Below are 144,179 nucleotides of genomic sequence, written 5' to 3' on the forward strand. Positions count from 1 at the left end.
TGGACCATTTTTAAAGTCTTTACTACATTTGTTACAATATTGTTCCTGTTTTCTGGTGTTTTTTTCTTTTTTTTTTCCACCAGGAGGCATATGGGATCCTAACTCCCTGACCAGGGATCAAACCTGCACCCCCTGCATTGGAAAGCGAAGTCTTAACAGTTGGACCACCAGGGAAGTCCTAAACTACTCTTAAAAAGTACAGTCTATTTAGGTCTGCACCCATTTTTTGATTGGATTGTTTGTGTTTTGTTTTGTTTTTGTGGTTTTTTTTTTTTTGCTATTGAGCTCCATAAGTTGTTATTACATTTTGGAGAGTAATCTTTTTGTCTGACGTAAGCAGACATTTCTCCAAAGACATACAGATGGCCAAGAGGCACATGAAAAGATGCTCAACATCACTAATCATTAGAGAAGTGTAAGTCAAAACCACAGTGAGGTATCACTTCATACCAGCCAGAATAGCCATCATCAAAAAATCTACAAACAATAAATGACGGAGACAGTGTGGAGAAAAGGGAACCCTCCTACTCTGTTGGTAGGGGTGTAAATTGGTACAGCCACTGTGGAGAACAGTAAAGAGGGTCCTTAAAAACCTAAACGTAGAACACCACATGACCCATCAGTCCCACTCCCGGGCATATACCCTGAGAAAACCGTAATTCAAAATGACACAAATGCCCCCATGTTCACTGATGCTCAGGGTACTGCTATTTACGATAGCCAGGACATGGAAGCAACCTAGATGTCCACTGACAGATAAATGGATAAAGAAGATGTGGTACATATATACATATATATATATAATGGAATATTATGCAGCCATAAAAAAGGATCAGTTTGAGTCAGTTCTAGTGAGGTAGATGAATCTAGAACCTATTATTTGGAGTGAAGTAAGCCAGAAAGAGAAAAATAAATATTTCATATCAACGCATATGTATGGAATCTAGAAAAATGGTACTGATGAACCTACTTGAAGGACAGAAATAGAGGCACAGATGTAGAGAACAGATTTTTCAACACAGTGGGGGAAGGAGGCGGGGATGAACTGAGAGAGTAGTGTTGACACATATACACTGCTACTGCTAAGTTGCTTCAGTCGTGTCCGACTCTGTGCGACCCCATAGACGGCAGCCCACTAGGCTCCTCTGTCCCTGGGATTCTCCAGGCAAGAACACTGGAGTGGGTTTCTATTTCCTTCTCCAATGCATGAATGTGAAAAGTGAAAGTGAAGTCGCTCAGTTGTGCCCGACTCTTAGCGACCCCATGGACTGGAGCCTACCAAGCTCCTCCGTCCATGGGATTTTCCAGGCAAGAGTACTGGAGTGGGGTGCCATTGCCTTCTCCAACATATACACTACCATGAGTAAAATAGATAACCAGTGGGAAGCAACTCCCTTGCATAGCACAGGGAGTTCAGCTCAGTGCTCTGTGATGACCTAGAGGGTGGAATTGGGAGAGTGGGAGGGAGGCTCAGGAGGGAGGGGATATAGGTATACTCGGAGAAGGCAATGGCAATCCACTCCAGTACTCTTGCCTGGAAAATCCCATGGACGGAGGAGCCTGGTAGGCTGTAGTCCATGGGGTCACTAAGAGTCGGACACGACTGAGCAACTTCACTTTCACGTTTCACTTTCATGCATTGGAGAAGGAAATGGCAACCAATTCCAGTGTTCTTGCCTGGAGAATCCCAGGGACAGAGGAGCCTAGTGGGCTGCCGTCTATGGGGTTGCACAGAGTCAGACACGACTGAAGCGACTTAGCAGCAGAAGCAGCAGCAGCATGGTTGATTCATGATGTTGAACAACAGAAACTAGCACAACATTGTAAATCGATGATATTCCAATAAAAAATAAAATCATCATACAATAAAAAAGTAGAATCTATTTTTAAAATGTTAAAGTCATTTTAAAAATTAACTGTTCCAGATCTAATTATGATCACATCAGATTTCTTTTTGCTATTGTTTGCATATATAACTTCTGCATGTACACCTTACAGATATGTCTCTTATCTTTTATCCAGGCAGATAAGCTTTGTATTATAACAGTTCTTATGCCATACATGCTTAATGTCAATACTGATATACTGGCATTTATAGCTACCACTTACTGTTGTTAATCTCTACCTGTCCCACCTGTTTCTTGTCCTCTTTTTCCTCTTTTCTTGCCCACTTTGAATAAATCACAGATTTTTATTATTACATTTCCTCCTATTAGTTATATCACCTTTGTATTAATATCATTCTTTAAGTGATTACCCTAAGACTATAACATGCATCCTTGACCTAATGCAGTATAACTAAGTTAGTACTTTATTTTCCCAGATAATGCAAAGATGTTTGACTGCTTATTAAAAAATTTTATTTGTTTATTTTTGGCTGTGCTGGGTCTTCATTGCTGTACTAGGGCTTTCTCGAGTTGCAGCGAGCAGGGACTACTCTATTTGCTGTGTGTGAATTCCTTGTTGCAGTGGCTTATCTTATGCACGGGCTCTAGGGTGCTCAGGCTTCAGTAGTTGTGGTGCACAGGCTTAGTTGCTGTGGAACATGTGGAATCTTCCCAGACCAGGGATTGCGAATCCGTGTCCCCTGCAGTGGCACTTAGATTTTCCACCACTGAACCACCTGGGAAGTTCAGTGTTAGGCTGCTTTCACTGCATTTACCTACTCCCACCTTTCAAGCTGTGGGCTTCCCCAGTGGCTCAGTGGTAAAAGAATCTGTCAATATAGGAGTCATAGAAGATGATGGTTTGATCCTTGGGTCAGGAAGATCCCCTAGAGGAGGAAATGGCAACCCATTCCAGTATTCTTGACTGGTAGCAAAGAGACAGGACACACTAAGCACACACCTCTTGAACTATTGTTACTTATTTTAGTTTTGCTATTGTCTAGTCACTAAGTCATGTCCAACTCTTGTGTGACCCCATGGACTGTAGCCCACCAGGCTCCTCTGTCCATGGGATTTCCCAGGCAAGAATACTAGAGTTGGTTGCCATTTCCTCTTCCAGGGGATCTTCCCAACCCAGGGATCAACCTTGTTTTTGCTCCAGGCTCTTCAAAAGTGACAGTTGGGTTTTTTGGTCTCTTTGTATTTGGGGGGCCATAATTTGCCCCAACTGTACATGCATGCACATGCATGTAGTTATTTTTAATCTCACACAGTTTCTTTATATTTTGCCGCTCGAGGAGAGATGTGCCAGGTCAAGCATTGCAGCACTGCATTAAAGAGTCCAAGGCCCCAGCCGGTCTCACTGATTCAGATTCCAGAGCTACTGTGTAGTCACTGTGACTCTGCACGCTGTTAAAACTGGCACATACTCTTTTCCCTTCCAGTAATTTTTTATCCCATTCAGCTGACCATGACTCAGGACTTATCTTCTTTTTCCAAAATGGAACTTCTTGCATGTTTTTTCCCTTGAGTATAAAGCTTGACTCTCCTAACCACTGTGCTCTCCTGCCTGTTCCCTTTCCATCATAGCACTTATCTTGGTTTTAATAATATAAATATATTACTAAAATAGTGTCTGTCTCCCTAACTAGATAATTGTTAAGCTTCAGAAGGGCAGGGACCAGGCCTATTTTGTTCACATCTTTATTCCCATTACATACAGGTGGACACATGGTCCTCCCTGCATAGTAAATGAATAATAACAATAATAAAAACCTTCCATGTAATTTACAAATGGCAAGCAGATTTCTGATTCATTAGCTCAGATTGTTATTGTTCAAGCCATGATCATATTTTGAAAAACTCACAGATCTATGAAGACTAAATCCACTAAAATATATACACAAGCTAATTTCAAATGCAGACTTCCCAGGTGGCTTGGTGGTAAAGGATCTGTTTGCCAATGCAGGATACACAAGAGATGCAGGCCGATCCCTAGATATGGAAGATCCCATGGAGAAGAAAATGGCAACCCTTCTCCAGGATTCTTGCCTGGAAAATGCCATGGACAGAGAAACCTGGAGGGCTACTGTCCATGGGGTCACCAAGAGTTGGACATGACTGGGCACATAGCACAGGGCAATTTCAAATGGGCAATACAAGTAGTCAACAATCATTTCTCATCTCACATTAATTTTCTGACACTTTCCTCATATTATCTCTTATATTCTCTCACTTAGGAGATCTGATCTGTTTAGTTGAGTAGAAAGTGATTAACTAGTTTGAGCTCTCTCATCTATTTTCTCATTTCAAAATAATTTCTTTTTGGGGTACTTTCTAATCTCTACTTTCAACATGGAAGGCACAACAGTCTCTGTTTTCTCCAGATACTCTGGGTTCTTGCTTCCTTAATCACTCCCTTCTATCTACAGCAACTACAATCTCTTCCATTTATCCATTTTGCTCTGTCCTCAGATTTTCATTTATTCAACAAATATTTATTAAACACTTACTAAATACTTTGCATTGTTTTAGGCTCTTTGAACATATCAATGTGTAAATGCTAATGGAATTTATGTAGGCGTGGAGGGGGATAGACAATAAATATGCAAATTATTGCATCATTGACTCAATGAACATGAGTTTGAACAAACTTGGGAGATAATGGACAGGGAAGCCTGATGTACTGCAGTCCACGGGGTCCCAAAGAATCAGACAGGACTGAGTGACTGAACCAAAAAGATTTTATTAAAGAGAAAAATAAAGCAGGGGAGTAGTTTAGGAATTGAGGTGGGGTAGGGGGTTCAATTTTAAAAAGGGTCAGGAGAAGCTTTACTGGGAAGGTAACAGAGCCCTGAAAGAAATGAGAGAACTAGTCTCATGAGTATCTGGGTGTTATGGGCTGAATTGTGTCTCCTTTGAAATTCACGCGTTTAAGTCCTGACCCTAGTACCCCCCGAATGTAACCTTATTTGGAGAGAAATCTTTTAAGGAGATTAAGTTAAAATGAGGTGGTAATGAGGGCTATGATTTGGCCCATGTGGAAGCTGGAAAACCAGTTAAGTGTTTTATACAGGAAAGACTGATGTACTGGGTTAGCTATTGTTGTTTGTTCCATTGCCAAGTCCTCTCTGACTCTTTGCAACTCCATGGACTGCAGCAGTTCAGGCCTCCCTGTCCCTCACCATCACCCAGAGTTTGCCCAAGTTCATTTCCATTGAATCAGTGATGCCATCCAACCATTCATCCTCTGTCTGGGTTTATTATATAGATGATAAAATGAAGATGGATAATCGTCTTTTGAATTTAGCAATGGCGGCCACAGCATGAGCAGTTTGGTGGAGTTGTGGCAACAAAAGTAGTGTGTTTGACAAGGGGACGAGAGGAATCGAAGACACTTTAGAGTTCTTCCTGTATTGAGCAACTATGAAATATAGTTGACTGTGGAAAGGGAAGTGGAGGGTTTTGCTTTTGGACTGAAGAAATTAAGAGCATGTCTGTATGCCAGTAGCTTAAAAAAATTAAGATCTTCAAAATTTTGATGGGGACATAGCCTCTCACATATAGCCACACAACTGGTCTCATCTTTAATGCTCTTTTGAAAACACTGCTGAGGAATTCACAGCAGTTGGGTTGTTTCTAAACCACAACTCTTATCACTTCACTCATCTGGTCAGGAATCTTCAGGGTGTCCGGAACTGCTGCGTGAAAAGTTCTTATGCCTTGGCCAAACATTCAAATCTCCAGTTTGGCCTTTTGTGGTTTTATCTCTTTCTTGCCCTGTTAGTGAACTACAAAGCATGGCAGACCAAGATCAGAAGGCTTGGATGAAAAGTCATGGTTCTGTAAATAACTACTTATGTGACTGCAGACAAATGACGTAAGTGCACCAGGCCTGTGCTCCTTCTCCTTTCTAACAAGGAAGGGGCGTGTCGGATAGACTAGATTGCTGTAGGTCACCGAAGAAATCAGCATCTTTAAACAAGCAGTAATTCCCAGCCCAGTGGATGGATCTTCTATCCAACTCACGTTACCCCTTTCACCTTCAGGAACTACATGTTTTGTGCGGCCACTTATTTTTCCCGCTCTTCTTTTGGCTTTCCAAACGGACCAGGCTTTACAGCGGTAACTCCTTGAAGATCGGTCGCCTCCCCACCACCAGGGACTCGCCTTTCACTCTTCCTTTCACTTGGGACTGTCCTCTCCGCAGTCAGAATCCGCCACGTAGTAAGTGCTGCTTCCAACCAATCAAGAGGAAATTATCTCAGACTTTTGAGGGACATCCAGTTTCACCAATGATCTTCAAGTATTCTCTAGCGCCTCGCTTTGAGGGGCGAGGCCAATCAGCACAATGGCCAATCTTCTCTGGGGAATGGTGTTCTGGGTACTGCCAAATCAACCAATCAGGTAAAAATGCTGCCTGGAGAGTCGTTTCTCATTGGTAAGCGCGTCCGGAAGAGGGCGGGCCTCGGGCTAAAGGCAATACAATTTGATTGGCAGCTTTGCTGTTGACAACCCGGGAGAGCCCACCTGCTCCAACAAGACTAGCGTCGGTACCCAGAGTGGCAGAGTCTGCAGCCAATCAGCGAGCAGATGCGCGGAAAGCTCGCTCAATGGGCGATGTCCAGAGGAGGCTGTCACTCAGGTGGCGCTGGCGGAGGCCGGGCTAAGACGTGGCCAAGGGAAAGCTGCTGGACTTCCTGACCATCTAGGCGGCGGCGGAGTCCCTAGAGCGTCCTCGCCTTAGTCGGGGATTCTGAACTGCGGGAGAGGCGGGCGCCGGCGGCTACACCTCCATGCCGGCTCGCGGGGCGGGCCGCTGATGGAGCGCGCCACCGGCCCGGGGTCGCTGGCACGGACGCTGCTACTGCCGCTGCTGCTGGGGCTCGTGGCTGGGACAGTGACCGCGCGGCGCACTTCTGACCTCCTCGCACCGACAGCGGAGGCGGCGTTCGGCCTTGGGGCCGCGGCGGCTCCCACCTCGGCTACGCGGGTGCCGGCGACGGGAGCCGTGATTGCAGCCGAAGTGACGGTGGAGGACTCCGAGGCGCTGCCGGCGGCTGCAGGCGAGCAGGAGGCGCGGGAGCCGGAGCCGGAGCCGGAAGAGGAGCCCGATATTCGGCCGTGCGGCAGGTAAGGGGCGCGGGTAGAGCACCGGGATCGCTGACCCCTGGAGGCGACTTGTTTATGCGCGTGCGCCGCGGAGGTTCCGGGGCCCGCGGTCCCCCCTCCGCCGCGACTTCTAGCTGGCAGAGGACCACTGATGACGACCTGGGGGAGAGAGCGGGGCCGCCTGCCCATCCCCTGGACCAGAGAAGGGCCTCACTCTGCTCCCTGGCGCCCAGTTGTAGTTCCCTGGTGCGAGCAGCATCCTCGAAGGTACCTGGAGGATGCTAGGAGAACGGAGTAAGAAGTGGGAAAGAAACGTTACTTTCCTTCTTTAATTGCTTTCGAGCTTTACTCCTACCCCAAGCAACTTACAGCACTCCTCATCGTTTTTTTTTTTAATGAATTACCTTATGTCTGTGCTAGTGTGACAGCTGTTTGGGGAAAGAACTTCATAAAGAGATTTCAACATTTTTCTTTAAATACATCCCTGTAGTGCCCACGCACCAGGGTTGAGGTCAGTATTTCTCTAATTGAGATCTGTGGAACACCTGCATTAGAACCGCCCGGGGATGCTGGTTGACTGTACAGTTTTCTAAATCCCATTCCAGATTGACTGGATTAGACTTCCTCAAGGTAAGAAACTGGAATCTGCACATTTAATACGCACTGCAGACAATTCTTGAACACACTAAAGTTCAGAAGCTATGGTTTGTTTGTTTGAATTTCGGCAGTTCTTTGATATTTAGAGGGTTTAGTATATAAACATTTAATATAGGGCTGTTTTGGTTGAGTTGTTTCATCTCCTTAAAAACGTTTCTTCAAAATACATGTTTTAAAGCACTTTTCATGGCTGGGCACATGTGAGGCATTTTAATGGTAAATTATTTCGCAGATGACTAACTTTAGCACACCCGAGGAGAAAGTGAGATCCCATTTAATGGATGGAATGATAACAGCAGCATTAGGTAAATTAAACCAGAGAGGGTTACTGAATTAGAAAGCATTTTAAGTTTAAATGTAGTAATGACTAGATTATGACAAATTAGTTTTAATTTTTCAGTTAAATATCAGCGCTTTGATCTATATGCCTGGGTGAGGGCTCTAAGTCACTTCAGTCGTGTCAGACTCTGCAACCCTGTGGACGGTAGCTCGGCAGGCTCCTCTGTCCATGGCATTCTCCAGGCAAGAGTACTGGAGTGGGTTGCCATACTCTCCTCCAGGGGATCTTCCCGACCCACCTTAGTAGGTGGGTTCTTTACCACTAGCATCACCTGGGAAGTACTAAAATTTTAGAAACACCCTTTGAATGTTTATATGTAGATGATTTTAAAATGCCAAACATTTGACAGAATTTTCAGAGGTTTTGCTAATGAATTAGCTAGCTATCCAGAAAGAATGTTTTTATTTATCTTAAACTTCTGAAGCACTTGCCCAAAGTGAGTTACATGAAGTGGAGTAGTATGTTTCATTTTTCCTAAAATACAGATCCACTGGAGCAGGTATTTATTGGTGCTTAAAAGGCCCCCCCATGATGCCCTGGGGTTACAGAGGTTAGGCAGATAGCCCCTGTCCTCCAGGAAGAGGTGCAGTCCAGCAGTGAGGATTAAATAAGATGACCTGTAATGACATTACAGGGCAGAAGCCATGCAAATTAAGTGCTATCAGTGTCCCATGTTTCTTGTGGTGTTCAGTGAGTGGTACTGGGGTGAGGTAGGAAAGAAGACAAGAAAACACTCTGGCAGAATGAGTTGCTTCCTCAAAAGTGGGTAGAAATGTGATGAGCAGAGGCTGGACTTGAGGAAACAGCCAGGGGCACAGAAACTGTGTGTTTAGGGAGGGCTTCCCAGGTGGTGCTAGTGGTAAAGAAAGTGCCTGCCAGTGCAGGAGATGCAAGAGACTCGGGTTTGATCCCTGGGTCCGGAAGATCCCCTGGAGGAGGGCATGGCAACCCACTCCAGTATTTTTGCCTGGAAAATTCCACGGACAGAGAAGCCTGATAGGCTGCAGTCCACAGGGCCCCAAAGAGCTGGACACAACTGAGTGCATACACACACGCATTATTTTTGTTTGTATGCATCTGTGTGTATGTGTGCATGTGAGTGACCTGTAGGTACGAAAGAGTTACAAACATACATACATATGTGCTGGGCAGGGAGGGGTAGACGATAAACCTAGAAAAATAGGTTGCAGCCATGTTGTATATATACAGCCATATGCTAGTAACATCATCAACACCTGGAAATGTTAGAAATCCAGAATCAGGCACTGCTGAGACCCACTGAATGAGTATCTGCATTTTAAGAAGATCAGCATGCAATTCACATGCACACTGCAGTTTGTTTGTTTTTGGCTGCACCCCTTGGCATGTAGGATCTTAGTTCCCTGAATGGGTGCATGCTAAGTCACTTCAGTCGTGTCTGACTCTGTGATCCTGTGTACCGTAGCCTGCCAGGCTCCTCTGTCCATGGGATTCTCCAGGCCAGAATACTGGAGGGAGTTGCCATTTCCTCCTCAGGGGATTTTCCCAACCCAGGAATCGAACCTGTGTTGTTACGTCTACCTGCATTGGTAGGTGGGTTCTTTACCGCTAACGCTACCTGGGAAGCTCCCTTAGTTCCCCAACCAGGGATCAAACCCGTGCCCCCTGCAATGAAAGTGAGGAGTCTTAACCACTAAACCATCAGGAAAGTCCCTCACGCACTACAGTTTGAGAAGTGTTGTGTCAAATGCCAGGCCTGATCTAAGTTTGTGCTTAGGGACTATTTCTCCGGCATTACTGTGTACAGTAAAAAAACTTGAGGTGTGGAAACCAAAAGGAGCATGTTATAGCAGTGCCCATGAGAGGTACACTGTCCAGTGGATAGAGAACAGAGTGGGTAGAGTTAGATTGCAGGTGGAACCTTGCTTCTTGGCAAATAAATTGATTCCTCCTCTCTTGGCACCACCAGCTAAAGATGCATATGGGATGGCTAGGGAGTAGGGCACAGGTGGAAAGTGGAAAGATTAAGGGGAGCAGAGAGGAAAAGGTAACTGGGTTGGTGTTGGACATGGTGACTTGGTAGTGCTGGCAGGAAGTCTAGAGGGAGACATTAAGTAGGAACAGTGCCTGCAGATGGAGAGATGTCAGGGTAAATGGTTGAAACTGTGCAAAGAGGAGCTTGTGATAAAAACTTCAGGAAATGCCCTTTATGTTTTGGAGAGATAAGTTGGCAAAGGAGACAGGTACAGCTGGCCAGGTTGTACAGGAGGCATAGGGTGAGGACTGAGAAGATGAAGGTAGTGCTAAAGATCCTACCTGCCAACGCAGGTGGATGTAAGAGAGGATTCAATCCCTGGGTCAGGAGTGACAACCCACTCTAGTATTCTTGCCTGGAAAATCCCATGGACAGAGGAGCCTCGCAGGCTACAGTCCATAGGGTTGCAAAGAATTGGATAACTGAAGTGACTTACCAAGCAAGCAAGCATACTTAGAGAAGGGGTTAAAGAGTCATCATTTTTGGGAATTCCCTAGTGGTTCGGTGGTTAGGACTCTGAGCTTCCATTGCTGGGGGCATAGGTTCAGTCCCTGGCTGGGGAACTGAGATCCTTAAAGCCACGCTACACAGCTCCCTGCTCCCCGCAACCCCCAAAGAAAAGATTCATCCTTTTTGGCCCCACTTCCTCAGTCCCTCACTGTTAAACCTGTTGGGATTGCTGATCTTCTTTATATATTCAGAGAGTGCGAGCTTATATAGACAGGTTGGAAAAGAAAGGAATAGGAGAGGAGGCGAAGGTAGTTGGCAAGCAGAACTGCTTCTTTCTCAGAAAGAAAAAGAGTGAAAAGAGAGGAGTTTTGCCTGCCAGAGAATAAGAGATCCTGGCAAAGAGAATTGGTTAGGATAATATGGGCTGGGGTTTAGGTGTCTGCCTAGTAGCTTAAATAGTATGGAAAGTTTGAGAAACCTTGAGTAAGTAAATTGGTAGAATCAGCAAGAGATAAATATGTAGTTTGTAAAAAACTTTTTTTAAGTGCGCTACAGAAAAAAGTGGAAAAAAAAAAAAAAGAATATCAGTTCTATAATAATAAACCAATATCCTGTTTATTTAAAGAAGGAAGATTAGGGGAACAAATTTGGATTAACCAAGTGTTTATTTCAGATAACTGTGAAGAGCCATAGTCTTTGCAAAACTTTTAAAAGTAGGAGGTGGGAAATTGAGATCTTTGTTTTTACAGGTTGTATTTTGTCTCCCAAGAAGCAGAATGCAACTTGCTCATTCTTTTTTTTTTTTTCTCTTGATGGAATTTTTATTTTCTTGTGATGGAATTTTCAATCTGAATGCTTACTCTGCATCTCAGACATGTAAATGAGTGAATAAACTATTTTTTTTTTCCCTTTAAAAAGTAGCTAAAATGAACTTGTTTTTCTTGTAGCAGTCTTGTTGTCAGCGGTTCTTCTGGTAAATATTACATTTAGTTGAAATTTAAATGAGACGGTCATTTCAGAGTGTTGGGAAGAAAGTCAAAATCTCACCTCACTGTTCAGTTTTGTGCATGCACGTTGGCGTTAAATGATGAGTTACCAGTTTTCTGACTTCAGCACAAAAAGCAAACTGCAAGATGTCATTTGGCATTCTTGTGATGGGTTGAGCATCCTCAGATTGACATCTGACAACCTTGGAAGTTGTAAAGCACTAGTTTTAGCTATCACACCAATTTTTAAAGTATTATGTTCCTTTTGCCTCTGATTCCCCTCTAACAAAAGAGTCACTACATTTGACATTCATTTCATCTCTCATGCTTCTTTAATTTGTGCATCTGTAAACTGGAATTTTTGGATTTAATGAGTTGAAACAGGAAAACACTTCCCAAATATAAGATGATTTAATTCCTCTGTATTTCTTTCTCCTCTCTATCCTTTACAAGCTGATCTGATCTGAATCAATGGTTTAGAAATCTAGTCTTCCTCAGATTTTCAAATTCATAATCAAGCCTTTTTTTTTTTCAACTAAAATGACCATTGAATAATAGAATTATAGGATACAGAGTTGAAAGGAAACTCAGTTATCTGTTCACTTTTCTGACCCCAGACTTTTTTTTTTCCACTTATTTAGAACTTTTTAATTTGTATTGGGGTCTAGTCCATTAATAATGTTGTGACAGTTTCAGGTGTACAGCAAAGGAACCTTATCATAGATACCATGTATCCATTCGCCTCCAAACTCTCCTCCCATCCAGCTGCCACATAATACTGAGCAGAGTTCCATGTACTATACAGTAGGTCCTTGTTGCTTGCCATTTAAAATATAGGACTATGTACATGTCCATCCCAAACTCCCTAACTATCCCGTCCCCTTGGCAACCATAAGATCCCAGACTTTTAAAGTTGATTAAGAATCACACTGAAAGAAGAATTTGTGCATAACTTTCAAGGCAGGCTATAAGCCAAAGTAAATATACTTGGTGAATAATAGATTATCCTTCCTGTCTATAATTGTCTTTTTAGTGTAATTGACATCTGGACTCTGGCTTTGAGATTGACAGGGTAGAGGAAACTGTTCTGTATTCACACTCCTGGGCGCAGAAGGTGACCTGTCTTTATCACCTGCTGTAAGCTGTGGCTTCCGCATGGTCCTTCATTCCATAAATACTGTCTGGAAACTCCATCGAGTTTTTTTGTTTTTTTTTTTTTTTTGGTAAGATAGGAGCTGATTGTATATTTCTATTACAAAACATTTTAAAATGCAGGAAGTAAAGCTGGTAGATTTTAGAACTAAGTGTGAGAGGGGGAAATTTTTTTTAAGTTTTTCAGAAAGAGACTTACAGACTTAAGAGAACAAACTTATTATGGTTGCCTGGGGGGAAGGGGTAGTTAGGGAATTTGGGATGGACGTGTACACACTGCTATATTTAAAATGGATAAGCAACAAGGACCTACTGTATAGCACATGGAACTCTGTTCAGTGTTATGTGGCAGCCTGGATGGGGTGTTTGTAGGAGAATGGATACATGTATATGGATGTCTGAGTGCCTTCACTGTTCACCTAAAACTAACACACTATTGTTAATTGGCTGTGTGCTAAATTACTTCAGCCACGTTGGACTCTGCAACCCTTTGGACTGTAGCCTGCCAGGCTCCTTTGTCCATGGGATTCTCCAACAAGAATACTGGAGTGGGTTGCCATTTCCTCCTCCAGTTAATTGGCTATACCCCAATACAAAATAAAAAGTTTAAAAACCATTGTTTTAATGTTTTCCACGCTGTTCTATTTGTCAATAACCATTTTATTTAAAAGATTTCATGGAATAAAGCAGACAAAATGCTTTGAAAATGTTTAATTCTAATTGGAAACAGATATCTGCTGCTCTCACTTGGTTTATGCTGTTGAAAACTTACACTGGATTTCTGTAAGGCTTAGCTGATATGTCAGAGTTATATAGTTAGTAATTTTTGGCACTATATTTGTTTGTATTGGGGGCATGACTAGTCTTGTGACAGGTTTAAATAAAGGAAGTTTGATCTGAAGATTTACTTAGTAGGTGAGGACTACGAAGTAAAGTCCAATTAATACGTTTGTTTTTCAACAAGAATATAGGCTTCCTTGAGTGAGAGCATATATTTTAGGCAGAGGATTCTTTGTTACATAAAAAAAAAAAGCAGATTTAACCCAATCACATTTTTAATATTGTGACTGTTTTTTTTTCCTATGAAAGGAAATACGCAATTTTAAAATAAGCAGTTGTTAACGTAGAAACCATTCAATCGATAGAACTTTCTACTGTCACCTACTTCTGTTTCAAATGGAAAATGTATTCAGGCAAAGTTACTGTATGAAAGAATTCAGCATTTACTTATCAGACTCTGATAAACTTAATTATAATAGGCAGGGATTCTGGGTGATGGAAGTCAGAGCAAACAAACTTTTTTAAAATTGGTATTCATTGTGGTCTAAGAGCATTTCTGCTCAGTTAAGGGCATAATCAGAACAGTAACAGGATGTGTGACATTTTGATGAGATTTCTGGGGGGAATAAAAGCTGCACCTTATAGTAATATAGGAGTTGCCACTTATGTAGACATATAGTTAACAGACTAGTTGAATTAGAGTTTAAAAAAAACCCGAAATTTATACTTCACAGTTCTGTCCAAAATCTCTTTTAGGTGCATGACCTTAGCCAAGTTGCATCTTTTCACATCTTTCTCAGCTCCTTTTTTGTTTTATGTGAGTAGTAGTATCTGCCCCAGCAAAATTTATTCATCCAACGAACACTTACTGCATCTTATTAGGAGCTCCACACTATTGGGTGCTGGGGATGGATACGTGGACTGTCCTCGAGTCCAGGCCTAAGAGGGAGCTACAAGTGTTAAAGAATTAACTGTACTGAGATGGATGATAACGACATAAGAGGAGTTTGAGAGCGAAGAGAACGGAGACGTCAACTGAGTGAGCCCTTGAATATGAAGTGTCAAGGAAGGTCTCAGCTGCTGGGATGATGTGAGCACAGGCTCAAAGCTGTGGTTGCCAAACCAGGGCTCCGGGACCCTTATGTACTTGCTTGTGGGGGAGCCAGGAGATTGGTTCTATGATTTCCAAATAACCTAAGGGAGATTGGCCATTCACTGAGGAGTCAAGTTTTCTCGGTTTTGCACTGGAACTAAATACCAGACTTAATTAGTAATATCAGCTCTTTCTTTCCAAAAGTCTTGAATATTGTGATTAGTACTTAAATAGTTTCTCTAAAGATAGGAAAATTCATTAGAAGTGATATTTGGGGGACATATGAAATCATTTAAGACATGAGACAACAAAAAAATAAAGAAAAAAAAGATATGAGCCAAGTTAACAAAGGAACTTTGTTCAAAGAGTTAGAAACCTAGATTATGCCAGATTATGTGTGATACCAAGTAGTGTGGCCTTTCTTCAGTGGGCACAGGGAGCTTTGGAAGTTGATCAGATCTCAATTATAGAAACAAAACTGTCAGAAGAGTAGAGGAAGGAAGAAACCAGAGGCAGGAAGTCTTTTTTTGTTTGTTTGTTTTGCGTTTTGCTTTCTGTTAATTTTTTTTTTAGTCTTTTTTTTTTTTTTTGGTTTGGTTTTGGTTTGTAGGCTGGACGTCTTTTTAAGATGTTCTAATGTCATAGAACAAGGGCACTGGGACTGAAGAAGAATGAAAAGATTTAAAGGAAGCTTGAAAAACAGATCGAGAGTACACAACTGTTGTTGAAATGCAGGGGGTGAGGGAGGAGGCAGGTTTCATTTCTGATATAGATGTTCAGTGATAGGGTGGATGCAGAAAGCCTGGGGAGAGAAGGGAAGCTTTCTGAATGCACTGTGGTGATGCCCTGCTGAAAATGCTGAACTGGGGTTGGGAGAGGGATGAACTGTAAATACTACATTAGTTTAGGGAGCTGTCAGATTACACATACAGTAAGTGATGGACTTTGGATAAAACTAGAATTCCTCAGCCTACATTTTGGAGATTGAAAGCTGTAAGGATGGCAGGTGAGGATGGGGGCAAGAACTGGTCTAGAATGGGAGACAGCCAGTGTTCCGACTAAGGTCTTCCCTGGTGGCTCAATGGTAAAGAATCTGCCTGCTGATGCAGGAGACGTAGGAGACATAGGTTCAATTCCTGGGTTGGAAAGATCCCCTGGAGGAGGGCATGGCAACCCTCTCCAGTATTCTTGCCTGGGAGGTCCCATGGACAATGGAGTCTGGTGGGCTATAGTCCATAGGGTTGTAAAGAGTTGGACACGACTGAGTGAGCACACGCACTGTGTTCCAGCTACCTCTGGAGGGACAAACCTGATGAGGGGAGGAGACCTGGCCTCAAGAGAGGTCATTGCAAACCTTTCTTGAAAGGGGCTTTGAAGAATCACACTATGAGTGAGAGAAAGTGCTTGCTGCTGAATCACCCAAACAAATGACTTTGTAAACTGAAGCAGCCTGTATGTGAGAGAAATTTCTAGAGTTTGCTGATAGCGTTGATTAGTAGGCCATCTTAATCCAGGTAATGGATTATTATTATTATTTTTTTTTTTTTTTACTCCCAGGCAATCGCCCTTTGAGGTAAATCACTCTTTGCCGGACTGGTCTTGAGACTCACTTCAGGTACTTGTTAAGCCACCATCTCTGAAACCCCTCTGCAGAGGGAACCTCTGAATCTTCACTGGTTTTTAACAAGCACTCCAGATTATTTTGGTAATCAGGTCAATTTGAGTTATGCTGAGCTGGGTGAAATCGTCCTGTTTTATCCATGAAAAAGCAATTTGAATGGAGCCATGAGCAGAACAACAGCAGGGCTGTGGGGATGGGCACACAGGGTTGACTTCAAAGCTCTGATTCTTTCCCCTGGAAATGCTGCCTGTGTAGTTCTTTTGATTTTTAAATAAGTTAAAGAGTTTTTCATCTCGTTCATAGACACTGCCAAATAGAGTGGATCATGGGGAGATAAATGGCCTTAGATTCTCCCTGTTTTTTGGGGGGTTGTTTGTTTGTTTGTTTTTGAGGAAAGGGGATCTTATTTTGACCTCAGCTGGAGGACTGTTTTTCAGCAGTGTCTGTCTCCTTCATGTGGCTCTCAACCAATAGTATTTCAGAGCATCTCTCTCCAAGAATGTGATAAGATGTAACTCTGTTAAGTATCTCTTTGCCCTCCAGCTGTTACTTATTTCCAGCAGCAGCAGAAGGGAAAGCCCTCTTCCAGTGATGTGCTTAAGACCCAGCCCATAAATTATAGCAGTGGGGATAATGAATTTTTTTTTGGACACCTGACATGGGCTTCCCAGGTGGCTCAAGTGGTAAAGAATCCACCTGCCAGTGCAGGAGATGCAGGAGGCACAGGTTCGATCCCTGGGTCAGGAAGATCCCCTGGAGAAGGAAATGGCAACCCATTCCAATACTCTTGCCTGGGAAATCCCATGGACAGAGGAGCCTGGTGGGCTACGTTCATGGGGTCGCAAAGAGTTGGACATACCTGAGCGTGCAAGAAGAATTGACAGGGTTTGTTATGGAAATTTCTGTTATTCCCATTAAGAAGAGTTAAAAAGAATTAAGGATACGCCATACAGATCTAAGAATTTGATACTAATATCAATAACCAGTTAAGAGCATGATGTACTTAATTGTTCCTGCCTGCATGTTTTTCTTTCTTTCACTTATTGCTTGAATTCACACATACCCTCTAGATACAATTCATCATCTGAAAATATCTTATTTTCTGAAAATATCTTGTTTATTTTATTTTATTTTTTTTTTTCTTGTTTATTTTAAAAAGCATAATCTTTACATAAGACATATGCATCTTTTTTTAAGAAATGTTTATTCTTGGCTGTTTTGTCTTCGTAGCTGCTTGGGCTTTTCTCTAGTTGTGGTGAGCAGGGGGTTGCTTGCCATCCGCAGTGCTTTGGACTCTTATTGTGGCTTCTCTTCTTGTGGAGTCCGGGCTCTAGGCACGCGGGCTTCAGTACGTGTGGCACACAGGCTCAGTAGCTATGGCTTGCAGGGTCTAGAGCGTGGACTCAGTAGTTATGACAGATGGGCTTAGTTGCTCTGCAGCATCTGGGTTCTTCCCAGACCAGAGATTGAACCCATACAGCAAAGTGACTCACTCAATTGTAAGTATATAATATTCTCAATTATATATACATATATGTATATTATTTTTCATTTTCTTTTCCATGGTGGTTTGAATTTTTTATACCTTTCCTTATGATATAATTTTTTGACTTACTTTATCCTTCTTCTCCAACTCCCAGTAGATCTCTTTAGAATGCAAGATAATGTGTGGGGAAGGAAGTCCAGTTGTTCCTTTTCTTAATGGCACCCCACTCCAGTACTCTTGCCTGGAAAATCCCATGGACAGAGGAGCCTGGTAGGCTGCAGTCCATGGGGTCGCTAAGAGTTGGACACGACTGAGTGACTTCACTTTCACTTTTCACTTTCATGCATTGGAGAAGGAAATGGCAACCCACTCCAGTGTTCTTGCCTGGAGAATCCCAGGGACGGGGAAGCCTGGTGGGCTGCCATCCATGGGGTCGCACAGAGTCGGACACGACTGAAGTGACTTAGCATAGCATAGCATAGCATAGTATGGCAAAATCTTATTTTCATAAATTCAATTCAGTTCAGTTCAGTCACTCAGTCGTGTCCAACTCTTTGAAACCCCATGAACTGCAGCACGCCAGGCCTCCCTGTCCATCACCAACTCCCAGAGTTCACCCAAACCCACGTCCATTGAGTTGGTGATGCCATCCAGCCATCTCATCCTCTGTAGTCCCCTTCTCCTCCTGCCCCCAGTCCCTCCCAGCATCAGAGTCTTTTCCAGTGAGTCAACTCTTTGCATGAGGTGGCCAAAGTACTGGAGTTTCAGCTTTAGCATCATTCCTTCCAAAGAACACTCAGGACTGATCTCCTTTAGAACAGACTGGCTGAATCTCCTTGCAGTCCAAGAGACTCTCAAGAGTCTTCTCCAACACCGCAGTTCAAAAGCATGAATTCTTTGGCGCTCAGATTTCTTCACAGTCCAACTCTCACATCCATATATGACTACTGGAAAAACCATAGCCTTGACTAGATGGACCTTTGTTGGCAAAGTAATGTCTCTGCTTTTCAATATGCTATCTAGGTTGGTCATAACTTTCCTTCCAAGGAGAAAGCGTCTTTTAATTTCATTGCTGCAGTCACCATCTGCAGTGATTTTGGAGCCCAGAAAAATAAAGTCTGCCACTGTTTCCACTGTTTCCCCATCTATTTGCCATGAAGTGATGGGACCAGATGCCATGATCTTAGTTTTCTAAATGTTGAGCTTTAAGCCAACTTTTTCACTCTCCTCTCTCATGTTTATCAAGAGGCTTTTTAGTTCCTCTTCATTTTCTGCCATAAGGGTGGTGTCATCTGCATATCTGAGGTTATTGATATTTCTCCCGGCAATCTTGATTCCAGCTTGTGCTTCTTCCAGCCCAGTGTTTCTCATGATGTACTCTGCATAGAAGTTAAATAAGCAGGGTGACAATATACAGCCTTGATGAACTCCTTTTCTGAATTGGAACCAGTCTGTTGTTCCATGTCCAATTCTAACTGTTGCTTCCTGACCTGCATATAGGTTTCTCAAGAGGCAGGTCAGGTGGTCTGGTATTCCCATCTCTTTCAGAATTTTCCACAGTTTATTGTGATCCACACAGTCAAAGGCTTTGGCATAGTCAAGAAAGCAGAAATAGATGTTTTTCTGGAACTCTCTTGCTTTTTCCATGATCCAGTGGATGTTGGCAATTTGATCTCTGGTTCCTCTACCTTTTCTAAAACCAGCTTGAACATCTGGAAGTTCACGGTTCACGTATTGCTGAAGCCTGGCTTGGAGAATTGTGAGCATCACTTTACTAGCATGTGAGATGAGTGCAATTGTGCAGTAGTTTGAGCATTCTTTGGCATTGCCTTTCTTTGGGATTGGAATGAAAACTGACCTTTTCCAGTCCTGTGGCCGCTGCTGAGTTGTGCAAATTTGCTGGCATATTGAGTGCAGCACTTTCACAGCATCATCTTTCAGGATTTGAAATAGCTTAACTGGAGTTCCATCACCTCCACTAGCTTTGTTCGTAGTGATGCTTTCTAAGGCCCACTTGACTTCACATTCCAGGATGTCTGGGTCTAGGTGAGTGATCACACCATCGTGATTATCTTGGTCTTGAAGATCTTTTTTGTACAGTTCGTCTGTGTATTCTTGCCACCTCTTCTTAATATCTTCTGCTTCTGTTAGGTCCATACCATTTCTGTCCTTTATCGAGCCCATCTTTGCATGAAATGTTCCCTTGGTATAGATAGGGAACTAAATTATATTAACACTTTTATTCTCTTGATAAATTTATTCATTTGCTAAATGAGTAAGTTCTCTGAAAGGTTTCAAAGGAGTTTACTTGAACTGGCTTGTCTTATTTTCTTTGAAAGGTTTCAAAGGAGACTACTTGAACTGGTTTGTCTTGGTCAACTTGTAGCTTTACTTTGAATTTCTATATATCGTATATGAAGTAGAATAGATAAAAGTAGCATTTTATAATCCAAACCAGGAACATAACTGTCTATGCTTGGAATTTGTATCATCTTTGAGAAGTAGACAAATACACCTAACAAATTCCTAGAAGGACTGTTCAACACATCTTTTCATTCCACAAATATTTATTGAGAGCTTGTCATGTACCTGGGGTGTATGTTCCAGAAAGATCTGAGGGAAAATTATGCACCATGTGTTTGAGGAATTGGGGGAATCAGTCTGGGGATATTGATTTTAGGTATGTGGACACTGAGAAGCCTGTTACACAGTCCGAATCTGGCAGGCAGTTAGATATGTATGCCCAGAGTTCAGGGAAGGGGCCTAGAACCAGAAATATAAATTTGGAAGTTGCAGATGTACGTCGTTATTGTTGCTGCTGCTGCTAGGTCGCTTCAGTTGTGTCTGACTCTGTGTGACCCCATACATGGCAGCCCACCAGGCTCCTCTGTCCCTGGGATTCTCCAGGCAAGAATACTGGAGTGGTTTGCTATTTCCTTCTCCAGGGGATCTTCTCAACCCAGGGGTCAAACCCATGTCTTCTGCATTGCAGGTGGATTTTTTACTTTCTAAGCCACCAGGAATAGATGATATTTTAATCTAAGAGAGCACTAAAGAAAAGTACATGTAGCTAGAGAATATTTTTGGAGATAGGAGAGATGAGGAGCAACCAGGAAACGAGACTGAGAAAGGAAGCTTAGAATGGAGAAAAAATGATCAGGAGAGAATGGTGTTCTGGAAGCTGTGTGAAGGGTGGCTGATGGAGGATCAACAACTAGGTCCTAATGTGTGTGTTATTCACTAAGTGGTGTCCCACTCTTTGCGACCCCATGGACTGGGGCCCGCCAGGCTCCTCTGTTCATGGATAGAATCCTACTGTATAACACAGAGTTGTTCAGTGGCTCAGTCGTGTCCGACTCCTTTCAACCCCATGAACTGCAGCATGCCAGGCTTCCCTGTACTTCACCATCTCTTGGAGCTTGCTCAAACTCATGTGCATTGAGTTGGTGTTGCCATCCAGCCATCTCATCCTCTGTTGTCCCCTTCTCCTCTTGCCTTCAGTCTTTCCCAGCATCAGGGTCTTTTCAAATGAGTTGGCTCTTCACATTCAGGTGGCCAAAGTATTGGAGCTTCAGCATCAGTCCTTCCAATGAATGTTCAGAACTGATTTTCTTTAGGATTGACTGGTTTGGTCTCCTTGCAGTCCCAGGGACTCTTGAGAGTCTTCTCCAATACCACAGTTCAAAAGCATCAATTCTTCAGCGCTCAGCTTTCTTTATAGTCCAACTCTCACATCCATACATGACTACTGGAAAAACCATAGCTTTGACTATACAGATCTTTGTTGGCAAAGTAATGTCTGCTTTTTAATATGCTGTCTAGGTTAGTCTTAGCTTTTCTTAGACACTTAGCAAGTGTCTTTCAATTTCATGACTGTAGTCACCATCTGCAGTGATTTTGGAGCCCCAAAAAATAGTCTGTCACTATTTCCATTGTTTCCCCATCTATTTGCCATGAAGTGATGGGACTGGATGCCATGATCTTAGTTTTCTGAATGTTGAGTTTTAAGCCAGCATTTTTAACTCTCCTCTTTCACCTTCATTAAGAGGCTCTTTAGTTCTTCTTGATGTAACACAGGGAATTACATTCAATATCCTATAATAAAGCAAAAAGAAGAATATGAAAAAGAACATAGATATATGTAACTGAATCATTTTGCTGTATACCAGAAGCTAACGCAATACTGTAAATCAGCTACAATTTTTTTTAAAAGTGCCAGTAAACTAGGGGGAAATAATGTAGCTGATAGAGAGCAGGAGAAGTGGCTGGTCACGTGCTACTGGATGGTCAAGTGAATGGGATTTGTCACTGTGAAAGGCATGGGTGAGTTCCATTAAAGCCTTTTCAATGGAGGGGTAGAGACAAAAACTTGATTAGAAATAGTTCAGTACAGGAAGTGGGGAGAGGATTTGGAGACTAAGACTACACAACAACTCTTTCAAGGAGCTTTGTTCCAAAGTGGGGCAAGCAATGGATTGGAAGCTGGAGCAGGGAGAGTTGATGGTTATGTGTAATCTGGTTTGGTTTTTAAGTTGGGAGAAATAGTAGCAGGTTTGATGACTGGGGGTGGGGAGTGCCGTCTTAGAGGGGAAATAATTGATGGGAAAGCAAGAGGAAAGATTTTGAGGAAATAGTCCTCACATATGCATGGGGAAAGACCTGTTGCCTGAGTGGAAGTGTTGGGAGTGGATGGGAATGTGGACAATTCATTTGCAGTACTAGGAGGCGAAGGGGATTTCATGGGTCCAAGTGCTGATACACAGAGAGATGAGATGGTGGGATCTCTTGATTATTTCTGTTTTTGTTAGTAAACACCTATCTAGGAGGCCTAGTCCCTTGGATGCATGAGCTTGGAAGAAGTAGTGTAGGAAGTCTGAGGACAAAGGCAGAATGAAATAGTTAACCTGGGACAGTGGGAGAGGATAGACTAGGAACCATATTATGATTGTGGAACAACATTTGTAGCCCTTTTGATGTTGATGGTAAGTGAATAAAAGTGAGACCTGTCAGCATGGTTATGTTTGTCTTCAACCGCACAGATGCAAGATGGAGCAAAGGCAGAAAGTTGAGTTTAATTCAGGTTGGAGTTCTGCTAGTCCAGTGTGATGTGTAGGAGAGGAAAAAGGGAATTGAAGGCATGAGCAGGGAAGTGCCTAAGATGAAAGATGTGGAATATAAGCTGGATAAGAGGAACTTCACTGGCAGTCTCGTGGTTAAGACAGCATTCCCAATGCAGGGGTCCTGGGTTCAATCCCTGGTCAGAGAGCCAGATCACACACTCGGCAGCAAAGATCCCTAATGTGAGAACTAAGACCGGTGCAGTCAAGTAAATAAAAACTATCTTGGCTTTAAGGAAAAAACCAAAATGAAAAACTGGATAAGGAAAAAGTAAAGGCATAATGGTAGTGAAGTTCAGGGTAACAGTGGTAGGATCAATAGCTAATAGATTCTGGTGGGGTCAGAGAAGTAGAGGAGGTGAGCTGAAAAGAGGAGTTTGTGGCTTGGGGTTGGATGCTTAAAATTTCAGTGGGACAGAGAAGCTGTGATAGGTAATGACAAGGTCTTAGGTCTGTTCATGGGAATGACTGAGGCAAGGTGGACAGATCATGAAAACCCACAGAATGTGTTAATAGTGACAATGAACTAGGAGCCCAGAATTCCCAAGGAATGGAGCCAGCGACCCAAAGATCAAAAGACAATTATTAGGAGGGGTAATGGATGGAATGATTTGATCCTGAGGGTTTTTAGAGAGGAAGGAAAGAAAATAGTCTAGAAATGGTAGCACGGTACGAGGACTACACTTATCCCATCACTGGACGTGGTAAGGGTGATGGAGAAAAAAAATTCTCATAGCTTCTGAAGGAGTGTCCTCAGGTTTCTTTTAGAGCAAGAAGGTGAGTGGACGTTCAGGGGAGGCTGTTTTAGGGTGAAGGCTTCAGGAGTTGGGGAAATACAAGAGTAAAGGACAGAACAGGGTATGTTGAGTTCCAAGTGGGGATTAGAGTGTGGGGACGAGGAGTGACCTTGGATTCTGGGGCTTTTCATAAGTGGCACAAGCAGATAAAGGGCATAGTGCGGTTGTCTTGGAGAGCTCAAGACAAGGTGGAAAGACTACAAGTCTCATGGGGATGTACCCCTGCTCCCGGCCCTTACAGACAAAGCCCTGGGGAGAGGCTGGTTTCTTTCTTTCATTCTTTATTGGCTGCACTGGCTCTTTGTTGCTGCTCTTTGGCTTTTCTCTTGTTGTGGTGCATGGACTTCTCCTTGTGGTGGCTTCTCTTGTTGTGGAGCACAGACTCTAGAGCTTGGGCTCAGTAGTTGTGGCACATGGACTTACTTGCACTGTGACGTGTGGGGTCTTCCTGGACTGGAGATCAAACCCACGTCCCCCGAACTGGCAGGTAGAGTCTTATCCACTGGACCACCAGGGAAGTCCAGGAGAGGCTGGTTTCTTTTAAGTGTATGCCTTTGGTATCTTTTTAACTCTGTCCTTTTCGTTTTGAATTTTACAGATCATTAGTGATCATCAGCACTTTAGATGGCCGAATTGCTGCCTTGGATCCTGAGAATCATGGGAAAAAGCAGTGGGATTTGGACGTGGGGTCTGGTTCCTTGGTGTCATCCAGCCTTAGCAAACCAGAGGTGAGTATTTTCTGTTATGTGTCGACAGGGAAACTTAGTTAAAATGAGCACTTGTTGCTATTACTAGTAGATTTTGCTTATAGGACTGGGGCTCAGGAGCTGATCACCTAGGTGTGGGGGGTGTCTGTCTCTAGCAAGCTGTGTCCCCTGGAGGCATTTTCTTAGCTCTTCTTTCCCTCAGTTCCCCCTTCTGTAAAATGAGGTGGATGATGTCACCTACTTCTTAGGATTGTTTGGGGCCTGAAATGAGTTAATCGTATAAATGAGTAATTGAGGATACTATCTGCTGTACCAGTAAAGCTCATTTTCTGAGCTGTAACATGATCATAATTTCTTCTTCCTAACATCATCATCATCATCATCACGAGGTCCCTAGGAATAATAAAACAAATGTAAACAACTGTGTTTTAACAGTTGGAAATACATGTTGCAAAACCCCATAAATTATTCCCTATGTGTTCCCTCAGTTGTCCATCTTAATTTTAAATATAATTCACCTGAAATTTTCTTGTAATTTTAAACAAATTGGATTATTTGCAATTAGTTGCTTTCAAAAGTTTTCTGGCACGTGACTCCTGAACTTGTGCAGGTGACTTAGCCCCTCAGAGCTTTAGCATCTGCATCGATAAAGTCACGACATTGCCTACCTACCTCAATGAGAGGAACAGGTTAAGGGGAATTAAATGACAGAAGTTTATTTTTCTCACCTTTAGTCTAGACTTAGATGAAGACTCTCTCCTTTTCTGGCACTCTACCCTCTTGTTTAAATCATTTAAAACAGGTCCCTCTTTTGAGTTATGACTGCTGACATAGAAGCAGTCATCTGTTTTCCAGAACATTCTCAGCCTTTTACCTTGTTCTTAGAGGATAATCACTAGGGTACTCTTCCTCCTTCTGCCCCCACCCCCTCTCTTTTTTTTTGGGCCTCACCTTGTAGGACGTGGGATCTTAGTTCCCTGACTAGGAATCAAACCCAAGCCCCTTGCAGTGGAAGCATGCAGTCTTAACCACTGGACCACCAGGGAAAGTGTTAATCTCTCAGTCATGTCTGACTCTTTGTGACTTCGTGGACTGTAGCCCCGCCAGGCTCCTCTGTCTGTGGAATTCTCAAGGCAAGAATACTGGAGTGGGTAGCCATTCCCTTCTCTGAGGGATCTTCCCCATCCAGAGATCGATCCCAGGTCTCATGCATTGCAGGCAGATTCTTTACTGTCTGAGCCACCAGGGAGGCCCCTCTGGAGCACCAGGGAAGTCCTCCTCTTTTTCCCCTTTCGTTGTCAATCTTCCCCTTTCAAAAAGCTTTAAGCTGGTACCAAGTTTGGGAAAAACCTAGCATGAGGGGCTTGAGAATGACCTGATTAGTGGTGATGGAACATTAGGATGGAAAAACTGCATCAGTGACCCCACTGCTCTCTAGAAAACCCAGGTTGAATTATGTTCTGGAGCACCCAGGCAGATACTTAGGGATGTGGCACTGCCCAGCCTCCACGCTTGCTATGTGCTAAGCTTTGAGTAGACTTTCAGAGTGCCAGCTGCTTATCCAGCAGGATGCTGAAAACATCTGTCGAGAATCGTGAACTTCTGTGTTGTGAATTATTAATATAAAAGCACTTTGATTATAAATTAAGTTACAAATTTTGAATCAGGTGCCATAGTCAAATGAATTACTACCCAGACTGAAGAGTCATTTATTTGTGTCCTCCTGGGATAATGCTTGGGCATGCACATTTTGCTTTATTTTCAAACTAGACGTAAAAGATGATGAGCAAAATCAGAAGACTGTAAGCTGTTTACGCCTGAGGTAACATTCTGGTGTGTTGTAGTGGTGTAAAGCATGTGTGCTTTTACAAACTAAAATATACATACTGACAAAAAGAGAAATTGCATGTTATGACAAATAGTTGTGATAACCTGAGTGCCATTGAGTGTGTTTAAATTATAAGCAGCCGGTCAACCTTGAAGCTTTTCTTACTATAGTAGTTATATTAGCTGTTTTTTAAACTACAATTCAATTTTCTCACTGTCCCTACCATTTTCTGTGGTTTATTAGGGCTCTCTTGTTTTTTTGTTTTGAAATTTATTTAACTGGAGGATAATTAGTTTACAGTGTTGTCATGGGTTTTGCCATACATCAGTAGGAATTACCCATAGGTGTACATGTGTCCCCTCCATCCTGAACCCCCTTCCCAACTCCCTCCCCGCCCCATCCCTCCAGGTTGCTACAGAGCACTGGTTCTGGGTGCCCTGCTTCAAATATCAGACTCGCACTGGTTATGGGACTCTCTTGTTTTAAATGTCCTGTTTCTAGTTTAATAGACAACAGCTTGATTTTCCTGCATGCTTCTGCCTTCACCATGTTGCATTGTTGTTTTGATTGAGCTATTTGAAGAAGAAAATCCACAGGTAGTTGGGAAAAGGGAGTATTCTAGTAGCCTTTTCAGATAATTGTGGTCATTCTTTTTTGGTTCTACACAAGAACAGGTGAAAGTTTCTGGAAGGTTAGTTGCCCTGTGGAATCTGAAATCATATCAATGAGCAGTTGTACTCTGTTGCAGTAACATCCATTGGCCTGTCTTGCTTTTTACTCATGCCTGATCTTCTAACATCATTGGGAAAATATTGATTCATTGAGTTACACAGATCTTCCAAATGTTGACATATTTCCTTGTAGAATGTTTTATAAAGTCAAACTTTTTATTATCCCCACCAATCTCATGAGAAAATCCTTTAAGTACTGGGAAGCTCACATGGGAAGATACAGCTTTTACAAGATTCTAATTTTCACTTGGCAACTTAGATTTGATCATTAACACAGTCAATTGTTTTCCTCAAAGTAAGAGGTTCACTTTGTTTATTTTTGAGAAAATGTCTGCCAGATACCCAAGTCTCATAATCATAGCTTTCCTTTCAGTTTTTCAAGTAAAAATGGAGCTTTGTGAGCAGTGCTGCTAGTTCAGCTCAAAACTCAGTCTCACAATTGCTTTTTCTCAAAACATGCTTCCATTTGTGGCTGAAGTCCTTAATGTATACCTCCTGGTTGGTTGGGCAGAATAGTAGAAAGGTATGTATTTGGGTCACAACTTGATGAAATTAATTTTTATTGTTTCATCAGAACACTGTTTTTTAAAGAAATTTATTTTTAATTGGAAGATAATTGCTTTACAATGTTGCAGTGGTTGCCGTACATCAACATGAATCAGCCATAGGCATACGTATGTCTCCTCCCTCTTGAACATCCTTCCCACCTCCCTCCCCATCCTACCCCTCTAAGTTGTCCCAGAGCATCAGATTTGAGCTCCCTGCATCATACAGCAAATTCCCACTGACTATCTCTTTTACATATGGTCATATGTATATTTCAGTACTGCTCTCTCAACTCGTCCCACCCTCTCCTTCCTCCATTTTGTTCATAAGTCTGTTCTCTATGCCTGCATCTCTACTGGTGCCCTGCAAATAGGTTCATCAGTATCGTCTTTCTAGATTCTATATATATGTGTTAATATATGGTATTTGTTTTTCTCTTTCTGACTTACTTCACTCTGTATATAGGCTCCAGTTTCATCTACCTCATTAGAACTGACTCAAATGCTTTCCTTTTTTATGGCTGAGTAATATTCCATTGTATATATGGAGCACAACTTCTTTATCCATTCATCTGTCAGTGAACATCTAGGTTGCTTCCATGTCTTAGCTATTGTAAATAGTGCTGCAATGAACGTTGGGGTATCATCAGAACATTCTTGAGTGAAACTTTTTTCCTTCTATTTTGTCACAAGTGTGTGACAAGTGAAGATTCCAGGACTACAGATTTGGTGCTAGATTCAGGCTAAAGCACAGTTTTAATTACTGTTGCTTCTACACCGTAAATGCAAATATCACCCCAGGGAAAGGCAGATAGCACCACCTTCTTATGAAAACCGCTTGACCATCTGCACTTGAGACAGAATCCACAGACCGTGCTTTGAGACCAACTGATCTAGTATATAATAGAAGTATTAGGAGAGTATTGGTAAGGTTATAAACATTAACAAGGAGAGAGAACAGGTGGGCTTGGGTCACCCGTTACTCAGCAAGGTGTGCGTCACTCATCCTCTAGAAGTTATGTTCAGAAACTGGACGACACACCACCAAAAGAGGAACAGAAACTGCTATTTGAAATGCCCCAGATTAGATGCATAGCGTGACAGTACCCTTCTGAATGCATCTGATAGACTATTTTATGACAGTCCTTAGCTTTTAGGGAGAAAAATTAATTTTCTTTGTCTGAAGCTCAGCATTTGCTAGGGCAGATAGTGTAGAGAGAAGGACTGGGTAGAACCCAGCAGGCAGAAGGAACTCGTGGGGAGATGTAACAGGAGCCACCCACGTGACAGTAAGTCTCCATTTGTTGACTCCTCTATTAGAGTGTCAGTTTCTCCATACTTTCATCAGGAGTGGTATGAAGATAAAACAGATTAAACCCAGAAGACCAGAGAAGGTGTATTCTTTTTTTTTTTTTAGATTTCAAACTTTTATTGGCTTTGAATATATTTCAAACATAATTTTCTAAATCATAACAATTTTAGAATCAGAATAAATCTTATGTACCTTATATAAACCTTACTTGAATACATACAGAGTTCATTTTTATGGATGAAATTATGACTTGAGTCTTTTGATTACCAAGGATTATGTCTTATTGCAACACATTATTTAAATGAATAGATGATTGAAAATAAAAGAGCTTACCAGTGATCTCTTAATTTTTTTTTACAAACTATTTATAGTACGTATTTATTTTTTTATTTTTTAATTTAATTTTATTTTTTAACTTTACAATATTGTATTGGTTTTGCCATATATCAAAATGAATCTGCCACAGGTATACATGTGTTCCCCAGCCTGAACCCTCCTCCCTCCTCCCTCCCCATACCATCCCTCTGGGTCGTCCCAGTGCACCAGCCCCAAGCATCCAGTATCATGCTTTGAACCTGGACTGGTGACTCGTTTCATATATGATATTATACATATTTCAGTGCCATTCTCCCAAATCATCCCACCCTCTCCCTCTCCCACAGAGTCCAAAAGACTGTTCTATACATCAGTGTCTCTTTTGCTGTCTCGTATACAGGGTTATTGTTACCATCTTTCTAAATTCCATATGTATGCATTAGTATACTGTATTGATGTTTTTCTTTCTGGCTTACTTCACTCTGTATAATAGGCTCCAGTTTCATCCACCTCATTAGAACTGATTCAAATGTATTCTTTTTAATGGCTGAGTAATACTCCATTGTGTATATGTACCACAGCTTTCTTATCCATTCTTCTGCTGATGGACATCTAGGTTGCTTCCATGTCCTGGCTGTTATAAACAGTGCTGTGATGAACATATTCTCTATGCTGCTGCTGCTAAGTCGCTTTAGTCGTGTCCGACTCTGGGTGACCCCATAGACGGCAGCCCACCAGGCTCCCCCGTCCCTGGGATTCTCCAGGCAAGAACACTGGAGTGGGTTGAAGTGCATTTCCTTCTCCAGTGCGTGAAAGTGAAGTCGCTCAGTCATGTCCAACTCTTAGCGACCCCATGGACTGCAGCCTACCAGACTCCTCCGTCCATGGGATTTTCCAGGCAAGAGTACTGGAGTGGGGTGCCATCGCCTTCTCCAATTCTCTATGCAGTGATTATTTTTTATTTTTATTCTTTTGCTATTTATTTATTTATTTTTGGCTGCACTGGGTCTTCACTGCTTTGTGGACTTTCTCTAGTTGTGCACGGGCTTCTCACTGCAGTGACTTCCCTTGTTGCAGAGCCCAGGCTCTAGGCACACGGGATTCAGTAGTTGCAGCATGTGGGCCCTATAGTGCAGGCTTAGTAGTTGTGGTGCCTGGGCTCAGCTGCCCGATGGCTTATAGAAACCTCCTGGACCAAGGACCAAACCTGTGTCCCCTGCATTGGCAGGCAGATTCTTAACAACTGGACCACGAGGAAAGTCCTCTGTGCAGTGATTATTAAAGTGATTGATCTGATGTTTCCCAGGTGACTCAGTGGTAAAGAAACTTTTAAAGTTATTAGTGCTAGAGGAATTGGTTGTGAGTCACATGTACTTTTGCGTGATAATAAAGTGAGAGCATCACAGGAACTTTGTAGTCTGTGTGGTATGGAGTATGCACCAGGATTCAGGGGCTACTTCTAGTTGAGATGCTGCTGTTAACTGGCTGTGTGACTTGGCTAAATTATTTCAGTTGTTGTTGCTGTTGTTCAGTCGCTCAGTCGTGTCTGACTCTTTGTGACCCCATGGACTGCAGCGCTCCGGGCTTCCCTGTCCTTCACCATCTCCCAGAGCTTGTGCAAACTCATGTTCTTTATTTCAGGAGAGCTTTAATTTCCTTCTCTGTAAAATGATGGATAGGACTAAATTTCTAAAGATTGTCCTAACTTCAGGGCTCAGGTACCATCAAATACATGAAACACCCTTATAAATTATCTAGAGGAATTTTTTTATTTCCCTTTTTAGTACCTTTAAGGATTCGTTTAAAAATAACACAAATTCACAACCGTTAGGTACATATCTTGTTGCCTCTCAACCTGCTCTGATGATGCCCTTAACCTTTTCTGACTCAAAAGGCATATAAAATAGCTTATTATGTTGCTTTAGTCATGTTTCAATTGTGTTAAGGAAAAAAAATGAGTTCCCAGAGGATAAGAGAGATTGATGGTTCCATTAAAAACAAGAGTTTCACATTATTTTTAGAATGAACTGTAAGCTGCAGGAAGGTTGAGTTGCCTTGGGACAGAGATCTGATTTGCCACTCTTTCCTCTTAACTAGGTATTTATAAACTTCCTCAAAAGAACAGTGATATAAACCAAGCTAAAATGTGTGTGTGTGTGTCTGTGTGTCAGAATGAATGATGAACCTAAAGTTCACTCTGTTACCTTCAGCACATGTACTCCTAGGTTCTATATCTAATACTTTCTTTAAAAATTATTTATTTTTAATGGATGGATAATTGCTTTATAATATTGTACTGATTTCTGCCATATATCGACATGCATCAGCCATAAGTATACATATGTCCCCTCCCTCCTGAACCTCCTTTCCACCTCCCATCCCACCCCTCTAGGCTGTCACAGAGCCACAGTTTGAGTTCCCTGAGTCATACAGCAAATTCCCACTGGCTATCTATTTAAATCAAATACTTTTGACAGTAGTTAAGAATTTTGTTTTCAGTTTTTAGAAGGACCACCTGAAATCCAATTTGCTTTTCTCTAGTGATTTATATGCAGAGTCAAAGCACTCAGGAGATTTGGCCATGGTTCTTCACTGATGGTTTAAAAATTTTTTGTGACATCAGTTCAGTTCAATTCAGACACTCAGTCGTGTCTGACTCTTTGTGACCCCATGTACCGCAGCACGCCAGGCCTCCCTGTCCATCACCAACTCCTGGAGTTTACCCAAACTTACGTCTGTTGAGTCGGTGATGCCATCCAGCCATCTTATCCTCTGTCGTCCCCCTCTTTCCTGCCTTGAATCCTTCCCAGCATCAGGGTCTTTTCAAATGAGTCAGTTTTTCACATCAGGTGGCCAAAGTGTTGGAGTTTCAGCTTCCACATCCGTCCTTCCAATGAACACTCAGGACTCATCTCCTTTAGGATGGACTGGTTGGATCTCCTTAGCATGGTAGTTTTTTTTTTTTTTTTAATCTATTTATTTATTTAAATTGGAGGCTAATTACTTTACAATATTGTAGTGGTTTTTGCCATACATTGACATGAATCAGCCATGGATGTACATGTGTTCCCCATCCTGAACCCCCCTCCCACCTCCCTCCCCATCCCATCCCATCCCTCAGGGTCATCTCAGTGCACCAGCCCTGAGCACCCTGTCTTATGCATCGAACCTGGGCTGGCAATCTGTTTCACATATGATAATATACATTTTTCAATGCTATTCTCTCAAATCATCCCACCCTCACCTTCTCCCACAGAGTCCAGAAGACTGTTCTTTACATCTGTATCTCTTTTGCTGTCTTACATAAAGGGTCATTGTTACCATCTTTCTAAATTCCATGTATATGCATTAGTATACTGTATTGGTGTTTTTCTTTCTGACTTACTTCACTCTATATAATAGGCTCCAGTTTCATCCACCTCATTAGAACTGATTCAAATGCATTCCTTTTAATGGCTGAGTAATATTCCATTGTGTATATGTACCACAGCTTTCTTATCCATTCATCTGCCAATGGGCATCTAGGTTGCTTCCATGTCCTGGCTATTGTAAGTAGTAGCATGGTTTTTCTTTGGGGTCTCTGGATGGCATTAGGATTACAGTTCACCAAATCTAAGTAGACATCAGATTCTTGAACTATCTGCTTACTTCTCTATGTTTTGAAACACACTTATAAATACAAAGACCTTCCTTATCTGTATTTAGAATGTATATTATAACTGTGTATATATAGCTAGTCTATCCTTAGACAATATTTTTACCTTTTCTTTATTTAGAGATACCATATTTGTTTTTTGTTTCATTTTTCTGTTAAAATGTCCTCCCCTTTTTTCCTCTTAAAAGGAACAAACAATTCTATTATAAGTCTATACTTAGAGTTTGGGGTTTTGTTTTATTTTATTTTAGGCATGTTTCTCCCCAAGGGACACACTGCCCTTTGGTTTCAGACAGGTGCAGAAACAACTATAATCCGAGAGCCTTCCAGCCTCCTCCCTGCCCTGCATCAGACTGCATTTGTTAAGATGGGCCTTCAAGAGGCTGAGGGTTGGTGGAGGGAGCCTTTGAAAAAGAGTACATTTTTAATGGTTACTTGATTTGTTCATAAAGGGTCCATCAGTAGACTGTTTTGAGCATTGCTTTATTAAAAGAGACTCTGTAATCTCTTTTAAAGATTCTATAATTTATACTGAAAGATGTCTGATCATTTGGCAGTTTTTCATTTGTACATAAACTAGCACAATGTGAATGTTAGATGAGCACCATCTCAGATGGTGGTTTATTTGGAAAAGTCGCTGTCAGTCATGGAGCAAGCCAATATTTAAATAATTGCTTAGGTTAATTGCTTTTCTTTTAATTATAGAAGTGAAACAGTGCTTTGACATAATTTTGTCTTTTTCATCCCTTAGCGTGTCTGAAAGCAGTGCTGTGAACTAAATCGATTTATTCCAGCATGCATGTTGTCAAGTGAGAAATTGATTGACTCTGTTTTGTAGGAAACTGACCCCTTGTGCATATTATTTATCTACTTTATGGATGTTTATTAATCTAAGTGAAGGCAGAAGTAGTTACTAAACTCTATTTTTCACCATGAATGCCAAAAGTATACTTAAGCAGTTAAGCTAGTAGTTTTCCTTGAGGTATTTTGTTTTATAGGTTGAGTATAGGTTAAGGAAAGAAAGAATGAAAAAATGATTATCTACTTGGTATCTCACTGCCCTTGCGCAATAATTCAGAATCTTTGATGATTATAAATACCAAATTACTTCAGGATTTGTTTTTTCTTCTGCATTTTCTTTCTTTCTTTCTTCTTCTTCTTTTAAATCTACATTTCCTTTTAAGCATGTCACACAGGATGCCTTTGACTAATATCCAAATCTACTGAAAGATTTCATAATTCTTCATGTTAGATCAACCAACTAGTTGTTAACCCTGAGGCCCTGTCCTTAATCCTTGAGGAGGTATGATTCCCTGGAACACTGAATGTTCAGCAAATAAGCTTCCTCTACTCTCCCTCACATTAATTTCAACATTCTCATTGAAATTTAGGGACAAAGACATCGTATGTTAGTCCCTCAGTCGTGTCTGACTCTTTGCGAACCACCATGGACTATAGCCTGCCAGGCTCCTCTGTCCATGGAATTCTCCAGGCAAGAATACTGGAGTGGGTTGCCATTCTCTTCTCCAAGGGGTCTTCCCAACCTAGGGATAGAATCTGGGTCTCCTGCATTATAGGCAGATTCTTTACCATCTGAGCCACCAGGGAAGCCCATCATAATAGAGAGCAAATTACCATGGTGCTCAGTGCACTGTGAGCACCTGACTGCTGCTGCAGCTTTTTTTTTTTTTTTTTTAATATTTATTTATTTATTTTGCAGCATTGGGTCTCAGTTGCGGCACACAGGATCTTTCATTGCTATGTGCAGGCTTCTCTCTAGTTGCAGCTCGTGGGCTTAGTTGCCCTGCAGCATGTGGGATCTTAGTTCCCCAACCAGGAATGGAACCCACATCCCCTGCATTGGAAGGTGGATTCTTAACCACTGGACCACCAGAGAAGTCCCTGCTTCTTAACCCTAATGAGAGAGTCAGTGGTACTTGAACTTTAACACACCCCAAACTCAAACTGGTCTTTAAGGCGGCAGAGGGTCTTGCGGGACTGTGCGGCTGGGGTTACAGCAATGAGCAGGTCTGGTAAGATCCTAGCCTTTATGGAACTTACATGGCACTATGTGGAGCTAGCAGGGGAGCCAGATATAAAATTATTATAGTGTAAATATCATAGTCAAATTACGGTAACTGCCACAAGGAAGGGTAGAACTAAGAGAGGCTTAGCAAGGGTACCTGACCTCCCAAGGTGGGAGGTCAGAGAGGGCTGCTCAGAAGAAACGGTGTTTACAACTGAGATCCTTTGAGGACAAAGAGCTGTAAGAGATGGACAGAGATGCAGAGAAGGACTGCTCTGGGAGAGGAAATGGCCAGCGTCAAGGCCTTGCAGCAGGAATGATCATGGTGTGCTCAGAGCACTAAAGAAGGCGAGGGTGGCAACTCGGATGAGGGTGAGGTAGAGATGAGTCCATAGAGGGAGGCCGGGGTCCGACTGTAAGTGGTCTCATAATGTATGGGAAGCGTTTTGGATTTCATCCTCAGCCATGGAAAGCCACTGAAAGGCTTTAACTGGGAGAGACTCCTCCATAGTCAAAATGGAAAGGGTTTTTTGACATTCTGTTTTGCTGAGACTTTCAATGAGACTGATGAATCAGAAGGTTGGCACAGTGAGGCATTTGTATTATAAGCCAGTTATCTCTAACTGTGGAAGTATTTACATTTAGAAAATATTTGTAAAGGGACTTCCCTGGTGGTCTAGTGGCTGGGACTCCATGCTCCCAGTACAGGGGACCCAGGTTCAATCCCTGGTCACAGAACTAGAGCCCATGAGTGTGCTCAGTCGCTAAGTCGTGTCCAGCCCTGCGACCCCCGTGGACTGTAGCCCGCCAGGCTCCTCTGTCCATGGGATTTTCTACATGCCACAACTAAAAGGTCACATGCAGCAACTAAAAGATCCTGCATGCTGCCATGAAAACTAAAGATCCTGAGTGCTGCAACTAAGACCTGGTGCAGCCAAACAAATAAATAAGAATAAAATATTTATGATGTATTCACACCAGCCAGAAGTTGTGGAAATCTGGAAGAAAGTAGATAAATTCTTAAAATCCTACTAAACCAACCTCTCCTGTACTCTGCTGACTATGTATATTGTCTGTACTGACCATAGTATACTATGTTACATAGTTTTACTAACCATTACTTTGCTGACAAAGGTCCATATAGTCAAAGCTGTGGTTTTTCCAGTAGTCCTGTATGGATGTGAGAGTTGGACCACAAAGAAGGCTGAACGCTGAAGAATTGATGCTTTTGAACTGTGGTGTTGGAGAAGACTCTTGAGAGTCCTTTGGACTAGAAGGAGATCAAACCAGCCAATCCTAAAGGAAGTCATTCCTGAATATTCATTGGAAGGACTGATGCTGAAGGTGAAGCTCCAGTACTTTGGCCACCTGATGGGAAAAGCCGACTCATTGGAAGAGGTCCTGATGCTGGGAGAGGTTAAAGGCAGGAGGAGAAGGGGACTACAGAGGATGAGAAGGTTGGAAGGCATCGCCTACTCAATGGACATGAGTTTGAGCAAGCTCCAGGAGGTGGTGAAGGATAGGGAAGATTCACTTGCTTCAGTCCATGGGGTCTCAAAGAGGCAGACACGACTGAGCAACTGAACAACAACCATAGAAAATGGACTGGAAGAGGAAGAAGAGCAGAAGTATGGAGACTAGTTAAGAGACTGGTCTGGAACAGATGGGGATAGCTTGGATTGGAGTGAGACAGGAAGTGGAGGGAAGTAAAGTGATGGATTGAAGAGATGTTTAGGGAGGGAAGTCTTTGTGAAATTAGAAGACCAAAGGAGGAATTAGTAGTAACTTAAGAACAGGTGTAGAGAGGGAGAACATGAATTTGTTTAGATGTGATGAGTTCAAAGTGACTTTGAGAGCTCTCCAAGCAGAGATGTTAAGAAGGCATTTGTATATGTGGGTCTGGTGCTCACAGAGGAAAAGTCTGTGCTGAAGAGAAAAGTTAGAAGTGTTAGTGTCCTGGGAACTGAGAGAAACCATCCCTTGGTAGAGGAGTATGGTGAGAAAATGACCTCCAACCAACCTTTCTGAATCCCTAACACTTTTTTTTTTCATTTTTAAAAATTATATTGGAGTTTTGTTGCTTTACAATGTTGGGTTGGTTTCTGCTGTACAGCAGAGTTAATCCACTATCTGCATATATCCCCTCTTTTTTGGATTTCATTTCCATTTAGGTCATCACAGAACACTGAGTAGAGTTCCCTATGCTATATAGTAGATATTAGTTATCTGTTTTATGCATAGTATCAATAATATATATATGTCAATCCTAGTCTCCCAATTCATCCCACCCCCACTTTTCCTCCTTGGTATCCATATTCGTTGTCTACATCTGTGTCTCTATTTCTGCTTTGTAAATAAGATCATCTACATCAGTTTTTTCTAGATTCCACATATATGTATTAATATACAATATTTGTTTCTCTCTTTCTGACTGACTTCACTCTCTGACAGTTTCTGGGTCTATCCATGTCTCTACAAATGACCCAGTTTTGTTCCCTTTTATGGCTGAGTGGAAGGCAGTGGCACCCCACTCCAGTACTCTTGCTGGAAAATCCCATGGATGGAGAAGCCTGGTGGGCTGCCGTCTCTGAGGTCGCACAGAGTCGGACACGACTGAAGCAACTTAGCAGCAGCAGAATCACTAACTTATTAAAATTCAAGTAGAGAGTGATGAATCAGAGAGAAAAGGGTTTCAAGGATAGATTAGCTTTAGTAGAATTTTAGGATTTTCCTGCCCTCTTGTAGATTTACCCACCTGGTTGGTGTGAATTCTTTAAAAGTATTTACAAATATGCTTAGAATGCAGGTGCCTCACTAAGAGAACCCTTTGATTTGTCAAAGTCTGATTGAAGGTCTTCAAGCAGAAGAAAATGTTAAAAAAAAAAAACACCAAAACTCTTTCTGTTTTGACTGTGGAAGAATTGGGGGAACAGAAGAAGGAATGGGAAAAGCAGGATCCCCAAAATGGTAGAAACATTCATCAGTAGTTTGGGAACCAAGAGACATACCTTTTTAAAAATTAATTTATTAAGTTTAATTGAAGGATAATTACTTTACAATATTATGATGGTTTTTGTCATACATCAACATGAATCAGCCATGGGTGCACATGTGTCCCCTGTCCTGAACCCCCTTCCCACCACCCTCCCCCCCACCCCTCTGGGTTGTCTCAGGGCAATGATTTTGGGTGCCCTGCTTCATGCATCAAACTTGCACTGGTCATCTGTTTTACCTATGGTAATATACACGTTTCAGTTCTATTCTCTCAAATCATTCCACCCTCGCCTTCTCCCACAGAGTCCAAAAGTCTCTTCTTTACATCTGTGTCTCTTTTGCTGCCCTGCATATAGGATTATTGTTACCATCTTTCTAAATTTCATATATATGTGTTAATATGCAGTATTTGTGTTTCTCGTTCTGACTTACTTCACTGTTTATAATAGGCTCCAGGTCCATCTACCTCATTAGAACTGACTCCAATGTGTTCCTTCTTATTGCTGAGTAATATTCCATTGTGTATATGTACCACAGCTTCTTAACCATTCGTCTGCTGATGGACGTCTAGGTTGCTTCCATGTCCTGCTGCGGCTGCTGCGGCTGCTGCTAAGTCACTTCAGTCATGTCCAACTCTCTGCGACCCCATAGACAGCTTCCTACCAGGCTCCTCTGTCCCTCGGATTCTCCAGGCAAGAACACTGGAGTGGGTTGCCATTTCCTTCTCCAATGCATGAAAGTGAAAAGTGAAAGTGAAGTCACCTAGTTGTGTCTGACTCTTAGCGACCCCATAGACTGCAGCCCACCAGGCTCCTCCATCCATGGGATTTTCCAGGCAAGAGTACTGGAGTGGGGTGCCATTGCCTTCTCTGCTTCCATGTCCTAGGTATTGTAAATAGTGCTGCAGTGAACATTGGGGTACATGTATCTCTTTCATTTCTGGTTTCCTTAGGGTATATGTCCAGCAGTGGGATTGCTGGGTCATATGGCAGTTCTATTCCCAGTTTTTTAAGGAATTTCCATACTGTTCTTCACAGTGGCTATACCAGTTTGCATTCCCACCAACAGTGTAAGAGGGTTCCCTTTTCTCCACAGCCTCTCCAGCGTTTATTGTAGACATACCTTTTTAAATAGCTATGGAGGGGACTTTCCTATGGTCCAGTCGTTAAGACCCCAAGCTCCCAATTCAGGACGCCCAGATTCCATCCCTGATCAGGGAGCTAGAGGCAAATCCAGCATCTAAAGCCAAACAAGGGAAGTTCTTTTTTAGAAAAATTCTAGCTAAGAAATGAAGAAAGAATGATAGAATTGAAAGTCATTCTTTTATCATTTTATTGAAGTAGTAGATCCTCAGTTGATACTAAAATGGTGAAAAGTTGATGGGACTCTTTAAAATGGAGGGACCAGACTGACTGTACTGAATCCACTGATTAATAGTAACACATATGACATAACTCAGGGGTTGGCAAACTTTTTCTGTAAAGGGCTAGATAGTAAATATCTTGGGCTTTGTGGGTTATGCAGTCTTTCTACTTGTAGTGAGAAACCAGTCATAGGTGATACAGAAATGAATGAGAATGTCTGACCTTGATTGTTAATATAATAGGAAATATACAGCACAGCCTGTGAGGTAGTCTTGTCCCAAAACATCAAAGCTGCATCAGATCAAAGCTCCAGTTTTTATTACACCTTTTAAAGAAATACAGGGAATAGGGAGTTCCCTGGTGGACCAGTGGCTAAGACTCCATGCTCCCAATGAAGGGGGGCCTGGGTTTGATCCCTGGTCGGGGAACTAGATCGCACACACTGCAACCAAGACCTGGCGTAGCCAAATAAATTTTGAAAAGAAAAAGTGGGGAAAAAGGAAAGAAAGGAAAGAAATACTGGGAATAAAGTAACAAGTCACTTGCAAAATCCACACTGAGGGACATTCTGTAGGATGAATAATCTGGTTTCTCAAGTAAACCAAAGCGAGAAAAAGGGAGTAAAAGGGGCCTGATAGGGGACAAAAAGAATAAAATGTGATATGTGGACTTTATATTCCTGTTGGAGCAAATGAATTATATAGTTCTGAGTGCTAAGTCACTTCAGTCGTGTCTGACTCTGAGACTCCATGGACTATATAGCCTACCAGGCTCCTCTGTCCATGGGATTTCCCAGGCAGAAATACTGGAGTGTGTTGCCATGCCCTCCTCCAGGGGATCTTTTTGACCTAGGGATTGAACGCACATCTCTCACATCTCCTGCCTTGGCAGGTGGGTTCTTTACCACCAGCACCACCAAGGAAGCCCCAATTATATAGTATGTTTTTGCAACAGTCAGGGAAATTTGAATGTTAGATGAATTTTAAGGAATTCCTCTTAATTCTGTTAGATGTAACATTTGGCGTGGTACTTATTTCTCAGCAGCAACTACTGAAGTATGTGTAGGTGAAATGACATGATGCCTGTGACTGACTTTAAAATACTGCCCTAACAAATAGATGTAGCAGATGAATGGAAAGTAGCAAAATGCTGATGATTGTTGAAACTGGGTCATAGACACATGGGGTTTTATTATAGTCATCTCTTTACATTTGATGTTTCAAAACTTTCATTTTAAGTTAAAGTTGAATATTACCCACCCAAAGTGTATGTGTTGATGGTGGGAGGTTGGGGCTGGGTGGGTGGGGAGGTGATCGCATAGAAAAAGAACGAAGAACCAAATGAAAATATGTTTTTTTCAAATAAAAGGAATTTTTGTTTTCAGTCAGTTCCTTTATTTTCTCAGTTGAAGTTCCTTCTGCCACTTGAAAACAGAGTTCTTATCCTCACATTCTGATTTCAAATAGCAGTCCTTGATTCCGGGTGCCACTGGTATGCATTATGCCATTCAGGTTTTGATCAGAAATGGTAACTAAATTACTTTTACTAAGCTGCTTTGTGACTTGGTGGTTAAAGACCGGGGTTGGATCTTTGATACCGAGTTTGCCTGCCAATTTGACAAACCTTTTATTTTAAAATTATTCACAGGAAAAAACAAATAGAGGGAAACCCCGCCACCACCCCCAAATAATAAGCGTGTGTGTTTTTGAAAATGACTGAAGTGGGAAGCGAAGCACGTAATTAGTCTGAGATGCAGAGCAGCGAATCAGAACAAATGGCTCCTTCCAGAGACAAACTGGTGGAATGTGAAAATGCATCACCATAACCTACATTTTTTTTATACCAAGAGATTTGCAGCTGACTCTCCGGGTGACTCATTCCTATGCTGGGAGGGTGAGGTAATGCTTTTCTGAGAGGTGAGGTCATCTCTCTACCTGAACTGCAGGCCTCGACCGCTTCTGTGGCTCTCAAGGAAAAAGCACCATCTGCTTTCACAGCTGCAGCCTCAAAGACTTCACAAAGATTGGTGCAGAGGTTAGCAACCGTGAGTATGACTCATAAGCAGCCAATTAGTGAAGAGCAGCTATTTGAAAGTAAACTTTAAAATCATCATCCAGAAATATGACATGATCAAGGCTGGAATCATAATGCTTTTTTGTTTTGGGTTTTGTCCTCTTTTAAAATAAGTCCAAAAAAAAAAAGGCAAATAAAATAAGGCAGTTTGTCTCCATATGGTCAATCACATGACATCTTCTTGGTTGTTTAAACCATATTTTTAATTGCAGATAAGTTTACTTTCTTTTACATTTGGAAGCAAAGGTGAACTTTAGCTCCTGTTCATCTGATGGAGGTTTTTGTTTGTTCTTTTTTGTGTGTAGGGGGTGGGGGGGTAGTGATTGAGGGTGGTTGCACTTCGAAGCCTTTGCATTCCCTAAGGACCTGCCGCTTGTTTAGAGAAAGAGAAGTTGTTTAATGGAAGAGGAAACAAGTAAAAATAAATGTTATTTGTTTCCTGCAGACCCAGCAACCACTCTTCCTCTTTCTTGTAGTGATACACACCTGCTCTGCCTATTTGTCCTCAGCCAGTGCTTGCTGTTGACATTACCAGACAATACCTGTTTTTTAATTTTATCATTTTATTGAAGTTTTTATTATCATTATTTTTATTATAATTAAAAAAATATTATTTCACTGCATCAAGTCTTAGTTGTGGCATGTAGGACCTTTGATCTTTAGTTGCAACATGTGGGATCTCGTTCCCAGACCAGGAATTGAACTCAAACCCCGTGCATTGAGAGCCAGGAGTCTTAGCCATTGGCCCACCAGGGATGTCCCTTACTATCATTTTTATATCATAGTTTGAATTTATTGTTCTAGTAAATAGAAGAGAGAATGTGGATGGTAGAGAACAATAAACTCTTGATTTCCTGACTAATGTGTAACTTAAAAGGGGAGATTACTTTGGTAGCTTCACCATGACCTAAATCTGTTCTTAATGACAACTTTGAGTTGAACATTCTTCAAAAGATGAAAAGCTTTGATTTTTGAAATTAGAATTTTTTGATCTGTTATCAGTAAATAGAAGAAAGCAAAGAATAAAATAGTAATGTTAAAATTCTAAGATAATTTGCGGTGTATATGTATACATGCCAGTGTCATTTGAGAGCTCATTAAAAATCAAATGTTTATTTTTATTTATGTATTTATTTACTTTTGACCGTGCTACATGGCTTGTGGGATCTTAGTTCCCGACCAGGGATTGAACCCAGGCCCCTGGCAGTGGAGCGGAAGAGTCCTAACCACTGAGCCGTCAGGGAAGTCTCCCCAAATTTAGATTTTTAAAAAACAAAGAGAAATAGTTGGAGATCTTTAAATAGCAAGAATTATGTTGAACCTTCAATTTCATGGCATAGCCTTCTGAGTTTAATTACAGCTGCAAAGCTGAGTATCTGTTCTCTTTAATCTCTTATTTGGAAGTAATTTCACAGTACAAGAAGTTGCACACGTTTTGGTATGAAAAGTAGTACCAAAAAAAAAAAAAAGAACCAACCCTTGTATTCCCAGATTAATCTGCTCAAAACTTATTTGCTCTATCATTTGAGTTGTATGTGTAATCTCTCCTCTCCCAAACCCCCATACATACTCTTTTTTTTTTTTTGAAATATCTAAAGATAAATGAAATATCCATTATAGCTCTTTACTCCTAAATGCTTCAGCATGCATTTCTTAATAGAGATACTCTCTTAAATAACCACAGTACAGTCATCAACTTTTAATCAGTCGTCTATATTCCAGTTTTATCAGTTGACTTAATAATGTCTTTTATGGTGTCTTTCATTACCAGTGTAGCATCTAGTCTAGGGTCAGGTAGTACAGTTACTTGTCACATTAGCTTCTTTTAATCTGGATTTTTTTCCCCACAGACACTATCTTTTACAACATTGACATTTTTGAAAAATATTGTCTCTCTGGCTTTTTACTTAAAAATAAAATAGAATTTTCCTTCTTTTGTGCTTGTCTGGTGTTTCCTGATAATTAGATCCAGGCTGTGCATTCTTGGTTCAGAATGCTGTGTAGGTAACCTTCTCTTAGGGTTTCCTGTCTATCAAACTCATTTGATCATCTGGTCAAGGTATTGTCTAAATTCTCCGCTATATAATGACTTTTCTGTTTTTTTGTTTTTAATCTACTGTTACTCATAAGCAGTTTGGAAGATACTTTGTTGTTGTTTAGTTGCTAAGTCATGTCCAACTCTTTTGCGACCCTATGGACTAGAGCCTGCCAGGCTTATCTGTCCATGAAATTCTCTAGGCAAGAATATTGGACTGGGTTGCCATTTTTTCCTCCAGGGGATCTTTCCGACCCAGGGATTGAACTTGCGTCTCCTGCATTGGCTGTTGGATTCCTTACCACTGAGCCACCAGGGAAGCGCAGGAAGATACTTTAGGACCATGCAGATATCCTGCTCCTCGTCAAAATTACCCCTAGATTTCACACCATGGCTGATTTTTGCCTGACACAGTCTTAACTGTGATGACTGCAAGATGCTAATTTTTTCCAACTGCAGTCCTCCCTTCAAATATATCAGTAGACTCTTGGCATTTTATTGCAGTAAAAGCATTCCCTTCTCTCCCATATGTTGTTTATTTTATCTATTTGTTAACAATATGGACTCATAAATTCCTTATTTTTTTTTCAATGCTTTATAATTCAGTAGTTAATCATTCTGGTGCTTCAGTTCCAGATGTGGTCAGTGACATGTTTCCATCTTTTTTTTTGTATATATTCTTACTTTTCAGACCAATAAGATATTAAAGATTCACCTTCTACCTGCCTTGCCCCAGCCCAAGAGTCAGCCATGTCTCTCAGAGGCCTTTGTTCTCTTGCTGAGGGAACGGAGTTTGATAGAGTCTGCCCACTAGGTTTGAGTGCATTAATTTTACAGCCACTGTATAAGCATAAACACGTACACATTAACATATTTAACATTTAACAGTACAGTGAACACTTTTGGAGACTGTAATATTGCCTCAGTATAGTCACAGCAAAAAGTATAGTAGGAAGACTTCGGTCAGTGAACTTCCACTGCTAAAATTTTCTTGGATTTCAAAGGAAAAATATAAGCGATGCTAGCCTGAAGGCCGAATGGGATTTCAGTGGGCAGAGTTGGTACTGGGGTGTTCCAGGGAGAATGAATGACATTGACAATGACATAAGTGAACAATAACAGTAATAACATTAAATATCCTACCTAAGTAATGATGCCTGATTTCCACCCACGTGGGGAAAGGTGAAAGACAAGGAGGAAAAAAAAAAATTAAAAAATTAAAAAAAGAAAGACAAGGAGGAGAAGGTTGTATGAGGTTGTGTTTAGAGGACTTTGAATGTTGGACTTAGGATTTGGGGTCTTTAGTAAGAAGATAATGGAGAGCTATTGAGGATTTTTGAATAGTGTCATAACAAGCTTAACTGACTTAGAGATTAATCTAGAAGATACACAGAGGTTAGGTTGAGGAAATTTCCAGCTAAGACCTGTGAAGAGATTATTATAATAGTTCAAACCAGAGATATAAGGATTTGAACTACGAAATGAAGGAAAGAAGTGGATTAGAGTCGTGTTTTTCAACCTGTTTTCTAGAACTCCAGGAGTGTGGGACAAACCTGGGGGTAGGGGGTGGGGGAAAGAACATATTAACTGAACAACACTTAAAACTCTTTGTGACAGAAAAGGATCTCTTTAAAATATCCCTGTAAGTATCTCTTTAAAGAAAAGATTCTGCTGCTTAAGGAACAAAGAAGTCCATAGAGAAAAAAAAATTTTTTTTTACATTTATATCGACATTTGTTTGGAGGCTTTTGGTTTTTAAACTCATACTTCTTTCATAGCCCCTTTTCCAAAGTTTTGAGCCTTCACAGTCAGGAAAATAGTTGTGGCATTAGCTGAAATAAGTCAAGCTGTGTCCTTTTTTTTTTTTTTTGCACCACATGGCTTGCAGGATCTTAGTTCCTTGACCAGGAATTGAACTTGGACCCCAGCACTGACAGCACCAAGTCCTAACCACTGAACCACCAGGGAATTCCTGAGTTGTGTCTATTTGTTAATGCTGAAAGGCCAGTGTCACAAAGGCATGTACTAATTTAAACTCTTTCTCCAGAAACAAGGTGTTCTTGGCCAAAACCTTTGGAGTCATCCTGGGCTCCTTTAGAGTCATCCTGGGCTCTTTTCTTTCGCTCGTGTGTACAGGGAATCCACCATGAAATCCTACTGGCTTTACCTTCCAATCGCATCCCTAATCTAACCACCGGCATCACCTCCACTGTCCACAGCCACCACAGTTTTGGGCTTTCCGCTTGCTCTCCATCCTTGCCTCTCCAGCCTGTTCCCCTCCGCTGTCACCGTGTACTTCCTGCTTAAGACCTTTGCAAGGGCTGTTCCCCTATATCATCAGAGTTAGTACTTGTGTTTAGAGTTTGCTCAGATGTTACTTTCTCTATGGGAGCCTGCCCTGAACTTAACCATTAATGACAGTCCCTTCCCCTCCTATGCATATACTTTCCCTTCCTCCTTCATCTTGTTCTATTTTTTTTCCTTATGGCATTTATCCCCTAACATAGTCTGTAATTATTTATTATGTTATTTAACTCCCCAGTCCAGAGTTTGAGAGCCACATTGGCAGGTGTTTTTGTTTTCTTTTTGTTTTGCTTACTTGTGTATCCTAAGCAACTGAATAGTCCCTGACGTGTAATCAGTTCAGTTCAGTTCAGTCGCTCAGTCGTGTCCGACTCTTTGCAACCCCATGAACCGCAGCACACCAGGCCTCCCTGTCTATCACCAACTCCCGGAGTTTACCCAAACTCATGTCCATTGAGTTGGTGATGCCATCTAACCATCTCATCCTCTGTTGTCCCCTTCTCCTCCTGCCTTCAATCTTTTCCAACATCAGGGTCTTTTCAAATGAGTCAGCTCTTCGCATCAGGTGGCCAAAATATTGGAGTTTCATCTTCAACATCAGTCCTTCCAAAGAACACCCAGGACTGATTTCCTTTAGGATGGACTGGTTGGATCTCCTTGCAGTCCAAGGGTCTCTCAAGAGTCTTCTCTAACACCACAGTTCAAAAGCACCAGTTCTTCAGCGCTCAGCTTTCTTTATAGTCCAACTCTCACATCCATACATGACTACTGGAAAAACCATAGCCTTGACTAGACGGACCTTTGTTGACAAAGTAATGTCTCTGCTTTTTAATATGCTGTCTAGGTTGGTCATAACTTTCCTTCCAAGGAGTAAGCGTCTTTTAATTTCATGGTTGCAGTCACCATCTGCAGTGATTTTTGGAGCCCCCAAAAATAAAGTCAGCAACTGTTTCCACTGTCTCCCCATCTATTTCCCATGAAGTGATGGGACCAGATGCCATGATCTTAGTTTTCTGAGTGTTGAGCTTTAAGCCAACTTTTTTTACTCTCTTCTTTCACCTTCATCAAGAGGCTCTTTAGTTCTTCACTTTCTGCCATAAGGGTGGTGTCATCTGCATGCCTGAGGTTATTGGTATTTCTCCAGGCAATCTTGATTCCAGCTTGTGCTTCGTCCAGCCCAGTGTTTCTCATGATGTACTCTGCATAGAAGTTAAATAAGCAAGGTGACAATATACAGCCTTGACGTACTCCTTTTCCTGTTTGGAACCAGTCTGTTCAATGTCCAGTTCTACCTGTTGCTTCCTGACCTGCATACAGATCTCTCAAGAGGCAGGTCAGGTGGTCTGGTATTCCCATCTCTTTCAGAATTTTCCACAGTTTATTGTGATCCACACAGTCAAAGGCTTTGGCAGTCAGTAAAGTAGAAATAGATGTTTTTCTGGAACTCTTTTGCTTTTTCGATGATCCAGCGAATGTTGGCAATTTGATCTCTGATTCCTCTGCCTTTTCTAAATCCAGCTTGAACATCTGGAAGTTCACGGTTCATGTATTGCTGAAGCCTGGCTTGGAGAATTTTGAGCATTACTTTACTAGCATGTGAGCTGAGTGCAATTGTGCGGTAGTTTGAGCATTCTTTGGCATTGCCTTTCTTTGGGATTGGAATGAAAACTGACCTTTTCCAGTCCTGTGCCCACTGCTGAGTTTTCCAAATTTGCTGACATAGTGGGTGCAGCACTTTCACAGCATCGTCTTTTAGGATTTGAAAGAGCTCAACTGGAATTCCATCACCTCCACTAGCTTTGTTCTTAGTGATACTTCCTAAGGCCCACTTGACTTCACATTCCAGGATATCTGGCTGTAGGTGAGTGATCACAGCATCCTGATTATCTGGGTCGTGAAGATCATTTTTGTATAGTTCTTCTGTGTATTCTTGCCACCTCTTCTTAGTATCTTCTGCTTCTGTTAGGTCCCTACCATTTCTGTCCTTTATTGAGCCCATCTTTGCATGAAATATTCCCTTAATATCTCTAATTTTCTTGAAGTGATCTCTAGTCTTTCCTATTCTGTTTCCTATGAAAACCATACTGGAGTGTACCTGTGGGCCCCAGGAGAGACAGGTGGTTCTTTTAAATTGCTTTTGGTTGATAAGCTGTGCAACTTCATATGCTGCTCCAGAGGCCAAAGTACATCAGGCATGAGACCACGGCAGTATTTCCTATGACATGTAATAGGCCCTCCATAAACGTTGTTAAAAGAAGGAAGGACAACTAAGAGCATGAAATCATTAAGCTTGGTTACCAGGCTTCTTGCTCATAGCAGATCTGAGAAATTGAATGAAAGAAAGAGTGGGATGCTGCTTAAATCAACCTATGTTCCTTAGACCTGAATCATTGATGGTAACTGGCTTGGATAAAATAGGCCTGGAAAGTGCTGCATAAACTGTCCCTTTACTAGAAAATTACATTATCCATTAACATAGTAATCACCATAAGAACTCCTACAGTAACTTCTGCTTGAACACACTTAGTCACAGAACTCTCATTTGGTCTTGTTATGGAACACTCTTGGCTTCTGGTGAACAGAGTTTGAGGAAAACCATACTGGAGTGTACCTGTGGGCCCCAGGAGAGACGGGTGGTTCTTTTAAATTGCTTTTGGTTGATAAGCTGTACAACTTTGTATGCTGCTCCAGAGGCCAAAGTACATCAGGCATGAGACCACGGCTGTTAGTTCCTGCTGATTCTTTTATTTATTTTAAAAATTATTTATTATTTATTTAATCATTAATTAATCTGGTAATTATTTAATTATTAATTTGTCAATTGTTTAACTATTAATTAATTATATTTATATTTATTTTTATCCTTTTATTTTTATTATTTATTTATTTGTTTTATTGACATATAGTTGATTTACAATGTCGTGTTAATTTCTATGTACAGCAAGGTGATTCAGTTATATATATATATATATATATATATCCTGTTTCATATTCTTTTCCTATTTGATTTATCACAGGATATTGACTATAATTCCCTATGCTAAACAGTGGGACCTTGTGGTTGGTTTACTCATTCTATGTATAATAGTTCACATCTGCTAGTTTTAACCTTCCAATCCATCCCTCCCCCACCCTCCATCCCTTGGCAATCGCAGGTATATTCTCAGTGTCTGTTGTGAGTCTGTTTCTTTTGTGTAGTTAGGTTCATTTGTGTTGTGTTTTAGATTCCACATATAAGTGATATGTATGATATTTATCTTTGTCTGGTTTACTTCATTTAGCGTGATAATCTCTAGGTCCATCCATGTTCCTGCAAATGGCATTGTTCCGCTCTTTTTTATGACTGAGTAATATTCCATTGTATATGTGTAGCACATCTTCTTTATTCATTCATAGAATCCTTTTAAAAGTTAGCTTTTATTTTAGGTATTTGGGAACAAGATGATCATTCCTTCCCTGGATGGAGACCTCTTCCAGTGGGACCGGGACCGTGAGAGCATGGAAACAGTTCCGTTTACAGTTGAATCACTTCTCGAATCATCTTATAAGTTTGGAGATGATGTTGTCTTGGTTGGAGGAAAGTCTCTCACTACATATGGACTCAGTGCATATAGTGGAAAGGTGAGTAAAAATGTTTAGTTTGTTTGGGGAGCTGCTGCTGCTGCTCAGTCACTTCAGTCGTGTCCGACTCTGTGCGACCCCATAGACGGCAGCCCACCAGGCTCCCCTGTCCACGGGATTCTCCAGGCAAGAACACAGTCAGACTAAATAAGAATAGAAGAAATAATTTCTTAAACTGTACTATTACTGGTTGAGGTCTGTTATAATTTTTCCCCAAGGATATCATTTCTTTTGATAAAAGAACTGTGAAGTAGAAAGGGGGAAGTACTATTAAGAAAAACTGAATTTATCCAAAACAACAGAATAAACAACAGAGTCAAACAGCAGAGCCAGGAACAGCAGAAGGAAGAGAAGGAATAACTGGTCTGCTGTGTGTCAGATGCATTTTTCATGCATCATTTTGAAATCATCACAATATTTCTAATGGTTACATTTAAAATTTTTTATTTGGATAGATGAGGAATGCTCCAAGGATTAATAATAATCCTGATGATAAGAGTAAGCGCTCCTACTTATTTATTTCTCTAGTTTGAGCCTGTCATGAGAGAATCTAAGAGGCAAGTTCGTGCTCATTTTAAGATGAGAAAATTGAGGCTTTCAAAGGTTCAGAAACTTCCAAGGTCAGATTTGATTTAAATCTGTCTGATGAAAAAGTCATGCTGTTAATGACCTATGCTTTCTCCATTCTTAGCTCTTAGGAAATAATCTGACTCTTAAGATTGGGTCTTATAAATCCATTGTTGGGAATAACTAAAAATACGCTTTTTTAGAAAGGTAAAAATCTCTTTCTAACCCCTGAACACATTGATACTTGAATATTTGTATATAGACTTGAAAACAAGGAAGAATAGAGAAAAGGTCTTTGATCCTTGAGTTTTTCAAGCTTGATGATCCCTTGTCTGAGTGTTCAGCCCATAGGCCCTTCTTGTTCTCGCAAGCTTTTTTTTGCCTTCTCCAGCCACCTGCATCTGTATTGTACTGAGGAGGCCTTATGGTCCTCTCTCTCCTTCAGTGTTCTCATTTGTGAAGCAGTGGGACTGAACCTGGGCAGCTAGTTTTGTGGTTTGATGTGCTGCTCCAAAATTCTGGTATCCTAGCAGGTACGCTTCTTTCTGTGAGGATTTTGGTCACACCATTCAAAGAATTTCCCCTTTCCTTTGAATGAAGATTTGAAAGAGGTACTTGAAAATGCTAACAGCTGTTAGAGAAGGTTTGAATTTTTTAGAACTAAATGCATCTGCTATATGGAATCTCCGAGGTGGTTTTTCTTTTTTTTTTTTTTTAGCTCACCTTGGATTTTATTCATGGTATTATTACTAAGAGATCACAACTAGCTCTCCATTTCTTCATGGAAATAAATGCTCACAGTAAGACTGAAATTGTCTAAATCCTGAAACTTGTTCCCTGAAGTAAATATTCACTGGCACTTCTATGGTTCTGAATGTTTCATTTTAGGAACTGGTGGTAATCTAGCTATTGCTGCTTTTTTTTTTCCAGTTTTTAAAAATTTACTAAAAAAATTTTATTGGAGTATAGTTGATTTACAGTGTTATGTTAGTTTCAGGTACACAGCAAAGTGAATCAGTTGTACATATATCCACTCTTTCTTAAGATTCTTTTCCCATATAGGCCACTGTCATCGTTGTTCAATCGCTAAGTGGTGTCCAACTCTTTGCGACCCCTTGGACTGCAGCTTTCATGGGATTTTCCAGGCAAGAATACTAGAGTGGGTTGCCATTTCCTTCTCCATTGAACCCATGTCTCCTGCTTTGGCAGGCGGATTCTGTACTGTTGAGCCACCAGGGAAGCCCATATAGGCCATTACAGAGTATTGAGTAGAGGCCCCTGTGCTAAACAGTACAGCTGTTGCTTCTTAATCCTTGAGTACTTTTTATACATTTCCTCAATTTCCTTTCACTTTTTATAAATTATCGAGAGTCTTTTACTGTCTGTGATCTCCTGGAATGTATTCTCTTTACTAATTTTACACCTGTCTTTTCAGGTGAGGTACATCTGTTCAGCTCTGGGTTGTCGCCAGTGGGATAATGATGAAATGGAACAAGAAGAAGACATCTTGCTTCTGCAGCGCACCCAGAAAACTGTGAGAGCCGTTGGACCTCGCAGTGGCAATGAGAAGTGTGTATTTAGATGATGTTGCTGTTGATGTTTAGAAGTACAGTAAGACCAGAGTTCATCGGCTTTTTCTTTGTTGAGATTTTCTGAACTGTTTTTGTTTCCCCAAAAGCATACTACTTTTTAAAGAGAAATGTAGCCCCTTAATTTATCTGTTTATTTAGGCTGTGCTGGGTGTTGGCTGCAGCATACAGGCTTCTCCAGTTGTGATGTGTGGCATGTGGGATCTTAGTTCCCCCACCAAGGGTTGAACCCACGTCCCCTGCATCGGAAGGCAGATTCTTTACCACTGGATCATCAGGGAACTCCCTGTAGCCCCTAAATTTAAAATGGCTTCGTGACTATTAATATTAACAAATCTTGAGCTGAACTTCTCACCATGTGCTTTTGGATATGGTAACCAGGAGGAGTCCCATACGATGACTGTATGTTAGCTTTGTTGTTGTCATTGCTTAGTCGCTCAGTTGTGTTTGACTCTTGGCGACCCCATGGATTGTAGCCCCCCAGGTGTTTCTTTCCATGGGGTTTCCTAGGCAAGAATACTGGAGTGAGTTGCCATTTCCTCCTCCAGGGGATCTTCCCCACTCAGGGATTAAAGCCAAATCTCTGCGTCTCCTGCATTGCAGGAAGATTCTTTACCAGAGTCACCAGGGAAGCCCATATATTAGCTTAGTTTGAGGTTATGATACTTTTCACAGCAACCTCACTGGTCAAAGTTCTTTGAATACAGACAGACAAAGCTGATGTGCTTTGTTTCACTTGGGCCTGTTGGACTCTGAAGTTCTCTCTGGTAGATAGTTTTGTGGTTTGTCTGACTACCACCTCAATTTTAAAATAATATTTTAATCTATTTTCTTAAAGTGTTAAAGTATAATTTATTTGGTCAAATACTTTTTTGTTTCCTTTTTCAAATAATGTAAATTTTTACATTTAAAATAACGTGATTAGGAACGTCCCTGGTGGTCCAGTGGTTGAGAATCTGCCTTCCAATGCGGGGGGTGGGGATCTGGGATCAATCCCTGACAGGGAACTAAGATCCCACACGCTACAGGGCAAATAAGCCCACATGCCACATCTGCTGAGCCCACAAGCCAAAACTAGAGAGAAGCCCGCACACCACAGCAAAGGATCCTGCTTGCCACAACTAAGACCCAATGCAGCCAAATAAAATAAATATTTAAAAAACTAAGATAAAATTATGTGATTGGATTAGATATGCTAGTGGTCATAAATTACATGCTTGAGTTTTTTTAAACCTAATGTTTAAATTCTAAATTGCCATGCAATAAAAAGAATTTGAGAGCCCATGTTTATCTTTTTGAAAGTGAACCAGACTTTGAACCATTCTTTGAGATTTTGTCTAATTTGATGCACATTGTTTCCTGAAAACGTTTCTCAAGTTCAGTGAAGAATGTATTCTCTCTTCATTCCCTGGACTGTAAGTCGAGGGCTTTGCTGGCAACCGGAGCTCCTTTATCCTGATGAGATTTTGTTTCCCTAAATGTTGAGTGCTTGTTGGGTGTTCAGCCACCATAGGAGCAGATGTGCAACTTAACAGAATTTGAATTATCAAAATGGGAAGAGTCTGCCGCCTGAGATCCATATTCCTTGAGTATCTACTTTTTAACAGATGTCAGAATTCTAGGGCCATTTTATATCTAAGTGTCAAGACCATTATAGTGTCAATAGATATGTGATTTTTCTATATGTTAATTATAGAGGAACATTACTGCTACCACTTTACAGATACGGACACTGAAATTCAGGCAAGGTTAAGGCTAACCAAAGAGAACTAAGATTGAAACTGAGGTGTTATGACCTTCAGACTTGGTATACTGGGTCACATTGCCTTTCAAGGCTCTATTTTCATAAAAATCTAAACTTGATGTATTCATCTTGCCTTTTACATTGGCTTATTGGGATATCCCAATAAGGGTTAATTTCTCTACACTTGAGTGAAATGTTTCCACACTTTAATTAAGAAGTAGGACCGACTGCAAGCTGCGTCATTTTGATGTGACTTTGATGTGTTTTGAGAAGATTGCCTTGATTTAGAAATGTGAACATTTGTTAATCTTTGAGAGAAAAACCTATCCCATAGCTGTTGTCAGATCACAGCTGTCAGAACCAGTTTCTAAAGGGCCAGGACCCAACTTATGCCCTCTTGTGGCTGAAATCAGTATAGTGTGCTCTTTTCCAGAAGACTGTGTTTAATTGTTCCTTTTCTCATCACCCAAATTTTAGCGTTTGTTTCTTCACTCTACAAGAGTTCTTTATTATTTGGTCCCTTTTTTAAAATGTAAATTTCTAAAACACGTCTTTGTAAATTTAAGGTGGAATTTCAGTGTTGGCCACTTTGAACTTCGGTATATTCCAGACATGGAAACTAGAGCCGGATTTATTGAAAGCACCTTAAAGCCCAGTGGAAACAAAGAACAGTCTAAAATTATTTCAGACGTGGAAGAGCAGGAAGCTGTCATGATGGATACAGTGATAAAGGTCTCCGTTGCAGATTGGAAAGTTATGGCGTTTAATAAGAAGGGAGGACACCTGGAGTGGGAATACCAGGTACCTAGAACCGCTGAGAATTTATGAATGTGTTTCTTTCCTTCTCAGTCTGACCAGACATGTTGGATAAGGGGAGGTGACTGCCATTTTGCAATTTTTCAACTTGTTCTCTGTGCTCTAAGAAATTTGTGATTTTACATCGGTTAGAATGTGAAAGTTGCTCAGTTGTATTTGATTCTTGGACTATACTATACAGTGACCCCATGGACTATACAGTCCTTGGAATTCTCCAGGCCAGAATACTGGAGTGGGTAGCCTTTCCCTTCTCCAGGAGATCTTCCCAACCCAGGGATTGAATCCAGGTCTCCTGCATTGCAGGTGGATTCTTTACCAGCTGAGCCACAAGGGAAGCCCTCTGTTAGAATGTGGCTATTATGAAAAAGACAGAAGATAGCAAGTGTGGGTGAGGTGAACAGCTTATAGCAGCGTTTCTTTGACCTAGATGTTATGGGAAACAGCATGGAGGATCCTTATAATATTAAACAGAAGTGAAGAGTTGATCTTAAATGTTCTTACAACACACATACAAAGTAACTATGAAATGATGGCTATATCAGCTTGATTGTGCTAATTATTTCACAGTGTGTACATGTACCAAAATATCATACTCTATACGATAAATGGCTTCCCAGGTAGCTCAGTGCTATAGACCCGTCTGCCATGCAAAAGACACAGATTCAATCCCTGGGTCGGGAAGATCCTAGAGAAATCCTGGGTCTAGGAAGATCTTCTTCCTAGAGAAGGAAATGGCAACCCCCACCAGTATTCTTGCCTGGGAAATTCCGTGGAGAGAGAATCCTGGCAGGCTATAGCCCATGGGGTCACAAAAGAGTTGGACATGACTTAGCAACTAAACAACAATATCATAAGTACATACATTTTTATTTGTCAATTATACCTCAATAAAGCTGAACAATAACAAAAAAGCTGGAAAATGAAAAAATTTTAAATAAATCTTTGTCTTTAAATGGTATTTCAGGAGTTGGGATACATATAAATACTGCTTGAAGATATTTAAATTTTCTTTTCCTTTTGTTGTTTGTTTAGTTTTGTACTCCCATTGCATCTGCCTGGTTGGTTAAGGATGGCAAAGTCATTCCCATCAGTCTTTTTGATGATACAAGTTACGCGCCCAATGATGGCGTTTTAGAAGATGAAGAAGATATTGTAGAAGCTGCCCGGGGAGCCACAGAAAACAGTGTTTACTTGGGTGAGTGGATGTCTCTTAGCTCGAGATAGTACATGTTGAATCCAGGTTTTATTTCTACATGGTCTCTCCCTACTTCAGGTGTGCCTATAGGAGTTTTAATTTCTTAGTACATTCTCTGGCCTTAAGATTTATACTTTGATTTCTGTTCTGCAGTGTTTTCTCATTCTTTCAGTTTTGAAACTTCTAATTACCATAGTGTATTCTTTTTCTCAGAGACCTTTATTTAAAATGCTTAACAGTGTTGCCATTACATAGCATGGTTTCATGTTACTTATGTATCCTCAAAGTCTAAAACTTTTTACATTTGTATTTGTATCCCTATCAACTTGCACCCTCTTAAAGATTATATTTAGTTTTTTCTATATGAGATGGCTGGATGGCATCACTGACTCAATGGATGTGAGTCTGAGTGAACTCTGGAAGTTGGTGATGGACAGGGAGGCCTGGCATGCTGCAATTCATGGGGTCGCAAAGAGTCGGACACGACTGAGCGACTGAACTGAACTGATACATCTATACAGCTTATCCGAAAAATTAAAACAAAATTCTTGTGTGCTACTGGGCAATTGAAAGCCTTTAATATAATACATTTTGAAGACCCTAAAATCTAATTATTTGAACTAATTTTGTGGCCAAATTCTCATAAAATTCTTTTAGCGCTATCAATGTGCTACCCACCCCTCAATCTCAGTGAAATGCAAGAATTTGAAAGAGTAACATGTCACACACATGATATGACAGTATTTAATTGAATTGTTAGTATCTTGTGAATGATAGGTGTTTAGGTTTTCTTAAAGAAAAGGTTACTTCATCTAAGCTATTAGTTTCCTAAGATTACAATTATTTCTTTCAGTTTTCCTGCCAGAGGGGTTTTCCAGTTTTTACCAAAAATTATTCAGTGAGAAACACTGTAACGTGTACATAACTTTCCTGCCCTGTTTTTGTTGAATAACCTTTGGGTCAAATTTGAGTGCTTCAGGCATGAGTCTTTGAAAAGAGCTGTGTAGCACATGAATAAATAACTGAAATTCGTCTAATTTTATTAAATCAAAATGAACCTTTTTGGGAAAAAAAATCATTGGCACTTGATTCTAAATGTAATTGACAGGGTTCTGGTTGATTTAGGAATGTACAGAGGCCAGCTGTATCTGCAATCATCAGTCAGAATTTCAGAAAAGTTTCCTACGAGTCCCAAGGCCTTGGAATCTGTCAATAGTGAAAATGCTATTATTCCTTTGCCAACCATCAAATGGAAACCTCTAATTCGTAAGTGAACTGTGAACTTTTATAAATGTTATTAAGATGTTCAGAGGCCTGATCATGACTGTCTTTGCCCTAGTTTTGAGTATCACGAGGATCACAACTATTATATACTCTGTACTTTCTAATGGCCCTCCTAATGGCTCAGCAGGTAAAGAACCTGCCTGCCAATGCAGACAGGTTCACTCACTGAGTCAGGAAAATCCCCTGGAGGAGGAAATCGCTACCCACTCCAGTATTCTTGCCTGGAGAACCCCATGGATAGAGGAGCCTGGTGGGCTATAGTCCTTGGGATCGCAAAGAATAGGACACTACTGAGCACACATGCTCGTACTTTCTAATAAATGGGGAAGGTATTTCAGAAGTTAATGAATTTTAATTATCATTTACAACATGATTTCATCGAAGCAACAGCTGCTTCTGTAGAAATCAGTGTTAATAAAATGTTTCTCTAGACAGGTTAGAAAAATTTTTAATCATTCTCTGACCATGCCTTGGTATCATTTAGTTTATATTTATGTTAAGAATATTTGTGAAACATTATCTGGCTATCACATCATATTCTTTGAGACACTCAAATGAATTGAATTCAAATATTAAGCCATCTATTTTCTTCGGCTGTCTTTCTGTACCTTGTATATGTTTTTTTATCACATACACCACATTAGATTTTAATGACTTGTATAAATGATTCATCTTCTCTACAAGACTGCTTTTCAAGGGAAAAAATCTTGGGCCATTGTTTGACTAACATATTTAAACTGAACTGTGGTTGAATATCTGTGTTTTGAATGAATGAGGCATGCATATTTTCATTAAAATCATAACAGTGAAGATTTCACCGTTTTCTTTTAGATTCTCCTTCTAGAACTCCTGTCTTGGTGGGCTCTGATGAATTTGACAAATGTCTTAGTAATGATAAGTTTTCTCACGAAGAGTACAGTAATGGTGCGCTTTCAATCTTGCAGTATCCTTACGGTAAGTGTGATTACCTTTGAACTGAAAATGGTGTCTGACTCTTCTATTTATTTTAGTTTATTAATTTGAAATTAATTAATAGAATTCAAATGCAGGGTAATCAGTTGGAGGGTAAAAAATAAAATATCTTGGGAAGCAAAAGTTGTATATGGTGGCCAAGGTTCCAGAGACTGTTTGCAGGGGTTTTGTCACATGCTAGATTGGACACACCTAACTTACCTATGTCTCTATTCCTTCATCTGTAAAACAAAGATATGATAATCCTATATATCTACTTATCGAATTGTTCTAAGGTCTAAATGAAATAATGTAGTCTTTTTTTGTTTTGACATGTACACACTGCTATATTTATTTATTTTAAAAAATGTATTTGTTTTTGGCTGCCCTGGGTCTTCATTGCTGCATGTGGGCTTTCTCTAGTTATGCAGAGCAGGGGCTTCCCACCATGAGTACGCAAGGGCTTCTCATTGTGTTGGCTTCTCTTGTTGCAGGGCACAGGCTCTAGGGCACGAGGGCTTCAACAGTTCTGGTGCCCGGGCTCATTAGTTGTGGCTTGTGGGACCTAAAGCATACAGGCTTCAGTAATTGTGGCTCAATGGTTGTGACTGAACAGGCTCTGGAACACAGTTGTGGCACATGGGCTTAGATACCCCTCAGCATGTGGAATCTTCCCAGACCAGGGATTAAACCCATGTCCCCTGAACTTGCCAGGTGGATTCTTATCCAGTGCTCCATCAGGGAAATGCAATAATGCTTAGTCTTAATTAGCACCAAGTCTGGCAAATAGTAAATGTTCAGTAAGCATTAGTTCTTGTTATTACCTCTTATTTAATGATCAGCTTATATAATGTAGTCTATGTAATATCCATCTGTATAGTGAAAATAGATGTTTCCCATAAGAGCTATGTGAAAATGCTATACAATGGGATTATTTTAATTTTGTTTTAAGACAAGAAAAATTAGCATGGAAGTCGAAAATAGGTGAAATTTGGCATGCAACACATTCCTGTTTATTTAGGAAAGTGAAAGTAAAGTCACTCAGTTGTATCCAACTCTTTGTAACCCCATGGACTGTAGCCTACCAGGTTCCTCTGTCCATGGGATTTTTCAGGGAAGAATACTGGAGTGGGTTGCCATTTCCTTCTCCAGGAGATCTTCCCGACCCAGGGATTGAACCCAGGTCTCCCGCATTGTAGGCAGACGCTTTACCATCTGAGCCACCGGGAAAGCTGGGTATATTCAGATATGAAAGTTGAACATCTTTTGAACAGTTGAACATTTAAAAAAAAAATCCTCAAATCTGTATTAGGCAAAAACATAGGCTCCTCATCAGTTAGTTACCCTAGATGGTAGAACTGGGAGGTTATTGTAGAATTTAAATTGATTTCGTTAAAAAAAAAACAGAACAAGGTGCTAAAGTCTGTTATTGATCAACATAGAACGCAAAAGAGAATTGTGTAATCTGCCCATACTGTGTAAAACAGAAGTTAAAAAGAAAGCTGCTTTCTAGGACAGACTCATTTTGACAGCCTGAAATGAACCAGAGAGCACAGTGGAAATGTTTTCCTTTCCTTGTGAAGAACGAGTCATGCTAAAATTTGGTATTTTGGTATTTTGTTGGGGCTAAATGAAAGGAAAGTTTAAAATTCTTGAAGGAAGTTTGAATACTAATTTTATTTTCCACTTAAAGGATTGAATTATTAATGAGAAAATGAATAAGAGTTTTTTTTTTTAGTCTTATTATTATTCAGTAGAAAGAAAATATATGGTGTTATGGAATAAAGAAAAATATATCTGTGTAGAAGGAAGAAAAAGCACGGTAAATGAGGCTGTGGAAATTTGCTAAAGAGATGATATTTTAAAAAAAGGAATTGAAAGTGTTATAAGTCATAGGAAATTAGATAATTATTAGCAATTAATGGTGGAACTATATTGGTTTATCCTTTTAAAGAAACCCACTTCTAATGTTTATTTTTTTGAAGATAATGGTTATTATCTGCCATACTATAAGAGGGAAAGAAACAAACGGAGCACGCAGATCACGGTCAGATTTCTTGACAACCCGAATTACAAGAACATCCGCAAGAAGGACCCTGTTCTTCTCTTACACTGGTGGAAAGAAATAGTTGGAACCATAGTGTTTTGTATTGTAGCAACAACTTTCATTGTACGCAGACTCTTCCATCCTCATCCTCACAGAGTAAGACATTTTTTGGAATCTCATTTATTTCAAAGTGTTGGGACTGTAGAAAACTTTATATGTGTGTGTGTGCATGCACACATGCCCATGTGCTGGGCAAAGGGTACATTTCCTTAAATTTCACCCTGAAATCACTGTTGCCTATATTTTTGTTTCTACGTGCTTATCACCCCTCCTTCACTCTTCAACCCTGGCTCCACCCTGATCATTTCCCTTCCCTTTGACAAAGAAAATGCTGTTGTTTTGTGTTCTTCTAATACATTTTTTCAGTATTGTTTGTTCTTCCATGTTATTTTACAGCCTAATATTGTTAGCTAACTTCAGTTCAGCTTTTGTACTGAGAGTGATTTCTTTTCCCCCACCTCTTCAGCAAAGGAAGGAATCTGAAACTCAGTGTCAAACTGAAAATAAATATGATGCTGTCAGTGGAGAAGCTAATGACAGTAGCTGGAATGACATAAAAAATTCTGGATATGTGTCACGGTAAGAGTCTTATGCTAAAGTGTGTGTGTGCTGTAGCTTTTGCTGGTAACTGTTCAAATCCAGAAAGGAATAGCCCTAGATATAGAGAACAAATGGATTGCCAGAATGGAGAGGAATGGGACTGGTGAGCGAAATAGATGAAGACTAGAGTAGTTGTTCATTTGACATGTGCTCTAAACCTCCAGTTATATGGTAAGTCACAGGGATATAATAGACAGTGTAAGGAATATGGTTAATGATACTGCAGTAACTGTCTATGGAAGCAGATGGTTACTAGACTTACCATGGTGATCATTTTATATTGTATACAAATGCCAAATCATTATATAGTGCGCCTGAAACTTACATATTATATGCCAACTATATTTCAATTAAAAAAGAAGAAACAACCTCTAAACTAAGATCTTGTTTAACTTTTTTTTTTTTAATGTATGTGTACTAAGTCGCTTCAGTCATGTCCAACTCTTTTTGACCTTGTGGACTGTGGCCCATCAGGCTTCTCTGTCCTTGGGATTCTCCAGGCGAGAATACTGGAGTGGGTTGCCATGCCCTCCTCCAGGGGATTTTCCAGACCCAGGGATCAAACCCTATTCTCTTATGTCTCCTTCATTGGCAGGCCTGTTCTTTACCACTAGCGCCACCTGGGAAGCCCTGAAACAGACTTATCCTTCAAATGACTTAAACTCATTCAAAGTGGCATAAAAGATGGATAGATGCATAGTGTTACAAAAGTTTAGAATTACAGCCACCATGTATGTCAATTACATCTCAGAAAAATTGAAATTAAAAAAAGAATTATGGCCATCAAATTGAGTTGTTATTCAGATAACTTAGTTATTGAGGGTTTACCATGTATTGGGCTTGACATTAATAATTGATAATTATTACATTACTAAAATATGATATAAATAATAATGTTAATTATTATATTATTAGAGTATGATGTAGATCTCCTGTGTTACTTAATCCTCATTTATCTTATCCTTGTTCTGTCTAAAATAAAAAGCAGAAAAATGGGAGAAATACACCAATAGAATAGATCATTGTTAAAAGCATAAAAAAGAGATTGGTTACTTAAAAAGCAGCCAATTCAAATAATTTGAAAGTAAAATATAAGTAGAGAATCTGTTAGCAGATCTGTCAGGTGTACAGATTTTAATGCTTTGTGGGACTAGAAATGATGCTGTGGTTTGGTTTTCTTATTCCATGGATTATTGCTACATTTCCCCTTGGTTTTGATACTGTGCCTAGCACTTCCGTAATGTGGGGACAAGGGGACGTTCTGTATGAAACTTATTGCTTAATATCCAGGATAATAACAGCTTTATGGCAGAAAAGACTGATAATTACAACTAAAATGTGTGTTATTTTGATCATCTGTGGATTTATCTAAGCTGCATTCATACCGTATCCTCAAAAATTGAGAATTGACTGTAATCAGTATGTTCTAGCAAAACGTACTGGGTGACCAGCAAGTGGTAAAGGCTTTAATACCCTTGCTAATAGAGATGCTGACTTACTTGTCAGTGGCCAACACCACCAGCAGGCAGGGAGGGAGAGGAGACGGGCCCACCAGCTCCATGGGCAATTCACTACCCAAGCCATTCATTGTTCATTCAACATCTATGCTGAGGAACTATGTATAGGACAGTAACTCAGGCTTTGGGGGAAATATCAATAAAAAGACTGGGCTTATCACCTGGAGGAGCTTAAAATCTGTGGAGGAAGGTGATACTAGATAAAACATATAAGAAAAAAACCCACGAGCTAAGTGACTAATCCTGACCCTGATGATTCAAGGTGTCATAAATGAGGTCACATTTTAATTAAAGCATAAATCATGAGTAAGTGACAGGTGGAGATGGAGGTTGAGTGGGGTATGATGAATAAGCATATATTTGTAAGGCTGTTCTGAAGAGAATTGGAATAATGTACTCTAAAATTGAATCAGACTTAATTTTCCTTTCATTTTATTCAGTATGAAGAGAATGCTGTTGTTTTTAAAATACCGGAGCTCTGTGTAATACCTGGTGTTTATTGAGTGCCTACTATGTTCTAAGCATCATTAAGAGCATGAACTCTGGATTTAGTCATGAATTTAAGTCCTAAGTTGGGACCTGAGTCAAGGTGATACTTAGGTTTATAGAGTCTGTAATCATGTATAGGATATGATTTTATATATAATGGATATATCTCTTTTTCAAAAGATATATCTATTTTCATGTTAGTGTTTTCTTTAATGTAGGAAGATAATTCAGTTGGCCCTCCAGGAGGAGGATGTGAACTTCATGGGCTTTTGCAGTTGGGGAGATGGATTTGTACTGAATTACCTTGAGTAGGTATTTTTAGGCATACAGATTATGACTCTTCATTCTCTGGACAGTAATTGGCCCATGGAGGGTTGGGATGTATTGTCTCTCCTCCTAACACCACGCTCTAACCAGCTGAGCCAACTGCTAAATTAATATGAGTGTGCAAGTCATAAAGTAATAAACTTAGCCTTATAAGGGACACCAAAGGTAATCTAGTTCAACACTCCCTTCCGTGGCTGGAAGAATATCTTCCACAGCACACATGCATGCATTCATTTATTTATTAATTCTTGCATTATTCGATAGATATTTGTTGGACCTTCTATTTGCCAAGTAAAACCAGACTATGGAAATACAGAGAGAAAAAAGAATGCTTTCCTGCAGTCAAGTCTGTTAGTCACTCAGTCCTGTCCAACTCTTTGCGACCCCGTGGACTCTAGCCTGCTAGGCTCCTCTGTCCATGGGATTCTCCAGGCAAGAAGATTGAATTAGGTCTCCTGCATCGCAGGCAGTTTCTTTACTGTTTGAGCCACCAGGTAGTCAAGTCCCCTACAGTTCAGTGGCAGCGGAGAGAGAAAGCTGCATGTAAATAACTGCAAAATAGTAAGACTTAATTTAAATATTCCATGTACTGTGTGCAAAGTGCTATAAGATCATTAAGACAGGGGTCTAGGAAGGCCTTACAGAGGTGGTGAGATAAACAGAATGAATGAAGAATAGAATTTTATTAAGTCCAAATAAGTTCCCATTGGAGCCAATAGTGGAAGCAAAAGCCCTCAAGTTTGAGAAAACCTGGTGCAAGCTGACTGGAATATACAGAGCAGAGAAGCAAGGCCAGACAGTAATGGGGAAATAGGCTACAAAGTGGAGGTCTGCCTGTAAGTGCCAGAGGGTGAGTTAGCTTCTGTCCAAATACCTTTGGTGATGAGCACACTGACTCCTGAGGCATCTCAGCAAATTTCAGATAGCTTTGGTTCCTAGAGAGATTTCTGGATAAAAATGTACTTAAGGGACTTTCTTGGCAGTCCATGGTTAAGACTGCATGCTTCCACTGCAGGGGGCAAGGATTTGATCCCTGGTTGCAGAACTAAGATCCCACATGCTGCATGGTGCAGCCAAAAAAAAAAAGTTACTTAAATATAATAGGACTGATTAAATCTTTTCCATAAAATATACAGGCACTGACATAAGAGTAAAATACATTTTCTACTTGAGTACAGAATGCCACAGGAGATAAAAGGTTACAGAATTAAGGATTATTTTGATGGATGATGGAAAGTATTGGATAGGACAGAAGAGTTTTAAAATTGCTGTGAAAAGACAGCCTTCAGAATGGGAGAAAATAATAGCAAATGAAGCAACTGACAAAGAATTAATCTCAAAGATATACAAGCAGCTCCTGAATCTCAATTCCAGAAAAATAAACAACCCAGTCAAAAAATGGGCCAAAGAATTAAACAGACATTTCTCCAAAGAAGACATACAGATGGCTAACACACACATGAAAAGATGCTCAACATCACTCATTATCAGAGAAATGCAAATCAAAGCCACAGTGTTGTACCATCTCACGCCAGTCAGAATGGCTGCAATCAAAAAGTCTACAAACAATAAATGCTGCAGAGGGTGTGGAGAAAAGGGTACCCTCTTACACTGTTGGTGGGAATGCAAACTAGTATAGCCACTATGGAGAACGGTGTGGAGATTCCTTAAAAAACCGGAAATAGAACTGCCATATGACCCAGCAATCCCACTGCTGGGCATACACACCGAGGAAACCAGAATTTAAAGAGATACGTGTACCCCAGTGTTCATCACAGCACTGTTTATAATAGCCAGGACATGGAAGCAACCTAGATGTCCATTGGCAGACAAATGGATAAGAAAGCTGTGGTACATATACACAATGGAATATTACTCAGCCATTAAAAAGAATACATTTGAATCAGTTCTAATGAGGTGGATGAAACGAGCCTATTATACAGAGTGAAGTAAGCCAGAAAGAAAAACATCAATACAGTATACTAACGCATATATATGGAATTTAGAAAGATGGTAACGATGACCCTATATGAAAGACAGCAAAAAAGACACAGATGTATAGAACAGTCTTTTGGACTCTGTGGGAGAGAGTGAGGGTGGGATGATTTGAGAGAGTAGCATTGAAATGTGTATATTATTATATGTGAAACAGATTCGAGTCCAGGTTCGATGCATGAGACAGGGTGCTCAGGGCTGGTGCACTGGGATGACCCTGAGGGATGGGATGGGGAGAAAGGTGGGAGGGGAGTTGGGGAACACATGTACACCCATGGCTTATTCATGGTAATGTATGGCAAAAACCACTACAATATTCTAAAGTAATTAGCCTCAAATTAAATAAATTAAGAAAAAAATTGCTGTAAGAATAAATGATTAATAAGTGATTCCCCATGAAGCAGAAGCTTTTTAACTTTTTATAAATTTCCCAAGGAAAAAATTAAAATGTGTTTGCTTCATTTATACAAATAGAAAAGCAAAGAAAGCTAAATAAGAATTTATTTACAGTCTATTAAGATAATTTCTAGATTTAGTTTATATAAAGCAAAATTTAAAACTATTGCAAACTTTTAGAAATTTACTTTTTTTTTTTAGGTATCTAACAGACTTTGAACCAATTCAGTGCATGGGCCGTGGGGGGTTTGGAGTTGTCTTTGAAGCTAGAAACAAGGTTGATGACTGCAATTATGCTATCAAGAGAATCCGTCTCCCCAACAGGTAATGGATGATACTTTTAGTAAACTTGGAGTTGGAACTGTATTATGTAATCTCATAGGCAATATGTCCTTCTTACTATACCCCATAGAGACTATAGAAAACATAGTTTCTGAATCTTATGTCCTAAGTGCCACCAGGTAATCAGCTGACCGCTTTGTATCCTTTTAAAAAATATGCCCTGTTTTTGATTCTTAACAACTCAGGGCATTCCCACAGTGAATTTTGATAACTACAAACTTCTAGTACATATCACCATTGAAAAATAATCTATATTTATTGTGGAAAATAAGAAATAGTATTAAAATAAAGACCAATCCATGTCTGCTCTACCCAGTAATAAAGACTTTTAACATTTTAGGGTATTTTCTTTTGATTTTTTTTACTGGTCATAAATTTACCTCATTGGTAGCACAGTTATCAATATAATACAGTGTATCTATTGCTTCCTTTGTTGTGTGCTCAGTATTTTCCTTGAAATTAAGGGTTTGTTATTGAAATGCTAAAATATTTTGAAGATGTTTTATGCCTGGATAATAGTCCAACGAATACTTGTACCATATCTTATTTAACTGTTTGCTGTTATTAAATACTTAGGTTTCCAATTTGTTGAAATTAAAAATAACTTTGCAGTGTTCGTCTTTTATAGAAAATTTTGATCACATCTATTTCCTTAGGATAGATTCCTGAAAATAGAATTTGGGGCTCAAAACGTGTGCTGCTTAAAATGATTGGCTTTCAGATACCTTTCTTGCCATCTATTGTGGAAGCCTCCTGTGGGTTCTTTTCTTTAAATAATGAATTTATTTACTTTTGGCTGTGCTGGGTCTTTGTTGCTGCACGAGGGCGTTCTCTAGATGTGACGAGCAGGGGACTTCTGTTCCTGCGCAGCACGGGCTCTAGGGCACATGGGTTCAATAGTTGTGGCGCACAGGCTCAGTTGCTCCAGCCGGGCATCTGGGATCTTCCTGGACCAGGGGCCAAACCTGTGTCCCCTGCATTGGCAGGTGGATTCTTAACCAGGGACCGCCAGGGACATCCTCTCCTTTGGATTCTTGATTAAACGTTCACTAATTGCTGGACTGTCATTCTAATGAATAGTTAAACGTGCTGTCCAACAGATAGAGACACAGGAATGAGACGGTCTGAGTGAGACAGGCTGGAACCTGGGACCCTTTGCTGCGATGCTTGCACCTGGACACACTTCTCCTCAAGCAACAAAATACAAAGAAACTATTAATACATAGGACTAATAAATAGTGCACGCATGTGCAGTTGTGGCGAATTGTGGACAAAAGATACAAAGAGATCAAAACCCCAACTGCCTCTTTTGAAGATCCTGGAGCAAGAGCAGGGTACTGCGCGTGCCCTCTGCACACACCACCACCTAAGGGGTGGGCAGGCCACCTAAACCACCCCTCTGGCACAACCCCTGGACGCATGCCTACACTCACCCCATGTAAGGAACCAACTTGCTCCTCCTCGGGCAGTGAGTGAGCAAGGGAACCTGTTGTTTATTCTCGCTGCCCCTGCTATAGCAGGGGCCCCCGTAAAGCCTTGCCTGAATTTCTTATCTGGCTTCTGATCAATTTCTATTGATTAAGGAAGCCAAGAACCCTGGTTGGTAACATGAGTGCTTTGATATATAATTTTCTTTTCTTTGGTATATAATTTTTGAGTAGTTTAAATATTCCTATATATTAGGCTCTGGATAGGATGTAAAATTAAGAAAGGCTTCTGCCCTCCAGACCCTGTAACTATTTGAGGCCCTTGTATGTGTACTCAAATAACTGCAAAGCGAGTGAGATTATCACCCATGGCTTAGCTTAGTAAATAGGTTCTCATGAGGAAAGCACAGATATAGCCAAAAAGCAGTCAAGGAAAGCAAGCCTTATGATGGTGGTGATGTCTGTACCATGTTCAAGGGGAGCCTGTCCCTTGGTGGACACACGTAGGGGAAGGACAGCCAAATGCACTGAATGGGCTGAGCGTAGTCTCTAGGCAAACACTCGCAGAGGTGTAAAGATTAGTAAGGATTCTGGCAGGAGTGAAGCAAGGGTAAAAATGGAGGGGTAGGACTTCCCTGGTGAACGAGTGGTTAAGACTCCATGCTTCCACTGCTCAGGGCATGGGTTTGATCCCTGGTCAGAGAACTAAGGTCCTGTAAGCTTTGCAGCATGGCCAAAAAAAATGGAGGAGAGTATGGAAGAAAGATGGGAAAAGTGGCTTCCAGCACCTGAAATGCCAGGCAAGGAGTTTAGATTTTATTCCATAGACAGTCAACTTTGTGCCTTTGAGCAGAAGAAGGACATGATCAAAGTGGAGGTGGTATGTAGTAAGAGACAAGCATGTAAGCATGTTCAGTAGATTTTTTTTTTTTAGAAGTTCAATCCTAAGATGCAGAGCATTAGTGCAGCAGAAGTAGAGACAGATGAGGAAGGAATTGTTCAGTCGCTCACTTGCATCCAACTCTGTGGCACCCCATAAACTGCAGCACAACAGGCTTCCCTATCCTTCACTGTCTCCCAGAGTTTGCTCAAACTCATGTCCATTGAGTCAGTGATGCCATCCAACCATCTCATCCTCTGTCGCCCCCTTCTCCTCCTGCCTTCAGTCTTTTCCAGCATCAGGGTCTTTTCCAATGAGTAGGCTCTTCAAATCAGGTGGCCAAAGGATTGGGGCTTCAGCATCAGTCCTTCCAGTGAATATTCAGGCTTGATTTCTTTTCGAATTGACTAGTTTGATCTCCTTGGAGTCCAAGGGACCCTCAAGAGTCTTCTCCAGCACCACAGTTCAAAAGCATCAATTCTTCCACACTAAGTCTTTTTATGATCCAACTCTCACATCTGTATATGACTACTGGTAAAGCTATAGCTTTGACTATATGGACCTTTGTCAGCAAAATGATGTCTCTGCTTTTTAAATGCTTTCTAGGTTTGTCATAGCTTTTCTTCTAAGGAGCAAGCATCTTTTAATTTCATGAGTCGATTCACCACCACAGTGATTTTGGAGCCCAAGAAAATAAAGTCTGTCACTGTTTCCATTGTTCCCCCATCTGTTCTCCAAGTGAGGAAGAAATGAGTGTCAGGAATTAAAAGGAGGAGCTGATAGGATTTGGTCACTGAATGTGAAGAATTCAGAAATCTATTGGAATTTTCAGGGCAGGACCATTAACAGTAATAAAGCCCAGCGAGAAAAGTGGGAGTAGCTGACTCTTAGGGAGGGAAGAGGATATAACATATTCATTAATATTATGTTGTTTCAGGTGATGGTGGAATCCCTTGAATGTGAGCTTAGATCCATCAGAAAAGGTGTCAGAGCAGATCAACTCCAGATGCTTTTCTGGCTAAACATTACTGCCGTGATATTCAGTGAAAGTGAAAGTGTTAGTCACGCAGTCATGTCCTACTCTTTGCGACCCCATGGACTGTAGCCTGCCAGGCTCCACTATCCATGGAATTCTCCAGGCAAGAATACTGGAGTGGGTTGCCATTCCCTTCTCCAGGGGATCTTCCTGACCCAGGAATCAAAGCTGGATCTCCTTTGTTGCAGGCGGATTCCTTACCGTATGAGCCACCAGAGAAGCCTGAGGCTTTAAACAGAGAAGGACACACATACAAGCCTTTTGGATTCTTGCGTATACCTTGTCAGGGTGCTTCTTCTCTGTCTTCCAGAGCTGCCAGGCTGAGCCCTCTTTTCTGAATACTTCACTTCCACCTCTTCATCTCCCTATTAAGGAATGAGCATTAAGCAATTACCTTCAAGGGTCTGTAGTCATTCATTTTTCGTCAGTTAAGAACTCTTTATTTGAGTGGATGGGTACACTTGTAGCACTTATTTCTAGAAGAGAAAATAAATACTATACATTTTTTTTTAATACAACACTTTGTTGGTTTTTAGAATTATGCTACTAGGCTGATTTTTCTGTTTCTGATTTTTAGAGTCAAGCAAGAATTCTTTTCTTAGTATTTTGCACTGTTGGATATAACTGCTTCTTCAGAGCAACCTTCAGTGTCTTCTTTGTTTCTCTGTTTCAGGGAACTGGCTCGGGAGAAGGTAATGCGAGAAGTGAAAGCCTTAGCCAAGCTTGAACACCCAGGAATTGTGAGATATTTCAATGCTTGGTTGGAAGCGCCACCAGAAAAGTGGCAAGAAAAAATGGATGAAATTTGGCTGAAAGATGACAGGTAACTTGGTTTGACATTGACTTAAAAATGAGTGTTTCTTTCAGGTTAATCTTTGATTTACATGAATAAAATATCCTTTCTATTACTGTAACTTTAGAGGTTGGTTTTTTTTTTCAACAAAAGAATAGCACATTACTGATTCTGTTACCATGTTTTAGAATCTTCTTTAATTACTTAAGTTGGTTTAGTTTTTAGAACATGAACTTTTTTTTCCCTTTGTTTGTCCAGAACATGAATTTCTAAACTCATTGGTAGATAGGGCTCTATGATTTATAATTCACTGAGGGATTTACAGTAGCCTTTCTCAATGAGAGACACTGTCTGACTTTTGTCTCCATTTTTTATTTTCAATTTTCATTTAGTTTCTTAGGACTGATGGTTAGCAATTTTACAACTCCTTTCTGAAGTAGTTTTAAACTACTTGCATTTAAAAATATATGAACTCAGGCAACCTGTAGATAATTCCTATGTTAAATATGCTATTCCCTAGGAGAGAAGGTCCTTTTAAAAACTACTAAATAAAAAGAAAAAGGAAACAGGTTACTTACCAAAGGGCTGGAGTAAAAATAGACTACTTACTCAATAGCATGAGTACATGCGTGTGTGCGAACACGTGTGTACTCAGTTGTGTCCGACTCTGTGACCCAGTGGACTGTAGCCCACCAGGTTCCTACGTCCGTGGAATTTTCCAGGGAAGAATACTGGAGTGGAATTTCCTCCTCCAAGGGATATTCCCCACCCAGGGATCAAACCTATATCTCCTGTGTCTCCTGCATTGGCAGGTGGATTCTTTACCACTGAGCCACCTAGGAAGCCTACTTACTAAGTAGACTACTTAGCTACTAAATAAACTGCATTTTATTCAGCTGGAATAAAATTTCTGCCTAAAAGTACCTAACACAGCCCTAGGTCCACATGAGGTACCTAGTTAGCTACAGTGACCATTGTCTATAGCCCAACCACAGAAGGACCAGGAGAAGTGGCTCTGTATGTCAAGCCCTGATTTGGATGGGGGCTTCCAAATCACAGGTACTGAGGGTTCCTGGCCTTGATCTTCCTTTGTGCCTTGTGTTTTACATAGAACCTGGCTGCTCTGGGCATGACAGTCCCAGATAACAGTTTCTGGTATGAAATCAAGCTTTCCAATTAAGGAATGGCCCGACTGATCTTTATCTCCTGTGGCATGTTTTCATTGAATTTCTGTGTCCTCCTTTGGTAACTGGCTTTATTACAGTTGAAGCTTTGGAAGCAAAGGGTGTAGTTACAACATTGTAAGTCAGCTATACCTCAATAAAAATAAATCAATAGAGGGTAGGAGGGAGGCTCAGGAAGGAGGGCATATATGTATACTTATAGCTGATTCATGTTGTACAGCATGCATGCTAAGTCGCTTCAGTGTGTCAGACTCTGCAACCCTATGAACCGTGGCCCGCCAGGCTCCTCCCTCCATGGTATTCTCCAGGCAAGAGTACCGGAATGGGCTGCCATGCCCTCCTCCACGTCTCTTAAATCTCCTGCATTACCACTAGTGCCACTTGGGAAGAACATAACATTGTAAAACAATTGTACTTCAGTAAAAAAATAAATTTAGAAAAAGATACTCTAAAAAAATTTAATAAACAAGCAGACAGAGGATGTAGTTCATGCAATTTAATCTGCACATGTTCACTCTTGTGCCTTTTACTTCTCCCATTCTTAGCACAGACTGGCCGCTCAGCTCTCCTAGTCCCGTGGACGCGCCTTCTGTTAAAATACGCAGAATGGATCCTTTCTCTACAAAGGAATGTATTGAAATCATAGCTCCTTCGCCACACAGCAGCAGGTCTTTTTCAGTTGGGATTTCTTGCAGCCAGACCAGTTCATCCGAGAGCCAGTTCTCTCCGCTGGAGTTTTCCGGGATGGACCACGGAAATGTGAGCAAGTCAGCAGATGCAGTATGCCAACTCCAGGACAGCTGCCTTACAGACTGCGAGGGGGAGGATGGTACCATGGATGGTAATGATGAAGGGCACTCCTTTGAACTTTGTCCTTCGGAAGCTTCTCCTTACATAAGGTCCAGGGAGCGAACCTCCTCGTCTATAGTATTTGAAGATTCTGGCTGTGATAACGCGTCCAGCAAAGAGGAGCCCAGAATGAACCAACCCCCTGTGGGCAACCATTATGCGAATAAACTGTCTGCACTCCGGCATTCCGGTAGCAAATCTTCGGAACCTACTGTGTCTGTTTCTCCGTCAAGACCAACCACTTTAAGTTTAGACCTCACTAAAAGCTCGGTGGGGAAACTCCAGCCCAGTTCGCCCAAGGTGTATCTGTACATCCAGATGCAGCTGTGCAGAAAGGAAAACCTCAAAGACTGGCTGAACAGCCGCTGCACCATTGAGGCGAGAGAGAGGAGCGTATGTTTGCACATCTTTCTGCAGATTGCAGAGGCGGTGGAGTTTCTGCACAGCAAAGGGCTCATGCACAGGGACCTCAAGGTCTGTTATCTGTGGTTTGTCACCTGAGGGTTTCAACCTGTTTTATTTTTCTATTTATTTCATTTACTTATTTTTTAAAAATTGATCTTATTTATTTGAGTGCATTGGGTCTTTGTTGCAGCACACAGGATCTTTTAGTGCTGTGGCTTCTCTTGTTGCAGAGTACAGACTCTAGAGTGCTTTGACTTCAGTAGTTGTGGTGCATGGGCATGCTGCAGTCCATGGGCTTGCGAAGAGTTGGACATGACTGAGCAACTGAATTGCACTGAACTGATGGGCTTAGTTGCTCCCTAACACGTGGGATCGAACCAGTGTCCCCTGCATTGGCAGGTGGATTCTTAACCACTGGCCCACCAAGGAAGTCCTTTACTTATTTATTTTTCTTTTTAGAAGATTGACTTGACTTTTCTGAACCACTTTTCAGAGTCAGGCCCATCTGGGCCAGCCCCCTGGGAGCTGAGTGACTGCACATCTCAGCCTCAGTTTGTTGTTATTATTCAGTTGCTTGATCACGTCTGACTCTTTGCCACCCCGTGGACTGTAGCCAGCCAGGCTCCTCTCTCTCTGGAATTTCCCAAGCAAGAATACTGGAATGGGTTGCCATTTCCTTCTCCAGTACTTATTTATTTTTATTGAAGTAACACAATGTTGTATTAGTTTCAGGTGAACAGCAAAGGGATTCAGTTATATATATATTCCCAGTTGAAAAGTTCTTTACTGTGTTCATTCTGACCTGTCACTGAGCCTAATGTTAAGCCTTCTAGGCCCTATAACTTTTTTATATTTTGGTCACGTGTTTGTCACATGTCAGTCTCAGCATAACTGCCAGCAGTTCTCAGGGCTCCATGTTTTAAGTCTTTTGGAGGTGCTGGGGAGAAAAGTATTTTTTTCTGCTGCTGTTGATCAAGAAGTCCTGGGTTTTCTTCTAATTAATAAGCCAGGGACACACTGTTGTTGTTCAGGTGCCGATTGTCTTCAACTCTTTGTGACCCCATGAACTGCAGCACACCAGGCCTCAGTGTCCCTTACCATCTCCCAGAGTTTGCACAAGTTGATGTCCATTGCATGCCGACCAATCATCTCATCCTCTGACTTCCTCTTCTCCTTCTGCCCTTTATCTTTCCCAGCATCAGGAACTTTCCCAATGAGTCGTCTGTTCCCATCAGGTGACCAAAATACTATCCCCAAACCAGTCTTCTGGCCAGGAGCTGGGATTATGCTTATTGGTGGATGCAAGCTCTAGATGCCACCTCCAGATAACATCCCACATGAACCATGAACTTGCTGCCCAGAAGAAGGGAATCCCTAAAGTCACTTCCAGATGCTTCCGGTAGAAGCATAGAGGGATGGATAGATGCTGGAGAACCAAAAAGGAACCAAAGTCTGTTAGTGTTGGTTACATAGAAGCTGACACCAGAGCCCAGAGAAGGGAGGAGTGAGGAAATTGAAGGCAGCACAGTCTAATCCTATCTCTTGTACAGGGTTATTTGAGGAAGAGTAGGGTGTTGTGTGCTAAGTCAGTCAGTCGTGTCCAACTCTTCTTGATCCTGTGGACCGTAGCCCACCTGGCTCCTCTGTCCATGGGATTCTCCAGGCAAGAATACTGGAGTGAGTTGCTATTTCCTTCTCCAGGGGATCTTTCTGACCCAAGGATTGAAACTGCATCTCCAGCATCTCCTGCATTGGCAGGCAGATTCTTTACCACTAGTACCAGTTGGGAAGCCCCATTTGAAGCCCAACGAAAGTAAATTTTATGAGCTAAATGGCTTTTTTTCCCCCTTATTTCAAAGGCCTATGAATGGTGGTCATGTTAGCTGAGGTTAGAGTAAGCTGTAGGAAAAGATGATAATATTATATATGCATATATATATATTTTTTTTTTTTTTTTTGCTGTGGACCATTCCATTTTTAAAGTCTTTATTGAATTTGTTACTATGACTTATGTTTTGGTTTCTTGGCCAAGAGGCATGTGGGATCTTAGCTCCCCAAGACCAGGAATCCAACCTGATTCTCTGCATTGGAAGGCGAAGTCTTAGCTTCTGGGCTGCCGGGGAAGTCCCAGGGTGACATATTTCTTGTGCAGGATTTTGAATGTGAGGAGCCCATGGTTAGGTGTATCCAATGAGCAGCTGCATATAAGAGTTTAGAATTCGGGACAAAGTTTAGAATTTGGGACAAGGTATATGGGACCCTGTATTAGAAGAGACAACATAAGATTGTAGTTAAGGGAATTCCCTGGCAGTCCAGTGGTTAGGACTCTGCACTTTCACTAATGTGGGGCCCAGGTTCAATCCCTGATCAGGGAACCAAGATTCCTCAAGCTGCACAGCCAGGAAAAAAAAAAAATATATATATATATAAAAAGATTGTTGTTAAGAGCTCTTATTATTCTCCTTGACAGCCTACATTTCCCTTTTATAACAAGCCCAAAGGTCAGTCTGTTTCATTCCTTCACCATGTAGTAGTGATTTGCTACCGTAGGGCAAGAATTGGACACGTGGCAGTGGAGCAGATACCCTTTTCTCATGGAGCCAGACTGCCTGGGTTTGAACCTGCTCCACTCCTTACTAACTGGGTGACCTTGGGTGATTTACTTAGCTTCTCTGGGCCTCAGTTTTCATATCTGTGGAAGGAGGGACCAATAGGACTAAAAGGGTTATGAGTATTGCATGAGTTAATAATAATAAACAGTAATAAACCACTTAGATCATCTTCTGGCCTATTGCAAGTGCTCTGTGTGTGTTTGTTATTATTATAATCATCCTTTAGGTCAGAATGTAGAGGAGCTTGCCGAGTGTATAGAATAATGAGATTTAGTTGTTATGTGGCTGCCCGGATGGGAAAAGGAGTTTGGGGGTAAATGGATACGTGTGTGTATGTGTGTGTGTGTGTGTGTGTGTGTGTGTGTGTGTGGCTGAGTCCCTTTGCTGTTCACCTGAAACTGGCATAACATTGTTAATTGGCTGTACCCCCAATACAAAATAAAAAATTAAGAAAAGAATAAGGAGATTGAGGATTAAGTACCCTAGACACTAGGGAATGTGAATCTCTAAGGATTTATTTAAACAGATGTTCAATGAACACTTGCTCCCCTTGCCTTTTCTTTATTCACAGTACTTGTCTAGAATGAAGGATTGTTTTCATTTTCATGTTAGTCCATTGTAAAGGGAAAGATGCCTGAGAATATCGAGTGTCCTGTATTTATTTTCTGTAGTCATTTAAATAGTTCTCGTCCCTGTCTCTCCTCCATACACACCCACTGTGCTTTTACCTGCTTTTTCCCAGCCTTCCAACATATTCTTTACAATGGATGATGTGGTCAAGGTTGGGGATTTTGGACTGGTGACAGCAATGGACCAAGACGAGGAAGATCAGATGGTTCTGACCCCAATGCCGGGCTACGCCAGGCACACGGGACAGGTGGGGACCAAGCTGTATATGAGCCCGGAACAGGTGAGCTCTTCCTTTGCCTTCTGAGGATAAATAGATTTTTGTTAAAATAGTTTTTTTAGGTATGCTCTGTCTTTTTTTTTGGCCATGAAGTCTGGCCTGCAGGATCTTAGTTCCCTGATGATAGATCGAACCTATGCCACGTACTTTGGAAGCACAGAGTCTTAACCACTGGACCACCAGGGAAGTCCCTAAATAATTTATTAATGAGGATGGCAGCAAGCTAGATGTACCCCTGTGAATCTCCATCTGTGCTACATTTCAAATACCCAATAAAATAAAAATCTGAAAATGATGAAAACTGATAGTAGTGTTCCACAGGCAACACAGCTAGGGTGCAATTCCTGCAACCTGGATTGGGGGTGGATAAAGAAAAATATTCACAATGCATGAAATGTGCTTGCCTTCTGAACCAGAACCTGACAACAGCCAGAAATTTAGTGTTTATTTATTTTTGGCTCTGCTGGGTCTTCATTGCTGCAGGCTTTTCTCTGGTTGTGGCAAGCAGGGGCTGCTGTCTGTTGTGATGCGCAGGCTTCTCATTGTGGTGGCTTCTTTTATTGCAGAGCACAGGCTCTAGGCAGCGGGCTTCGGTTGTAGCCCATGGGCTCAGTAGTTGCAGTTCCCAGGCTCTAGATCACTGGCTCAATAATTGTGGCCCACGAGCTTAGTTGCTCTGTGGCAGGTGGGACCCTCCCAGACCAGGGATCGAACCTGTGTCTGTTACACTGGCAGGCAGACTCTTTACCACTGGACCACCAAGGAAGTCCCAGAAATTTAGAGGAGACTTTGAATGTCCTCCTCCCAAACCTAACTCTCATTTCCCCTTATGTGAACTAGGTAGGAACTGTTTTCAGAGACAGTTGGAGGTAGTTTAGTGAACTGCCCTCTGTGTTCATCCACAGGCATGGCAGGAAACAGAGGCGGACAGGCTGAGCTGTGTTGCCTTGTGGGAAAAACTGTAAATGGAATGGAGACCAGAAGTGGTGGGAGCAGGGCATCCTGGGAGATTGAGTGTAGCATCCCCAGAGCTGATGATATTCACAAGCTTATAGATGCTTAGAGGAGTGGTTCTCAGACTTTTTGGCCAGTGCCTGTTTATACTTAAATATGATTGAGAGCTTAATAATTTTTCTTGTAAGATTATATCTATCAATATTTGCCACATTAGAGATGAAAGCAGAAATTTATAAAATTTTAGTAATTCAATTAAAAATGACTGTCTTAAATCTATAAAATCTTCAAGATACTTTCTGGAAAATAAATATTTTCCCAAAGAAAACTAGTGAGAATAGTGGTATTTATTTCCATTTTTTTAAAGCTCTTTACTCTCTGACTTAAAAGGGTTAGATTTCATATCTGCTTTTGCATTTAATCCCTTGAACTATGTTATTTTGGTTCAAGTATATTAAGCAAATCTGACCTCAAACAGATACGCAGTGGGGAAGGGAGGAACATTTTAATACCATTTCCAGGTAGATATGGGCATCACCAAAACTCAATAAGCAAAAGTTTCTGAAGTTTCTGAAGAATCATTTGCCCTGTGGAATCTAAAACCATAGCAGTGGACATTCTGTATTCTGTTACTGTAACACCCATTTCACACTTTGAATGGACCTCTTTTTCATGCATGAGTTTTTAAAGTTGTGCGTTGGTCATTTGGAAATTATTGGGTCTCTACGTTATGTGTCTTCCAAAAATTGTCACAATTCAGTATTGTTGTTGTTTATTCGCTAAGTCGTGTCCAACTCTTTGAATGCCATGGACTGTAGCCACCAGGCTTCCCTGTCCTTTATTATCCCCCGGAGTTTGCTCAAACTCATGTCCATTGAGTCGGTGATGCCATCCAACCATCTCATCCTCTGTCACCCCCTTCTCCTATTCCTCTCAATCTCATATAATATTTTTAAAAATCATCAATATTTTAATATCACCAACCAAGCTCACCAGAAAGCGCTTTTAAGTATTAGGAAAGCTGTCAGGTTCCCAGTGATGGACACAAATTTTCCAAAATTCTGAAGTTCACTTCAAAGTTCAGCTTTTATCTTTGGCAACAACTGTCAGTTTTCCTTGAAGTGCCATTCTCACTTCATTCATCTTTAAGAAAATACTGTCAAGTATCCAAGTCTGAATAACCACAGTTGGTCTACCAGTTTTTCTTTCAAGTCAGAGTGGTGCTCGATGAGAAGTGCTCAGTGAGAAGTTCACATAGGAACTCGAACAATTGCATAAATGCTTTCTCTTGAGACAGCATTTTACTTCAGCGTGGAGCAGAACTGCTTTATGAACACTGCTCACTGTGTCACACAAAATATTAAAAAGATGCGTGCCTAAGGGGCAAGACATAATAAAATTAATCAGTTTTACTGCTTCAGCAAGGATATTTTAAGTGAAACTGTCCTTCTCTCTCTTACTTCCACTTTCTCTTTCTCTTTTTCTCTTTTCTTTCTTGCTTTCTCTTTCCCTCTTTTTCTTTCTCTTGCTGTTGCTTTCTCTCTCGCTTTCTCTTTTTCCTTTTCTCTCTTTCTCTTTCTCTCTCTTGCTTTCTCTTTCTCCTTTTCTCTCTTTCTTTCTCTTTCTCTCTTTGTATCTCTTACTTTCATTTTCTCTCTTTTTTCTGTTTCTCTTTCTCTTGCTTTTTCTTTCTCTCTCTTTCTCTCTGGCTCTCTTGCTTTCTCCTTTTCTCTTTCTCTCTTGCTTTTTCTTTCTTGCTTTCTTTTTTCTCCCACCCTACTCCCCCAGTATGTAAACTGAAGAACATAATTACTACTAGTATGGTTTGGTGCCACTGCCTTAATTTGTGCTAAGATTCAGCAGAGCAAATGTCAACACAGTGAAAAGACAAATCATATCTTAGAATTATTATGAAAATAGTCTTGACTTTGTAGACCTCCTGAAAGGATGTTGGGATCCCCAAGGATCCATAGACCACACTTTAAGAACCAATGGATTAGATTATCTTTGGAAGGTTTTATCAGAGACCAGTCATAGGAATCAGCCTTTATTTTACTGTTGTACAGTATCCTTCTAGACTGCCTGAGTTGTTTGCATTATTTAAGTGTGTTATTTTTCATGCTTAACATTTTCATTTTTTAATTTAATTGGTTTTTTTTAATATAGTCCTATACTTAGACATCTTGAATTTCAAGATAAAGGAAAAATAGTATTAAAGTATTTAGGTAGGGAAAAAAAGAGGTTACAGCTTAAAGAGCTTGTTTTCTGTAACACTCAACTCTAGAAGACAATAAACCAATAAGTACAGTTTTGATGAAAAATAGCTATGACCTGCAAATCATGTTTCTGGACAAAAGTCATTCGTGTAAAAGAAAATAGGCATTTTTAGGTAAATAAGAGTTAAAAAAAAATCTTGGTGCATTGGCTGGTGGTCCAGCGGTTAAGACTCCATCCTTTCACTTTTGGGTATTTGATCCCTGGTTGGGGAACTAAGATTCTGCATACCTCTAACTAAATAAAAAGAAATATTGATGTGAGTATTCTCAAAGTTCCGGCCTTCGTTGGCCTTTGCCAAGTGTCAAGTTATGTGGCTAGCTTCATTTTCCCAAATGAAAGGCTTCTTATGAGTCCTAGGAGGTCACTTTTAATTTGAATGAGACTTTTTAAGAGTCTGTTGGGTTGTAATTCGTTTGTTCCTTTTAGCAAATAAGTTCTTGTTAACGCCTTCTCTCTACTTTGCCCAGTTCTGGATGGTAGGAATACAAAAGAAGCAGCTCCCTTCCCTCCAGGTCTTTATAATCTAGTTGTGAAGAGTAAGAAATAACACACATGAAAAATACAGCCGAGAATGCAGAGAAGTCCATAATTAAGTGCCGTAATGAGGGCTAACCACAGTTGATGAGTGGTTTGGAAGATTTTCTCATGAAAATAGGTGAGGACTAAGATAGTCAGAAATGAGAGATTTGCTTTAGATAGTGCCGGCTTTGAAAAACTTCACCTCAGGGGTATGGGGGCAGCTTTTCCTGGCTCCTGGCTTCCGCTGGGCCTATTTTACTGATGCATATCTCAGTGCTATACCTGGGCTTCCTTCTGTGATGCTGAGTAGTTTAATTACTCTTGCTGTGGGTAACTTGAAGAAAAGAGGCTTCAGAGATGATTAACTCTTTGCTAACATTTTTACCTGCAGGATTACATTTAAACCAAGGAGGGACTAAGTCAGTGTTGGGATTCACTCACGCTATATGATCATGATACTGTCTCTGTGACTGTTCTCCTAATCTTCTTTATTTGGGATTTCAGATTCATGGCAACAGCTACTCTCATAAAGTGGACATCTTTTCTTTGGGCCTCATTCTGTTTGAATTACTATACCCGTTCGGCACTCAGATGGAAAGGGTCAGGGTAAGTTCTTCCCCTCCCCTCCAAAAAGGCAGAAGAAAATACTCTTCAATTGACAAAAGAATGAGTTGTAAGAGAAAAATAAGCTATTCTTAATACCAACAACTTGGTTGACTGCAAGTAGAAGAGAAATAATTTGTAGACTCTTTGCTTCCATTTAAAGCTCAGTCTTCAAAAATTATTGTGGTGAATTGTCTGTTTTCTTGCTGTTGCTTAAATTCATCATAACTTAACCATATTTTGCACTCAAATTTGTCATAAGGGCAAAGCTAGGGGAACCACAGGGTGGGGCGATGGTGGTGGTCAAGAGAATTTTCCAGAGAACAAATGACCACACAGTCATATGCTTAAAAGCTGAAAAACTAAGCGTAGTTAAGTTTTCTTTCCCCTCTCAAACTAAACCATGACTATTGCCTTTAAGGAGTATAGTACTGAAAGTCTTAAAAATAGTGCCTAGAATATATAAAGGATGACTAGAGTTCAACAACAAGAAACAAACAACCCTGTTAAAAAATGGGCAAAGGACTTGAATATATATTTCTCTGAAGATTACAGATGGCCAGTAAGTACAGCATCACTATTCATCAGGGAAATGTGAATTGAAATCACAGTGAGATACCACTTCACACCATCCAGAATAGCTATCATAGAATAAAATAAGAGCAGAAAGTAAGTGTTGGTGAGGATATGGAGATATTAGTGCTCTCGTGCATTGCTGGTAGGAGTGTAAAGTGGTACATTCCACTGTGTAAGACAGTGTGACCCATCCTCAAAAAGGTAAACATGGAATGACCGTGTTCTTCTCCTAGGTTCTACTCCTATTTCTCCAAGAGAAATTAAAACATAGGTCCACACAAAAACTGGTACACAGATGTTCATAGTAGCATTTTCATAATGACTAGTAGGTAGGAGCAACCCAGATGTTAATCACCTTGGATCCTGGCTTGGATCCCTTGTTTCCTAGATTTCATGTTTTGTTTTGTTTACTCTCATTATTATTACTCTCTTATTTTGCTGGAGCACATTCTGCTGTAAATTTCTCAGAAAGAATGTATGAGGGAAAATTTTAGAGTCCTCGGGTATCTGAAAATGTATTTTTTTTCCCTATCCTTATACATAATTGATAAATTGACTAGGTTCTAGTTCTAGATTGAAAATAACTTTCCTTCAGAACCTTGAGGGCATTGCCCCGTTCTCTTATAGCTTCCAATAGTGCTGTTGAAAAGCTGATACCATTTTGATGTGTCTTTTTTTTTTATATGGGGTATTTTGGACCTGTTATATCTTCCTTTCTGAGGGCTTTAGGGATTTAGTTTTTATCAGTGCCGTTGTGAAATTTAGTCCTCTCAGATCCTTTCAGATCTCCCCACCAACCCTGCCCACCCCCTGCTCACTTACTGTACTTAGCACTTGGTAGATTCTTTGAGTTAGAAGGATTCATCCTTCAGTCTAGTAAGTTTCTCATATTTTTCTTGGATAAATTCTTTGATTTTTTTGTTTTTTCTGGGACTCCTGACTTATTCCTAAAAATGTCTAATTTTTTTCCCTCCTATTTTCTATTATTGTTTTTTTGTACTATTTTTTGCAGAAGTTCCTTAACTTGTTCTTCTAACTTTTGTAATTCCTTTGACAATTCAGTTTTTATCGTCTAAGATTGTTCCTTTTTTGTAGTATTTGCACTCTTTTTACATGAATTCAGTCTCTTCATATTGCTGAGAATCTCAATTATATGTATGTATGTATTTCTTCCCCTATACTGTCTCTTTCCTTTTTTTTTTTTTAGCTTTCTGTTTGAAATTATTATAGATGCACAGAAAGTTGCAAAGATAATATAAGAAATACCCTCCATCTAATTTCTAAGTGTTATGTCTTACATAATTATAGTACAACATAAATTCGACATTGGTACTTTGTATTCTGGGTATTTTATCTCTTTATGGTTTCTGTAACCAACACTGCAGTCTAGATACAGAAGTGTTCCATCCCTCTTGCTACCCCTTTATAGTCACACTTACTTTCTCCCTACTAATATCTCTGAGTTTTGTAATGATTTGTGTGTGTGTTTCACATGTTGACAATCCTGACTGTTCATATTTAAGAATGGTGCTCTAAAATGGTAACCAGAAGTGGACATTAAAAAATAAACAAAAAAGGGAATTCCCTGGCAGTCCAGTGGTTAGGACTCAGAGCTTTCACCTGCTGTGGATCCCTATTCCATCCCTGGACAGGGAACTAAGATCCTGCAAGCCATGCAACCAAAAGAAAAAAACCCTGAAGTGGACATGACTGTTAAGTGTTATGATCCAGTGCTTTCTTCAGGGTGGAGGTGGGGGAGAACGAGTGTTAGCATGTTAGCATCTCCCACATGTTAGCATCTCCCACATGTTAGCATCCCCATATGTTAGCATCTCGGACTTTCCTCATTCTCTCCAGAGAAGAAGCTTCATTCTCCTGCTTGAGAAAGAATTGGGATGGATAGGGGTGGAGAGTGTCTTACTGTTGAAGATCTTCACTCGTTCTGTTTTCCATGCCCCCCACCCCCCAATTCATCCTCATGCCTCTGTTTGGAATGCCTTGGTTCAGTTTCTTCAAAGGACAAACCTCTGTGTCCTGTGAACAGTGAAAGCGTTAGTTGCTCAGTCCTGTCTGACTCTTTGCTATCCCATGGGCTGTAGCCTGCCAGGCTCCTCTGTCCATGGGATTCCCCAGGGAAGAATACTGGAGTGGGTTGCCATTCTCTTCTCCAGAGGATCTTCCTGACTCAGGGATTGAATCTGGGTCTCCCGCATTGCAGGCAGATTCTTTACTGTTTGAGCCGTCGGGGAAGCCCTTTGTGTCCTATGGGGGTATATAATATCACTTCATATACAGAACTTCCCACAGCTCTCCTACAGCCATCTTCATCCCTCACCCCCACCTCCTGCAGGTTCCACACAGCTAAGCAGTTCCCCATCTGTTGGCCTTATCCCCCGTGGGCACCCTGGTTTACCTTTCTCTGTTGAGCTAAAGTAGTTACACTATGTTTCCATCTACTTTCTCTCTCTTTCCAAAGATGTGATCTTTTCTTCCATTGCACTCATTTTAAAGATTTAAAATGTTTTTCCTTTCTTTGGAGTTGTTTTAGTGAAAATGTTTACTTTGAAATGTAGTTAAAAAAACAAATCTGCCATGTTTACTCTTTTTTTTTTTTTTTGGTTGCACTGGATCTTAGTTGTAGCACAGAGGATCTCTGATCTTTTGTTGTGGCATGTGGGATCTAGTTCCCTAACAAGGGATTGATTGAACCCAGGCCCCCGGCAGTGGGAGGGCAGAGTCCTAGCCACTGGACCATCAAGGAATTCCAGAAAATCTGCGTTGTTTAGCCAGAACCCCTCTGAGATTCTATTAGTGAATGTAAAAGAGACTATTCAGTGATTTGACCAAGATGTTTTTTGAAAAATTAATTTTATTGAGGTATAATTTACATACAGTACAGTGTACCCACTTTCTACATTTTTATGGGATTTTGATACTTTTAAACCTTCATGTAATGACCACTACATTCAAAATACAGAATATTTCTATCATCCCCAAAAGTTGCCTTTTGTTCCTTCCCAGTCAGTCTCCTGTTCTTTCATCCCATCCTGATTCCAAGCAACCACTCATCTATTTTGTCTTAGAAAGTTTCATATGAATGGAATCATACATGTATATACATTTGTGTCTGCCTTCTTTGACTCACCTTAAAGGTTTTAAGGTTCATTCATTACTCAGTGTGTCAGCAGTTTCTCCTTTTTATTAAGTAACATGCCATGGTATCTATACGTAGTTCCTGTGTCCATTTACCTGTTGGAAACACCTGTGAATAAAGTGGAAGTTGCTGTGAACATTTGTAAACTGGTCTCTTTGTAGACACACATCTGTTTTTCATTAGTCTTGGGTAATTAGGAGGTAGGATTGGTAAATTATGTGTAAATGGTTTAACTGTATAAGAAAGTGCCATTTTATATTCTCACCCACAGTGTAGGCGAGTTCTAGGTCCTCGGCATCCTTATCAACACTTAGGTTTTAGTCTTTACATTTTTTGGGTATTCTGATAGGAGTACAATACAATCAGATTGTGGTTTCACTTTGCATTTCTCTGATGACTAATGACCTTGACCATCTTTTCAAGTCCTTTGCCAAGTATATGTATTATGTATTATGACTAATTTATTCCAGCCAGTGGCTTCCCATTTCATTTTCTTAATGAAAGGGCAGCAGGTTAAAAAAAAAAAAAAAACATGTTATGGGATTAAAAATTCTGTGATTCAAGACTCAAGCATTTATCTGCACATTATTTGGTAGGACCTACCTATTAGCAGGTGAAACACTCCCTTCTATGGCTTGTGTCATAGATTCTTCTAGTGAAGTTTCTGTTTTCCTTTAGTGGGAAGTGACAAATGCCAGCCCAGTTCATGTTTTTGTTTAAGTACATTTTAGCTTATTTCTCACGAAATATGAAGACATACTTGCTTTATTTCATTTCTCAAAACTGATTCATTACAAAAGGAGTATCAGGGACTTCCCTGGTGGCACAGTGGTAAAGAATCCACCTGCCAATGCAGGGGACATGGGTTCAATCCCTGGTCCAGGAAGATTCCATATGCTGTGGGGCAACGAAGCCCCTGAGCCACAACTACTGAGCCTGTGCCTAGAGCCCGGGAGCCACAACTACTGAGCCCACGTGCCACAGCTACTGAAACCCATGTGCCTAGAGCCTGTGTTCTGCAACAAGAGAAGCCACCACAGTGAGGAACCCACACACCACAGCTAGAGAATAGCCCCCACTCGCTGCAACTAGAGAGAGCCCAAGTGTAGCAACGAAGACCCAGAGCAACCGAAAATAAATAAGTAATAAAAATGTTTTAAAGGAGTTTAAGGCACTGTGCCAAATAGTTTGCTTGAATTACCTCATTTAAGTCTCAAAGCAATCATACAAAGTAGACACTGTTATCCTGTTTGTATGAAAATTTCCCAAAAAGCTAGTTTATTTTTTATATTCAGAATTTAGCACAATTGACTTAGTTTACTTCACTCAAAAAGAACACTGTGTCCTTTTATATCAAATACAAGTGATCAGTGACTAGTAGAAAAAGTTACCCACTTAAGAACACAAATGTGTGTTCATGAATGATTGAATTATTTTTTATGCAGATCAGTCCATTTTCAGTTAAAATCCAGATGTCAGGATCATGTACAGTTCTAATATATGTAAATTATATGGTGATTTGGTGGCAGATAAATCTGTGCCCAGGAAGCACTGATGTGTAGATTATCAAGTCAGAAAAAGCTATTGATAAATTTTCTATCTACTTAATGTTCAGCCTTTCTTACAGTATCAAAAAATATCTCTGTTTAAATAGATTAACATATCAAAATGGATTTAAAGATAAGTAACACTTTTCTTTCTTTGCAGATCCTAACTGATGTAAGAGATCTCAAATTTCCACCACTATTTGCTCAAAAATATCCTCGTGAGGTTGGTATAATTCTCATCTTTTATTTTCTTTAAAATCTTACTTAGGATGTGAAGTCAGCAGTCAGCTCATCAGTTTCCACATTTTATAGATGAGGAGGCCTAAGGTCTAAAGAGGAAAGTGACCTGATCCCAACAACATACAACTTGTTAAACCAAAGGCTGGGGAATTCCCTGGTTAAGAGCGTGACCTTCCACTGCAGGGTTGTGAGTTTAGTCCCTGTTCTGGCAGCTAGGAGTCTGCTCCATGCTGCATGACAGCCCATTCAGGGATTGTAACAATCTTGCCTTTGAGTAGGGCTTCCCAGGTAGCTCAGTGGTAAAGAACCTTCCTGCCAATGCAGAAGATGCAAGAGACGCAGGTTCAATCATGGCAACCACTCCAATATTCTTATCTGGAAAACTCCATGGACAGAGGAGCCTGGCAGTCTGTATGTAGTCCATGGGGTCACAAAAAGTCCGACATGACTGAGCAATTGAGCATGTGCACACCTTTCAGTAAGGCTGAACCTAAAGACCCCACCTTCATAGGAATCAAGTTGCCATTATAATCAGGCCATTAATTTCTTTATCTTAATGAATTTGACACAGATCTTAAAAACCAGCTTCTTAAAAAAAAGTCACTCATTTCCCCTGATTTTGTGTGTTGGAATTATACCCCTCAGAGAAACAGTAAATGATTCAGAATAGTGGGAAGGGAAAGTTAAAATGGTCTTGATAGTGAAAACTGTGTGTAATGAACGTTTGAAGTTTCTTTTTGCAGTTTTTGTTTATTTATATTATGTCCACAAGCACATCACTTTAAAATTTACGCACTGATGGCTCTTGGATTTTCTTAGTAAATTCAGTTGAAGAAAATTAAAATTTGTGGCTAATTATCAAATTGGAAAAAGTCTAATTGATCTTTCAGTATTTTAAGTATATTGAAGGGTTGCATTAAAAATGAACTTTATAACAATATAGAGATATGCTAACTTAAAGTGAAGTTTATTTTACTAAAAATTAGTTTGTTGTATATTTTGCAAAGTGGTGAATCAGTTCCTGGGGGACTCACAAGAATCTGTGTTATATTAAAGTGGTTGGAAAAAAATCAGGAAAAGGGGCTAGGTACTGACCACTGGCATGATTTATTTTTATTTATTGGGGTATAATTGCTTTACAGTGTTGTTAGTCTCTGCTGTACAATGAAGTGAATCAGCTATACATTTACATATATCCTCTCCCTCTCGTATCTTCCTCTATTTGCCTCCTTATCCCACCCATCTAAGTCATCACAGAGCACTGAGCTGAGCTCCCTGTGCTATATAGCAGCTTCCCACTAGCTGTCTCTTTTACACATGGTAGTGTATGTACATCAACACTCCTTTCCCCGTTCATCCCATCCTCCCCGTCCCTCTGTGTCCACATGTCCCTTCTCGGTGTCTCTATTTGGTATGATTATTTTTTAATTGACATCTTTATTGAAGTAATTGTACATTCACATGCAGTTGTAAGATGAATTTATTTTAAAGGTCAGACTGTGTTTCAGAGATGTGATTTAAGGCCCTTTATATTAGGAAACAACCAATTAACCTGGAATAGTCCATGTGTATTTGGAGCAAGACTTGGCCAAACTATGACCCATAGGCCAAATCCAGCCTGCTACCTGTTTTGGTAATAAAATTTCATGGGAACACTGGCAGGCCCACCTGTTTACGTACGGTCTGTGGCTGCTTTTGTATTTCAGTGGCAGAGCTGAGAAGTTGCTCACACACAGATGTAGAGAACAAACATATGGACAAGGGAGGGTGAGGTGAGGTGGGTGGGATGGGGTGGGATGACTTGGGAGATTGGGATTGACATACATACCCTGCTGATCCTATGTATAAAATAGATAACCAGCGAGAAGCTTCTCTATAGCAAAGGGAACTCTACTCAGTGCTCTGTGGTGAGCTAAATGGGAAGGCAATCCAAAAAAGGGGGGATATATGTGTACCTATAACTGATTCCCTATGGAATCAAGTGGCTCAGATGGTAAAGAATCTGCCTGCAATGCCAGAAACCCAGGTTCGACAACGTTCAGCACAACTAACACAACATTGTAGAGCAACTGTATTCCAATAAAAATTAATTGAGAAAAAAAGAGAAACTGGCTCACCAACTTAACATAGTTATGGAAACATAATATTTGGTGGACTCCTGATTTAGGCAATGGTTTAGTGGCCATCACAAAACAATTTTTATCTTTCAGTATGCCATGGTGCAAGACATGCTGTCCCCATCCCCTACTGAACGGCCAGAAGCGGCGAGCATCATTGAAAACGCGATCTTCGAGGACTTGGAGTTTCCAGAAAAGACACTCCTCAGACAGAGGTCTCGCTCCATGAGCTCGCCCGGAGCAAAACATTCAAGACACTCCAGCAGCCCCCACAGCCCTTTGCCCAGCAATTAGCCTTAAGTTCCGCTCTCGCCCCTAACAAGTGACGTCAGAATAGCCTGCTTCAGAGGAATGTTGCTTTTCCAAAATCGCAGACTTGAAAATATGGTTCTCCACTTGATTTTGTTTTAGGCTGCCTTTTCTAAATCAGATTTTAAACTGGATTTTGGAGCTCACACCTCATCTGAGCCAACTTTTGATTTTCGCTCCAGTCGAGGGGAGGGCTGTCACATGCGGTCCTTTCCCTCGTTGGTCTGTTGAAACTGGCTGGCCAAGCATTCTGTCCTCACGTTTTGCCTAAGGAGGTAGAAGCAATCCCTAAAATGTACAGAGAGAATTACGAAATGGAAATATTTTTATAGTACAGAAAAATGAAAGTCCCTACATGGTGGTAACCATATTGTTATAGAAAGACGCTTTCTAGAGAGATAGTGGAAGTTTTAAGACTGATTTCAAAACAAAGCTGACTCCCATTTTTGTCCCTGGTGGGTGAATTAGGAAGCTGCATTATTTTGGAGGACAAGTAGTACAAATTATATAGCTAGTTTTCTAGGGTCATTTGTAGCATTAAATAGCTTTATTCCTCAGATAGTTCTAGGGAGAAAGGTTTTTAAGGGTTTTTTGTACTTTTACCTCCAATAAAAGGAAAATGAAGCTTTTTGTGTAAATTGGTCAAAAATTCTGGCTTGGAGAAGGAAAAAAAGCCGTAGTAAGAAACAAATCATATATTACAACTAACTGCTTCAATTATGGACTTTTTAAATCTAATGAAATCTTAAATGTCTTAAATGTAATACTGTAGGTTGATACTGTCTCAGAACTGATTGTAGATAACAGTTTAATCATCTAACTTGCTAACATGTTTTTATTTTTCACTGTAAATAAGTTTATTTTTTATTTATAAAAATTCTGAACTCAATCCATTTGGGTTGGTGGTGTACAGAACGCACTTAAAAGTGTGTTAACTATTGTGACTTCTTTCAAGTCTAAATGGTTTAATAAAACTTTTAGAAATGATATATGGTTGATTCTTATTTGAGGGAACTAGCTCCAAAATGGAATTTTTCAGATTTTAAAATGGGATCATAGGTCTCCAAAGAGTCATAACCCTACTCTCAAGAAAACTTATTCCTTATAGATGATCTTATTTACAAAACAGAAATAGAGACACAAATGTTGAGAAGAAACATATGGACATCAAGGGCCAGGGAATGAAATGGGAGACTGGACTTGACACATATACACTATTGATACCATGTATAAAATAGATAATTAATGAGAACCTACTGTGTAGCACAGGGCTTCCCAGGTAGCTCTGTGGTGAAGAATCTGCCTGACGATGCTGCAGTCGCAAGAGACAAGGGTTCAGATCCTGGATTGGGAAGATCCCCTGGAGTAGGAAATGGCAACTTGCTCCAATACTCTTGCCTGAAAAATTCCATGGACAGAGGAGCCTGGTGGGCTACAGTCCATGGAGTCGCAGAGTTAGACACGACTGAGCACACACACACACACACACATACACACACGCTGTATAGCGGGAGCTCTGTTACAGTGCTCTGTGGTGACCTAAATGGGAAAGAAACCCCAAAAGGGGGATATACATGTGTGTATAACTGATTCACTTTGTTATACAGCAGAAACTAACACATTTCAAGCAACTATACTTCAATAAAAATTAATTTAAGACAATAGAAAGAAAACTTATTCCTAACCTGTTCTAATGGACATGAGTTTGGGTAAACTCCGGGAGTTGGTGATGGACAGGAAGGCCTGGCGTGCTGTGGGTTCGTGGGGTCGCAAAGAGTCGGACACTGAACTGAACCTGTTCTAAACAGGCATCTTCTCGTCCTCTCCCAAAGACTTCACAGGACCAAGTCCTTTTCAAAATTCACTGGACTCATAATCCAAACACATTAGCTCAGTTTCTACTCTGTGCCAGAGACATAAAGACCATTCTACCCTAAAGGGAGGCTGCGCAGAGCATAGGCTATGGCAAAGCCAGTTGTGTTGCGATCACGATGTGTCTGATGGAGGCATCTGGCGTGCAGAGCTGCCAGGCACAAACTCGCCAGACACAGCCTTCAGGGTTGTAATGATTGTTTCCATCTTACAGACACGTGATGTCTGCCCCATAGAGTTTGAGCAGTTTGTAAGCTGGGCACACGTCACAGATCTTTGTGTGCTCTTCCCAGATTCTCACTGCTTAATGAGGCTCCAACTGTCTTTCTTCCCTGTTCAGCTTGGCTCCTAGCCAGTTCAACTCTTTTTTTTCTTCCTCTCTTAGCCTGCTTCAGTGACTATTTTCCTCTTCACTCCAGCGAGGGATCCTGTTGATTTCTTCCCATTCTGCCAACTCGGTTCCAGCTGCAGATCCTTTGACCCTCACAACCACCCTGAGAGCTAGCTATTTAGGGATTTCCCTGGTGGTCCAGTAACTAGGACTCCAGGCTCCCAATGCAGGAGGCCCAGGTTTGATCCCTGGTCAGGGAGCTGCAGATTCCACATGCAGCAACTGAAAAAAAAAAGATCTCGCTTGCTGAGGCTGGGACCTGGTGCAGTCAAATAAATAAAAATATATAGTAAAATAATAAAATTAAAAGTTATAAAAAATACCATGGCAGATGTTATTATTACCATTCTTATTGTAAAACTCAGGTCCAGAAAGATGCTGTGATTTGCCCCTTATTAACAGCCAATCAGAGCAGAACTGGGACCAAATCCCAGGAATTCCAGTCCCTAGTTAAGGTTCTTGCCTACTCCCTCATACCAAGCTGTCTTAAGGATTTGCAAGTATCTAACCTGGGCTTCCTTGGTGGCTCAGATGGTAAAGAATCCACCTGCAATGCAGGAGACCCGGGTTTGATCCCTAGGTCTGGAAGATCCCTGGAGAACAGAATGGCTAGCCACTCCAGTATTCCTGCCTGGGAAATCCCATGGACAGAGGAGACTGGTGGGCTACAACCCGTGGGGTCATAAAGAGTTGGACATGACCGAGAGACTAACACACTTTCACACGGGGTCTGTGATCTTGGTTGCGACACATGTGAATCTAGTTCCCTGGCCAGGGATGGAACTCTGGCCCTCTGCATTAGGATCTCGGAGTCTTAGCCAATGGATCAGCAGGGAAGCAAGCCCCCCTTCTTTCATTTTAATTCTGCCTGTGCCTCTGCTGGCTATCAGTAGGAAAGCAGTGTTGGAAGCTCAGGGGCTGGGCCACAAGAACCTGACAACTCCTCAGGGGTCGCCAGAATGGAGTCTCCAGCATTGTCTCCCAGAGCTCTTTTTCTGGACTCCAAACCCTACCTCCTCCTCCTTCAAGTTGTTGCTTTTCTGACATCTTTTCAAGCCCTCTCCCTCCAGACTTGCCCCACAGGATGCAGTTGAGCCAGTAATTGGTACAAACCAATCTCCTTAATAGCTGAGATCTCAGAAGGTATGGGTACCCCTTCTTGTAATCCCATCAGCATCCAGCATAAGGTGTGGTACTTGATCGCTTATTTGTCAAACTGGATTTGGAGAACATAACATGTAATTGACATAGCTGCAGCCCTCAGAAAATAGCCAAATGAGGAAGAAAGGAAATGTACCAGTCATGGCAATAAATAACTATTTGCAAAGTGAAGGAGAAAAGATGGTTCAACAATCCTAATGTTAAAAACAGATTTAAAAATCTCAAATCCTGGAAGTTTTCTAAAGGAATGAGATCTTAGGGTTTAATTTAAATGAGAGGAAAAGTGGGCTGGGACCCTGAGCATCCATTTGGCTCCGCCTGATGCTGTTGCTTTAGCCTACTACCTTCTCCATTTTTCACTGAAGTGGGTTACATCCCCCACCCCTGCAGGGGTGGGGTCCCATAGGGAAGCCACACAGCTTATAGACTCTGTGCTGGGAGTAAGCACATGCACACAGCTTTCAGCTTCCAGATTCCCTCAGGAAAGCAATACCTTGGCAGTGAGTACTGGTCCAGAGGTCAGGAAGACTGTGAGAAATTCTGAAAACGAGCTATCTAGCCTGCCCTTTGCCTCCTAGAAGAACAGAAAAGTGGACACTTAGGATGTTCCAGGCAGTTTTCTTTTTCCAGATTGTTTCTCACTGATACTTTCCTATGGAAGCATTTACACCAAAAGCGATTGTATTTCTCCAAGGAAGTGGAGACAGAACAAGTTTCCAGTGCAATCACGGATCATGGAGTGACTCAGTCTTACTCTTGGAGTAAGTCAAGGGCAAAGCAGGAACTCTGGATGTTTTCTGGATCACTTCCAGGGACGTTTGCTCTTTTGAGAACTAGATTTGTAAGGCACTTTGCCTAAGGAGACTTCCCCATCCAGATTCTAGTCCTGCAACTACCGTAACTGCCACCAGGGGGCTCATTTTCACCTTTTCTCCCAAGAAATCGAGTCGGACACGACTGAGCGACTTCCCTTTCACTTTTCACTTTCATGCGTTGGAGAAGGAAATGGCAATCCACTCCAGTGTTCCTGCCTGAAGAATCCCAGGGACGGGGGAGCCTGGTGGGCTGCCGTCTATGGGGTCACACAGAGTCGGACACGACTGAAATGACTTAGTAGTAGTAGTAGTACAGACCTTTCAGGGGCTTCCCTTGTAGCTCAGCTGGTAAAGAATCCACCTGCAGTGTGGGAGACCTGGGTTTGATCCCTGGGTTGGGAAGATCCCCTGAAGGGAAAGGCTACCCACTCCAGTATTCTGGCCTGAAAAACTCCATGGACAGTCCATGGGGTCACAAAGACTCGGACACGACTGAGCAACTTTCACTTCACTTTCACAGACCTTTCAAACAGGATCTTTGGACATTATATTGATGTGAAAATGATATACATTCAGTAGAAACTGTACTTTGAATTTAAAATTTTGATCTCTTCCTGAGCTAGTGATACATTGCGTGATGTATTCTCTAGTGATGCTGGGAATTCGGCCACACAGTTAGGAAGAGAAACAACCAGTACACTTAAAATCATTCTGCACTCAGACAGCTATCCTGTTTTTCACTTTCAGATCAGATCAGATCAGTCGCTCAGTCGTGTCCGACTCTTTGCGACCCCATGAATTGCAGCACGCCAGGCCTCCCTGTCCATCACCAACTCCCGGAGTTCACTGAGACTCACGTCCATCGAGTCAGTGATGCCATCCAGCCATCTCATCCTCTGTCATCCCCTTCTCCTCTTGCCCCCAATCCCTCCCACCATCAGAGTCTTTTCCAATGAGTCAATTCTTCACATGAGGTAGCCAAAGTACTGGGGTTTCAACTTTAGCATCATTCCTTCCAAAGAAATCCCAGGGCTGATCTCCTTCAGAATGGACTGGTTGGATCTCCTTGCAGTCCAAGGGACTCTCAAGAGTCTTCTCCAACACCACAGTTCAAAAGCATCAATTCTTTGGTGCTCAGCCTTCTTCACAGTCCAACTCTCACATCCATACATGACCACAGGAAAAACCATAGCCTTGACTAGACGAACCTTTGTTGGCAAAGTAATGCCTCTGCTTTTGAATATGCCATCTAGGTTGGTCATAACTTTCCTTCCAAAGAGTAAGCGTCTTTTAATTTCATGGCTGCAGTCACCATCTGCAGTGATTTTGGAGCCCAGAAAAATAAAGTCTGACACTGTTTCCCCATCTATTTCCCATGAAGTGATGGGACCAGATGCCATGATCTTCATTTTCTGAATGTTGGGCTTTAAGCCAACTTTTTCACTCTCCACTTTCACTTTCATCAAGAGGCTTTTGAGTTCCTCTTCACTTTCTGCCATAAGGGTGGTGTCATCTGCATATCTGAGGTTATTGATATTTCTCCCAGCAATCTTGATTCCAGCTTGTGTTTCTTCCAGTCCAGCGTTTCTCATGATGTACTCTGCATATAAGTTAAATAAACAGGGTGACAATATAGAGCCTTGACGTACTCCTTTTCCTATTTGGAACCAGTCTGTTGTTCCATGTCCAGTTCTAACTGTTGCTTCCTGACCTGCATACAAATTTCTCAAGAGGCAGGTCAGGTGGTCTGGTATTCCCATCTCTTTCAGAATTTTCCACAGTTTATTGTGATCCACACAGTCAAAGGCTTTGGCATAGTCAATAAAGCAGAAATAGATGTTTTTTGGAACTCTCTTGCTTTTTCGATGATCCAGCAGATGTTGGCAATTTGATCTCTGGTTCCTCTGCCTTTTCTAAAACCAGATTGAACATCAAGAAGTTCACGGTTCACATATTGCTGAAGCGTGGCTTGGAGAATTTTGAGCATTACTTTACTAGCGTGTGAGATGAGTGCAATTGTGCAGTAGTTTGAACATTCTTTGGCATTGCCTTTCTTTGGGATTGGAATGAAAACTGAGCTTTTCCAGTCCTGTGGCCACTGCTGAGTTTTCCAAATTTGCTGGCATATTGAGTGCAGCACTTTCACCGCATCATCTTTCAGGATTTGGAATAGCTCAACTGGAATTCCATCACCTCCACTAGCTTTGTTTGTAGTGACACTTTCTAAGGCCCACTTGACTTCACATTCCAGGATGTCTGGCTCTAGGTCAGTGATCACACCATAGTGATTATCTGGGTCGTGAAGATCTTTTTTGTACAGTTCTTCTGTGTATTCTTGCCATCTCTTCTTAATATCTTCTGCTTCTGTTAGGTCCATACCATTTCTATCCTTTATCGAGCCCATCTTTGCATGAAATGTTCCTTTGGTATCTCTGATTTTCTTGAAGAGATCCCTAGTCTTTCCCATTCTGATGTTTTCCTCTATTTCTTTGCATTGATCGCTGAAGAAGGCTTTCTTATCTCTTCTTGCTATTCTTTGGAACTCTGCCTTGGTGGTTCAGTGGATAGGAACCCACCTGCCAAAGCAGCAGAACAGGTTCAATTCCCAATCCAGGAAGATTCCACGTGCCACAGAGCTGCTAAGCCTGTGAGCCGCAACTACTGAGCCCGCACTCTAGAGCTCCAGTGGCACAACTGCCGAGCCCGTGTGCTGCAACCGCTGAAGTTCGTGCACTTAGCCTGTGCTCAGCAACAAGAGACGCCACTGCAGAGAGAAGCCTGCATGCGCACCGCAACTAGAGAGTAGTCCCCGCTCACCGCAGCTAGGAAAGCCTGCCACAGCAATGAAAGGCCCAGTGCAATTAAAAATAATAATAGGCTTTGTATTAGAAGATTTTGCCTGACTAATGTGCAGATGACATCACCCTTACGGCAGAAAGTGAAGGGGAACTAAAGAGCCTCTTGGTGAAAGTCAAAGAGGAGAGTAAAAAACCTGGCTTAAATCAGCATTCGAAAAACTAAGATCATGGCATCTGGGCTCATCACTTCATGGCAAATAGATGGGGAAACAATGGAAACAGTGACAGACTTTATTTTCTTGGGCTCCAAAATCACTGCAGATGGTGACTGAAGCCAGGAAATTAAAAGACACTTGCTCCTTGGAAGAAAAACTATGACCAACCTAGACAGCATATTAAAAAGCAGGGACATTACTTTGCCAACAAAGGTCCATCTAGTCAAAGCTATGGTTTTTCCAGTAGTCATGTATGGATGTGAGAGTTGGACCATAAAGAAAGCTGAGCACCAAAGAATTGATTCTTTTGATCTGTGGTGTTGGAGAAGACTCTTGAGAGTCCCTTGGGGTGCAAGAAGATCAAACCAGTCAATCCCAAGGAAATCAGTCCTGAATATTCACTGGAAGGGCTGATGCTGAAGTTGCAGCTTCAATACTTTGGCCACCTGGTGTGAAGAACTGACTCCTTGGAAAAGACCCTGATGCTGGGAAAGATTGAAGGCAGGAGGAGAAGGGGATGACAGAGGATGAGATGGTTGGACGGCATCACTGACTCCATGGACATGAGTTTGAGTAAGCTAAAGGTGTTGGTGATGGACAGGGAAGCCTGGTGTGCTGCAGTCCATGGGAATCGCACAGTCGGACACGACTGAGTGACTGAACTGAACTGTGGCTAATATTCTGAGCACATTTAAAATAGGTGAGGCTATAGTATTCAGAAGGTTGGCTGATTTAAATGCATTTTCGACTTAGGGGTGTATGGGTATGTAACTCCATGGTAAGTTGAGGAAAATCTATAGTTGAGAGCTGGAATAGAAAACACTCTTCCACCTGTAAAGGTATTGCCCCTCCTCCAGACATCATGAGAACACCATAACAAGCAGGTCCACAGTGACTGACTTAAACATGCCAGACATAAAAAAATTCAACCATCACAAGTCCCATAATGCCTCTGCCATGAGCTACTTTTAAATTCCTCAAGTGAACAATGACTTAAAATAATAAACCTAGGGCAATATGTACTGGCTACTTCCAACAGTTTTAGCATCCCTCATCCTTGGCTCAGCATCCCTCTTTAGAGCAAGAGAGTATCTTCTTTTGCTGCTTCCCCTGCTCGGGCTGGTGCAATAAGAAAAATGGGGAAGGCAGGAGGAACAGCCCAATCAAAGGCTTGGTGGGGAGGGGAGGAATGAGAAAGTGAGATCTCTGTAATGGGAGTGGAGAGAAATAAAAGAACTTGACAATTATTTTTGAGGCAGGAGGGCCAGGGACACTGGAATTAAGTGAATAATTCAGTCAGTCAGTCAGTCAATTCAGTCGCTCGATTGTGTCTGACTCTTTGCAACCCCATGGACTGCAGCACGCCAGGCTTCCCTGTCCATCACCAACTCCCTGAGCTTACTCAAATTCATGTCCATCAAGTTGGTGATGCCATCCAACCACTTCATTCTCCGTCTTCCCCTTTTCCTTCTGCCTTCAATCTTTCCAGCATCACTGACCCTTTCAGGGTCTTTTCAAATGAGTCAGTTCTTCCCATCAGATGGCCAAAGTATTGGAGTTTCAGCTTGAGCATCAGTCCTTCCAAAGAATATTCAGGACTGATTTCCTTTCGGATGGACTGGTTGGATCTCCTTGCTGTCTGAGGGACTCTCAAGAGTCTTCTCCAATACCACAGATCAAAAGAATCAATTCTTCAGCACTCAGCTTTCTTTATAGTCCAACTGTCACATCCATACATGACTACTGGAAAAACCATGGCTTTGACTAGATGGACCTTTGTCTGCAAAGTAATGTCTCTGCTTTTTAATATGCCGTTTAGGTTGGTTATAACTTTCTTCCAAGGAGCAAGTGTCTTTTAATTTCAAGGCTGAAATTACCATCTGCAGCGATTTTGGAGCCCCAAAAAATAAAGTCAGTGAATAAATGGTAGAGGAGAAAAAGATGAGTCTTGGATTTCTTTTTTTCTTAAGGTTTATTTTATTATGAATTTATTTTTCATTGAAGGATAATTGTTTTACAGTACTATGTTGGTTTCTGCTAAACATCAACATGAATCAGCCATAGGTATACATATGTCCCCTCCCTCTTGAACCTCCCTCCCACCTCCTTTCCCAGGCTCTTGGATTTCTAGCGCAGAAACTTCCATAGAATCTAAAAGAAGGAGGAGATGGTTTGGTTTGCTGCCTTTTGAAAATAATGGATTTCCCAGGTCTCTGTGGTAAAAAAAAAAAAAAAAAAAAAACCTGGGGCTTTAGTCAGGAGAAAATGGGAAACCATTCCAAGTTTCTGAGCCAGGGAGGCTCAGATGTGATGTGATCCTTAAGATCCCTGTGGCAAGTGAGGAAGAGAATGGACTGGAGAGAGAGGCCTTCACCTAGCAGAGTGGGCAAAGGGCCTGAGCCTGGTCTGTGGGAGCCAGAAGACACCTCTTGTCCAGTGATTAAGCCTGGGCTGGCTCCCAGGAGCCCAGGGCCACTCTTCTGTCATCACTCTTTAGTGCTGGGTATGGAAGGATTTCTCCAGGCGCTGTTGCAGTGGGAGGCTCCCTGTCTTCTGCCTCCTGAAAAGAAGGGAGCTTTTTTTTTTTTTTTTTTTTTAATATTTATTTATTTCTTCATTTGACTGCACCAGGTCTTAGTTGCAGCATGTGGGATCTAGTTCCCTGACCAGGGATTGAACTTGGGGCCCCTGAATTGGGAGCCTGGAGTCTTAGCCACTGGACCACCAAGGAAGTCCAGGGAGCTTTTATTTTACGATTTTTTTGTAGTTCTACTTTAACTTTTTTAAAATCAATTTTTATTGGAGTATAGTTGCTTTACAATGTTGTGTTAGTTTCTACTGTACAGCAAAGTGAGTCAGCTATATGTATACATATATCCCTCCTTTTTTAAAAATTTCCTTCCCATTTAGGTCACCACAGAGTACTGAGTTCTCTGAACTATACAGTAGGTTCTTATTAGTTGTCTATTTGCTATATACAGTATCAATAGTGTATATATATGTCATTCCCAATCTCACAATTCATTTGGAAAAATGGTACAGATGAACGTATTTGCAAAGCAGAAATAGAGACACAGAGAACAAACAAACAAATGTATGGATACCAAATGGGGAAGGGAAGCGGGTGGGATGAATTGGGAGATAAGGACTTTTAGAACTCACTCTTTTCATACTGTTCATGGACAGCAAGGAGATCAAACTAGTCAATTCTAAAGGAAATCAACCCTGAATATTCATTGGAAGAACTGATGCTGAAGCTGAAGCTCCAATCCTTACCACCTGATGCAAAGAGCCAACTTACTGGAAAAGACCCTGATGCTAGGAAAAATTGAGGGCAGGAGGAGAAGGGGGTGACAGAGGATGAAATAGTTGGATGACATCATCAACTCAGTAAACATGAAATAAACAAACTCTGGGAGATGGTGATGGACAGGGAAGCCTGGTGTGATGCAGTCCATGGGGTCACAAAGAGTCAGACATGATTGAGCTATTGAACAACAAGAGCTCACTCAGAGAATATGTCAGGAAGGATAACAACAAGGTTGGGATCAGCTCAACCTTGGCATCTGCTTTGTTGCAAGCAGAAAGAACATGGGTAGGAAGAGGAGCCCAGACAATGCAGAGTTCACTAGTCAGAACTCAGGTGCTTTCAGGAGACAGAGGAAATCCGCACTCCCCAGAAAGGTCAGAAATTTGCCCAGTGGCAGAGAGAGGCTTTGATTCTGAGAAGTAATGAAGGGGAAAGGGTGTTCTTTCTTCAAAAGTATCTTTTGAAGAAATACTCAGACTAAAGGCTGAATAGATGAAGATACATTTGTACTCTGATATGTTGCAAATGAGTCAGCAGCCTAGATGGAATGATTAAAGCAGATAAGTGACAAATCTCCAGGTTGCAAAGGAGTGTGAGTAGTATGATTGCAGCCAAATGGAATGGCTTCTATATCTGTTTAAATGGAATATTTTCATTGGGATAAAGTTTAGAAGTACCTACACCAAACACCACACTGTTTATCTCAGGAGAGAGGAATAGGGGAGGAGGGTCAAAGGAAGAGATTATTAACTCCAATCTTCATCTCACCCATCCTTTGACCTCTTTCAACAGAGGCACTATTTTCAGGATTAACAATATTCAAGGGCTTCCCTGGTGGCTCAGTGATAAACAATTCGACTGCCAATGCAGGGACATGGGTTCGATCCCTGGTCCGGATTTCACATGCCACGGAGCAACTAAGCCCATGCATCACAACTACTGAGCCTATGCTCTAGAGCCTGGGAGCCGAAGCTACTGAAGCCTGTGAGACCTAGAGTCCATGCTCTGCAACAAGAGAAACCACCACGATGAGAAGCCAGCACACCGAAACTAGAGCAGCCCCCGCTCACCACAACTAGAGAAAAGTCTGTACAGCAATGAAAACACAGCACAGCCAAAACTAAACAAGTAAATAAAAATAAAATTATAAAAGATCAAAGAATAATCAATTAATAAAACAAGAAAAAGGAAACCAATAAACTATTTCCACTATTTTAATTGATCTCATCTTTGTATCCTGCTGCTTATAGTTTAGACAGACGTGATATGGTCTCATTTAATTCTGCTGGGCCCTCTGCAACTCAGATATTTTCACGGCAGTTTTATCCATAAGGAACCAACACCATTGTTAAAATAACTACAGTCACAAAGCAGGAAGCTTGTAATAATCCACTTATCATCCCACTACCCACAATTTCACTTCTGATTTCTTTCAATCCAGAGGGCAGTTTCGAAGAGTGACAGGTAACAAGAGAGACTGCTTTGTAGTCACAATCAGCCGTATTACTATTTACTTGTTTAGTATAATTTTCCTTGATCTCTTTAATCTGTTTCCACAACTGCAAGTAACAGGTTTTGAAGATCAAGGGGATAAGATATATAACGTTTAGCACAGAATCCTACAAGTAGTAAACACTCAATAAATAGAAATGAAAACAAAATCATAACCTCAGTTTCCTCAACTCTAAAATGGGTATAATTTGGGACTTCCCTGGTGGTCCAGTGATTAAGACTCCCCACTGCCAATGCAGGGAGCTCGGTTTCCATCCCTGATCTGGGAACTAGGATCCCCCATGCCGTGCAGCATGGCCAAAAAATTAAACAACAATAGAAGTAAACAAATAGGGCTTCCCTGATGGCTCAGTGGAAAAGAATCTACCCGCCAATGCAGGAGACAGGGGTTCAATCCCTAATTTGGGAAGATCCCAGTTGCCAAAGAGCAACCCAGCCTGCAAGCTGCAACTACTGAAGCCAGAGTGCCCTAGTGCCCTAGAGAAGCCACTGCAATGAGAAACCCACACACTGCATTGAACACTAATCCCCACTTGTTGCCTGCAACTAGAGAAAAGCCGGAGCAGCAACGAAGACCAAGCACAGTCAAAATTAAATACATAAAATGGGCATAATTTGTTGCAGAGTTACTATGAGGATTAAGTGACATAATTTCAGTTAAAGAGTCACACAAAAGTGCATATATGCAAATCTACGATTACCTGATCGGGGAGAGAGGAAGGTAGAGAAAGAACCCCTGGCTGTTAACTGCCCTCAAGGAGTAGAAAAGAAGGAAACAGGAGACGAAAGCAGAAAAGATCCCAAAGTAAAATATGTAGCTTATAAATTTCATACTGTTTCTGCAAAACTACAGACATTGAATATACATATGACAAAGACCAGAGGCTGACAGTTGATGTTACGAGGATAATGTGTTAGGTTAAGATGAAAGTGTGGTTATTATTAAAGTAATCAAGAGACGCCCTTTGTTACCAGAGGGGTGTGGGGCTGCCCTGTGGGGCCAGGCAGGTGGGGGTTAGTGCTGAAAATTCCCCCTTTCTTTCAGAACTTTGACCCTAAGCTTCAGGTCAACAGGGCAGCCTGAGAATCTTCCTTGGTTTGACTCCGCGGGGAGCCGCGGCGCAGGGTGGCCAGAGGGTTTGAAGACCAAAGGTATGTGAATGAGACATCTATTCTCTGGCCCGCGGTCTGATGTCTGGCTCCTGCGCAGCCGGGAGTGGCGCCAGGAATTGCCGTTGGTGCAAAGACCGGCCCGGGAGGAAGAGAGCTCAGATTGACCACGTGGGGGCGATAAGACACCGAGGGAAGGCTGGAGCTCCGCGGACCGTGGGGTTTGACTGGGTGGTACCTAGTCTGTCCAGTGGCTTGTCCCTATGTGGGGCAGATGCAGGAAGGCGAACTGGACAGGGGACACTTTAGTGGGGATGTGATGGACCGCGGACGCTGCGCGAATGGTGCGCACTGCGCGGAGGAGCTGGTACCTCCGCGTTGTTAATTACCTCCCACCTCCGGCCCTCTTTCCCTCTCCCCTCCCTTGGGTAGAATGAACCTGCCTGGGGCTCAGACCTGCTGCCCGCGGTAGGGTGGGCTCCTGCGCGAGTTTCAAAGGCAAACATTCCTGGAACGCCTACTGTACATCCACTCCTATACTAAGCACTGTATATTCATGAGATCTCTTCTAATCTTCACAACCGCCTTGGGAGATAGTATTGCCTCCATTCTATAGCGGAGGAAAGGAAAACTAAGTCGAAGGATTTACCCACAATAGGGATAATCAGGCACACCAGGCGGATTGTAAATATTTTAAAACAAATATATGAATGAAGAGAACTCAACCTCCCTGCTCAACAGGGAAATACGAACGAAAGCAACAACGGGGATCCCATTTTTCCACTCGTCGATGGCAAGAATTTGAAAGATTCACCTGTGGGGGTGCGTGTGTGATAAAAAGAATTCTCCACAGTGTTAGGAATGCAAAGAAGAATGCATTTGAATGAATTTTGGTATCTGTTGAAATTTGCAAGCAAATTCTTCTTGATACAGAAATTCCCCTTGTGGAATCTATTTTTCAGAAATAGCCACACACTATATTAACCTTAGTGGGAAAGGCAAATAAGGTTTTGTTTTGTTTTGTTTTAAGGTGATTTACCTGCAATTATGCAGCTATTGAATGAGCCTGGAGTCCAAACCCGCTGTATCTGATTCAGATAATCGCTGGCCTTGGGCATCGTTTGGAGCGGGGGAGGGGGAGCGCTCCCGCGTGAATGCGATTCATGGGCAGTGGAGTCTCTAGGGGTGTCTGCTAAAACGCACATTTTTGGGGGAACCTTTTCTAAGGTTTGAAAAATCAAAGGCTTTAGGAATTGTTATCCTAGAACATGTTGTTTAGTCCTTAAGCCTTGTCAACTCTTTGCGACCCCATGGACTCCTCTGTCCATGGGATTCTCCAGGCTAGAACACTGGATTGGGTTGCCATGCCCTCCTCCAGGGGATCTTCCTATCCCAGGTATGGAACCTGCCTCTCCTGCTTTGGCAAGCGGATTCTTCACCACTGAGCCACCTGGGAACCTACATTAAAACAAACAAACAAACAAACAAAAACTCCCTGGATGATTTTTAAAGCTCTGCTTTTCTATCTCTGCAGCAGGTTAGAATACTGGGACCTTTAAAAATGCCATTAACCCCCTGCCACACTCCAGCCTTAAAAACCCACACTCTCTGTCTGTGACATCCAGACATCAGGCTTTTTTTTAAGCTCCCAGATGATTCCCAGATACAATCAAGGCTGGGAACCACAAGCCTCAACAGTCATAGTCCTGCTGGCCCAGGAGTGTGGGCAGAAATGCAGAATCTCAGGTTCAACACCTCAGACTGGCTGGTTCAGAATCCACACTTTAACTGGAGCCCCCAAATGATTCATAAGCAAATTAACGTTTGAGGTAGATGTGGGTGCAGTTTTCCATTTATTTCAGCACTCCTCCAGTAGCCTAGCCTCAGAATGATAGTGTGGAGAGAAGACTGGAACTATGAGTAGCCACCTACAAGTAGCATAAACAACTGGGCCATGGTTAATTCTACCAGCATCTCCTGCTGTTGGTCAATCGCTAAGTCATGTCCAACTTCTTGCAACCCCAATGAACTGCAGCACACCAGGCTTCCCTGTCCATCACCAACTCCGGGAGCTTGCTCAAACTCATGTCCATTGAGTCATTGATGCCATCCAGCCATCTCATCCTCTGACGCCTCCTTCTTCTCCTGCACTCAGTCTTTCCCAGTATCAAGATCTTTTCCAATGAGTCAGCGTTTTGCAGCAGGTGGCCAAAGGATTGGAGCTTTAGCTTCAGCATCAGTCCTTCCAATGAATATTCAGGGTTGATTTCCTTTAGGATTGACTACTTTGATCTCCTTGCTGTCCAAGGGACTCTCTTGAAGTCTATCTACTTCAGCACCACAGTTCAAAAGCATCAATTCTTCAGTGCTCAGCCTTCTTGCTTTCCTTTTTAGTTTATTATCATTTTTCCAATTGGTATGGAATCTCCTTGTCTTACTGTTCTTGCTGTATTCCCAGCCCTTAGACTTGTGCCTGGCATATACCATTAAACAAATATTTGCAAACAAGTAAGGAGTTGAATTCAAAAATAATTTTTCTCCTGCACTGTTGGCCTTTTTTCTTTTTTGGTATGTAAGGGACTCAGATGCTTCTTTCATTTGTGTTCTAAATACACACACATACACACACACACACACACACGTATATATATATATAGGCCTCCCAGGTGGCACTAGTGGGAAATAACCTGCCTGCCAATGCAGGAGACATAAAGTGATGTGGGTTCGATCCCTGAGTCAGGAAGATCCCCTGGAGGAGGACATGGCAACCCACTCCAATATTCTTGCCTGGAGAATCCCATGGACAGAGGAGCCTGGTGGCCAGACATGAAGAGCCAGACATGATTTAAGTGAGTTAACACACACACATATTTATATATTTTGTGTGTGATAAAATATACACGTAATATAAAATGTACCATTCAAACCACATTTAAGTGTATAGTTCAATAGCATTGAGTATATTCAGACTTTTGTGTAACCATCACCAATCCCTCTCCAGAACTTTTACGTCACCACCTTTCCACCTCCTCCTATCCCTGGGCAATCACCATTTCTCTTTCTGTCTCTATGGGTTTGACTACTCCAAGTACTTCTTATAAGTGAAACATATACATATATACACATACACATATGTGTACATGTATGTGCACATATGTGTATGTGTGTACATACATATGTATATACACACATGTTTTGAAAGTGAAAGTCGTTCAGTTGTGTCTGACTCTTTGTGACCCCATGACTATATAGTTCATGGAATTCTCCAGGTCAGAACACTGGAGTGGGTAGCCTTTCCCTTCTCCAGGGAATATTCCCAACCCTGAGATAGAAGTCAGGTCTCCCATGTTGCAGGTGGATTCTTTACCAGCTGAGCCACAAGGGAGATGTTTGGAAATTAATGCACACATTCTGGCTTGTTGTGTGGCCAAAATACTCTTGAGACATTTAAATAGGTGTTGAAATTCCCTGATGGTCCAGTGATTAGGACTTGGGGCTTTCTCTGCCAAGGTTATTGCTGTTGTTTGTTGTTTAGTCTGTAAGTAGTATCCGACTCTTTTATGACTCCATGGACTGTAACCCATCAGGCTCCTCTGTCCATGGGATTTCCCAGGCAAGGATACTGGAACGGGTTGCTGCTGAGTCACTAGGGGAAGCCCTCATTGCAAAGGGTCCAGGTTTAATCTCTGATCAGGGAAGGAAGATCCCATAAGCCAGTGTGTCTCGGTCAAAAAAAAAAAGCTGCTACTCTGATCCATCTCCACCCCTCCATGCTGTCTCTTGCACCCCACTTTGTGATTTAGCTCCATCAGAGATTTACTACTGGCTGATCTTGTCAAGACTTCCAGGAACTCGGCATTCTCTTCTGCTGCTTCTCAGAGCACCAGGGAGCCAATCTCCAGGTAAACTGGATGAAAATGCAGATGCTTGACATTTGCTCCAGACCTAGTGACTTTCCACCCACACCTGGTGGGGCTGAGGATCAGCATTTTATCAAGGTGCTCAGATAGTATTGCCTGCTAGGCGTGACTTCAGAGTTTCCAATCCACAGTGGATGGCCACTTGATCCAGAAGAGGGCACACTGCAGCACAAGCCTGAGGTCTGCAGCCCCGCCCTGCCTTAGGTACTTATCCTTCTGTGAAATGGGGCTAAGAATTCCCAAGTCACAGAGATGAGATGAACATCTTGGGAGATAGCATCTGCGATTGTGTTTTGTAAACGCTGAAGAATATACACATGTAAGGGCTGTTAGTATTATCTCAGAGAAGCCTCCCAGTCCTGTTTCTGCAGCCTCATCATCAAGGCCCCACCCCAGGCCAAGGAATGACAAAAACATCCCATCAGATTGACATCATGGTGGGGGCGGGGAGCTCAGTTCATGTGTCATGTCTTAAGCAAATGAAGTAAAACACTTTACTAACATTTACCAAAAATTTTTAAATATCCATTAATGTACATTCTTTTTATTTTCTTTTAAGTACACCTCTTTATTTTTTTAAATTGAGGTATAGTTGATTTACAATGTTGTGTTAGTTTCAGGTATACAGCAGAGTGATTCACTTATATATATATTCAGTTATATATATATTCAGTTATATACATACATATATATATATATATATATATATATATTCTGTTTCAGATTCTTTTCCCCTATAGATTATTACAAGGTACTGAATATAGTTCCCTGTGTTATCATGTTTCATGTACTGGTTTGGATGGTAAATAATCCACCTGCAGTGCAGGGACCCTGGTTTGATACCTAGACCGGGCAGATCCCCTGGAGAAGGAAATGGCAACCGACTCCAGTATTCTTGCCTGGAGAATTCCATGGACAGAGGAGCTTGGCGGGCTACGGTCCACGGGGTCACAAAGACACAACTGAGCAACTAACGTGCACATTTGCACCTTGTAAGATGGGTATAATTATCCTCATTTTACAGATGAGAAAACTGAAGGTTTTCATGGAAATGGGATTTCATGAAAGAAAGAAGCCAAGCTTCAGATCCTGTGACATTTGGCTAAATCACCTGATCCTTCAGGTTCCTCGGCTATAAAGCAGAGTGAGAGGTAGATTATCTCCTCAATGGTTATGAGGGGTATTTTATAATGCATGTGCCTGGCCTGACACTGGGATTGGCACATGGGTCCCCTCCATAGCCCCTGCTCCCTATTCTGTGCTCTACTCCTATTCCCCGGGGACCTCAGGGAGCTCTAAACATGGAGAGCAATGAAGACAGATGGGGTGGCTACTAGTACCCAGCCATGTTCTGCTGCAGGAATAACCAGGCATGGAGCTAAAAGCCTTCTGCTGAGAAAATTGCCATGTCTGTTGGCCATAGCAGGCTTCTCCTGGATCCACTGATCAACCAGTCCAGGCTAGGATCAGGACTGGGAAGGCATGGGGCCAGGGATATTGGGGGTAGGGGGGTGGCACGGGGGGTTGACAAACTTTATTTGAAGTTCTCACCATCCTGCTTTTCCCAAAGATGACTCTGATTGGTAGAGAGTAGAATTCAGTGGGCAAAGGTGTGAGCCATCTTCGAGAATGTCTGCCCAGGTAATTTCACTTGACATGGCCAGGTACAGAGAGCTTCGCTGGCTGAAGTTGGACAGACCACCTTGTCTGGAGCCTGATGCAGCTGGAGGCCAGAGCATGGAAAGCAGCTACAGAAATGTCTGGAGGTCAGGCCTGGGACCACCTCCTTTCTATGTCTCGGCTTGGAAAGCCTGTCCTCTGCCATTCATTCCTTCGGTGTTTATCTAGCACCTGCTGTGTGCCAGGTCTCAGGAGCCACCAAGATAAATAAAACAATTTTATATTTTAAGTAATAATCTTAAGTGTTAGTTGCTCAGTCATGTCCAACTCTTTGCCACCCCATGGACTGTAGCCTGCCAGCTCCTCTTTCCATAGGATTCTCCAGGCAAGAATACTGGAGTGGGTTGCCATTCCCTTCTCCAGCAGATCCTCCCAACCCAGGAACTGACCTGGTCTCCTGCATTGCAGGCAGATTCTTTACTGTCTGAACCACCAGGGAAGCCCTAATAATTGTAAAGATAATAAAAATAAAAATTAAAAATATCTTACTGTTATTGAGCCTTCACTGTTTGCCAGGCTCTAGGCATTGACTCATGTAACCCTCACAGCATCCCTATAAAGTGTGGAAAAATGAAAGGACCTAGGAACCCAAACTGCTTGGGACAGGAGATTATCAAGGCAAGCTCTTTGGAGGAGGTGATAATGCAGTTGGGAGAAAGCAGGACTTTCTAGCAGACAGACAGAAGCAGCAAGTGCAAAGCACAGAAGTGTGAAATGTGTGTGTGTGTGTGTGTGTGTGTGTGTGTGTGTGTGTATAGGGAAGGCAGGGAGGTGGGGTTGGAAAGGTTGATGCCACATATGAAGGGCCTTTACAGTGACGACCCCAAAGGTGTGGTTCTTCAGGGAGATGAGAAATAATCCGACCTTTTTTCTAAGGTTCCTCTAGGGGTAATACAAGGAGGAACTGCAGGGGGCGCTCCTGTGCCAACAGAGGACATTGCTGCAGCGGCGTCCGGAGGAAGAGCCAAGTTAAGAGATTTCTGAGGCAGAAACTTGGGACTTTAGTGGCTGTTGCTCAGAGAAAGCCCAATTTATCAGCCTTCAGACTTGAGAACGTGAAGCTAGTGCCTCATATGCAATGTGTTGGGGTCTCATCCTCCTCTTTTGAGCGGATCCCTCCTGGAATTCCCCTCCACTGTCCTCTCCTGCTCCATGTGACCCAGGGCTCAGCTAGTCTTCTTGCCCTGTCCAGTCCTGGAGCTGTCCAGGTACGTCTGGACGCTCAATTGTCTATCTTAAGCAGAGCCAGTCATACCCCTTGTAACGCTAGGATGAACCCCTGAAAGGGGGCTTCCATGGTGGTCCAGTGGTTAAGAATCCACCTTGCAATGCAAGCGACACTGGTTGGATCCCTGGTCTGGGAAGATCCTACGTGCCTGAGAACAACCAAGCCCATGCACCACAAGGAGAGAAGCCACTGCATTGAGAAGCCCGAGCACCATGACTAGAGAGTAGCCCCTGCTGGCAGCAACTAGAGAAAGCCTGTGCACAGCAACAAAGTCTCAGCACAGGCAAAAATAAATATTTTTAAAAAGAAACATGTAAAGAGAGAGGGAGACATAAAAAAAAAAGAAAGAAAACAATATTATTCATGTTTTCACCTCAACTAAGTCATTTTGTGGAAGAAACTATATGTTCAAACAGCTGATTCACATGACAACACTGGGGAAAATGTTATTTATTAACAAGTACTGAGAAGTAGTGCAATTTCATTCTTAGATACCTTTTTTATGGACATGTTGGAAGGCATCATGGATAAAAGAGATTCACTAAAGAATATAACAGGTAAGGGAGAAGGGAACATACTAGGTAGGAAGCATTTCACAACTGATGAGGAGACAAATGTCTGTGAGTCCAATTGTTTTGTTATATTTATTCATTTACATTTTAGATTCAACATATAAGTGAAAGCATACAGTATTTGTCTTTCTTCTGTCTGACTTATTTCACTAAGCATATTACCCTCCAGATTCATTTGTGTTGTTGCAAATGGCAAATTTTCGTTCATTTTTATGGCTGAGTAATATTCCATTATTAGTTAGTGTAAGTTGCTGAGTCGTGTCTGACTCTTTACGATTCCATGGACTGTAGTCCACTAGGTTTCTTTGTCCATGGCATTCTCCAGGCAAAAATACTGGAGTGGGTTGTCATTCCCTTCTCCCAGGGATCTTCCCAACCCAGGGATCAAACCCAGGTCTCCTACATTGCAGGTGGATTCTTTACCATCCAAGCCTCCAGGGAAGCCTAATATTCCATTATACATATATTCAGTCACACACACACACACACAAGAAAATGCCGACCCACTCCAGTATTCTTGCCTGGGAAATCCCATGGACAGACGAGCCTGGTGGGCTATAGTCCATGGGGTCACAAAGTTGGACACGACTGAGCGACAAACACACACACACACACACACACCACAGACATAGAGAACACACTGGAGGTTACCTGTGAGAAGAAGAAAGGGGGAGGGGCCAGAGATTGGGCTTTGGGACTAAGAGGCACAACACAACATGGTAAATCAACTTCAATAAAAATTTAAAACCAAACCCGTTTAGTAAGTGATTTGGTAATATACATCAAGAACATATTCATACACTTTGACCCAGTAACTTCATCTTTCTTTTTCTACCTAACTGGAGAAAAAAGTTTATTCAGTGACGTTACTTGTAAGAGAAAATACATCATTGGAAACTTGGATGTTGAACAATACTAATTATGCAATAATTAGTCCGTGCAATAATATTTATGAAGGTTTAAGGTTGAGTAACAGTGTGTATACTTAATGCAACAAGACCAAGCAGAATGTAAAATAATGTGTTCAGTGTGAGATTTGTAAATATGCATATAAACATGTAAAATGTGCATATAACTAAACACAGACTGTATCACAGGTGTTATGTTCACTCAAAAGGTATGAGCATTATTAATACCCCTTACAGATGAGTAAGTTACCGTTCAGAGAGATGAAATAAGTCTTTAGAATACTCCTCAGCTGGTAAATTGTGAACTCAGGAACCCCAGTTTTGCCTGGCTCCCCCAAACCGGTGGATTTCCAGTTTTGTCTGGCTCCACTGCACAATAATTTAAGAGTTACCTTGACTCCCTGGGCATCAAAAAGTCAACCAAAGTTGTCAGTGAGCAGTGGGATTACAGGTGGTTTCTTTTTCTTCTTCACACTTTTCTTCATTTTGCAACATATTCCAGAGAAAATATATGCAGATTACATATTTAAACTTTTATATTTGAAACTAAATAGTGAACATATTTGGAGCATGTGCTAGATAAATGTTTATATCGACCAATGTGCAAAAATCTCCTATAAATTGATGAGAAAAAAGATAAATAATTCAAGGGAGAAAGATGCAACTCAGAAACCCAATGGTTAGATTCAGTAGCCAAAAGATTCAATATATTGCTAGAAGTTAAATTAAAACTATGCTGGTACATTCTGATGAACCAGTAGTTAATACTCTATGCTTCTACTGCAGGGGACTTGGTTTCAATCCAAGAACTGAGTTCGCACATGCCTTGTGGTGTGGCCAAAAAAAAAAAAAAAAAGCCAAAAACAAACAAAAAAAACCGCCAAAACAAAAACATGATGAGATACCATTTTCCATCTTATCAAATTAGCAAAATTTTTAAAGATTCATAATATCCACAAGCTGGTGGGGAGATGGGAAAAGAGGCACTCTTACCCACTGCTGGCAGGAAGGAGGCTGTTCTGGTAGGATCTATTAACACTACATACTCACATGGTTTGACCTGGAAATCCCATTTGTACAATTCTGCCTAATAGAAATCAAAGCACCATTTGTAAAGATATATGTTTATGAATAATTATTGTGGCATTATTTGTAGAGAGGGAATTGGAAAAAGCATGACTATCCACCAATATGAAAATAATAAATCAAAATCTATCAATTCAATGGATTATCAGGCTGTCATGAAAAAGAATTGGATCTGTAAGTAATGGAGTGTGAAAAGGAATAGAGTACTGTGTATAGCATCACTACTGAAGTGTGATTTATCTACCAGCAGTACTGGCATCATCTGGGAGCTTGTTTGGAAATACAGAATCTTGTTCTCATTCTTTTTTTTTTTCTTAATCTTTTTCTTTTTTTTTTGATGTGGACTACTGACCATTTTAAAAATTTTTATTGAATTTGTTACAATATTGCTTCTTTTTAAATGTTTTTTAGGCTGCGAGGTATGTGGGATCTTAGCTCCTTGACCAGGAATCGAACCTTCATCCTCTGCACTGGAAGGAGAAGTCCTAACCACTGGATCGCCAGGGAAGTCCCTCGTCTCCATCCTTGACCTACTGAACTGGAATCTGCATTTTAACAAGATTCCCTACAGAAACACCAGTGTTTAGTGCGATCCTATAAAGGGGATGCCTTCTCATGTGTCATGGCAAAAATGGTCCCACCACTTCATGGGAAATAGATGGGGAAACAGTGGAAACAGTGTCAGACTTTATTTTTCTGGGCTCCAAAATCACTGCAGATGGTGACTGCAGCCATGAAATTAAAAGACGCTTACTCCTTGGAAGGAATGTTATGACCAACCTAGATAGCATATTGAAAAGCAGAGACATTACTTTGCCAACAAAGGTTCGTCTAGTCAAAGCTATGGTTTTTCCTGTGGTCATGTATGGTTGTGAGAGTTGGACTGTGAAGAAGGCTGAGCGCCAAAGAATTGATGCTTTTGAACTGAGGTGTTGGAGAAGACTGTTGAGAGTCCCTTGGACTGCAAGGAGATCCAACCAGTCCATTCTGAAGGAGATCAGCCCTGGGATTTCTTTGGAAGGAATGATGCTAAAGCTGAAACTCCAGTACTTTGGCCACCTCATGCGAAGAGTTGACTCATTGGAAAAGACCCTGATGCTGGGAGGGACTGGGGGCAGGAGGAGAAGGGGACGACAGAGGATGAGATAGCTGGATGGCATCACTGACTTGATGGACGTGAGTCTGAGTGAACTCCGGGAGTTGGTGATGGACAGGGAGGCCTGGCATGCTGGGATTCATGGGGTCGCAGAGAGTCAGACATGACTGAGTGACTGATCTGATCTGATCTACCAAAGTCCAACCTTTAGTTCTACATTAACTTCTCACTTTTACCTGGGTGCATGGCCACCTGGGACAAAGATTATGTTTCCCAGCCTTTCTTGCAGTTGGGTGGGACTATGTGGCTGAACTCTGGCCAAGAGGACACGACTGGAAGTGAAGAGGGTCACTTCTGCCCCTAAAAGGGACATTGACTGAATCCCCCTGGTGGTTTCTTACTTACATTTTTTTAAGTGTGCACTTATTTTATTTATTTATTTTTGGCTCTGCTGGGTCTTTGTTGCTATGAGGACTTTTCTCTAGTTGTGGCAAGCAGGGGCTACTCTTTGATGTGGTGCAAGGGCTTCTCATTGTGGTGGCTTCTCTTGTGGAGAACCACTCTAGGGCATGCGGACTTCAGCAGGTGCAGCACATGGGCTCAGTAGTTGTGGTTCCTGGGCTCTAGAGCACAGGCTCAATGGCTGTGGCACACAGGCTTAGCCACTCTATGGCACTGAGATCTTCCTGGACCAGGGATCAAACCCATGTCTCCCGCATTGGTAGGTGGATCCTTTATCACTGAGCCACCAGGGAAGCCCTGTTTCTAACTCTCTGCTAACTGAAAGTTATCAGTCACAAAATCAGCCACTGTATGAGTTTGTTCAGTTGCCATAACAAAGTACAACAGTCAGAAATTTACTTTCTTCCAGTTCTGGAGGCTGGAGGATCTAAGATTAAGATCTGGCAGGGTAAGACCTCTTTATGGCTCCCAGGCTAACGTTTTGCTACATCTTCACATAGCCTTTCTTTGGAGAGAGAGAGAGTGTGTGTGTGTGTGTATCTTCCCATAGCCTTTCTTTGGAGTGTGTGTGTGTGTGTGTGTGTGTGTAGAGCTCTCATTGTGTGTGTGTGTTTACTTTTTTCTTTTTCTTTTTAAAGACCACCAGTCTTTTCAGATTAAGCCTTCACCCTTTTGACCTCATTTAACCTTAATTACCCCCAACTCCATGGGGTCACAAAGAGTCGGACACAACTGAGTGACTGAACTGAACTGAAAGGCCCTGTTTCCAAATACAGTCACGTTAAAGGTTAGGATTTCAACATATGAATTTGGATGGGGGCACAATGGACTCCACAGCAGTCACCTGGGACTCAGAGCCAGAAACTGCTACAAAGAACGCCCTTTCCTCTTCTCTCACCTGCTTACCTCTAAACTGTTAGATGAGAGACAAACTAGTACATTTTTCAAGACTTTGTACTTTGGTTCTCTTTGTTACAGCACCTTAGCCTGTTTCCTAACTGACCCTTACATTTGTGTTCCCCAAGGTCCACTGAGCAAGAAGAAATACAGGAAATGAAGCCCTCTAAATGGTTACTGTTGATTGCTACAAGGGTGGGAGTGCGGAATGAATTAAGAGCATTGAGGTTAAAACTTATCCAACAGCATTTTAAGGTTTATGATCTTACCCAACTTTCAATGACTGTGGGAAACATGATTATTTTCCCTTTTGTAAGACTCCTTACAGCAAGGTTCTTACTTATACTGAAACACACATATTCCACCCTTCATACATACCAGTTTCCCTTCTTCCCTCCCTCCCATCTTCCTTCTATGGCGGGGATGCTGTGCCCCGGGGCAGGCCAGGGAGTCAAGTCAAACCAGGCAGGCCAAGTCAAACAAGCACAGTCTTGGTGCCACTGGATCGTCTTTCCAGAGTTTTATTTTTAGTTCTCCAATCCGTACTTCAAGGGATTTCCTTGTGAGAAGAAGGAATTTCCACAGGGCCCTTGGAAGGTGTTCTCAGCCTACCTACTGGTAAAATGGCATCAAGGGGCCCCATCGGTTCAATATGGGAACCTTGACTGTACAGTGATAAGTACAGGCACAGCCGGGCAGTAGAAAGTAGCCTTTGCCCACGTCTGGGGCGGGCTGGTGCTCAGGCTCCAGAAGACAGGGGAAGTCGGCGCTCTGTCGAATCCGGTTTGGGTCGCTGTGGGCCAGGTACAGAGTGTGGGAAGCTGGGTACACAGATGGACAGGTGCTGGTGAACCTCCATTCATCCTCCACTGGGCCCACACGGCCCTGGGGTGGGAAGAAGCCAGGTTGCCCCAGGTCCTTGGCGGTCATGTGGGGCCTTTTGAAGGCAGGGTATCCATCTTCTAGCTTGGGGTTGGGGCTGGGGGTGGGTCTGTAGAACTCTTTGTCCCGGAGTTGGGTGTCCAGCTTTGCTTGCTGTGGAAATAAATCATATACGAAAAGAGGGCTGAGCGAGGCAACAGTGAAGCTTCTTCCTAGGTAGTCTCCAAGACAGAGCACACTTGGAACTTCCCTGGCAGTCCAGTGGTTAAGACACCATGATTCCACTACAGGGGCATGGGTTCAATCCCCGGTTGGAGATCTACGATCCCACATACCGCAAGGTGGCCAAAAAAAGAAAATTAAATTTAAAAATAAATAAATGAGACAGGGTATACTTTTCTTTACTTTCTAGAGATTAGTTTTTGAGTGGCAATATATACAACAGAAGGACGTACTGAAATAGTACAAAAGGGTTTATAGCAAAAAGTAAGTCTATTTCCTACCCTCCTTCTTTCTCAGGTCCCCTCTCCAGGGACACCCACTGTCATCAGAGTGTTCTGTGTCTTATTAGAAATATTTGATGTACATGTAAACTTACACGTATATATCCAGATGCCTTCCATCTGTACACAAGTGATACATTATTATCATTCCAGTCTGCACTTTGCTTCTCCTAAATAATCTCAGAAACGGTTCCACCTTTGTTTGTATAGATCTTATTAATTTTAGTGGGGTTACCTCAAGATAGGAACTTTAAACAAGGCTTAAAAAGAGCAAGGGCTTCCCAGGTGGCTCAGTAGTAAAGAATCTGCCTGTAATGTAGGAGTCGCAGTTTTGATCCCTGGGTCAAGAAGATTCCCCCGGAGAAGGAAATGGCAATCCACTTCAGTATTCTTGCCTGGAGAATCCCATGGATGGAGGAGCCTGTGGTGCTCCAGTCCATGGGGTCTCAAAAGAGTTGGACACGACTTAGCAACTAAACAACAATGAAAAGAGCAAATGATAAAGGAAAAGACTGACACATCTACCTATATTAAAATAAGAATTTCTATTCAGTGAAAGAGTGACATGACGAGTCACAGACTGAATTTTGCCACTTATATAACTGACACATGTAAGAGTCCAGAATGTTTAAAGAACCCATATGAATTAAGAAGAAGAAGACAAGCCACTCAATAGAAAAGTGGACAAGTGACATAAGCAGAAAAATAAACAGCCATGAACAAATGAAAGATGAAATCACTGAAATGAAAATTATTACCACAAGAAAATATTATTTCAAGCCCAGCATCACCGACTTGATGGATATAAGTCTGAGCAAACTCCAGGAGTTGGGGATGAACAGGGAAGACTGGCATGCTGTAGTCCATGGGGTCGCAAAGAGTCAGACACAACTGAACGGCTGAACTGAAAAGAAGTCTACCACTCCCAAGGAATGACAAGATTGGAGAGCTACCTGACTGTCCTGGTGGGAAAGTAAATTGTTACATCCACTTTGGAACAGTGATGTCACCTCCAACGAGTAATTCCACTCCTGGGAGGGGTGAACGCCTGCACAGGAGGCCCTGCCTCATCTTCACTGCAGTATTTGTGGGTGGGAGGAGTCACAAAAAATAAATAACCCCAATGTCCACTGACAGGAGAGGGGACAAATGTGTCATGGCATCTTTGTGCAATATAATATTTATATTGCAGAAAATGAATAACATGCCATAATGTTCAGCAAAACAATAGAAGTCAGAGAAGAGGACAAGTAATATGATTCAATTATATAATGAAGTTCCAAAGAGCAACCCTAAATAATTTATTTAAAGAGATTGCTGTTGTTTAGTTACCAAGCTTTGTCTGACTCTTCCAGACCCCGTGAACTGCTGCATGCCAAGCTTCCCATTTAAAGAGATACATACATAAAGGTAAAACTATTTAAAACACACACACATATAAGGGAGTGCTTAACCCAAAACTCAGAAGAATGATTACCTCTGGAAGTCGGGGGAGGGGTGGGAACAGGGAGGGGCACGCAGGGCTCTACTGTGTTGTGTTTTAAGCTGGCTGATAATAGGTACGTTGGAGTTTATCAACGTTATTTAAACTGTAAATGTTTTTTATTTACTAGGTGTTGTATGGGTGACCTACTTGGTGTATATTTGAAAACAATACACACAAACTTCCCGGGTGATCCAGTGGCTAAGACTCCGCCCTCCCACTGCAGGGGGCACTGGTTCCTTCCTGGTCAGGGAAGATCCCGCATGCCCCGAGGCATGGCCAAAAATGAAATAAAACAGTACACACACGTACACACAGAATATCTCTTTAGATCTCCTGGCTTCAGACACTGTTCTCAGTAAGTGCCCTCAATGTCCACACTCACAATAAAAATGGATAAAGAGGATTTCAGTGGGCCGTTGAATGGAAGGCAGGACTGAGTGACTTCTTACCTCTTCTGATGTGACCCTGGCATATTTGTGCTTCCCATAAGGTCTGTAGTCGATCATATAGGAGCTTTGGTATATGTCCAAATCCACAGGGGCCTAAAGGTTAAGGGAGAACACTAAACAAGAGATTTCAACATGTCGTTCTTCCACTTAAAGGCTTTCAGTGACTTCTCATTGTTTGTAGGACAAAGGTTAACTTTTGAGCCTGGAATTTGGAGCTCTTCATGATCTGGTTTCTACTTGATTCTACCATCTAAACCCCCTTGGCCCAACTCTATGCCCATTACCCCAGCCTCACTGCTTTTGACTCTTCCCAGGTGGCTGGCACATATTCTTATCTCCAGCTGAAAACATGAGCTGTATTCTTCACCTGCTGGCAAATTCCTATACATCCTCCAAAACCCATATTAAATCCCTTCCCCCCAAATTTCTCCCTCCCATCTCTCTCTACCTTCCAACAATTAAACTCTTGTTCCTCTGCTTCTACGGCACATTTTACATCCCTCACTACAGCAGTTATCACGGTGTGCTATCACTGACTTAGTGAAGGATACTCAATTAGGATTTAATCTTAGGCATCTTTTCAACCTTAAAGCCCAATGCACTGCCCGACACACCGTGGGTGAACAATAAATGTACACGAAGCAAGTAAAGGGATCTCCAGAAAACTATAAACTCTTAACTTTCTTCTGCTTATTTAAAAAAAAAAAAGAACGCCATGCAGGGTTGGTAACCAGAGGGAGCTTCAAGGAGCCTGGCCCTCCCTGGGGCTGTTTGTCAATGCTGCCGATCTTGAGGTGGTCACAGTGGTCAGAAGCCCACAACACTCACCTGTCCGGGGAACACCACACCTGACATAGCAGACAACCTAGACACAGACAAGATGATTAGCCCCGTTTCTGCCACAGGCAGGGAAAATAGTCTAAAGCTCCACCAACCAATCACATGACTCAATCGCCAGGCATTGGTGATGGCAGCAGGGATAAATGGGTTGGTGGACAGGGGTCCTGGGGCACAGGGGCTACAGCAGGACTCAGAGGGAATCAGTTGTTGAGAACATCAGATTTACCCCTCAGGCAGAGGTGAACCTGATAGCAAGTGCTGTGCTAGTAAATGTTTAGCAATCTCCTTTTTGGGCGGGGGAGGCAAATAAACCCCAGTTTATAGCATTTGCGAAGTTCTGCTAAGTCATTTCCACCCTGGCCCATTTCGACCCACTCCAGTATTCTTGCCTGGAGAATCCCATGGACGGAGAATCCCATGGGGTCGCAAAGAGTCAGACACGACTGAAGCGACTTAGCACTCATGCAAACAGAATGTGCTCCCAGAGCCGGGATAACTCCAGTGCATGGGGTCCCTGGGAGCCAGGGTTCTGAACAGCCCTGAGAAAGCAATGGTCAGGCCTGGAACTTAGAGGCATCCTGATGCGGAAGCACAAACTATGTTTCTAGTGGAGACTGAAGGGATCCAGGGTGATGGTTTTGAGGCTCTGTATTCTTGGTGGACAACAGCTGTGGATGGGTCCAATCACTCCTTAATCCTGATATCTTAGTGGGGAGGCCTTTCTACCTGGGCTTGGGGGAGCTCTCTGAGCCCACTCCATCTCACGTACTTGGCTCTCTAGGTTCTGGATGGCTCCTCCATTTCATTCCCGTGGCATCCTGCCCTGAGCGCCATTCCATTCAGGGTCCGTGGACCATCAGGGTGGTTGAGAGACCTCAAATAGCCCCTGTGTCCCTTCCTTTTTGTGCATAGACAGCTCCTCTCCCAGACAGGAAGCCAACTTCAATGCAAAGAGCACCTACCCTTCCTTCTGCCGAGAGGATAATGATGTTTCAGCCCTGCCAGTTCCAAGTGTCCCTGCCACCTGGACAGGCTTGCTGCTGTGTCCCTCACCACAGCAGTCTGTGAGATGAACCCTGACCCATACAATGTTGGCTATTTTGGTCACAGTCCCTGGGCATTGTGATGGGGTGACTGGCCACCCTCCTGTGTGTCTGTCCCTTTATCCCTGGCCCCACCCTTTCTCACGGAGAGCTGATGGTATTCCAGCACACCTGAGCCAACATGAACCCTGGCAGCATCGAAAGGTACCCAGAATGCAAGGCTTTCCAACGCTCTGCTGAATCAGTCTATTTGCAGGTTAAAAAGAATCTCATTGGGGATTATGACATTAGACTTTCTGTGACTGAATCCATCTCATACCAGAGCCCTCCCAAGCGTCTGTTGCCTGAAAGCCTGGCTTATCCCTCCTCTGTCTGTCAAAATTCCACTCTCCTTCACAATTATTTGGATGGTTGTAATCCAAAACAAAGTAAGTATAGACGAGAATGGGGAGAAACTTGTGCATTGCTGGAAGGAATGTAAAATGATGCAGCCACTGTGCGTAAGTGGATAAGAGCTTGACGGTTTCTCAGAAAATTAAGCATAGATTTGCCGTGCGTGTGTGCATTCGTGCTAAGTTGCTTCAGTCATGTCTGAGTCTTTGTAACCCTATGGACTGTAGTCCACCAGGCTCCTCTGTCCATGGGACCCTCCAGGCAAGAATACTGGAGTGGGTTGCCATTTCCTTCTCTGATAGATTTGCTGTTTGATCCTGCAATTCCACCTCTGAATATGTACCTAAAAGAACTGAAAGCAGGGACTCAAGCAGATATTTATACATCTGTGTTTCTGGCAGCATTATTCACAATAGCCAAAGGGTTGAAACAACCCAATAATCCATCGGTGGATGAATGCATAAACAGACTGTGATATAGACACACAATGGAATATTACTCAGCCTTCAAAAGGAAAGGAATTCTGGCACATGTTACATGTGAGAACCTTGAAAACATGCTAAATGAAATAAGCTAGACCTTAAAGGACAAATATTGTATGATTCCATTTACATAAAACACCTGGGTGGTCAAATTCATAGATACAGAAAGTAGAACGGTGGCTGCCAGGAAGCTGGGAGAAATGAGTGTCGAGTTTCAGTTTGGAAAGAGGAAAGAGTTATGGAAATGGAGAGTGGTGATGATTGTGCAACATTGTGAAAGTATCTAATGCCACCAAACTGTGAACTTAAATGGTTCAAATGATAAACTTTACATATATATACCATTTGCATAAATGTTAATATATTTACTCTCATACACACAAATTCCACTCTAAGGGCCACTTCTTCCACAAAGCTTTCCTTGGTTTCTCTCTAGATACACCATAGACTCCTTTCATTGACCCAACCAATATTTATTGAGGACTTATTTGGTGTTGGGCACTGTTCTGAACCTTGCAGATTCATCAGTGAACAAAACAGATGGAAATTCCTGCTTGCATAGGACTTACACTCTGGTGTGAACAAGACACAGAGTAAACCAAGTACTAAGTGATTCAGCCTCCATTAGATCCAGCAAAGAAGCAAGATGAGGGAAACTTCCTTGGTGGTCCAATGGCTAAGACTCTGTGCTACCAATGCAGGGGGCCTGGGTTTGATCCCTGTTCAGGGAACTTGATCCCACATGCCACAACTAAGATCCAGCATAGCCAAATAAATAATTTTTTTTTTTTTTAAAGAAGCAAGATGGCAGAATGACTGAGGCACTTCAGATTGGGGTGGAAGTTGTCCAAAACGGAGAGAGATATTAAAGCAGCAATCTAAGCACAGAAAGAACCAGCCATGCAACTGTATAGTTCTATATATACAGTAGGTCCTTGTTGTTTATATATTTTATATAAAGTGGTGTGTATCTGTTAATACCAAATTCCCAATCTATCCCTCCTCCCCTTCCTTTTGTTAACCATGAATCTGTTTTCTGTATCTGTGAGTCTATTTCTGTTTGTAAAGTCCACTTGTATCTATTTTTCTTTTAGGATCCCACATGTAAGTGATAGCATATATATTTTTTCCCTTTCCAAACTTACTTCACCTAGTATGATCGTCTCTAGATCCCTCCCTGTTGCCAGCAAATCATCTTTAGTTCCTTATTGATAAAACATATATTCATAGATTGGATGAGAAAACTAAAGGAGAAAAGGCTTTCCCAATAATTCAGTGGGGAAAGACCTGGAGAAAAGGGCTTCCTAGCACAGGGGTCAGGAGTGCAAAGCTTGTAAGACAGGATCAAGAGTGGAACAAGAAAAGCCAAGGAAAGGAGTGGGTGAGGGCATGAAACCAAGAGAGGGAGCATGTTGTGCATCTGTGACTCTCCCATTTTTCATTCTAGCTTCCCTTTAGAGAGCTGTTTCTCTCCCTTTCAGGAATCACGTAGTTTAAGTGGTGCTGATCCTACCCCAGCTCTAAATGGGTGTTGTTGTCCCTAGAAAATTCCAGCTCTAGGCTGCCATTCAGGGAGAGGATGGTGACCCAAGGTGGGCTGGTGAGTACCATCCCCAGCTCTTGGGGAAGAGGATCTCTCTTTCTGAGACAGCATACCTCAGGGTCCCTATTTCTTCACTGAGAGTTGAAACACTGTGTTATGTTTCAGACTTCCTCCAACCAGACTTCAAATAGTCAGGGATTTTTGTAAAGCTTGTGATGGACCATGCAAAATATCACATGGTGCCAATTTTTAAGTTTGTACAGTGTGATGACTGTTTTTCAGTTGCTAAGTCATGTCTGACTCTTTGAGACCCCATGGACTGCAGCGTGCAAGGCTTCCCTGTCCGTCACTGTTTTGACAGTCCATGGGATTGCAGAGTCAGACATGACTGAGCATGCATGCATGCACAGGGCCAGATTGGGTCTGATAAAAACAACAGTTATAGTGCGATACATGTTATTTTTCTGAAATACACAACACAGGTAAATTTCTCATGGTTCTTGCCTTCTCCTTCAACAGCACATGTGTGTGGCGGGGCAGGGGGGCAGGGGGCATCTTGTCCACACTCATTAGGTATGAAAAAGAAACCAGAAAGCAAATCCTGGTTGTTATTTTTAAGCCTAAATCACATACAAGTGCTAGCTTCAAATTGTGTGGGCTAAGATAAACTAAATTTCATAATACACCAACATAAGTTCATAATACACCAACACAAGTGTATTCCTGAAAGCACGGTTAAGGTGAAGTAAATGTTGTTTAAAAAGCACACACCAAAAGACAGCGTGTGGACAGGATTCAATAAACTGACTCTTTGCGACCCGTGGACTGTAGCCCACCAAGCTCCTCCGTCCATGGGATTCTCCAGGCAAGAATACTGGAGTGGGTTGCCATTTCCTTCTCCAGTAACAAAGCACAGGGCACAGCAAAGGCCCTCAAAAAATCCTCCCCTCCTGCCTCTGGGAGGAGATTAACCTCTGCACCTTTATTTCTTTTCTTTTTTTACATTGAAGTGCAGTTGATTTACACTGTTTCAGGTGTACAGCAAAGTGATTCAGTTACACACACACACACACACACACATTCCTTTCTGATTCTTTTCCATTTTAGGTTATTAGAAGACATTGACTATAGTTCCCTGGGCTAGATAGTAGGTCCTTGCTGTTTATTTTATATATAGTAGTGTGTATCTATTAATTCCAAATTCCCAATTTATCCCTCCTCCCCTTCCCTTTCGGAAACCATGAATTTGTTTTTCTCCCTCTCTGTAAGTCAATTTCTATTTTGTAAAGTTTATTTGTATCTATTTTTTTAGGATTCCACATGTAAGTGATATACTATGATATTTGTCTTTCTCTGTCCAAACTTACTTCACTTAGTGTGATCATCTCTAGGTCCCTCCCTGTTGCTGCAAATCATCTTTGTTTCCTTCTTGACAAAATACATATTCATAGATTGGAAGGGAAGGCTAAAAGAGAAAAGGGCTTTCCCAGTGGCTGAGCGGGTAAAGAATCCACCTGCAATGCAGGAGACACAGGAGACAACAGGTTCCATTCCTGGGTGGGGAAGATCCGCAGAAGGAAACTGCAATCTACTCCAGTATTCTTGCCTGAAAAGTCCCACCGACAGAGGAGACTGGTGGGATAGAGTCCTTAAGGTTGCAAAGAGTCTGAAAGGGCTGAGCGACTAGGCAAACAAAGGAGAAAAATGCGCACAATGCCTTGGCACCTGATCTGATATGCTGTAGGAGTTTAATTATTGCAACCTTCATTCATCTGAGAGAAATTCCTATTGGCTTTCTCTGAAGAAAAACCTGGGCCCGAAGTTTCTGTCTATGCAAATTCAGCTTGCTAATGTTGTTAAATCACAGGAGGAAATTCTTCTGGAAGCCCTCGAGTTCCTCCAGGCTTATATTAAAGGGATTACAATCCATTTCCTTCCTAATTCGCCTAATGCGCTCTGGGAAGCCCTCAGGCCGGGGATTAAAGCATTTACGCCTTTAATTAGCAGCAAACCTTCCCTCAGAGCCTGAAGCACAAACAGCGAGTCGACACTACAAAGGCCTCCTCCCAGAGCAGTGGGGATATTGATCCCCCTCCGGGAGCCCGGAGTCTCGGAGGGTTTAGCAAACGCTGCTTTTCCCAAACTGGGTATCTGAGCCGGGAAGGCCCTCAGTAGAAATAGAAACCTCTTCACGCCAAGAGCAAACAAACAAACAAAAGTCGATCCGTGGAGTTCAGCAGCAGCGGAAGCATCTTCAGGAGGGGGAGGGGCCGCGGGACGGTCCCACCGCCTCGCTCTTCTAGGTTTTCCCTTTGCGCTCACCACCGGGTCATTAGCTTTGAAGTGGACGGCTCTGAAAATTAAGCTGTGTTTGTGCATCAGCGAGGTCTGTCTCCACACGGGTGCTTTCGCCAGCTCCCAGCACGGTCTGCTAGTCCCTTCCACGCCAGATTCCTGGGAAATTCCTGGGTCGCCAAGCTATGGATTTCTTCAAGGGCAGCGCGGTGACTGCTTCAGAGTCGCCTGGGATGCGTATTAAAACCAGATTTCTGCTGCCACCTTCAGTGTCAGAATTTCTGGGAGGGGGAGCCAACTAGGGAATCTACCTTTTCACAAGCCTCCCCAGTGATTCTTAGGATTCCTACACTCCTCTGGAAGGAAATCCTGGCTGGGCCACCCCCCAGCCTTTGTGCAGGAGGAAGCTGAGACCCAGAGCCTTCCAGGATCTTGTACAAGGGCAGTCAATCGACTGGCTGCGATTGGTACGCTGGTGGATGTGTAGGGTACTCCAGAAATGATGCCAAAAGAGCTGGGGAAATTGTTAAATTGGGACAAGAATGTGGGGCATTTGGCTCCATTTGTTCAACACACATGTATGACCACCTTTGGTGAGCGAGACGTGTTAAATGCTGCTGCTGCTGCTGCTGTGTGTGTGTATGTGTGTGTAATAGTAGTAGTAGTAGTAGGAAGGGTGTGTTGTTGGAATGATGATAAAAAATGGAAAACATGGGACTTCCTTGATGGTTCAGTGGTTAAGACTCTGCACTTCCAATGGTAATGCACTTCCCAGGTGGTGCAGTGGTCAAGAATCTGCCTGCCAAGGCAGGGACACAAGAGATGTGGGTTTGATCCCTGGGTGTGGAAGATCCCCTGGAGAAGGGCATGGCAACCGACTCCAGTATTCTTGCCTGGAGAATCCCATGGACAGAGGAGCCTGGTGGGCCACAGTCCATGGGTCACAAAAGAATTGGACATGACTGAGCATGCGCATACATACTTTCAATGGTCAGGGAACTGAGATCCCACATGCTACATGGTGCAACCAAAAAAAGAAAAAGAAAAAAAAACACCAGGTTCCTGCCATCTAGCACTTTATAACCTGGTGAGTCGGGGGGAGGAGGAAGAATGAACCAGCACAGGTCGAAGTGTGGAGGCAGGACCATGTGGTATAGAATGGGGCCCGGAGACCTAGCAGAGATGTGGTGGTGAAACCAAGTCTTAAATGACGAGCTTTATTTTGCCAGAAACTGGCCCTTCTCTGAAGGTTCCATTTCCTGTCCACCCCTGCTCACCCACCCTCCTTTTCTCTGAACATTTAGGACACTCCAGCAGATACCTGTCAATTTATAGATGCTATTGAAATTCCAGTACTTTGGCCACCTCATGCGAAGAGTTGACTCATTGGAAAAGACTCTGATGCTGGGAGGGATTGGGGGCAGGAGGAGAAGGGGACGACAGAGGATGAGATTGCTGGATGGCATCACTGACTCGATGGACGTGAGTCTCAGTGAACTCTGGGAGTTGGTGATGGACAGGAAGGCCTGGCGTGCTGCGATTCATGGGGTCACAGAGAGTTGGACACGACTGAGAGACTGATCTGATCTGATCTCATGCATTTTTTACTTCCTCAAGAGATCTGAACTGCCTTTTGCCTCTCCACACCCTCTGAGCCTAGACTAGACCTGTAAATGCTGGGTCTTCCATGACACTCTTTGATTGTCTGGGGAATTTTTCAAGGTCAAGCTGGAAGGGCAGGCTGCAGTAGGACAGTGAAGGCCTTCAATGCTAAGGAGTGTGGACTTTCAGACAAGAGGCTGAGTTCGAAAAGGAAAGAGTTTGAGGGTCAGGTGACTTTGCATTTGAACCCAGCTCTATCACTTACTGGGCTTCCCAGGTGGCTCAGTGGTAAAGAATCTGCCTGCCAGTGCAGGAGATGTGGGTTCGATCTCCAGGTCAGGAAGACCCAGAGAAGGAAATGGCAACCCACTGCAGTATTCTTGCCTGGGAAATCCCATGGACAGAGCAGCCTGGCAGGCTACAGTCCATGGGGTCACAAAGAGTTGGACATGACTGAACATGCACCCATGCACTACCACTTAACAACAGTGTGTCCTTGGATAAGTTACTTACGTTCTCAAGTGGTCAAATGGGGGTTGAAAATGCCTTGCTGGCAGGAGAAAGGAATAAAGTGCTGTGTTGGTCCTGCTCAGCACGATGCCCAACATATACTGCAAATGGGATGTACTCAGCAAAGAAGAATGAGTGTGGTAGATACCACTCAATAGTAACATGATGAAGGGGACATTTTAAAGAGGTCAGTGTGGATGAGTGTGCAGCACAGACAGGAAAGGGGACACAGCTGGAGAAATGACAACAGCTGGAGCCTCTACAATCAGCCGGGCACTTGAGAATTGGCTGGACAGTTGGAGATGCTGGTAACAAACAGAGCATGTACCCTGTGTTGGTCACTGTCCTGACAGCATCATCGTGACCCTACAACACAGATTCTTCTTCTTTTTGATTGTGCTGGGTCTTAGATGTGGCTTGAGGGATCTAGTTCCCCAACCCAGGCCTCCACTGCATTGAGAGTGCGGAGTCAGCCACAGGACCACCAAGGAAGTCCCTACACGAAGCCCTTTTCATCCCTCTCTTCATTTTGTAAATGCGGAAAATGAGGCACAGAGAGGTTAAGTGACTTGCTTAGGGTCCCTTGTGCCTAGTAAGTGGCAGAATCAGGATTGCAGCCCCAGCTGCCTTGGGCCAGAGTCCACATTCTCCATCTGAGGGCCGTACGGCCTCCACACACCTGGAGAGACAATGGACAGGGTTCTAGAATAGGGCAACCTGTATGCTGCACTGCAGGGGATGGTCTTCCTTTCAGTGTCCTGAAATTGCCTGAGAAAGTGAAAAGTGGTTCCTAATCTAGAGACTGGCACCCATGGCTGGGCTGTGGTGTCCTCCTGCTAAATGTGAAGATTCACATAACACACACATTCGACAAGACCCCTGTGACTACAGCGGATCAAGGCAGAAACAAGACTACTCTGTAATTATGTCTGAACCCAGACAAAGGAGGAACCCTGTCCAACACACAAAAATGACCAAAAAGCTTCATTCTGGCTAATAAGCCACTCCTGCTTCTCATCTTAACCCTCCTTCCTGATAGACAAAAATTATTGTGATACCCAATTACAGAGTTACACCTGCTTCCCAACATTGTCCAATACAGACCAAAGCCCCGCTTCCTCGAACTCTCCCTCAAAACCCTAACACAAGGCCAAATCCTATGATCAGTACTTCCTGACACCCCATTCTAACAACTCCCCCTTGTGTGTCTTCTCTCTCTGGACAAAAACCCAGCTGTTCAGTCCCAGGCAGGTTCCTGGATGGAAGTCACTGACAAGTCATTGGAAATCCCAGTGTTTCAATATCCAAGCTGTTTCCCAGATTGCCTCTCCCTGTCAGAAGTGGGATCTTGGTCAGGCTATGCCATGACTGGGGCCTCAGAAAGAGTCACTATAATTATCTTTGTGTTCCCCTAATCCCAGGTTGGAGAAGGCAATGGCACCCCACTCCAGTACTCTTGCCTGGAAAATCCCATGGATGGAGGAGCCTGGAAGGCTGCAGTCCATGGGGTTGCTGAGGGTCAGACATGACTGAGTGACTTCACTTTGACTTTTCACTTTCATGCATTGGAGAAGGAAATGGCAACCCACTCCAGTGTTCTTGCCTGGAGAATCCCAGGGACGGGGAAGCCTGGTGGGCTGCCGTTTATGGGGTTGCACCGAGTCGGACACGACTGAAGCAACATAGTAGTAGTAGTAGTAGTAGTAGTAGTAGTAGTAGTAATCCCAGGTGGCTCAGTGATAAAGAATCTACCTGCCAATGCAGGAGACTCCGGTTTGATCCCTGGGTTGGGAAGATCCCCTGAAAAAGGAAATGGCAACCCACTTCAGTATTCTTGCCTGGGAAATCCCATGGAGAGAGGAACCTGGTGGGCTACAGTCCATGGGCTCACAAAAAGTCAGACACAGTTGAGGGACTGAGCACACACACAATCTCCTTTAAAGAAAAGAGAAAGAATTCTTCATTAAAGTGACAGTGAGGATCATATTGACATCAACAAATTGTTAAAAAGATTCAATAGGGACTTTGGTCCAGTGGTGAAGAATCCACCTTCCAACAAGGGTTCAATCCCTGATCGGGAAACCAAGATCCCACATGCCCTGGGACAACTAAGCCCATGAGCTGCAACTAGAGAGCCTGTGTGCAGCAAGCAAGACCTGACCCAGCCAAATATATATATATAGGGCTTCCCTGGTGGCTCAGCTAGTAAAGAATCTGCCTGGAATGCAGAAGACCTGGGTTCAATCCCTGGGTTGGGGAGATCCCCTGGGGAAGGGAATGGTTACCCACTCCAATATTCTGGCCTGGAGAATTCCATGGACTGTATATAGTCCATGGGGTCACAAAGAGTTGGACACGACTGAGCTACTTTCACTTTTTTATTAAAGAAAATTCAACAGCAGAACATGCAGCCATGTCTAGCATGGTGACTGGCAGAAAGAGCTTAGACTGCAATTCTTAATTCATTTTATTGTTATTTCAGCAGTGCTCAAAAGCATTTTAAAAAATTCATCCAGATTACTGGCTTCTCTGTATTAAAACAAGGCTTAAGTTATGGAATATAGGTGAAGAATGAGGTATTGAGTGCCCCTATATCATACGTTTTTCCCAATAATGAAGCTTACTCTTCTAAAAATTGAATATTACAAAAATTAAACTGTGTCATATTAAACAATCTTTTTCTTGTGTTTAGCACAAGATTAGGCATTTCTCAGAATAAAAATACACAAATGACCAATAAATGTATCATTTCAAATCAAAGGAATGCAAATAAATATGAAATTTCCTACTTATGAGTGCCAAAAGGAAGTTTTATTAATAAGTATAATGTCCAGTACTGGCATGAGGCAACAGGCACTTTTTCATACATGATAGTCATGAGTATAAACGACCATAGCTTTTTCAAAGGCAGTTAGAGCTACCTGCCTAAAGATCAGAAGGCTGTACTCTTTGACCTAGCAGTTACACTCCTGGATGTTGGTCTGACATCAATTATCACTCACATGTACCAAGACAGGCATAGCATGGTTCATTACGGAATTGCTTGAAACAGGAAAAACTTGCAACAAATGAAATCTACATTGGCAGGAGCTGATTAAATAAACATAGAAAAATCCACACTGAAATATTAGCACACCTTTAAAGGAAATACAATAGACCTTCAGATGAACTGAAATGAGAGGATGTTCATGTCCATGAGAAGGAGATACTATTTCTGAGAAGATATTAAAGAATAATTGTGATAACCTTAGAGATGGTTGGATAAAATCCTTTTGCCTAAAGACCTGGAGGTGAAATGGAGAATTACACCTCTCGGGGTCTCTTTTCCATAGTAAATCTAAACTGTATCCCGTGACTGCTCAGTAACTAGTGATTATTGTGATGGTTGATGATGAAGAAAGAAGTGGTAAAGATTCTATGCCCCAAAGAATTAGAACACTACTATCCCTAAAAGATCTTACTTTGCCTAACAGTTACTCCAGCATATTAGCAGCCCTTATTTTGTCTCCGTTTATCTCTGTTGCCTTCTCTAAATTCTTTCCAGTGCTTTTTGGGCCATGGGTCTGGGGTCAGTGGTGGGTCGGGCTATTAGATGTTGAAAGGGCAAGGTGATCAGTAAGTCACACTCCCATCCCCTCCCTACCTGACCTGGCACTGGCACCGTAATCTGTGAGAGGATCTGCCTTTATGCCATCACGTTGGAATGAAGTGCCGAGAGGAGCATCTTCCCAAGGAACCCCGTTGACAGATTGGTCAGTCACCTTGAGGTCAGACCCCCTCATACCTCATACCACAAACCTGGCCACGAGAGGTTGGGAAAAAAGACTGACTTTTTTGAGCACAAACACTTTCAGGGTAAGCTGGTGGATCTTTAAGTGTGGTCCTTGGACCTCCACAAGTAACTGCTAAAAAACAGTCTCAAAATCCCATTCCCTATCTTCCAAATCAGATTTTGATGGGAGAAGCTGGAGTCAGGCATGGGAGTCAGCATGTTAGACAAGTTCTCAAGAAGATTCTTTTGTGCCCTGAAGCTTGAGGACAACCTAGACAGACTTTGGTGATATTTTGCCCATAGGCAAGTCTTTCAGCAACCCATGATGATTGATCATATCTTTGTGTGAAGCATTTGCAGACAGTCAAGTGACCTTATGTCTCGATTATCCTGCGGTAGAGAATAACTAGAAGTAAAAAATGCAACTTGGGACTTCTCTGGCAGTCTGGGGATAAACACTTCACCTTTCAATGCAGTGGGGTACAGATTCCATCCCTGCTCCAGGTGCTAAGATCCCACATGCTTCAGGGTCAAAAAGCCAAAACATAAAACAGAAGGAATATTGTAACAAACTCAATAAAGACTTTAAAAATGGTCCACATTAAAAAAAAAAATCTTTAAGAAACAAATGAAGCTTGATTTAAGTGGGTGCCTCTGTGTATATTCCAGCAAATATCAGATGGAAGATAACACCAAAAACAATGTTAGGAAGAGAAATAAGAAAATTTCAAGACATATTGTATAGATACAAGCCATTTACTCTGTGTGTGTGTGTGTGTGTGTGTGTGTGTGTGTGTGTGTGTGGCTGTACTTCATGGCATGTGGGATCTTAGTTCACCAACCAGGGATCGAACCCATGCCCCCTGCAGTGGAAGTGAGGAGTCTTAACCACTGGACTGCCAGGCAAGTCCAATATGCCATTTACTGATACTTAGCAAACATTTATTGAACAGCTCAGAGATAGAGATACAAATTTATGAAAAAGAAAGATTTTAAAAGTTGAAATAATTACCCTTAGTTCTGAGATTTCCTCCCTGTTTATGTCTATTTGTAAAGTATCGTGGACACAGGCGCCAAACCTTCAGTGACGACTTTTCACTCTTCCAGGCCTCACATACCAGAATGTCCTAGGCAGGGAAGGCCCCTTCCCAGCTCCAGGACAGTGTGTCTGAAGCATTCCTCGTCTGCTTTTGTAGATGGTCCCTGCTCAGTAAGGCAGTAACACCTGGCTCTGCCTCTCAAAGCCCCGATGTGCCCCAGACATCTACCCAGTTCCTGACTTCCATCAGATTTGAGCACAGGTTTTCCTCTCCATCCCACTCCTTCCAAGTCAGGCATGATCCCAGATCCCTACCAGGTCCATCCCACAGCCCAGTCTCAGCCTTGCGTCACCTCCTGCATCCCAGGGATGTTCTCCCGTCCTCTACGTCAGCTTCAATGTCCCATCTACCATCTCTCTCACCTTCTAAACCTTAAACACCAACACTGCACACCTCCCACTGTGAACTCAAGGCTTTCTCCTCCTCTGGAAAACACTACAGTTTCCATCAGACAGGACTGAGCAACTAACACTTCACTTCACTGTCTTATGAGACACAGAGGAGGGCTCAGAACTCAGAATCAGTGTGTGAAGGGGACGCTGAGGGTGACAAAGGCTTCCTGGGGGAGCTGAGCCCTAGGTGAGGTGTGGGAATGGCTAGGGCTCTGCCCTTCACACACTCACATACATACACACAAGCACACCTCTCAGCAGGTAAGCTGGTTTTTGCTGAATCAACCCCCTTATCTGAGGCTGTCTTTGGTATTCATTTGAGCTGAACTGAACTAACAAAGAAAAGCTGTGGAGTCTACACGGGGCCTAAGGCCAGCCAAGGCTGAGACTATAATAGCTTTAACACTTGATGAGAGGGGTGAATGTTGTGGAAAGAAAGTGGACCGACTAGCCAAACACTTGTTTTCATGGCCCAGCTTGCCACTAACCAGCTGTGTCACTCTGGTCATTTAATTTTTCAGGGGGCAGGAACGAGGTAGGAGCAACAGGACCTAGTGAGGAGAAAGGGAGAGAGAGAGACATCATTGGTACCTGGGACCTGTTTCCCCATGACACAGGCTTCTAGAAGACAAGAACCTCTTGTCATTAAAAAAAAAAAAAAAAAAAAAACTATTTATTTATCTGGTGTGTCCGGTCTCAGTCGTGGTGCATGGGCTTAGTTGCCCCCTGGCATGTAGCATCTTAGTTCCCCAATGAGGGATCAAACCTGCATCCTCTACATTGGAAGGTGCATTCTCAATCACCGGACCACCAGGGAAAGTTTCAAAGCTCTCATCATTTTATTGTCTATTATACTTCTAGGGTTGGACTATACTGTGTCTTAAAAAAAAATTATCCTCAAAATAAAAATGTTAGGATCTATGGTAAAATTTCCCCTCGATTCTCTGAATCAGGAATAACAAACTCAACTTGTTTTATTTGTTTAAATTTATTTTATTGAAGTATCATCGATTTGTGTTCATTTCTGCTGTACAACAAAGTGACTTAGTTATACACATATGTGCATATGTTCTTTTTCATATTCCTTTCCATTATGGTTTATCATAGAATATTGAATACAGTTCCCTGTTGCTATATAGTGGGACTTTGCTATTTATCCCAAACCAGACTTATTTTAAATTTCAAGGGTACTGCAGATCCTGTGACCATGTTTAACTTTTATTTTCTTCATAACCCTCACACCTTGCTGGTGAATCTGTCTGCCTCAGTTGGACATGGTGCCTTAGCACCTCATTTGGAGATAAGAAGAAGCTGTTCTTTTCTTCTCACACCTGTAACACCACTTCCAGGAGTCCAGCCAGCTCTGACTCCTATCTGCAGACCGTGGGCGTTTCCACCCTGGCTTCATTGTCTCTTATCCTTTTTTTCCTTCCTTATTATTTTGTATCTTGTTATGTTGTCTGTATTTTTGCAAATCACCCTGAACCCTTCTAGAATAAGGCCAGGCACACACATGTACCTTACTGATCATCAGCATTCTCTTTTGGAGACCACTGAACTGCTTGATTCAACTCATTCCTTTGTTAGTGTCTGTTACCCACTGGCCTTTTCATACTGTTCGTAGGGTTCTCAAGGCACTTTTAGCCATCTGATATGAAGAGCCGCCTCATTGGAAAAGACCCTGAAGCTGGGAAAGATGGAGGGCAGGAGGAGAAGAGGGTGACAGAGGATGAGATGGTTGAATGACATCACCAATTCAATGGACATGAGTTTGGGCAGACTCCAGGAGATGGTGAAGGACTGGGAAGCCTGGCATGCTGTGGTTCATGGGGTGGCAAAGAGTCAGACATGACTAAGCAAATGAATAACACACTGGTCACCCTGCCAGGGGGAGGGCAACACACGCTATACAAGTAATCAAAGAGAGAAAATTGATACCAGATAGAATTAGTGCAAAGGAGGAAATAAGCAGTAAAACAGGAGAGGAGGGCAGCATTTACCCAGGAAGGTGCAGGCAAGGCCTCTCTGAGGACTGACACTTAAGCAGGGACTTGGAGGACAAGGCGAGGTGGGAGAGGCCAGCCCAGGGGAGAAGCACAGAGAAACAGGCTGGGTGGGTTTCAGGAGGGGCAGAAGGATGGTGTGTGAGGAGGAGGGGAAGGGCAGCAGGCCCGCAGAGATGTGTCAGCCAGGTATGTAGATTTTGGTTTCAGTGCAATGGGAAAGCCCCTCTTGTACCAGAAATGACAGGTTCTGTTTCTGAAGATGACAGCCATACCATTGAATACCACTTTGAATGCAAAAGCAACAGCTATGGATACATGCAATGACTCGGATGGATCCCAAGGATATAAATGATGCATGAAAAAGAGAAGCCCATCTTGAAGGGTCACAAACCGCACGATCCCATTCATACAACATTCTCAAAATGACAACGTGATAGACAAGGAGTTTATAGACAATTATAGAGTGGACTTCCAGTATTCTTGCCTGGAGAATCCCATGGACAAAGGAGCATGGTGGGCTACAGTCCATAGGGTTGCAAAGAGTCAGACATGACTGAAGCAACTTAGCAGGCACCCATATAGGGTGGATGCCAGGGGTCAGGGGAAGAAGACTGTGTGACACTATGAAGTGTAACATAAGGAAGATCTTGTGGTGATGGAACAGCTCTGTATCTTAAAAAAAAATTAATTAATTAATTACTTTGGTAATTAGTTGCGACATTGGTCTTACTTGTGATATTGGGATCTAGTTCCCAGACCAAGAATTGAACCCAGGCCACGGAGCATGGAGTCTTAGACATTAGACCACTGAGTAGATTACTCAGAACTCACAAAATGGATGTAAAACAGCAATGTCTTAGGTTTGTCTAGCGTCTTGTGTGTGGACACATAGAAATATGTACATAAGACATTTGTGCTTCAGAAAATATTTGTGTGCATAGGTCGTGATTTATGAGCATAGTAATAGATCATTTGATGATTGGGATCCATTTATTGGGGGGCTCTGGTATTATTATGTGGGTTCAAGCCTGTGGGTTCTGAGACAGAAACACAAATAACACTGATGAAGGATTACCAACACAGAAGAGCTTCCAAGAAGCAGTGTGCTTGGAGGAACCCAGTCAGAACTGATGCTGTCAGTGGCTGTGGTGAGAGGGTCAGAGCCCTTTGAGGAATAAAGATACCCTGTAGCATTGAGGTTAGGGTCTCACCTCAGGGTATTGGTTGGCCTAGGCCAATGTCTGAAGGAACTTTTGAAGGAGCTACCTTAGAATGGCAGGTCAGATCCCCCCGCAACCCCCCACTCACCCTGTTCTGCAGCCAGATTGGCCCTGCCTTGACTCTCTGGCCCAATCAGTGCCCTCTGAGTTAACACTAGGGGACCTGGACTTCGCGACACCACCCACCCAACAATCCTATCTTTATGGTTATTAATGTCAATATCAGTGAAAAGGACTTACCTACAGAGCCCTTCATTTGGCCACGTGGATGGGTCTTGTCATTTGAATGAGACCAGTGCTGCCAGAACTGGACAGGAGGCTCCCATCCCAGGGCCATCAGAATAGAAAGAGCATTTTAGCTGTTCATATCTCCTGGTCCTGAGAACTAAAAGAACACACGCTTTTGCAGAAACAAATGTTCTATGCTCCCACTGATCTTTTGAATTACATTAGAAAGTTTTTGGTTTTGTTTTGGCTGTGCTGGGCAGCTTCTGGGATCTTAGTTCCTTGACCAGGGGTTGAACCCTGGGTGACAGCAGTGAAGAGTCCTAACCACTGGACTGCCAGGGCACTCCCCACAAAGCTATTTTATGGAAATATGTGTGGAAGTTAACTTGACTTAAAACAAATTCTTATTTATTTGGCTGCATTGGGTCTTGGTTGTGGCATGTGGGATCTAGTTCTCTGACTAGGGATCAAACCCGGGCCCTCTGCATTGGGAGCACAGTCTTAGCCACTGGACCACCAGGGAAGTCCCATTAACTTGACATTTAAGACTTTACAAGTAGTAAAGGAAATAGCATGACAAAAAGGATATCTTTGCAGCAAGCCCTGAAGTTCTTACTGTCTTCCTCAAGTATTTATAATATCCAAGCTTGCGTGATGTTGTCATGAATGGCTCTCCTCCTTCCAGCCTCAAAAAGGAAATAAAAGCCTTAAAGGATATGAAGATTTGACCATATTCCAAGCCTCAAGGTGTTAGAAGTTTAGAGCTCTTTGAATTCAGATATTTACTTGAACGTCTCATGGCATCTCAAACTGAACTTGGCTGATGCATATTTGGGGGGGATACATGGAAAGAAAATCGAGGAGGCAATACACTTGAAATCAGGATGTCAGTTACCTCTGTGGGGAGGGATATATGTGATCAGGAAGGATGCTGATGGAGTGAGTGATTTGCAGGGTTCCATTTCTTAATCTGGGTAGAGATTACTTACATATGTTAGAAAAATCCATTACATTATGTACATTTTAGAGCTTTCCTGGTGGCTCAGAAGATAAAGAATCTGCCTGCCGTGTGGGAGACCTGGGTCCGATCCCTGGGTTGGGAAGATCCCCTGGAGAAGGAAATGGCAACCCACTCCAGTATTCTTGCCTGGAGAATCCCATGGACCAAGGAGCCTGGTAGATTATAGTCCATGGGGTCACAAAGAGTCAGACATGACTAAGTGACTAACACTTTCATGTACATTTTAAGCATTTTCCTTTTTCCTTATTTATTTATGTTTGGCTGTCCTGGGTCTTTGTTGCTGCTCAGCCTTTTCTCTAATTTCGAGGCATGGGGGCTACTCTCTAGTTGCGGTGCACAGGCTTCTCATTACTGTGGCTTCTCTTGTTGAGAGTACAAGGCTCTAGGGCACATGGGCTTAAGTAGTTGCAGAACGTGAGCTCAGTAGTTGCAGCTCCCAGGCTCTAGAGCACAGACTCAGTAGTTGTGGTACACAGGCTTAGTTGCTCCTCAGCATGTGGAATCTTCCCGAATCAGGGATTGAACCCGTGTCTTCAGCATTGGCGGGCAGATTCTTTACACTGAGCCATCAGGGAAGCCCCAAGCAATTTTCTTTATATGAACTTTTTTCCACAATCAACAAAAGGAAAAGTTGTGTTGCTCACTCAAGCCTGGTCTTCTTCCCTTCTCTACCATTTCAGTAATGGGTGACACCACCATCCATCCAGTTACTAAGGTCTAAGACCTGGGGGCTTATTTCTGACTCTTTTCCTGCCTTTCCTCCACCTTTACATCCACTCCATCACAGCCTCAAAAGTTTTCTCCTTTCCCTCCAAGCTTCACACCTCCACTGTCACTACCCCATCCAACCTCCATCAAGTCTCTGTGGATAACATTACCACTGACATCCACTCTTCCTCTTCAACACAAAGACCATGAACTCCTTAAAAAAACTTATTATTTGAAATGATTGCAGATTCACAGGAAGTTACAAGTACAGAGTGTTCTCGAGTTGCCCCCAATGTTAACATCTTGTGTAACTATATTATGCTGTCATACCAGGAAATTGACATGGATATAATCCATGGAGTTTATTAAGATTTCACAGGTTTGACCTGCACTTATTACTCGTTTGTTGTAGTTGTTTTTCTTTCTTTCTTTCTTCTTTTTTCCTTGGCTGCTTTGTGCATGAGGGATCTTAGTTCCTGGACCAGGGATTGAACCCATGTCCCTTGCACTGGCAGATGGACTCTTGACCACTGGACCACCAGAGAAGTCTCAGCAACCAATGCTTAATTCATGCCACTTAACATCATTTATTATGACGTGCCAGACATTTTACAAAACACTCTGCAAGGCTCACTTCTTTGTGTCCTTCCCCGTGGGTCACACAGCTTGGACAAAAAAAGGTAACTTGCCTTAAATTGCAAAGTTAAAGAACTGAGGCACTGAGGGTCAAACTTCGGTTGACTTTGCCACTCTGCTTCATGGCCTCTGACACTGCTATTGAATTCAGTTCAGTTACTGGGTTCTGCCAGCTGCTGTCTGTGCCAGCTCTGTGCTGGCCCAGGGCACTGCTCTGCCCTGCAGCTGAGAAAGCCAACCATGAGGCATATTTCCAAGACTGCTGATGGCAGATGGCAGTGTCTGTACTAACAAAGGACGTTTATATTTACATACCACCTAGTGAATTTTATTGGTTCTACCTAGAACAACTGGTAAGGCCCAGCTCAAAAAACCCTGGAGCTCACAGTAGTAAGGGGAAAATGCCTGGGTGCTTCTTCTGCACATGGTTCTTCTGTCTCCTGACTCACAGGGACCACAGCAGACATCTGTGAGCATTTTCTCTGAGCCAGAAGCTGAATGAAGGACTGAGAATTTGAGATCAGCAAATGCAAACTAGTATATACAGAATGAGTAAACAACAAGGTCCTGTATAGCACAGGAACTATATCAATATCCTGTGATAAAACATAATAGAGGACTTCCCTGGTAGTTCAGTGGTTAAGAATCCACCTGCCAAAATAGGGGATGTGGGTTTGATCCCTGGTCTGGGAACTAAGCTCCCACATGTCTCACAGCAACTAAGCCTGTGCACCACAACTACTAAAGCCTGTGTGCGCTAGATCCCATGCTCTGCAACTAAAGAAGCCACTGCAATGAGAAGCCCGTACACTTAAACTAGAGAGTAACTCCCACTTGTCACAACTAGAGAAAGCCCTCCGGAAGCAATAAAGACCCAGTGCAGTAAAAAATAAATGAAAAAAAAAAAAGGAAAAGAAAATGAAAATGAGTACGTGTGTGTGTGTGTGTGTGTGTGTGCGTGTGTGTGTTACTTGCTCAGTTGTGTCTAACCTTTTGCAACCCCATGGACTGTAGCCTGCAAGGCTCCTCTCCATGGAATTCTGCAGGCAAGAATATTGAAGTGGGTTGCCATGCCCTCCTCCAGGGGATCTTACCAACCTAGGGATCTAACCCCGGGTCTCCTGCATTGCAGGAAGATTCTTTACTGTCTGAGCCACCAGGGAAGCCCAAATACAAAGATGATTAATAGTCAACTTTAACTACATTTCCCATAAACAGGTAATAAAAACCCATTTGAAATGGTTTAAAAGTTCAATGTTTAAAGCAACAGTTAGTGCTTCCACACTTTTTTTTGTGGATAATCTGATGAAAGCCATGGAAACTTTTTCCAAAACTGTGGATTTTATGTGCAAAAAATCCTATCTGCACCATCAAGGACTTCTCAGAGCCCCTGAGGCCCATCCATTGACCCCAAAGATAAGACATTGTTCTACAGATTTACAAATAGGCAAATCCTTTGTGAAGCAAATATTCTTCCTCTGACTTGCATTTTATAACTCTCTCTCTCCTTCTCACTCTGTATCTCTCCCTCTAAACACATACACATCACTGTATATTTGCTCATGAATTGTCCACTATTATCTTTATTCATTATCAGAGTAGTTTTCCCTTTTTTATATACTATATTGCAAACCCATGTTATCATAATAAGCCCTTCTTCCATCTCACTAAACACTAATTAAGCAAAATTTAAGCTACATCATTTGGCTAAACTGATACTGTAGATCTTTAATTTTCAAACTGATTTTGCCTTTGAATTGATTTGTAAGTTTCTTGCAAAATATGTTCAGTATTGCTATAGTCCTAGAGCTACAGAACCAAATCCATCTGAGGAAGCAATCAGGGGATAGGAAACATCTTTGCTACAAAAGTAGGCCACTTGTTCACATAAGAGAAATACAGACTCTTGACAATATAGTCATCTCTTCTGGTTACTATTTGCAGGGGACTTGGAATTTAAAGGGGCCTCCCTGGTGGCTCAGATGAGAAAGAATCTGCCTGCCAATGCAGGAGACACAGGAGACATGGGTTCAGTAAGGGAATGGCTACCCACTTTAGTATGCTTGCCTGGAGAATTCTATGAATGGAAGAGCCTGGTGGGCCACAGTCCGTGGGGTCTCAAAAAGTTGGACACAACTTAGCGACTAAAACAACAACAAAACAATAACAGGGAACTAAGATCCTACATGCCATGTGGCATGACCAAAAAAATTTTTTTTAAAAAGTGATCATGCACTACCTACTCCATGTATATTATCACTAGTCCTCATGACAATCCTGTAATGGATGAGAATGCCAGTTTTACAGATGAAGAAACTGAGTACCAGAGAATTTAAGGACTTCGCCCAAGAGCACATAGCTAGGAAGTGACCCATGGTTTGTTTGGCTTAAAAGGCCACTCTTTTTCAGCTACCATGTTGCCTCTCTGGTTTTGGCTTCAATTTGGACGGGGACACATGTTTATAGAGTATACCCCCTTGGAAGTAGAAGTGTTCATTTTATCCTTGAATAGTCCTCTACTGAAATGTCTTACAGCACTAAAACTAGAAACTGGGACTTCCCTGGTGGGCCAGTGTTTAAGACTTCACCTTCGAATTCGGGGACTGAGGATTCAATCCCTAGTCAGGGAGCTAAGATCCAAAAAAACCAAAACAGAAAACAGAAGCAATATTGTAACAAATTCAATAAAGACTTTAAAAATGGTTCACATAAAAAAAAAAATCTAAAACAAGAACAAAACAAACAAAAAACCCTTGAAACTGACAAAACAGATCCTTCAACGGAACTGGCATAGAATATTTTTAAGTTGGTGTCTTTAGCACTACCATACAACCTGTTTATTTTTAGAGTAAGCAAGGAATTTGGCAATTTAATTCAGAACACTTTTATTTATTTATTTTTTTTAAAACCTAAGCTCATGCAGGGCTAGAGGCTGATTTTGAACTGAAAGAGCAGAGTCTCAATTCCATGTATGCCTAAAAAATTTGTTTTCTTCTAAGATCATTCCCAAGTGGATAATTAAATCCAAGATTTTCTCCCATTGGCCCACTTTTTCTCTGTTAGGTAACATAAACCTGTCCTAGAAAAAAAAAAGTCTATGGTACCAGACAACCACCTGCTTTCATTGATGGACAAGCAAAGCAAGATGTGGCCTTTTGCATCAGGAGATAATTAAGCAACTGGACAGTTTCAGTTTGTGTCAAGAGTCACCCTCTCCCTTTGATCTATACTTCAGCTAAGGTGCATCACAGATCTTAGGGGTCATGGGAGAAGAGGGCAGGGCAAGAGAGAAATTTCAGTCCACCTTGAAGTGTGAAGTGTTTGCTTTTCACCAGACATCTCATCTCACTTCCTCTCTAGTGAAAATCTACCCTCCATACTCCTTAATGAACCCACCCTGGCATTCTTCAGCTGCCTTTCCCAAAACTTTAGGAAGCTCAAAATGAAGTTATTGCTTTCTGAAATACCATGAAAGCTGTGTATTCTAAAACACTCTGTGAGGTTTTTTGGAGGCTTCTCTGAGTTTTTTGTTTTTGTATGCAGAAAGTGTTTTGTGGCCAGAATCTAAACACAACATCTCTGAATTACTGAAAATTGTCATCATAAGAATTTAAGTAAGAGTCACAGCATTTTATTGAACCCCTCAATTACAACTCTCCTTTTATCCCTTATTCCATGAAGATTACCTCACACTGAGGGCCCTACAGACACACATATGCAAAAAGAGGGCTTTTATCTGGTTTGAAAGGCTGAGGGGAAAGGTTAAAGATTTCCAGTGACTTTTTCTAGCCTTAAAGCTTTCTTCTTATCTTTTTTGCTCCTATGTCTTCATACCATCAACGACGCAGTAAAATTTGGAATTCTCTCTCTTTACATCTTTGTGCCACCCCCAACCACAAAACCCTGAGGCTCCGTTAATTTCAAAATGATTAGACAGAGCAGAGATAAGGGACCAGGGAAGCAGAGCCACTATCCCAGGAATGCTGACCCTACCCTTCTTCTTCTTCTCTTTTTTAAATATTTATTTAAATTATTTATTTTGTTGCACTGGATCTTAGTTGCTGCCTTTGGGATCTTGTATCTAAGTTGTGGCATGTGGGATCGAGTTCCCTGACAAGGGATGGAACCTGGGCCCAGAGTCTTAGTCACTGGACCACCAGAGAAGTCGTCCCCTACCCCCACGCCTTCCACCCTACTCCACCACAGTCATCAAAATTACTTTCATCTCATTTTTATTTATTTATTTTTTTTCATCTCAATTTTAGAAATCAGAAGTCCTAGAAAAGAGCAGGGATGTCACTAGCATCCTTGTCAAAGCCATAGCCTGCAGACAAAAACATGGGCTCCCTAGGACTCCAGGGTTTCATTTCTTACCCTGTGCAACTGTGAAATAAACTATCTGCCATTACAATTTGAAGAAGACAATGATGCAAGTGATTGGCTACTGAAGGCAGACTAAAATGTGGAGCTACTGCTTTTTGATATGTGTGTGAGTGTTAAGTTGCTTCAGTCATGTCTTACTCTTTGTGACCCTATGGACTATATATAGCCCGCCAGGCTCCTCTGTCCCTGGGATTCTGCCATGCCCTCCTCCAGGGGATCTTCCTGACCAGGGATCGAACCTGTATCTCCTTAGACTGCTGCATTGTGGGCAATTCTTTACCAGTGAGCCATCTGGGAAGCCCTTTTGATGTGTAGATACAGCTTTTTGAAAGGCTGATAGGGTGATAGCTATGTTTCCCTATGCCCCTCCATCCCCAACAGGGCAGTGATTTTGCTCCGAGAGACAAGGCATTTCTTTATTCAAGGACCATTTGGACATAGGCTTCAACATTTCCTGGGCTGGTGATTTCCCTGGTGGTCCAGTGGTTAAGACTACACACTTCCAATGCAGGGGGCAGGTGTTCAATCCTTGGTCAGGGAACTTAGTGGTATGGACAAAAGAAAACAAACAGAAAGCAAAAAAAAAAATCACTTGCTGGGCTGTGTGGACCTGTAGATGTTCCAGGACCTCTCTGGACTTCAGCTGCCCCTATGGTTTTGTTTCATTGAGAAAGTGTTTTCTCTCTGTGATTTCCATTTATACTCCAGACTTGGGCACTGCCTTTGCTGTCAGTCAAATTCTCTGTTGACTGATGAATGCTCCTGGGTTCTAGAGATTGTAAGTTTTGGTTTAGCTCATCTTGACTTTCACACTCAGCCAGCTGAGTGGCTTTTTAAGTGGAGAACTGGGTGGTTTTTTAGGTTACCTTGTGCCTGGCAGGTACTGCGCAGGGCACAGAAGAGGGGCTCATTGTTGACTAAGGAAATAGAGGCCTGGGTTCAGTTTCATATTAAAGCCTCCAGGATCCAGGTGTTCCTCTTGGCACATCTGGAAGTTGGGTGACATCAGTCCAAGGGTGTGCTCTGCACGTGAGAAGTAATTCTCAGAGACTTGAACTGCTTCTCTGTGCCTAAACACTTGGACAGAAGTTTATTTTCTTCTTATTTAAGAAAGATTTCAAAACCGTGTGCAGGGAAAAAAAAGTTTAGAAAGAAATCACCAAAATGTTACCGGTAATTGTCTTAGATTGGTGGAACTCTGTGTTATTTCTTTGCTTTCAACATTTGAATATTTTCTAAGTTTTCTGATATACATGTATTAGTTTATAATACTGTATAAACTTTTTTTTGAGCTTTAAAAAATTAAATTTATTGAGATAGTTATAGACTAGCATAGTTTTAAGAAATATGCAGAGGATTCCCCAGTGGTCTAGTGGTTAAGACTCTGAGCTTCCACTGTAAGGGTCATGGATTCGGTCTCTGGTTGGGTGGTTGGGAAAGTTCCATAAGCCACACAGTATTGCCAAAAACAAAAAAAAAAGAAAGGAAAGGAAAAGAAATATGTAGATTCTGTGTACCCTTCCCCATTTTCTCCCAAGAACAACATGGTAAAAAACTGTAGCACATCGGGATTAACATTTTATATAAAATAGATACCACCAGAATCTATAAAATAGATAACCAGTATGTGTAAAATCTTGCCTGGAAAATCCCATGGACAGAAGAGACTGGTGGGCTACAGTCCATGGGGTTGCAAAGAATCAGACACCACTGGGCATCTGAGCATATATAATATAGATAACCGATCAGTATACATAATGGGCTTCCCTAGTGGCTCAGACAGTAAAGGGTAAAGAATCAGCCTGCAATGTGAGAGATCTGGGTTCGATCCCTGGGTTGGGAAGATCCCCTGGAGGAGGGCATGGCAACCCATGGCACTCTGATATTCTTGCCTGGAGAATCCCCATGGACAGAGGAGCCTGGCGGGGTACAGTCCATGGGGTTGCAAAAAGTCGGACATGACTGAGCGACTAAGCACAGCACATGTATATGTAAAATAGATAACAACCAGGATATATAAAATGGATAACCAACAAAGACCTAAGTGTAGAGCACTGAGAACTATACTCAATATTTTGTAATAACTAACAAGGGAAAAGAATCAGAAGAATAGATGTGTATATATGTATATACCTGAATCACTGCTGCACACCTGAAACTAACACAATATTGTAAATCAACAACACTTCAGTAAAAAACGAAAATTAAATTTAAAACACTATAGCATGATAGTGTAACAAGATACTGACATCTATAAGGTCAAAACATATGTTTCCCTTCAAGTTTTTTTTATAGCCACATTGACTCTTATCCCCCAACTAACTTTTAAAAATATTTATTTATTTATTTGGCTGTGCCAAGTCTCAGTTGAGACATATGGGATCTAGTTCCTGGACCAGAATGGAACCTGGACCCCCCTGCATTGGGAGTGTGGAGTCTTAACCAATAGTCCACCAGGGAAGTCCCCAACTAACTTTCAATGCTGCCTATACCAGAGAACAAGGTCAGATGCTAAGAAGATAAACGTACAGGGACCAACAGAGACTCCAGTCCGGATGCCAGCCTACATAAATTTGTTTTTTTCTAAAGAAATTTTTACCAATGATCTGAATCAGTATTTAAAATATGCAAGTTCCATCTGTCCAGTGCTCCTTTCATAATCTTTCTCATGTTTTATTTCTATGAGGAGACTCCTACTATCAAGTATAGATTCAAATAACCACCAGGAGAAGTCCTTTTTTAATTGAATGTCTACTGTCTATACTAGATACTATTCTATATGGAATACTGAGTGTGAAATACATTGAATTGCATGAGGACCAAAAAGGGCTTGGACACAGTTTGAATGATAGCTGGGGAGATGCTACATAGTGGCACATATTTTAATAATACAATTTGGGAAGTCTGACATCCCTGTTTTGTCTTCCTGGGTTTATTCCTGGATTTGAAACTGTCTGGGTTGTATTCAGTGGTACATAAACATCTGCTTGAAGGAAGACTTTGAAGAGATCTCTGCATTAGTGTCATTCACATAGAAAACTGAGCAGTCACAAGGGGCCAGAAGCACTGTTAGGAGAAGAACAAATAAAGCTGAGAGGTTTATGAGAAGCACTGCCAGTTTGACTGTTGCCTAGTCCACCTGACATTTTGGCTGTGTCTCCTCTTCCATCACTGCAAGTTGTCAGGGTGTTTGTGGATAAACAGAGTCCTTCTCTGGGTGATCTATCTTCTTGCCCTGCTTGGTTTGTGCACGGATCACTGCCTATCCTTGGTGAAGTGCCCTAGAAACTTCAACAAGCATTTTTTAAAAAATCAAATGCTGACTTAATTGCTTTACAAATGCAAGATACTGTCTCTGTATCTCTGTATGGCTCCCTTTAGACCCTGAGTGAACTGATGAGGTCTCATCACCAACTGGAAGCATCCTGGCTTCTTACAGATTAGAAAATTTGGACATCTTAGGCTCTTCTTGGCCTGGTCCCAACCTTGCCTCTCCATTTCTCCAATTTCATCTACCACTTCCATTCATTTTCCAAGATGATTTTTTCTCCTTACCATCTGTCATCTTCCTTTCTTAAAATTCTATCCCAAATGCTCATTCTTCCTTCCTCAGCAATCAGCCAGCTCAAATGCCACCTGGCCCAGAAGCCTTCTCTGATTGCCCCAGATTTTCACAGCACTCTCTTTATGCGCCCAACTCCTATCTCAGACAGGCTGAGACTATATTTGAAAATCCAGGTGTGGGAGATGTTGAATGATTCCTTGCTGCTGGAATGGTAAAACTTATTGAATTTATTATATATATAATTACTAGCACCAGGAAATTAAAAAAAAAAAAAAAGCTTTAATGCACTGCATTCAGCAATATTCTCTTCTTATATTCGTTGTTCCTTCTCAGTACCTGCTCTGGCAGGTGGGATTTCTACCTAACCCAGCATCCTCCAGGGAACCAGTACTGGAGAACTTAAAAAATGTTCTTCTCTTCACTTCACATCTGGTTTCTAAGACTGTTGATTTGTTATAATGTCACGGGCCCAGCATACCACTGGGTGAAAATCAATTTACCAAACGACCAATTAGCTGAACCAGCCCTATCTTTGGGCTTCCCTGGTGGCTCAGCTGGTAAAGAATCTGCCTGTAATGCAGGAGACCTGGGTTCGATCTCTGAGTTGGGAAGATCTCCTGGAGAAGAGAATGGCTACCCACTCCAGTATTCTGGCCTGGAGAATTCAATGGACTATACAGTCCATGCAGACTTGTGAAAAGGAATTATTTAGGCTAGATCTTAGAGAATGGGCAGAATTCAGATGAACGATGATAAGGGAGGGAAGAAAAAGCACATT

The 144,179-nt window shown here is 42.0% G+C and overlaps 2 protein-coding genes across 4 annotated transcripts; one reads left to right on the plus strand and one right to left on the minus strand.

The window, feature by feature from the left end:
* The first annotated feature begins 6,484 nt into the window (after positions 1-6,484).
* Positions 6,485-88,296, plus strand: EIF2AK3 (eukaryotic translation initiation factor 2 alpha kinase 3). 2 transcript variants are annotated; one of them, XM_019970274.2, is made up of 18 exons: positions 6,898-7,019; positions 16,028-16,085; positions 24,090-24,219; positions 48,807-49,001; positions 51,004-51,137; positions 53,468-53,702; positions 54,750-54,912; positions 56,038-56,178; positions 57,028-57,150; positions 59,133-59,350; positions 59,721-59,833; positions 64,780-64,902; positions 68,937-69,086; positions 70,786-71,563; positions 74,849-75,016; positions 79,268-79,369; positions 84,804-84,866; positions 87,094-88,296. In XM_019970274.2, the coding sequence occupies exons 4-18, from the start codon at positions 48,822-48,824 to the stop codon at positions 87,292-87,294; spliced, it is 2,892 nt and encodes a 963-aa protein (XP_019825833.2). In that variant the 5' UTR covers positions 6,898-7,019; positions 16,028-16,085; positions 24,090-24,219; positions 48,807-48,821; the 3' UTR covers positions 87,295-88,296. The 2 variants fall into 2 exon arrangements, with proteins under 2 accessions (XP_019825832.2, XP_019825833.2); XM_019970273.2 differs by lacking the exon at positions 16,028-16,085 and having other exon boundaries at positions 6,485-7,019.
* A 24,542-nt stretch (positions 88,297-112,838) lies between these two features.
* On the minus strand, positions 112,839-117,580 carry SPMIP9 (sperm microtubule inner protein 9). Of its 2 annotated transcripts, none has more exons than XM_019969785.2 (4): positions 117,272-117,580; positions 116,491-116,527; positions 115,663-115,755; positions 112,839-113,377 (listed from the first exon to the last, which is right to left on the minus strand). In XM_019969785.2, exons 2-4 carry the CDS (start codon positions 116,515-116,517, stop codon positions 112,955-112,957), a joined length of 543 nt encoding a protein of 180 aa, XP_019825344.2. In that variant the 5' UTR covers positions 116,518-116,527; positions 117,272-117,580; the 3' UTR covers positions 112,839-112,954. The 2 variants fall into 2 exon arrangements, with proteins under 2 accessions (XP_019825344.2, XP_070654885.1); XM_070798784.1 differs by having other exon boundaries at positions 117,465-117,574.
* Between the last annotated feature and the right edge of the window lie 26,599 nt (positions 117,581-144,179).

This window comes from Bos indicus, chromosome 11 (assembly GCF_029378745.1).
Source record: "Bos indicus isolate NIAB-ARS_2022 breed Sahiwal x Tharparkar chromosome 11, NIAB-ARS_B.indTharparkar_mat_pri_1.0, whole genome shotgun sequence".
NCBI lineage: Eukaryota > Metazoa > Chordata > Mammalia > Artiodactyla > Bovidae > Bos > Bos indicus.

Coding starts and splice junctions, on each gene's coding strand:
- EIF2AK3 (XM_019970273.2), top strand. CDS start 6,709: ATGGAGCGCGCCACCGGCCCGGGGTCGCTGGCACGGACGCTGCTACTG. Junction 7,020..24,089: donor GATATTCGGCCGTGCGGCAG/GTAAGGGGCGCG, acceptor TGAATTTTACAG/ATCATTAGTGATCATCAGCA. Junction 75,017..79,267: donor TGTATATGAGCCCGGAACAG/GTGAGCTCTTCC, acceptor TTGGGATTTCAG/ATTCATGGCAACAGCTACTC.
- SPMIP9 (XM_019969785.2), bottom strand. CDS start 116,517: ATGTCAGGTGTGGTGTTCCCCGGACAG. Junction 115,756..116,490: donor GTGTGGTGTTCCCCGGACAG/GTGAGTGTTGTG, acceptor CTTAACCTTTAG/GCCCCTGTGGATTTGGACAT. Junction 113,378..115,662: donor CCAGGGTCACATCAGAAGAG/GTAAGAAGTCAC, acceptor TTATTTCCACAG/CAAGCAAAGCTGGACACCCA.